Source organism: Mytilus californianus, unplaced genomic scaffold, assembly GCF_021869535.1.
Source record: "Mytilus californianus isolate M0D057914Y unplaced genomic scaffold, xbMytCali1.0.p SCAF_9, whole genome shotgun sequence".
Classification (NCBI taxonomy): domain Eukaryota; kingdom Metazoa; phylum Mollusca; class Bivalvia; order Mytilida; family Mytilidae; genus Mytilus; species Mytilus californianus.
Window position 1 is genome coordinate 95,804,685 of NW_026262745.1, and position 124,835 is coordinate 95,929,519.

General features: G+C 33.3%; 3 protein-coding genes across 3 annotated transcripts; 2 read left to right on the forward strand and 1 right to left on the reverse strand.

The window, feature by feature from the left end:
• Nucleotides 1-19,893: 19,893 nt before the first annotated feature.
• On the reverse strand, nt 19,894-33,135 carry LOC127714170 (pre-mRNA-splicing factor 38B-like). The gene is made up of 3 exons (XM_052220186.1): nt 33,039-33,135; nt 22,925-22,999; nt 19,894-21,048 (listed from the first exon to the last, which is right to left on the reverse strand). The coding sequence occupies exons 1-3, from the start codon at nt 33,068-33,070 to the stop codon at nt 20,184-20,186; spliced, it is 972 nt and encodes a 323-aa protein (XP_052076146.1). The 5' UTR covers nt 33,071-33,135; the 3' UTR covers nt 19,894-20,183.
• Nucleotides 33,136-33,150: 15 nt separating this feature from the next.
• On the forward strand, nt 33,151-90,042 carry LOC127714180 (kinase D-interacting substrate of 220 kDa-like). Its single transcript, XM_052220198.1, has 23 exons — nt 33,151-33,276; nt 42,044-42,219; nt 42,782-42,880; nt 43,826-43,924; nt 46,969-47,067; nt 47,568-47,666; nt 48,617-48,715; nt 49,244-49,342; nt 50,003-50,101; nt 51,674-51,772; nt 52,076-52,174; nt 53,857-53,955; nt 55,183-55,360; nt 56,528-56,689; nt 57,687-57,866; nt 66,247-66,406; nt 68,242-68,396; nt 70,427-71,172; nt 71,729-71,936; nt 72,542-72,704; nt 75,859-76,052; nt 80,040-80,383; nt 82,822-90,042. The coding sequence occupies exons 2-23, from the start codon at nt 42,058-42,060 to the stop codon at nt 84,103-84,105; spliced, it is 4,926 nt and encodes a 1,641-aa protein (XP_052076158.1). The 5' UTR covers nt 33,151-33,276; nt 42,044-42,057; the 3' UTR covers nt 84,106-90,042.
• A 13,886-nt stretch (nt 90,043-103,928) lies between these two features.
• Nucleotides 103,929-116,355, forward strand: LOC127714056 (cyclic nucleotide-gated channel cone photoreceptor subunit alpha-like). Its single transcript, XM_052220003.1, has 4 exons — nt 103,929-103,934; nt 112,281-112,402; nt 112,964-113,181; nt 114,535-116,355. Exons 1-4 carry the CDS (start codon nt 103,929-103,931, stop codon nt 116,046-116,048), a joined length of 1,860 nt encoding a protein of 619 aa, XP_052075963.1. The 3' UTR covers nt 116,049-116,355.
• The last annotated feature ends 8,480 nt before the right edge of the window (nt 116,356-124,835 follow it).

The following is a 124,835-nucleotide window of genomic DNA, read 5'->3' on the forward strand; positions in this document are numbered from 1 at the left end:
TCTATGATGAGTTTATTGAAGACCTTATATAACCTAATGATACCATTTTTTCAAAAGTCTAAATAGGCTGTGCGGCATATTTTCAACATTATATGCCTCGAATTTCTAAGAGTTTAAACTTATTCTAAACTTCTGTACTACCGCTCCCTTAACTTTGGGTCTTCCTCAGGATTTAATTTGATCGCTATCCATATGTCTTTATACTGGTAAAATTCCAAAGTTATGCCTCTATGAGATAAAACATAGAGATTATATCTGAGAACCAGTAGGTAAACTAAACAAAATATATATGAACATTATATATCTCCCTAAAAGAGGTGTGGTTTGTGAAACAGTTGTATTAACAAAGTTTAACCTATACTAACATTTATATTTAAATTTAAAAATCTTAAACATTTTTTCTCACAACACTACTAGCTTATCAGAATCATAGCCTAAAAGAAATCAATGCATGTTCTCTAACTTTTCTTTTACAATATATTTAATACCCCTATCCCTGTTTTCAATTTATTGTGAATTTGAAAACAAGAATTTGGTTATTTCCTGCGTACCCTGTGTACAAGTTTTCTGACATGAAATGCCTGGAACATATATGAAACTACTCTGATAACAAATTAAAAGCATTTAAGAATACTATAAATGTAAAGTTTAATAATCATTCTTAAATTCAAGATTATACAAAGTATCCAATTCTACCTCCAGTCCACAATTTCTTCCTTAAATGGTCAGTTTAGAAATATTTTCATCTAAGCATATGTCTAGATAATTTTGCTAATCTATCAACTAGAAGTGTTAAAACAATGCCAAATTTGCAAATATTGTGTATATAAAGTTACCAGTTTGATATATAAATGCATTAAAAGTTTTATTGAAATGACTGCTAAAATCCTTTTTTTTTTTGCTTAACTTCAATACAAGGCTATTGTTAAAGTTTTCTTTACAAGAGACCTTTTAGTAGTTGCAAACCGTTTGATGTAGTTTTCATTGGTATTCAACGCAAAATAATTATCTAAGATATCTTAACATTACTTTTTGTTCGGAGGTCTTTTAATGTCAATATTAAATTATCATTGAACTTTCACTATTTCAAAAAGCGTAACCTTTACATGTTAGATTATCTGTTTTATGAACCAGGGTAAGGGATTATTTAATGTTTTGGTAACTCTTTTGTCTCAAAATTTCTAAAAAGTTCTGTTGTTTCTGTGAAAATGGAATATTTAGTATGTATATTTTTAAGATAGAACAAACATAGCGAAATCCGAAGAAAATTCAAAACGGAAAATCCCTTATCAAATGGCAAAATTAAAAGCTCAAGCACATCTAACGAATGGATAACAACTGTCATATTCCTGACTTGGTACAGGCATTTTCTTATGTAGAAAGTGTGGGATTAAACCTGGTTTTATAGCAAGCTAAACCTCTCACTTGTATGACAGTCGTATAAAATTCCATTGTATTGACAACAATGTGTGAACAAAATAAACAGACATAATAGGTCAAAATGTCAAAGTTAGGGGTACAGCAGTCAACATTGTGTTATAGTCTTATTCACTTTAAAAACAAACAAGTATGCTAACAAAGAAAAACAAAAAGGCGTATTTACATTGTGTCATAGGTCAAATTTATTTGTTCAGTGTATGTTCAATGGTGTTAATATGTCCTTTGATTGAGTTAAGCTATTTCAGTTGATATTTTATAGTGTGTCTTTCTATGTTGTGATGTTACACTATTGTTTCAGAAAAAGGGGGAAGGTTTGGTACCATTAAAACGTTTAAACCCGCTGCATTTGTTTGCACCTGTCCTAAGTCAGGAATCTGATGTTCAGTAGTTGTCGTTTGTTGATGTGGTTCATAAGTGTTTCTCGTTTCTCGTTTTTTATATAGATTAGACCGTTGGTTTTCTCGTTTGAATGGTTTTACACTAGTAACTTTTTGGGGCCCTTTATAGCTTACTGTTCGGTGTGAGCCAAGGCTCCGTGTTGAAGACCGTACTGTGACCTATAATGGTTTACTTTTATAAATTTTTACTTGGATGGAGAGTTGTCTCATTGGCACTCATACCACATCTTCTTATATCTATATACACAAAGACAAGAATACAAATTCACACAATTACACAATGACGAGATGTATAAGTACCGAGCCACGTTGTTTATGTTCAGACTTGTGATATATGCACAGCATCCAGCCGCATTCCTCACTTTAGTAATTAGTGTCTACATTCGGAAAATATTGCCGATAAATGAATATAAAAATATTTTATTTCTAATTTTACATTTTCAAAATAACAATTAAAAAAAATGAGAACTTTTTCTATATTTTTTTTCAGTTTTAATTAGTTTGTACAATCCTTAGTTTTTTATCATTTTTCCGTTAATAATTTTGTAACCATGTTAAAGGATGGTTGATCCTAGCAAATAACCATTTGAATCAAGGATTCCTTATAATAATGTTATAGTTATCTCTACATTGGGTAAATGGGTGCAAAAATAACTTGTTGTCATAAATGACATAAGGAAATGTTCCCAAAGTCGTAGATAGATTCCTGTAAAAATGTCCTCGTTAATGACAAAGCAGGATGCGATTGTTCATTGAATTTGTACTTGCCTAGATCAAGCACGTCGTCTTTCTTATGTGCATAGCGCATTTTACTTTTATATATATATGCAAATCTGGTAGAGAATGATAATCTTATATCTAAAATCACATAAAGCTAAATGTATAGTGGGAGTAGATATTTCAATGCTTCATATGAAATATATCATTACCCACCATTGTTATAAAGATTGATACTAGATCCAATATCAATTTTAAAAAATTCCAATGCCTGCAATCCCAATATTGGCACAAATTATTGTGAAAACGAGAAAATTACACACATAACCCAGACAAAGATTGAGAGGACTAAGATTGTCGTCGTTGTTCTTTTCATTAGAAACATCCTTCATTGTACAACAACAGCAATATTGTTTTTCTTGTTGATTACTTTTATTTGCGCGAACCAAAGCAATAAAATATGAACATAAACTGTATAAAACAACAGATGACTGTGACACTAACGATAGCGATATTAGCGTTAGTAGATAACTATATAATCGATTTGTGTTGCCAAACATCAAAACTGCTCTCAACTGTGAAATGTTTGCCACCATAAGCGATACTTCTGCTATGCTTTGTATGAATTTTGTAATCTCTAAAAAACATTTGGAACTTTGGCACTGAAAATAAAGTTGTTTTGAATTATCAGCTGTTCAGTTTGTATTAAATTTAACAATATACTTTATATTAACCTGATTTGTTTTTAATGCAATTCCGGTAAGTTGAAATGCGATTTACATGATAGTTTAATGGTATACAAAAATGTTTAGATCAGCACTTCACGTGCTTCTGTTTGCGTTGTCTTTATTGTCTTGCAGTTTGTCACACTAACATATTCTTCTACAACACTTTCAATAGAAGACATACTTAGTAATCAAAGGCATGTTTTATGTTTTGTGGAAGAACCTCACTCTTCTTAATAGCATAATTTACGAATTGGCTCTTCTTTTCAAACAAGTATTCCTTATTCAAAATATAAGACAGTTAAAATAATTATTCCAAAAGTCCTTTTTTTTAACGATACAAATTATACTGATTCAATCAAAAATGAAACCGACATCATCAAGATGTTGGATAAATTTTATTGACAATATATGTGTTATATTTAATGGACGTGTTTATTAAACAGTGTGGTGTTATTCACCTTTCCGAATTGCTTTATTTTGAAATGTGCTCTATGTTGATAGTTGCGTTCATGCACTCTCCAACTGACAGTCTTGACACCTACCCCATTCCCCTGTTCATAAAGGATATCCTTTATGTTGTTGTTTTTTATATTGCTGTTTGTCTTTTCGTCATTTGTCGTGTTTCGACAAGGTATTACCAGTTTGTAATTTACTTATGAGTTTGAAAATCCCTTTAGTATCTATGGCTCCTGTCTTATACAAGAATATTGTTTCATATCTTAACTTACGTCTACAAATTGATAATGAGAGTCGTTTGAAAACCAAAGTCTACGACAAAGATATTAATAAAGTTTTCATATTGAGAACATTCTAATTCTATGTTAAAACATTCTAGCTGCATTGGAGCACATGTCTCCCTGTTTATACTATTTCCGATCATTTCCTATTACGATTACCTTGAAAAAAGGTCGCTCCTTTTAAAGATACAATAGAACAAAGGTTAACTTCAAATTGTAATGTCCATCAGTCATTTTGTAGAACAATGACTCAGATATCTTTAGATAAAATCCATCTGTGATATACATAGAACACCTAGCAATTGAAATAGTAGTGTAAAAACCGACTCTCCGTTTCTCGGGGGAACGTTTTTCCCATTTCCTTTCACTTACGAAAACGATCATTTCAAGACAGCATTAGTTTATCGATGTTCAAATTTCGTAAACCCTTTGAAAGGAGACAAATCATGGTAACAAACAAAAACTGAAGGAATTACACTCTGTCAGGTTGTCGTAAATTTACAAATCAGACGACTATACTTTGTATCTAATTGGTTATCAAAGGTACCAGGTTTATAATTTCATACACCAGACGCGCGTTTCTTCTACATAAGACTCACCTGTGACGCTCAGATCAAAATAATTAGAAAGCCAAAACAAGTACAAAGTTGAAGAGCATTGAGGACCCAAAATTCCAAAAAGTTGTGCTAAATAGGCGAAGGTAATCTATGCCTGGGATAAGAAAATCCTTAGTATTTCGAATAATTCATACTTTTGCAAACAGTAAATTTATAAAAAAAAAATGCCCATATAATTGATATTCATGTCAACACCGAAGTGCTGACTACTGGGCTGGTGATACCCTCGGGGACGAAACTTCCACCAGCAGTGGCATCGACCAAATGGTGTAAATAGTTATCAAAGGTATACCGCCAATACATATCGCTAATTAGTTCGGAAGCCGACACATCGTACCGGTTAATTAATTTTACACGGTGACCTTATAAAAGAAAGTTGAAATATACAAAAGGGATAGTCAAACTCATAATTCGCAAATACTCTTCACTCTGTTGCAGCAGGGTTTTTGTAAATACTAGTAGCACATCACTGTTAGCGAAGACGGTTAATTGTGAACATGATAAGACAAGAAAGACATATTTGACTTAAGGTTTAACGTTGTCTTCTCGTATTTGACTAAACTTTCTTTGTAATGCGGCGGTTTTCACATACAAACAGGTTATCTTAAGGTAATTTCTAGACTTGTCTTATTCAAGTTAAAAGCTTTAAAAAGACAATGGAAGATATCATAGGAACAATCAAAACTCTCCAGTCGAAGAAAAACCAACCAACCATGGTAAGAAAACGACAAATGACGAACAGACAAACAATGATAAATAAAACACTACATAGAAAACTAAAGCATGAACAAAACAAACCTTTACAAAACAAATGATCTAAGGAACTTCTAAATGACAGGTAGATCGCTCACAACATGTGACACCATCATGTTGTCACTACAAAGTCGGTGTTAAGTCATTTGGTGATGTCACCATCGCAGGAAAAAAGGACAAAACAATGTGTAAGACAACTGCAGTTCAAAGTAACACTTTATTAATGTCATGCGTCAGAGTCACTTTCACCCTCATATCTAAACAAATAAAATTCAGTTGTGTATATGTTGTGTACAAGTTATCATTTTGTATAAATTATAATTTGTACCCAAAAACAAATGCTCATATTATAATTTGTATTTCGACTTTATACAAATTGTATAAAACGTTTGAAAACAAATGTAGAATCCTTTTCAAAAACTGGATATCACATTCTAATTCTTACCGTTATTGCCCGTGAAGTAAACTAAGATCCATGGTAATTTATTGATATTTTGAATAAACTTACAAAACATATATTAATTTAACCCCGTTGTAAGATTTTTTAATATTGTTTTATCGCTATAAATTTATGAAAACGTGTGGTCCTTCATCCTGTTGATATTACATAATTTTATTTTGCAAGGCAACCAAATATGCTTTTAGAAGTCCGTTTAGAAAAAAGAAAAATTCACGAAAATACCGAATTCCGAGGATAATTCAAAACGTGAAAGTCCCTAATCAAATGGCAAAATCAAAAGCTCAAACACATCAAACGAATGGATATCAACTGTCATATTCCTGACTTGGTACAGGCAATTTTTATGTAGAAAATGGTGGATTAAATATGGTTTTATAGATAGCTAAACAACTCACTTGTATGACAGTTGCATAAAATTACATTATATTAACTATGATGTGTGAACAAAACAAACAGACATAATAGGTAAAAATGGCAAAATAGGGTACAACAGTCAACACTGTATTTTAATCTTAATCACTATAAAAACAAACAAATATAAAACATAGAAACACAAAAAGAGCATATAGACAGAGCACATTAGCAAAAATGAAAGACAAGAATACAAAAATTTACCATAACACAATAACACAATGACGGGATGTATAAGTACCGAGCCACGTCAAATGGATATCACCAAAAACACTAAACAGTAAAGGTAATAATCAAAAAGACAAATAAAAGAATACTATAACACGTTATTGAGATGATAAACAACGTCAGTACCCAGAATCTATACTTCAAGACCATCGTGTAAGTATTTGTAAAGTTGATACGGAATATTTACGAACAAGGTCTTGGTACCTTCTGATGAACTTTTTTAGAAAAAGGACGAGACGTTCTTTGACATACCACTGGTTCATCAACTTTCTGCTCAGACACTGGAGAAGTTTTACAAAGTCTGAGTAGCACTTGCAACCTCTTGAATACCGAATACTATGGGAAATGTATATCCCATATGTAGGTGTACGTCTTTACACTACATCTATTGGGTGTCTTATGATTGATATTGTGTTCTGGGAGAACATGGTATATTTATTATTTGTTATTTACTTTGAACTAGCGATCATTAAGTTAAACTGTGAACACTCCTAGATCAGCACTTTGTTTGTTTTTACTGTATGTTTGTTTTGTCCTTCGTGCCGAATTGTTTAGTGAAACTAACATCTGAATGTTAAAGTTCATTCTTATGTTATTCTGTTACACCACGGTCATTGTTTAGGGAGAAGGTGGACCGCTTACAAACATGTACCTTTTTTTTATGTTTTTTTTTTACCCATCAAATTATATCGGGGTCTTTCATAACCGTTAATTCGTTTTGTGTTTAAATCGTTATTGAAGGCCGTATGATGACCTATAATTACATGAATCCGCTTCGTTTGGACTATTTTACCTGAAATTGCATAGTTTAAATGGATTGATTCGATTTAATCAGGTAAAACATCGGCAAATTACTTTTGATTATGATTTACTTAACAGTTGTTCACATCCATGTCCTCCGACTTTGATGAATATTTCATGATTCGCCATCATACCATATTTCAGTGATTTATATAAATATGTTTCTGTATTTCTAGTACGTATACATTGTAATTGCCAAAAATTAATACAAGATCATATTAGTTGCAAAAATATACATGAAATCACTTACATTGGACTATTCGAAAATGGATTAAAAATATTGTGAACGGTTAGCATGGCAAACTTTCTTTCCCAATGCGTATCTGATATTGTTTATTCTAGAAACAAGTTTTGTGTGCATGATAATTATATCATCTGTATTTGTATGACGAGTATCATAAATTTGACGTCCATATCAAATGCTAGATATGAAAAGTAACATTAAATTATAACAAAATAAAAACATATGACTTGGGATAGAAAAATATACAATCATGTGATAGATTTAAATCCAGATCGACTAGGTATAAACGTAATGAACAATTTAGAAAATGATATGTCGATACCTGTTTTCGAAAACAATAGCAATAGCAGAAAGACAGTAACAATATTAATGACAAAAAATAAAACTATAATATAAGTATAATTATAATTACAATAATTAGCTTACATCTACTTGTGCCATTCCAATATTTCTTGTCAACGAGCTACATAAATAATTAAATACAAATGTTAAAATAATAACACGATATGGATATGAACAATAGATCTTTTGAAATCTATTTTAAAGGATTCATGTATTGTTATCTTAAATTTTGTGTTTAAATTTCCTGGAAGAGGACAATTGCATTTATTCTATCAATTTATCATATTGCAGTTTTAGAACGTTTGACCAGGTGCTTCCAAGTTTTTATTAAATGAGCATTAGAACATAACGGAAATTATAGGTTTCATGTTGTGATTTTAAATTTTGAATGAAACTTGTTATCACTTGTTTCGAGTGACACAAAAAGGATGAATATTGAATAATACAATTGAAAAGTATTTTTTGAAGGATGGTGGAAATCGAATGGATTTTTTTTTATTAATTAATAAACAATGCATGATCATTACCTTTCTTGGCTGCATCCTTTGTCAATAATTTCCCGTTGAAAAAAACTAGGGTCCCAGTCTCACTGGCAAAGTCGACTTTTCATGAATTTGGCTATTCTCCTTATGTCGTCTTTGATCAGTTAGCTCATAAATTCTCTACGTATTTATACATCCCCGTCTTTAAAATTTTGAGATTTGAGCCCTCCTGATTCGGATAAATCAAGATTGATTTGTTACAGAAAAAAGTAAAATAACAAAAATACCAAGGAAAATTCAAAACGGAAAGTCCCTTATCAAATGGAAAAATCTCAAACACATCAAACGAATGGAAAACAACTATCATATTCCTGACTCGTAGGAAATGGTGGAAAAAACCTGGTTTTATAGCTAGCTAAACCTCTCACATGTATGATACGATATTCCAGGGCTTGTATTTCCTATCATGATTTCTTTAATAGAGGGTTGTTGCTCACGAGGAAGCTATTAAACCAAGAGTTCCTTCGTAAATGTTATGAACGCCATCACGAGTTGGTTGACCGTTATCATTGTTATGGAATATCAGTTTCACAGATGATAGCGGATATGTTCCAAATGTCGTAACTACAATCCCGTCCCCTTTTCCCCGAATGTGACCTAACGAATTATACTTATTACCGGGTTTGTACTAACATGAGCAACTCGACAAGTGCAACATATGGAGCAGGATCTGCCTACTCTTCCAGATCACCCTCAGTTTTTGATGGAGTTTGTGTTTCTCAGTCTTTAGTTTTCTATGGTGTGTTTTGTGTATTATTGTTTGTCTGTTGAGTCCTTTTTTTTAGCCATGGCGTTGTCAGGTGTTTTTTTTTTTTTTCATTCTTTTGACTTATTAGTATGAATGTCCCTTCGGTATCTTTTGCCTCTCTTTTGTATGACAGTCGCATACAATTCCATTATATTGACAACAATGTTTAAACAAAACAAACAGACATAATAGGAAAAAAATGTCAAAAATAGGGGCACAGCAGTCAACATTGTGTTAAAATCTTAATCACTATAAAAACAAGTAAATATGTCAACAACGAAAAACAATATGTCATACAGACAAAGCACAAAAGCAAAACTGAAAGACAAGAATACAAAAAATGACCAGATTTCTTTAGATCGTATCATTATCATTTACTTTCAATTGCTTTCAATATTGTTTTATCGGTACAAACATTAAATTAATATCTTTAATATCTTTAAACAAGATAAAACATTACTTATCATTTTGTGTTGTATATACAGATAAAAATACACGAAACACTACTGGTCATTGATGCTAATATTTTGTCATTGCATGAAATCATAAGATCCGACAGGTTAAATTGTTTGACAGGTTCCAGATTTTAAAGATTTTTATTTTGTAGCGCCTGTAAACAGTCGGGGAAACCTTTCGAACCTGCCTGATTGCCTCCATTATACACGGAACCCAATCACCGAACGACAGTCTTCAAGCTTCGGCATAAGAAAAAAGTAAAATCACAAAAATACCGAAGTCCGAGAATCGGACTTTACAAAATGTAAACCTACTGAAGAGAAAATATTTCATATTTCTATATATTGAGTGATAGTTCATACAAACCACCAACAGAATTCGACACGAAAAGGTAAGTATCGAAACGTGGAAAAGGGGTGCACAAAATTAGCCGATATATAAATTCTAAATAATAATAATAACGGTGCAGCAAAATTAAACTATTGTTATTTGAGCACATGTGGATAAGAGCGAGAACACATCAAATAAGTGAAAATATGCTAAAATATCAAAACCAAATATCAAATAAACAGTTTTCCATTCCGTAGGGAAAAAATCGTCTGAGATTCGATTTGTCATTTCTGAATAAAAATTAATCGTGTCGATATTATTTCACACATTGCATCCTACGGTTTATCAATAGTATATTAGAAATAGATATTACCCATTTCAAATGAATATATTTTACATCGGGGTCATATAGCCTCTCGATCAATCCAAACTATCATTCGCGTTGTGTCCTGCTCCAGTTTTACTATAATGTGCAGTAATTTCCACTTCGTTTTAGCACACCTGGACCAAAAGGGCCAAGTGAGCTTTTCTCATTACTTAACTTTTACAAAAATCTTTTTGGCAAGGGGTAAAAAATGTTCATCGGGCCAAGATCTATCTGCCTTGAAATTTTCTGACGCATCAGACAACCCATTGTTGGGTTGCTGCCCCTAAATTGGTAAATATATGGAAATTTTGCAGTATTTGGTTATTATCTTGAATATTATAAAAGAGGGACGAAAGATACCAGAGGGACAGTCAAACTCATAGATCGAAAACAAACTGACAACGTCATGGCCAAAAATAAAAAGACAATCAGACATATAATAGTACAGATGACACAACATAGAAAACTAAAGACTAAGCAACACGAACCCCACCAAAAACTGGGGGTGATCTCAGGTGCTCCGGAAGGGTAAGCAGATCCTGCTCCACATGTGGCACCCGTCGAGTTGCTTATGTTATTACAAATCCGGTAAATAGTCTAATTCGGTAAGTCACATTCGTGAAAAGGGAAGGGTATTGTAGTTACGACATAAGGAACATATCCGATATCATCTGTGAAACGGTTATTCCATAACGGTCAACCAACTCGTGATGGCGTCCGTAAAATTTACGAAGGGATGACTTCAACTTCACCATGTGGAACTCTTGGTTTAATAGCTTCCTTGTGAGCAGCAATCCTCTATCAAGGAAATCATGATAGGAAACACAAGCCCGGGAATATCGTATCAATTGGGAGATATATACTCCGTATGCAGGCGCTGCTGGAATGTTGCTACATAGAAATGGAAAGTTCACAATTGGGAAGCTGAAATCATCTCTTTTGTCGTAAAGTTTTGTTTTCAACCGCCCCTCATTGTCAATTTCTAGATGTAAGTCAAGATATGAGGCAGACTTAACTGTATCTGTAGTATCCTTTATCTCTAGTTCGATGGGATAGATTCGTTCAACATAGTCACCAAATTTTGTATTATTTAGTGAGAGAACATCATCTATATAGCGGAACGTAGAGTTAAAGGATATTGCTAACTTCTTATCTCTCTTCCTAAGAAGCTCCTGTATGAAGTCAGCCTCATAATAATAAAGAAACAAGTCGGCAAGAAGAGGGGCACAATTGGTTCCCATTGGAATTCCGACAGTCTGTTGAAAAACACGTCCTCCAAACGTAACAAATATGTTGTCAATCAAGAAATCAAGCATCTTTTTAATGTCAGTTTCAGAGAATTTTTTGTTTGAATCAGAGTGATTCTTTACAAAGTAGGATTTATCCCTCCCCAAGACAAGATACTTGTATCTACGTTCGCCATTCTTTTTAATGAAACAAAGTAATACCAACTCTTTTAATTTGTCTTTTAGTTTGGAATGGGGAATACTTGTGTAAAGTGTAGAAAAGTCAAATGTTTTAATACTATTGCAAGATGAGAGAGTCTTAGATTGTATGTACTCTAAAAGATCTTTGGAATTTTTTAGTATCCACATCTGATTCACGCCACCTCTAGAATAGGCAGTTTCACAATAACTTTGGAGCCCGGCTTTGATTGCTGATAAAATAGATGTTAATAATTTAGAAAGAGGTTTCGTGGAGCACTTGGAAGACCCAGCAATATACCGTTGTTTGTAAGGACACTTATGTAGTTTAGGTATCCAATACAGTGATGGAAGATCCAGTTCTTCGTCTTTGGTTGAAATTCCAAAGGAACATAGAACAGACCTATGATTATCTAGGATTTCCTCTTTGGTAAGTGTCGTGAGGGTATATGTTGAGTTTCCAAGTGAATTGTCAATACCTAATTCATTTATCAAGCAGTTTATGTAATGATATTTACACACAAAAACGATGTTGTTTGGGGCTTTATCTGCGGGGACAACAACATATTTGTCATGGAGGTAGGACAAGTGTTTTGCAACATTTGGGTCTTTAAAAATTGATGTAGCGTGGGTATTGATATGCCCATTTAGTTTCTTAATTCGGATTTGTATCAACGACCTCACAGCCTTAATCCATTCGGAAAGAGTATCTACGTCTTCTTTCTCGCGTTTAGCCCATTGCCTGGCATAATCCTCGACTGAATCCATCAGTATTTTGAAGTTGTATTTCCAATTGATGGATTTAGGCTCACGATATTTCGGACCTTTGGATAACAAATTTCGCAGGGAAGTGCTATCGATATAATAGATAGAGATCAAATCAGTCAACATGACCAACATTGTCAATTGACCCCATAAGGAGTTGTTGCCCTTTAAAGTAAATTTTTCACAATTTTTCGTAAATTTTTGTAATCTTTTACAAAAATCTTCTCTGAAGCTACTGGGCCAAATTAAACCAAACATGACCTAAATCATTCTTAGTGTATCTAGTTTTAAAAATGTATCCGATGACCCCGTCCATCAACCAAAATGGCCGCAATGGCTTAAATAGAACATGGGAAAAAAGGCGGGATAAGTGCAGTTTGATCTTGATTGAACAATGTATCCGATGACCCTGTCATCCAACCAACATGGCCGACATGGCTTAAAATAGAACGTAGGGGTTAACTATAGAAGTCTATGGGAGAATTGTATAAAAACAATTTCAAATGGTCATAACTTGAAAACTTATTTAAATAATGATAAGGGATCTTCAGTAACTATTGTAAGACTACAATGGGATGACATGCTTTAAATTTAACTACTGGGCCGAATTAAATAAAATTGAGAATGGAAATGGGGAATATGTCAAAGAGACAACAACCCGACCAAACAGCTGATAACAGCCGAAGGCCACCAATAGGTCTTCAACGCAGCGAGAAAATCCCGCACCCGGAGGTGGGCCTTAGCTGGCCCCTAAATCAAATGTGTACCAGTTCAGTGAAAATGGACGTCATACTAAACTCCAAGACATATAAATGAACTAAAATTCAAAAATATACAAGACTAACAAAGGCCAGAGGCTCCTGACTTGGGACAGGCGCAAAAATGCGGCAGGGTTAAACATGTTTTGTGAGATCTCAACCCTCCCCCTATACCTCTAGCCAATGTAGAATAGAGAAACGCACAGCAATAACCAAACTTGGCCATAATCATTATTATGGTATCTAATACTATTTATTATGATGTTAACCTTATTTTACATAATTTCCAAAACCACAGTACATACAGGTGAGCGACACATGCAGGCTCTTGAGAGCCTCTAGGGTTTTTTTTTATTTATGGTATCCGGTTCATTATCTGCCGGTCTACGGGCGCCTCTTTTCCATCTGTATATATGATCCTCTGGTACAGCTTGTTATTTGAGTTTGAGGATAAGGAGCTATTTTCAGCAAACTAATGTTTTTTGTTTCTGGCAGCTTCTACTTTGAAATGCTTTCTACTTGCTATGTTAGATACTTCAGATGTATCAGAGGCTTTCTGACATTTTCTTTCTTTTGCATGTCTTACCTATGGTTGACTTGGGTTGTGTCAGGCTAAAGCAACAAACATGGACCATTTTCAAGACTAAGATGACTAGACTGACATTGGTTAGATGAACCTCTTTTTAATATTTGCAAGTATCCAGGTACTTCAGACTCTCCATTGTCTTTGTTATTATTTTCTGGATCTACATTCATCAGGAACGCTCAAACCTTAACATTTAAAAGCCAGTAAATAAACTGTAACGGTAGGCGATATAAGACCCCAAAACAATCTGAACAAAATAACCAAATTCCTCTATTGTCAACTTTACCCGAGGAATTTTGATTCTTAATTTCTTAATAATTTTGTACAAAATGAACGAGGAATTCTAAATACCAGTGCCCAGGCACTGACTTCTGATCTGATTATAGCCCAAGGGACTGAAGTCAATCAGCACTAGTGCTAGTAGCTGAAATAAACACTTAGATTACTTAAATTTAGGGCTTCCGAATGGTCGAATCAAAGTGACAGTACACTTTTGTCAACATTAAATGATGGCAAACAATCCTAACAAGTATCATTGCTTTCTGAAAACGGACCCAAGGAGTTGCGTTTATAGTGTATTTCCAGTCTCATTATTTATTATTGTGGTACAATAGTCGAAAAATAGTCAAAGTCCCATTTCTCCTATTAAATTTCGGAATCATAATGATGCTTAAATATGGTCAATTACACGTTCATCATCACTGTCGTTTCGTGTTTATCTTTCTGGTAAAGGGTATCGGAGTATGTGCGTTATAAGGTGTCATCGAAGTCAGAGAAGTTTTGTTCCAAAATTGTGCTATGGTGACAAAAAAAGTCCAAAAATCGTCAAAGTCCCATAACTCTAGACAAATGGTCAAATCAAATTGACAGTATAATATGGTTCACTACACGTGATGGAAGACACTCCTACAAAGTGTGAAAGCTTCCTATAAAACAGTCAGTTATCGCTGTGGTAGGATGGTTAAAAAAAAGTTAAAGTCTTATAACTCCTGTCAAACTGGTCAAATCAAAATATTAACGTCGAAAATGATCAATTACATATGGTGGAAACCAGCTGCAATCCTGTAATGTATGATAGCTTTTTGTCAAAAAATGTTTTGGTTCTTACACATCCTTGGCTTTCAAATATTCGGCCTTGAGCGTTCCTTGAGGTTAATCCAGAAAAGCCCTTTGGACCATCGAAATTTGAAAAGTGTTGTTTTCATTTTTTGGAGCAGCTTTTGTGAAAGGAGCACACACCTGCTTACGAAGTTCGTATAGTGTAAACATGCACAAGCGTAGCATATAAACTGAGACATGTAAATGCAAAACGATGGAGCAGAATATGTTACTGCCTGCTGAGAAAGGGGAACTTGACCATTTAGGTATTGGCTAGTTGAAATCATCTCACTTGTCAATGATTCGTGTTTTGCCAAATAAAGTAAGAAATTGAAGAGCATTGATGACCAAAAATTTCGACAAGTTTTGATAAATACAGCAACGGTCATCTCTTCCTGGGGTAGAAAAACTTTGTTTTTCGAAAAATTCAAAGTTTTTTTAAGCATGCAGGCAAGCTCAAGATATGAAGCAGACCTTCTACTATCGGCAGTATCCTTAATCACAAATTCACTGAAATGCATATGAGATGTATGCACTCATTTAAAAGTGGGTTATGGAGTGACAGAAGGCATCTTGATAAAAGATATGGGTTATCCAGATCTTCTTTAAAAAACTGATCATTTATACATGTTATACAAAAATCTAAAGCCAATATTGCTCGATTTATGACATCCCTACATCTTGAGTTTAGAGATATTCATGGCTGGCAAGACAAAAAAAAACATTTAACACTGTAATAATTAACATGATTTTTGGATATGATAACAATCATTCAAGAATCTTCTTTTGTTTTCTGTTTGTGTTTTTTGTGTTTATGTTTTGCTTTGTAACTTTTATTTTTCCTCTTCTTTTTCGGCTTTTTCTCAATTAAATAGTCTCCAAAAATATCAATAATTTTTTCGTGAGGATTATTCTCGTCATCGCTGTCTTCATGTTTTTTAATATCCTCCAGTAAGCTATCTTCTTCACTTTTACTTGAAATATTCCTTCTTCGATGACCTTGACCTCTGTCCCTGTGATAGGTCTTTTCTGAGATGAGATCACTATCAGAGTTGTTGCATGTTATTTTCACTTTTTCTTCATCTGAATGAGTATACTGTTCCTCTTCTTCCTTCTTTCTTTTGCTGTCTTTTTCTGACGATCTTTTTTATCATCTGTATATTTTTTATTCTTAAAATCTTTTTTGTGTTCTTTATGCAATTCTTTACAGTTTAATTTCTCATGTTCACTGCTTTTCTCTTCTATCAATTCTTCTTTCTCTCCATTCTTTAGTCTATCAGATATAGACATTGTTTCCTTTCCCTGAGAATCATCTTTGTTGCTTTTCATTTCATGTTTCTCTGAGGGTACTTTTTCTTCTTTTTTCCCATTTTCTGTATGAGAAAATCTTCTTTGATCGATGTAACGAAAATATCTACCATTTATTAACTTCGGTGGATGATGTCTTGGATGATAACAGTGACGGGAACGGTCATAACTGTCTCTTTTATCTTCATATTTTCTTCTGTGGGGTCTGTGATCATGGTCTCGTGAAGGCTTTTTGTTATTCGATCTGAGAGTACTGACTAAAACATTTCCTAGAAATTTCTTGTCAGTTGAAGCTCCTTGTCTCTTTACCCTATAAAGATTATTGTAAAAAGTAGATTATTGTAACCTGTACACACATGTAACAGTATGTTAAATGCTCAAAATTCATATTAATGGTTTATACAAATACTGTAAATTCAGAAATTATTGCGTGCATTTATTATTTCGATTTTGTCATTTTCGACTAAAATGCAATTTTAATTTTTGCGATATTGAGAAAAATCCTGTTTAACTCATATACAAAATTTCAAAATGCGAGTTTAAATTATTGCAATTATAACCTGTCACATTTTTCGCAATAATAAAAACATTGCAAAAATTTCTGAATTGACAGTAAACAGAGATGTCAGAGAAATTTCTGACATGTCTACACTATCGAATTTCCATACCGCATGACTCAAGCACATCCCTTATTACATAAAAATAAGGAAACATGGTCGGATTGCCAATGAGAAAATTATCTACCAAAGTTCAAATGAAGTTGATGTAAGCAATTGTATGCAACCGTACAGCCTTCATCAATGAGAAAATCCCATACCATATAGTCAGCTATAAAAAGGCTGCCAAACATCAGAGCCATTTTGGATTTGTCAAGACCAGGTCCATTCAGATCTTTGTATTGATTGCATTGTTGTTTCCTATTATTGAAGACCTAAGGTTAATGGTTAACAAATACCTTTTTTCTGATTAGCCTAGGGCGAGTTTTGTGCAGCCACAAACATGCTTAAACCTTCCAAATTCTTTTTGTGTCTGTCCCAAGTCAAGAACCTGTAATCAAGCGGTAGTCGTTGGTCGTTGTTGTAGAACTTGTCAGGTTGTTGGTTTTCTCTTTCTGTGTTATTTTCACATTATTTTAATACCCCGCCCCCCCCCCCCCAAAAAAAATAAAAACCTACGGTAATTAAATCTTTAAACTGTTTTTATTTAAATGGTGACCTAAGCAAAAATGTTTGATATTTCAGGTTTGAAAAGAAAAAATTATAATAATAAAAAAAAAACTTATCATCTTTAGCATGTTTAGCTTGAAAACAAACAAATATAATAACTTATCTCCCTTGATTTGGTAGTCAATAATAAGTCGTAGTCATGGTTTACAGTATTTTCCACAGGATACATATCTTTATTTCCAAACATGGGGATTCTGTGCATGATATCGAAACCTAATTTGCATGTTTCTTTCAATCATATCATAGTCTGCTGCCAACCATGTTACAAAGACAGACAAATTTGATCAAAGTTGGTTTATTTTTTGGTTTATTTTTATATTTTTTTTATCTCCTAGTCAAGAAATAGGTTGACGAGAAATTGTTGATGAACCGAAATTTTGCTGTGGTCCCAAACTATGTTCAATATAGATATATATGTATTTTGACTCTTCTTTTTTTTATCAAAGTTGTATGGATTGCAGTCTCATTGACATTACCCAACACTGCCACTGGAACTTTATTTCAAATTTTAATTACCATCCATATGCTCCTATCTCTCTTGCTCTCTCTGCTTGTTAATTCTTCCCTGGCTAATCTGTAATGGAAAAAGATTGAAACTTGTTTTTCTTTTTTTTTTCCGCATAACAATTTCAAGAAATATAAGAAAACACAGTATTTAAAGTCATATCAGCAATTAAAGTCACCTCAATCAAGTGAAAACCTGTTCTCTCATGTCATCCCCTTCTTGTACCACTGTAATATGTATGCATTTTAAACCTCATTTAAAGGTTAAGTTTTCTACAATCCATTTATCATGTTTATATACAGGTTTTATTGTACTTGTTTCAGCTTTTGGACATAATTGTCTAATGTTTATTACAGTTATTTCCCTTGCTTTTGTCCTGCTCATATGCAAATAGGTAGAAATGCATTTTTTGTAAATTAAAAATTAACGGATATCCACTAACTCAATGATTGAATATTTTAAGCAACCTCATAATTTGGAATAAAGTATTCAACAATAATCATTTTTTTTAATTCTGAAGTTGCAAATTGTGTTAAACAAGTCTCAGCTGATAAAACATGACCTGGTGCAATGCCAATATACAGGTATCGGCAGATTGTAGATCCATGAAAGTGCATATGTATATAACAATAATATTTAGTTTGCTTTTAATTTACTGATAAAAAATCAATATTAATACCAATAAAAACAATATTCAGAGATCTAATTACAGTGTTGAATTGGTAACCTTTTAGAATAAGTTTATTTAAAGGATTGATAAGTTTACCAGAATCGTTTCTAAATTTCCGGGCATGGAAAACAACATCTCCGTAAAAATGAGGATGTGCTATCCCTTTTGAAAATTCTACAGGTACAACCAAACTTCAAAACCAAATCTTTATATCTATGGAAGAATATAGTAAAGGTTTTAAGTAATTTGTGGTAACGAAATCCCTGACTTAATAATTTACCAGTAATACATAGATTATATTCATTAAAATATAAAACATCACAACAGACACAGGCATAGCGAACGAGTTGTGAAATATAAACACAACAAGATGGTGCCAAAGGAACATCACCATCCAAAAAAGGGAAATTAACAATAGGGAACGAAAAATTGTCCCTTTTGTCCTAAATTTTAAAATGTTAAAATCTTTTAAACAAAGGCTATCAATATTGCATAATCTATCCATGAAAATGATGTACAGGTAAGATAACCCTATTGTTCATGTTGTTGAAAATGATAAATTGTTGTTTGCTAAAATACCAGTGGCAAATATTACATGCATGCTCTGGACAAAGCATGACAATGAGGTGATATAAAAAAGAAGATGTGGTATGATTGCCAATGAGACAACTCTCCACAAGGATGACAAGAGACCAAAAGACAGAAATTAAACAACTATCGGTCACCGTACGGCCTTCAACAATGAACAAAGCCCATGCCGCATAATCAGCTTTAAAAGGCCACGAAATGATTTACAGATGAACCCTATTAGACACTCATGTATACCTTGTATAGATTTTATATACCAAATATGGTTGTCCTATTGCCTGATTACTCATGGGAACTGAAAAATCATGTGACAAATAAACTATATGTACATGTATTGTGCAGTCACTGAAGTATGCAAGTGAGGTTCAGGCTACATGTAGATTGAAATTTTAGACCATAATATGAATTATCCAGCTCTTATACCTTCTGAAATATAAAAATTAAACAATTATTTGCCACCCATGCTCCATGGCACCCTTCCTCTTGTTTCTTAGACAGTTAAATTGTTGCCATGAAGACAAAAAAATTGAACCATGAAATGAGGTCCAAGTCAGATGAAGCCTTTCTGATGAACAAAAAATATTTTGCAATGAATCTACATACCAAAATATTGTTGTCATGTTACTTATGACATCTGTAACTGAAAAGATCTCATGATGAAAAACTATACAATGTTATGAAGTGGTTATGAACCATGAAAATTATGTCAAGGACAATAGGCATTTGCTAGATTGGTACCAAATATGGGTTGTCCTCATCTTCTACCTTCTAAAATATAAAATCTTATGCTAAGGGATAAAGGCAACACTTCTTGAATCATAACATCCTTACATCTCCCGTTTTGTGATATTCATGGCATTCAAGACAAAAAACAAACACATTTAATGATTTAACAATGTAGTAATTAACATGAATTTTGGATATAAAAACAGTCAGTCAAGAATCTTCGTTTGCTTTATCATGTTTCTGTTTGTGTTTTTTGTGTTTATGTTTTGCTTTATGACTTTTATGTTTATTTTTCTTCTTTTTCTGCTTTTTCTCAATTAAATAGTCTCCAAAAATATCAATAATTTTTTCCTGAGGATTTTTGTCGTCATCACTGTCTTTATGTTTTTTAATATCCTCAAGTAAGCTCTCTTCTTCACTTATACTTGAAATATTCCTTCTTCGATGACCCTGACCTGTGTCCTTGTGATATGTCTTTTCTGAGATGAGATCACTATCAGATTTCTTGCCTGTTATTTTCACTTTTCCTTCATCTGAATGAATATACTGTTCCTCTTCCTTGCTTTTTTCTTTCTTCCTTCTTTCTTTTGCTGTCTTTTTCTGACGATCTTTTTTATCATCTCTACATTTTTTGTTCTTAAAATCTTTTTTGTGTTCTTTACATAATTCTTTTTGATATGATTTCTCATGTTCACTGCTTTTTTCTTCTTTCTCTTCATCTTTTAGTCTATCAGATACAGACATTGATTTTCTATTTCCCTGAGAATCATCTCTGTCAATGATCCTTGCATGTTTCTCTGAAAATTCTTTTTCTTCATTTTTCCCATTTTCCGAATGAGAATATCTTCTTTGATCGTTGTAACGAAAATATCCACCGTTTACCAACTTTGGTGGATGATGTCTTGGATGATAACTGTGACGGGAATGTTCATGACTGTCTCTTTTATCATCATATTTTCTTCTGTGGGGTCTGTGATCTTGGTCTCGTGAAGGCTTTCTCTTATTCGATCTGAGAGTACTGACTAAAACATTTCCCAGAAATTTCTTGTCAGTTGTAGCTCCTGGTCTCTTTACCCTATAAAGATTATTGTAAAAACTAGATTATTGCAACCTGTAGTGTAACAGTATGGTAAAGATTATTATTTAAGGATTATACAAATAAAAGGTAACGCCAGATCAATTTCAGAGTTGTCTAGTCTAATGACTTCTCATAGCACATCCATAATTGGGATATAAGAGCAATTTTGAACTTACATGTATCAAGACCAGATCCTTTTAGATCCTTGTATTTATTGCATAGTCATTAGTTGTTTCCTATTATTGAAGACTCAATGTTAACCTTCAAATATTGTTTTTTTGGATGTTGAGGTGCTGTTTTATTGATGTTTGTCCATCATTGACCTGATATTTTGCAACACTGATACTACTGACATCATGAAACATGCAATTTTGCTTTGTCACTTCATAGATATTTTCTTTTATTACCAAACATTATTTCTTTAGATGATTGAGACAGCACTGTTCAAATCAAGTAACATACTTTAATTTGAGAAAACATAGTTTATTCATAAGTTGAAATTGGGCTTTAAAGTAACTGACGCTAATCTTAGATGTACTTCATGTCTTTTGTTTTTCTTGTATAAAAATAAGGAGTTGTGGTGTCATTAAATATAAGTTCATTGATAATTTAAGTTCCAAGTAGAAGAAATATTCTGTAATATTATTTCCACTGGAACAAATATTACAATATTTGTTCCTTTACAGAATAAAGGGTTTATAATATTTGTTCCAACAAGAACAGATATTTTAGCATTGTTTATAACAAAGTTTCCAGTGGTATGATTTGCCAATGAGACAAATATCCATCAGAGTCCAAATGAGGACATTATGGGCAAGTAAGTAATGACAGTTCACAGTACGGTCTTCAACAATGAGCAAAATCCATACCATATGGTCCGCTATAAAAGAACCCAACATGCAAAACAATTTACTTTGTACCAATCTGATGAAATAAGCTCTTTCAAACTGACTTTTAGTTTATTCGTCTGTTATTTTGTTTATTCATTGTCTCAAGTGAGGGGGAGTTTTGAGCACTCACAAAAATGTTTAACCCTTCTAAATTCTTTATGTGCCTGTCATTAGTCAAGAACCTGTATTCAAGCAACTGTCATTGGTTACTGATTTCAATAATTGACTTACAATTTTTGTAGTATAAATTAGGTCTATTGGTTTTCTCCTTTCATATTGTTTCACATTATGTTCTGTCAGGCCTTTAATAGTATTATACAGTATTGGTTTTGCTCATGGTTGAAGTCTGTACAGTGACCAGTAGTTGTTACAATATTATCATTCAGTCTTTAATGGATAGTTGTCTCATTGGCAAATATTCCAAATCACCTTATTTTAATACTACCCCTGGTAATTAAATCTTCAAATTGTTATTTTTTAAATGGTGACCTCAGCATATAGTTTTATATTTCAGGTCTGAAAGAAGAAAAAAAAAATATTTTGAAGAAAAAAAAACTAATACCTTTAGCATGTTTAGCTTGAAAGCAAACCAATTTAATAAATTATCTCCCTTGATTTGGTAGTCATGGTTTACAATATTTTCCACATGATACATATCTTCAATTCAAAACATGGGGATTCTGTGCATGAGATCAGAAACTAATTAGCATGTTTCTTTCAATCATATCTTAGTCTGCCGCTAACCATGTTACAAAGACTGACAAATTTGATCAAAGTTGGTTTATTTTTTTATTTATTTTAATATTTTTTTTATCTCATGCTCTGGAAATAGGTTGACGAGATATTGTGGATGAGTTGAAATTTTCTGTGGTCCCAAACTGTGTTCAATATAGATATATGTATTTTGACTCCTCTTTTTTTTTATCAAAGTTATTGACATTGCCCAACACTGGGAAAGGAACTTCATTTCAAATTTTAATTACCATCCATATGCTCCTATTTCTCTTGCTCTCTCTGCTCCTCTTTTAGCCTCCTTTGTTAATTCTTCCCTGGCTAATCTGCAATGGAAAAAGATTTTGTGGTGCTAGATCGTCCTGTTTATAGGCATAGAGTTAGATACATGTATGCATTTTTGTAAACTAAAAATTAACGGATATCCACTAACTGAATGATTGTTTTAAGCAACCTCACTGCATAATTTGGAATAAAGTATTGAACAATAATCATTTTTTTTATTCTGAAGTTGCAAATTGTGTTAAACAAGTCTCAGCTGATACATGCTTTTTACCAGTAAACTGCCTGAAACTTATTTGAGTATCAGAAAAATTATCATTATGAAGTACATACATGTATAATCTTGTAGTTTAAATGTGATTTATTACTTTTTTATTCCCCTGTTTCTTTAGCAAAGTGACTGTACATTTAACAAGTTTGTAAGTAGAAGCAATAACTGTCCCCATCAGGAGCATTTCTGTTAATATAAATTTCCATCCTCTACAATTTCAATTCAATTCAAAGTACATGTATTTTATTGTTTTAACAACAAATTTTCATTGAAAAAAAAGGATTGGACATAAGGTAAAACATATCATGCATATGTAAATTCTTTTCCATACAAGATGAATAATCTAATACTTTTTTTACATTTCAGCATTCCATTTTTATAGTGATTCAGGGGAGGCAATCCTCCCTTCTTGAAACTTTTAGTTATAATTAATTATATGTACTTGTTATAAAAAATAAAGAGTTATTAGTGTGCCTTCCTCAGTTAACTTCTTGAAATGTATAATTGAATTCTAAAAGTGCATATCAGGTCAGGAATAATACATTAAGTTTACACCATGGTTATAGTTAAGTTACTCAAATTCACTCAATTTGTATATGGTTCAATTTAAGTTCCACCTTTTATCACAAGAAGTAAAAGAGAATCTTATCCAACTGAGTAACTGTGCAAGGTGTTAAATAAATGCTCCTTTGCGGCTTGTAAATAGGCTGTACAAAAAACAAACAAAAAATTGAGACTAATTGCCCCAAAAAATAGTCTATTCAAAGAGGAAAATGCCCTAAAAATTAATAGATACAGACATACCAGACATAAAGACACCCCCTCAATCAAGATCCTCATTTAGTAAGACAAATCTAAAGGAATAAGGGAGATAACTATACATCTAAAATTCGAGTTCATTTTGTTGAAAGTCAATATTAGTCAATCAAGTCCTGTTCTGTTACCACGTGAAAAGTCAACATGTGTGGGACATCAGGCAATTGGGGTTATGTATCATAGCTAGATGTTTAGCTAAGAAAATATTAATGGCTGAGGCCATATCAATATGATGTATCAAAATATGGATTGGGTGGTAAATATATACAACCCCTGGTATTTTTACCAGTGGTATTTACAGGTACTGGCCGCCATGCTGAAATTTTGACTTTATCTATTTTTTAATATGCAAACATTCTGAATACCTTTTTGGCATCACATCCCTGGACATGCTGGATGAATTGATTTATCAGCTAAGAAATTGTATAAATTAATCAATTATTGACAATAAGCTTCTCTCTTAGTTCTTTATCATATTTATATTTTACCTATAAAAATAAGCAGATATGGTATGATTGCCAATGAGACAACTCTCACCAGAGACCAAATGACACAGAAATTAACAACTATAGGTCACTGTACGGCCTTTGACAATGAGCAAAGCCCATAGTCCATACCGCAAAGTCAGCTATAAAAGGCCCCAAAATGACAAATGTAAAACAATTCAAACGAGAAAACTAACGGCCTAACTTATGAACAAAGTAATGAACGAAAAACAAATATGGTACACAGTAACAAACGACAACCACTGAATTATAAGCTCCTGACTTGGGACTGGCACATACAGAATGTGGCGGGGTTAAACTAGTTAGATGGCGCCAAACCCTTCCCCTAATCTGACTCAAAACTTTTCAAATTTTGCTTATTAGTAAGCACTGCTTTGGCATTTTAGATTTTATACTGGCTGTAATCCAGGTTTGCCCCTACTTTAAACAGTTCTTTTTTTTAATAAATGTCAGGAACAAACATGACATTAAAGGCAGATTTCAATAACATAAATTGTGTGTCATGCCCATTCCTTATGTCAGCTAAAATGTATTCTGCGTAATATCAATTTCAAAGTATTTGGTTTTAGACATGGTATATTGCGTCATTTTAATTGTGCATTTGTTGTGGAAAATATCTATGTCAGTACATTGAGCAAAGGGGTGAATACTTTAATTTGGATAATTTCCATATTGCAGCTTTATAGATAAATTATAAAATCAATATACATGTATTTCTATAAGTGTAGGGTTGAATCAGTGTTTTATGCCAAAAAATAACACTGGGGACCCTCTTCAACAGCCCCCATCTGAATCCACCACTGCATACAGTCTTCAACAATAGACATAGATACAATATATATCAAGCTTGAAACTAGAGGCAACAGTGGATAATGGATGGTCAAATCTCATAAGTTTATCCATTAAAAAATTTAACTGAGGGAATTTCATGAAAATCTGAAATTGAAATTTAGACCCATATCTCATAATGAGTGAAATGTTAAAATGACTTAATTTATTTTTAAAAGTCTATCCAATTTTTTGACTGACAGTCAAGGGTCTAACTTAAATAACTTATTAGAGAAAAATAACATACATTTGTTATTGAGGGCTAAAAAATCAAAAATCTGTGATAACATATGTATGTTACATGTTTCAAAGGGGCATTACGTATACATCCTTTATTTTGTTAAATTGTGTACTAGTTCTATTGATATTATAATTGTCTTTATGTATATTAAACTTTAGAAAGATATAACAGCTCATAGTTTGCCAATCATGCATAACACACCTAAGTTATTACAGGAAAAATATGCCTGTAATAACTAAAGGGTGTTATTACAGCTTCTCTACATCTCTTCAAAGCCTTTTCTCCTACATATATCACAATGTATTTTAATTTATTGTCATACATAATGATAAGAGCATGTAATGAGGTTCTTCGCAAGCTTCCTAGTCATTCCCAAGTGTCTCATGTAATAAGTTCAATGCCTGTAATAACTTTAAGCCTTGTTATTACAGCTAAGTTATCACTTAAAAGCCTTGTCTCATTGATTTACCATGGTTGATCAAAAATGTATTAATTGAATTGGAAAATTAGTTTTCAAGGTTATGTATTAAGTTACTGCGCAAGTTTCAAGAATTCCCAAGTGCCCACTGAAAATAAAAAATTTCATGGTACATTTAACTGACAACAAACATATGTTACTACAGATTAAGAGAAAGTATCCGTAATAACACATGTATGTTATTTTTCTCAAATAACTTATTCAACAATGTTCAAGTTACACCCTTGACTGACTGATGTGGTTTCATTATCGTTTATGTAATTTTGATATCAGGGCAAAATATTAGTACCACCCTTGCTAAATTATCAGTGGTGATAGAACTTTTTATTCCTCTTGCAGTGCCTGCCTCTTGTATTGATTGTTTACAGTTTCTTGTCCTGAATAGGCAGGAACAAGTGATGTTTGACATGCAACAATAAGTCACATACTTTATATGAAAAAGTCAGACACTGTTTTTGAAAGCATGGTACAATGAAGACCCCTTATCATTTTTTAAATTAGTTTTCAAGTTGTGACCATTTGAAATTGTTTTTTTACAATTTTCCCATAGACTTCTATAGTAAACCCCTATGTTCTATTTTTAGCCATGGTGGGCATGTTGGTTGAATGACAGGGTCATCGGATACATTTTTCAAACAAGATACCCTATTGAAAATTATGGCTTAGTTTAATTCTATTTGGCCCGGTAGATTAAGTGGAGAAGATTTTTGTAAAAGATTACAAAAATTTACTAATAAACTGCTTCGCTGAGCAAAGCTGGATACGCCCGCAGAGGTCCAACCCTGAACAGTTGGGGCAAAAATGGACACAATATTCAAGCTTGATACAGGTCTGAATTTGGATTGTATTAAATATTTGACATATTATAGGTTTCTGAATAAATGTGGTCAAAGAACTTGAAATTGTTTATATGAATTGAATTTATATTCAATTAAAGATTTCTTGCTGTTGTGCAATACACTGTGGTGTTGCGCAATACTTAGTAAATCTGTTGTCAGACTATAAACAATTAAAGTTCAATTAATTCTCAATGTCATATTAGAAATTCATGAAAATGTAATGAAAGCTTACATCAATAGATATAAACAATTCACCAAAGTTTCATGAGAATTGCTGACAGCATTTTTGAGTTATTGTCAGAAAACTGGAAAATCCCCCCTTTTTTAATGAATAAAACCCCATAACTCAGAAATGTTAAATGTAAAATTTATAAAATTCTAAACGGAGCTTACATCAATAGATATTAACAATTCACCAAAGTTTCATAAGAACTGCTGAAAGCATTTTTGATTTTTTGTCAGAAAAGTGGAAAATTCCCCTTTTTTTATGGATAAAACCCTGTAACTCGGAAACGTAAAATCTAAAATATATAAAAATCGAAAGGGAGCTCATGTCAATAGATATCAACAATTCACCAAAATTTCTTGCAAGTTGGTGAAAGCATTCTTGAGTTATTGTCCGAAAACTGGAAAATCCTCCTTTTTTTAATGAACAAAACCCCATAACTTGGAAACACAAAATCTAAAATTTATAAAAAACGTAAGGGAGCTCATGTCAATAGATATAAACAATTCACCAAAGTTTTATGCAAATTGGTTGAAGCGTTTTTGAGTTAATGTCCGACATGTTGACGACGGACGGACAGACGGGAGGACAGACGGACGGACAGACGGACAACAGTATACCATAATACGTCCCCTAAACGGACGTATAAAAATTGTGAAAATTTGACTTTAAAGGGCAAAAATGTTGGTCATCTTTGACTTATTTGTAGAGCTTACTTTGCTGAACAATTTTGCTGTTTACAGTTTATCTCTATCTATTATAATATTCAAGATAATAACCAATAAAATGCTTTGCTGAGCGCAGCTGGATACGACCGCAGAGTTCCAACCCTGAACAGTTGGGGCAAAAATAGACACAATATTCGCGTTCGATACCGGTCTGAATTTGGATTGTAATTAAATATTTGACACATAGTAGGTTTCTGACACCGAATAACTGTAGTCAAAGAACTTAGAATTGGTCATATGATTTGAATTTATATTCAATTTTTTGCTTTTGTGCAATACACTATGCTGTTGCGAAATTGTCCCCCCCCCCAAAAAAAAGGTACCCCCCTTTTTTTTTGCTTTTGTGAAATACACTATGCTGTTGCTTATTGACTCACACCCCCCCCCCCCCCTCCCTTTTTTGCAAAAAGAAATAATATTTGAAGAAATTTTCTTTTTATTTCTGAAATCTGAAATAAAAAAAAATTGCCCCTACAATTTCTTTTTTACCCCCCTCCCCCCTAAATTTTTCTTTCACCTCCCCCCTCCCCCCTTTTCCAAAAAAAAATTCTTTCCCTCAAGATATGGTCATAATCTCAATTCAAATTTCCAATGGAGTTTGCAAACATAATTACCAATTTAAATACATCATAAAAGTCTTAAAATAGAAAAAAAAATCCCCCCCCCACAAATTTTTTGAACCCCCTTATCATTCATCACCCCCAAAACTCAATCGCAGCCTTCCCTTTGTGGTATGGTACCTTGCAGTACAATTTCAGAGAGATCCATACACTTGAACACAAGTTATTGACTGGAAACTAGAAAAATGCTTGTTTTTTGGCCCCTTTTTGGCCCCAAATTCCTGAACGTTTAGGGCAGTTACCCCCTAACTCAAACCCAGCTTTCCCTTTGTGATATGGAACCTTGTAGTACAATTTCATAAAGATTCATACACTTACACACAAGTTTATTCAATATTGTCCTGAAACTAGAAAAATGCTTGTTTTTTGCCCCTTTTTGGTCCCTAATTCCTAAAATTTTGAGGCAATTACCCCCAAAATCCATCCCAGCCTTCCCTTTGTGGTATGGTACCTTGCAGCAGAATTTAAGAGAGATCCATACACTTGAACACAAGTTAGTATCTGGAAACTAGAAAAATGCTTATTTTTGGCCCCTTATTCCTAAACATTTTGGGCAATTACCCCCAAACTCAATACCAGCTTTCCCTTTGTGATATGGAACCTTGTAGTACAATTTTAGAAAGATTCATACACTTACACACAAGTTATTGTCATGAAACTAGAAAAATGATTGTTTTTTGCCCCTAATTTCTAAAAATTTTGAGGCAATTACGGTGAATTACCCCCAAAATCCATCCCAGCCTTCCCTTTGTGGTATGGTACCTTACAGTACAATTTCAGAGAGATCCATACACTTGAACACAAGTTATTGTCTGGAAACTAGAAAAATGCTTTTTGTTTGCCCCTTTTTGGCCCCTTATTCCCAATTACCCCCAAAATCAATCCCAGCATTCCCTTTGTGATATGGAACCTTGTGGTACAATGTCAGAGAGATCCATACACTAACACACAAGTTATTGTCTGGAAGTTACAAAAATGCTTATTTTTGGCCCCTAATTTCTTAACTGTTGGTACCATAACCCCCAAAATCAATCCCAACCTTCCTTTTGTGGTATTGAACCATATGGTAAAATTTCATAGAGATCCATTCACTTAAACTAAAGTTATTGTGCGAAAACCACTGTCAGTCAGGGGTACTACTTGTACAAGTTATTTTTATTTACTTGAAGAAGTAAATATTAATATACTTATATAAGTAAATTTGGAGGATACTTATACAAGTGTATTTTATTTACTTGTATAGGTAAAAAAAAATTGGGCTTAGACATTCAGATTTTTTTACTTATACAAGTAAAAAAGTCATCCTATCTTCTTTTCTTGAATTCTTAGGACTTCTTTGCTCTAATAGAATTTTTGATTGTCTGTCCTTTGCAGATGTCTTTACTAATCATTTAAGTGTAGTTTCATGGACAATGAAAATCTCATTTGTCTGTTATCTTCAGAACACTGCTCATTTACAAGCCCCCAAGGGGCAATTTTTGAAGGCCTTGCGCAAATACTTAAGATCTTTGCGCAATCAGTTTCTTTGTTGAATTAATGAGATGAAACATTGAACTCTAATAAAAAATTATGAGCTAACCTGAGAAAAATTGTTAAAGGCATGTTTTTACATCTCAAAACTTGAGAATTTTTGTGGGATTGTAAAAAAAATTTACTTATACAAGTAAATTTTGGAGAAAATTAAGGGGAGATTATTCAAACATTATAATTAACTTATATAAGTTTATATTATTTACTTCTTTAAGTAAATAAAGATAACTTGTACAAGTAGTACCCCTGACTGACTGTGTCTTCAGGCGACGACGATGCCAATGTCATACCAATATACGATAAAAACTGCAAAATTTCATTGAAACAAGCTTTCTGAGAGTATTGCATGGCAATACATAGTCCACTACCAGTTAAAAATTCATTGTACTGGAACTAAATGCTAACTTGATCTATAACTTGTGATGGTGTAAACTATATAACAAATATCAAGTCAATATCTTCAAGCATGACGAAAAAAAATGTGGAAAACTGATTATTTGAGTGAATTTTCATAGTCCAAGGACCATAACTCTGCACAAAATCATCAGACCGGAACAAAATTTGAACTTGATCTGTAACTTGTCATGATAAAACTATATACCAATTATCAAATCAATACCTTCAAGCATGACGAAAAAAAAGTGCACAAAAAACTGATTATTTGAGTGAATTTTCTAAGTCCAAGGACCATAACTCTGTACAAAATCATCAGATCGGAACAAAAATCGAAATTGATCTGTAAATTGTCATGATAAAACAATATACCAAATATCAATCAATATCTTCATCGGTAGGGGACTAATTACTAATTCAGGGGCAGCAACCCAACAAAGGGTTGTCTGATGCATCTGAAAATTTCAGGGTAGATAGATCTTGACCTTATAAACATTTTTGTTCTTTTGTCAGATTTGCTCTAAATGCTTTAGTTTCAGAGATATAAGCCAAAAACTGCATTTTACCCCCATGTTCTATTTTTAGCCATGGTGGCCATCTTGGTTGATGGGAGGGGTCATCGGATTCTTTTTTTAAACTAGATACCCTAAGGATGATTTAGGCCAAGTTTGGTTTTATTTGGCCCAGTAGTTTCAGAGGAGAAGATTTTTGTAAAAGTTAACGGACACCGGACGACAAGTGATGAGAAAAGATCACTTGGCCCTTTTGGGCCAGGTGAACTAAAAAGATAAGATAATGGTACTGGAGAGTTGGATATCTATTCTTCTCACAAAAGTATTTGTCAAATAGAAAAACATCTTGTTAAGTTTGGAATTACAGCATATCTTCATTTTTTTTCCTCGGGTTTGACAAAGATGGACGACTTCAAACTATTATCTAAGAATTCAAATGCCAACCAATTATGAGTGAAATTTTATTAGATACTGTTCAAAGGGAAATAATCCTTATAATATTAAATGATTGTCTCCCCTATTAACATTTTTACTCTCATGTGCATGCACTGGCTATTTATTGCAGGTGCAGTTTTGAAAAAATTGGGGGGGGGGGCCTAGTTAGCCAACGTTTGTACTGATGGTTGTAAAAACTATATGCATTTATCATATATGTAGCTCCATAAGGAGGGTCCAGGCTTCCTGTCCCCACCCCCTAAGTCCACCTCTGCAGTGTTCTGTGATGCTGTATGGTAATGTTGTATTGTCATTTATAAAAAAAAATCATTGTAAACATTGTAAAACCCACAATGGTCCGTAATTGTTGAGTAAAGAATTTCTATTTCTACATGCTAAAAGAAAAAAAACAATTAATTTGAATACTAATTTATGACTATCTCTACTTGGTAAAAGTATGTAAATAAGGAGATGTGGTATGATTGCCAATGAGATTATAAACTATCTATCACAGTTCAAATGAAGTGGATGTAAGCAATTACAGGCAACAATATGGCCTTTGTTCATTGTTGTTAATGAAAAAATCCTATACCGTATAGTCAGCTTTAAAAGGCCCGGACATGAAAACAATGAAAAAAATTCCATTGAGAAAAATAACAGCCTAATCTATAACAAAACAATTTCCGAAAAAAAATTGAGAGACATGAGGCCTTTGTTAGTCTTGTATGTTTTTTTTTTTATTTTAGTTCATTTATATGTTTTGGAGTTTAGTGTGACGTCCATTTTCACTGAACTAGTACACAATTTTATTTAGGGGCCTCTGAGGACCACCTCTGGGTGTGGGAATTTCTCGCTGCGTTGAAGACCCATTGGTGGCCTTCGGTTGTTGTCTGCTCTTTGGTCCGGTTGCTGTTTCTTTGACATATTCCCCATTTCCATTCTCAATTTTATGAACCAACGACAACCACTGAACTATATATAGGCTCCTGACTTGGGACAGACACATACAATGTAGCTGGGTTGAACATGTTTTGACAGCGCCAACCCATCCCATAACCTGGGACAGTGGTGAAACAGTACAACATAAGAACAAACTATAAAAATCAGTTGAAAAGGGCTAAACGCATCAGATTGATACAAAGGCCAAAGCAAATAAAACAACTAACAAAAACATTGACAGAATTTGGCATAAATACAGAGTTATCTCTCTTTATCCAACATGTTATGACTTTTACGCAAGTTTTATTGTTTTACCTTATTAACATAATCAGAGATAGTAGATGAGAAAGAGTAGTATCTATGAAAATGTGAGAGAATGTTTCAAAATTTGTAATGCCCAAAAGGGACCTGTGGCTGCAATTAGGAAAATAAGAATTTTAATTTTGAATTCTAATTTTGATGCAGTAGTCTCAGTTTTTGAAGTTGTCATTTCATTTTATGTAATGAGTTTGTCTGTTAATTTAACCAGGCAATACATAATTATTGTTTCTGAATAAATTGTTTAACATGTTTAAAAATGTTTTAACTCGGATTTGTTTCTCCAGCTTTGTGCCTATTTTTAATGTACTTTTTTTATTGTTTTCCTCTCCGTTTAACAAATGTCAGGTAAGACACTAGAGCATATAGCGGTTTAATAATTGCTGTTATGTAAACTGTCTACCTATCAAGTTCATCTTCTTTCGAATCTTCCATTTTCTGTAAATTTGTGAAAGTTAAGTTCAAAACGAAAGCACCTGCTTTTGTTGACGGAAGTGACGTTCGATACGGTTCAATGCGCAGCCGTCAAGTCACTTGATTCAGAAGCTTGATTCAGTCATGATAGTTGATGGGATGAACAATTCATTTAAAACAACTTGATTCAGTATCGAAGTTTATAAGTAAAGCAGCAGTATTAAAGGGTAAATCTAAACTCACATGTTCCACACTTTATTTCATGAAAATCATTGTCAGGGTCTAAAGTCAAAAGTGACTACTGTCCGTGTCATACACTGATACAGCTACAAATTATACAGTGGCAATGAGAAATTTATTTATTGTCTAGTGATCTTTCATGTTCCGTTTTGATATCAAATGAATTCAATTGTATGCATTCTATATTACATGTTTCATTCTATAGGATAGATTGTCAAGTTTGTGGGTCGTCATAAATCCTCTCTTTCTATTTTTAAATATTGTATACAGTCAGGGATATAACTCTATAGGGTTATTACAGAATAATAACATACATTTGTTATTGTGGACTAAAAAATCAAAGAACTGTGATAACATATGTATGTTACATGTTTCAAAGGGACAATATACATCATTAATCATTAGTTTAGTTAAAATGCATACAAGTTCTATTGATATTACTATTGCCTTTATGTATACTTAACTATAGAAAGATATAACAGTTCATAGTTTGCCAATTTTGCATAGTACACCTATATGTTATTACAGAAAAAATATGCCTGTAATAACTAAAGGATGTTATCACAGCTTCTCTAAATCACTCCAAAGCATTTTCTCAGACATACATCATGCTTAATTACAGTGTATTTTAATTTATTGTAAGAAATAAATTATAATGACCAGAGCATGTAATGAGGTTCTGCGCAAGCTTCCCAGTAATTCCCAAGTGTCTCATATAATAGGTTACTTTCCTTTAATAACTAAGCTATGTTATTACAGCTAATTTTATCCCTTAAAAGTCTCTTCCTATTTGATTTACCATGGTTAATCAAAAATGTATTAATTTAAATAAAAAATTAATTATCAAGGCTATGCATTTAGTTTCTGCGCAAAGTCTCAAGAGTTCCCTAGAGCCCATTATAAATTAAAATATCCTTGATTTATTTTACAAATAACTAACATATGTTATAATTGCAGATTTTGAAAATTTAAGGAATAAAGAGTAGACAACTCATGAAAGTATCTGTAATAACACACACAAGTTATTTTCTGTAATAACCCTATAGAGTTATATCTCTGACTGGTATATAACTAAGTTTGTCCCTTCGGCTTCGGTTTTCGCGGGGATCGTTTTTCTCGTGCTAGAGACTCAATGTCCAGACTTGGATATTTAAACCTCGTCTGGACAATATTTTTTTTAGATTGGGGAAAAATTTTGTACTGTTAACATGGTTACATTTAATTTGTAAGTTGTACTTATACATGTTATAATTTTATTTTAATCAGTTTGAATATTTGACTTAAATGTTTATTTCTTTACATTAGATTTATGTTTCTGTTTTAGAGTCAAACACTTCTAAATTCATAATTTATGTTTCTGTTCCCAAAAAATAGTAGGAATTGTACACTAGCTATATATTTTATGAATATCGTGTTTATAAAGAGATGTAGTTAGATATTGAAGAAAATGGTTTATCTGAGAGGGATATTTTAGAGTAACGGTCTTCAATCTTCGGAATTGTTCGAGCCTTAATACTCTGGAATTACATGAATTAACTTTTGTATTATGGCATGTTTATTACATAACGTATAAGGTCTTGAACTAATCAATGCTACTGGATAATGTGTTTCAGACATTTCTCTGGTTGGACCGAGAATTAAACGGGAATAGACTTAATGCAATGTTTATTTTACTAGACTGACTTTGGTCCCTGGTACATGGAATTACGAGGTTCATGTTCTAGTCTAATAAAGTCAGTGGGAACCAGTGGGTATATTTATTTTATCTCGGAATGTGTGACGTCATGAACTTGATTGATTGAATTTAGTTTTTGTTAACATGGTTAAGGACGACTTGTGTACAGTTCTTGATATTTTAAGTTATTGGTCACGTCTAAATTTATGGTGTGTGAATTTATTATTTTAATCATTTTAAAGCACAAAGGCCAAACACTTTTCAATTACTTGGTTAATTTGTTATGGGTATTTTTTCACTGTAAATGCATAGCCCCGTTTTATCCTATAAGGTGAGGTTTGAAAATGTATTGAACATTAAAGAATAAAAATTCATATGAAGATATGGTGATATTTGTGTATTATTGTCCTTGTCTATTAAATATGAAACTGTATCGATCTTGGTTATTTATTATACATGTTATATGAGCAAATTTATTGCTTGGCGCAATTGTCACCTCTTGCCATTTCTAGGTTTCTGACACCTGTCATTTGTTGTGTGTTGGTTCATTGGATTGTTGGTATGCTGTCCGAAGACCTGGAGCGAAAGCACAGGCCGAACCCTTTCTACCAGCAACGTAAACGGTTGAGCTATCTGGGTATAATTCCATGAGACAAAATATGAACGGAATATCCGATGACATTTATAAACCCGTTTACGTTGCAACATGTACACCCTGTCACAATAAAAAAAATAACCCAAATGTCGCCCAACGTCAATGAATGTCACCGATAAATAAAAAGTAAATAAATTTGATTATGACATTTTAGAATAACTAAGGTTGTCATGTATACAGGAGTTTAGAATTTCAGGAAACATGGTCAAACTTCATTTTGTGTTATAATTTTATATGTTTAAGCATTGATCATAGCTAGGATAATATTATGAAATATATATACTGACTTAATTTCTCGTCTATGGACATGATAGATCAGCTGTCCACTCAGAAACCCTTATCATGCTTATCAAGCTATTAAACTCTATTTTCGGGGATAATTAAATGTGATCACATTTCGAATTGGTGCATTTACATACATGTACTTATATTACGAAAAATGAAAATTATACCTTATCTTTAACAGTAGTAACTGTAATACATGCAGATTCAATTTGTAAATATAGAACATACTGTCACCTGACTGTTGCTTCATGTTCAAGATCTAGATCTGCCTTGCTATTTTTTTTCTCTGACCTGTGACATTTCTCTCATTTCCATACAAATACTAAATGAAGGATCGCAAATGAAAATGCTACTTTCTGGATAGTCTTATGTTTTCATTAGAGGGTTGAAGCATAGTAGGACCCCCATTCTTCAAAATTTGAAATTTGCAGCGCTATAACATGTACTCTATATAACTTTATAAGCCTTATCTTTCAAAATTAATGACCACTCAGAGTTCTCAAATTTATTTTTCCCTGGTGCATGTGGTCAGGTGGTGGTCCTTGAAAAAAAATTGGCTGGTCCTCATTACCATTTCTGTTGCAAGATACCAAAGTGTGTCGGTCCTTTGGATTGCCACTTTTCGAAAAAATCTGACCACTATCCTTTTAGTTCATCCCACATCCTTAAAAAAACTTAAAAGGAAAAACAAATTCTGTTGATAATGGTACCAGATAATCAGTTAGATGAAAAAGTGAAAACATTCTGTCTGTTATTGTCCGTGACTGTACTGATCATGTGATAAAATGTCTAAATGATAATTATGTTGTCATGATCAATTGTTGATATATATGAAGCAGAATTATTTCATCATGTTCATATAATAGACATGATATATCTATAAACATAATAAACACCATTCAAGGTAACATATTTTTATAATTTTAACTGATCAAACTATGTATACACATATAACATTGTAGTAATTAAACCATTTTTTTAGGCCACTGGCCTTCTTCAGTTTATTATCCTTCAATTATGATTGTGAAAGTGATGTTGATAAGACGGATGATATTTAGAAACTGAAGGAGGCCAGTGGCCGAAATGTCTTTTAAAAATGGTTTAATTACCATGATTACTGCATTAAAGAAACCATGATAAAATATTTCTTATCTTTTCAAAAAGTATACTGATTTGAGAGTTAATCATGTTAATATAGGAAATAAAGTAAATATATATCTCTTCAAAAAATATTTATCAAGATGTGACTTATGTAATTTATTACAACGTACATTGTACAAGGATCAAAAACTTCAAAAAGTTATTTAATTAAATCATACAAGTACATAGTTTTGTCATACTCATTTCAAAACATTGTCATGATCTTGATGATTGTGTTGTAATGTTTTAATGAGGAGGTGTGGAATTCCAAAACACAAATATTTTTTGTATTTTGGCCTAAATGTTTATAGAAGAATACAAGATGTCTCTGATCAATTTATCCAGATACACATTTTATTATCAGATTATCAATGGTTATTAGATACCATGGATACTTAAATGTCACTGTTGGTTAATCTAAGGTTACAAGTAAACACGAGATAACAGACATTTGCCTGCTGCAGATGCAGTGATAGCATCCAAGGATACATGTACATTGTACATCATGTATTGGCAGTTTGTCAAGTGGTAGCCCAGCCAATATTTTTGGTGGCCCAGTGTTATATTAATAATGAAGTAAAGATGTGGACGAAATTTAGTAGCCCAGCTCAGATTTTAGAGGCCATTCCTATGCTATTGTTTGTTTTTTGATTTTTTGAATTTTTTTTTGTCAGTTTTTTTTCGTCTAATGAGTTCCAATGTCCATTTGGTATCTTTCACCTCACTTTTAATATGTCAAAGTCATTTTTTAACAATAATGCTTTTATCACTTGAAATATGACAGAACTATTTGCCACTGGATAGTAAAGTAGAAAGTGCAATCAGTTAATGTATTTTGGATATTGTTCACATCTACCCCTTGTTTTACAGCACGTCCAATGAATGTGCATATGAATAAATGTTTGTAAATTTTACTTACAGTCATCATGGTCATGCCAGTGTGACTTATAGAAGTTTCAACAGTAAAGAGACCACAAGTGATACTTTGGATTCATTTATTTTCGTAGGTTCCAATTTTAGTAGATTGAGGAAAATTTGCGTGTTCGTGTGCATTTGATTTCATGCTCTTGTCAAAGTCTGCATTGAAGCCTATAGAAAATTAGTGATTCGTTGAAGTTTTAAATTTGCGGTTCACTTGTACCAAGGAAATCCACGAAAATTGGTAACCCACGAATAAAAATGAATCCACAGTACGTACATGTACAAGAAACTGTAGTGTAGTTATTGACACAATTGTGCAGTATTTTAGTTTCCCTGATTAAAATTTATTTGAACAGGTAACCTCAGGTTATCACTGTTAGTGACACTGAATTAAATACGGTCATAGGAATTGTGATGATTTTTTTATTAAGATAACATGGATAAGTTATTCTGGGACATATCTGAGGGCAGGTCAGTTGAATTTTGGAATTTTTCATATAACACTTAAAAATGGGTCATTTCAAAAATTTCAAACTTCTTTTACTTTCATTGTTCACAATTGTATGTATATATATGAGTGGTTTTTTTTCTTTTTGTCACAAACATGTTTAAATTGTATTTATGACAATAAAGATTTTTATTATCATGATTATCATGATTATTAATTATTTCAATTTAACTGGTTGGTCACATACCCAATTGGTAATACCAGTAATCTTTTTCATGTTTATAACAAAATTGAATTTATGTTTGTGACTTTTGATTGATATGTAAAATGGATTTTTTTTCTCACTGAAGGATAAATCAACTTGTTCAATTGACATACAAAAAAGTTACATCTCATCCATTGTCATCACAGACATGTAAATCAAGAATTTTCTAAACATTTTGACTTTCAGAATATCCCCAAAGATCTTCACTTCTTGAGTCTTGACAGAATTTGATATTTGACATGTTTGAACAAATGTCATGCAAAATTCTGTAAAATTTTCTTCTGGTCATTTAAAGTTGAGTACTCTGTGAACCAAATGACTATGCCCCGAAATTTTTTAACAGTCAGCATGGTCAGTGGATCTTTGAAATAACCAATGCAAGTGAAATCAAATATTAGTCCTCATCAGTAGACATGGTAGACTGTGACCCTGTAACCATGGTAACCGTGAAATCTAGTATAAGGGGTGAGGGAGATTTTTTAAAGCATGTCAGATCTTTGAAGTGCTCCTGCACTGATTCATGTATCCAGAAAATTGACATAATATATACGAAGAGTTAATTTATTTTTGTATAGAACACCTATGTACATAGTACAATAATCATGATAAGCTATTATATTTCAAATTCATGATTTATGTAGATGGTACATCTTTACCATGTTTACCAATTTGCATAAATTAATATTCATGATATACTAAAACTAATGAAGTACAAATGATATATTTAATAATATTTCAAAAAAAGTAATAAAATGACTTGTTCATTAGCCGAATCATGTTTTACATCAGAATAAACCAGGTAATTTACATTTTAATCTATAAATGTATAAATTTACTGTTCAGTACATCCGACATGCAATTTGAACTTTACATTTTAATGGTATTCCGTTTTTTGTGATCACTCGTCATGCTCATGCATATAAAACTTTAAACATGTTAAATAAAAGTTTTTAGGCTGAAAGAGGTTGAATTTCATACCAAATAGTGAGTACAGATTTAGATAGTGTAAAACATGTAGGAAAAAAACTTATTATTATTAATTGACAATTGTTTACCAGTTTCAGTGTTTAACTAACTTGCTACCTATAATCATGATAATAGTTTTTAAAAAACTAAAGGGCAAACGTGATTCTATTGTTCAACACACCTCTATTTAATAAATATATAATCACATAACTTTGCTGAAATTATGGAAATAGATCTTTTCTAGATGGAGAAATTTTTGAGTCCTTTTCTGTGTGTGAGAGGCTATAGTGATAAATTCCATATTTGCAATTATTTTATTATTTTATAAACAATTCAATTTTTATACGTATATTGGTATCACGTCGTCGTCCGAAGACACTTGGTTTCCAGACAATAACTTTAGTATTAGTAAATAGAAATCTATGAAATTTAAACACAAGGTTTATAACCACAAAAGGAAGGTTGGGATTGATTTTGGGGGTTATGGTCCTAACAGTTTAGGAATTAGGGGACAAAAAAGGGGCCCAAATAAGCATTTTTCTAGTTTTCAGACAATAACTTGTGGAATGGTTTATGGATCTTTCTGAAATTGTACAACAAGTTTCCATACCACAAAGGGATGGTTAGGATTGGCTTTGGGGGGTTATGGCTCAAACCGGGTAGGAATTAGGGGCTAAAAAGGGGGGAGAAAACAAGGGTTTCCTTGTTAATGGACAATCACTTTTAAGTACAATGTTAGATTTGGACTACCTCCCTTACACTGCTTTAAAATTATGTATAAAGAAATTTTGTATTGTCTTGAGGTGATTAGCTGTCAATTTATTTTTAGAAGTCACTAATAAAAATGCTGATTAAAGATATATTATTTTTAGACATGATTATAAATGTATGTCATTTTCTATTTTAAGACTTTTTTGATGTATTTAAATGGGTAATTTTTTGGGGGGTGGGTCAATTTGCAACAGCATAGTGTATTGCACAAAAGCAAAAAAAAAGGGGGGGGTGGGGTAATTTTTTTTTTTGGGGGGGGGGGGGGGGGCTATTCGCAACAGCATAGTGAATTGCACAAAAGCAAAAAATTGAATATAAATTCAAATCATATAACCAATTCTAAGTTCTTTGACTACAGTTATTCTGTGTCAGAAACCTATTATGTGTCAAACATTTAATTTCAATCCAAATTCAGACCTGTATTAAGCACGAATATTGTGTCCATTTTTGCCCCAACTGTTCAGGGTTGTACCTCTGTGGTCGTATCCAGCTGCGCTCGGCGAAGCAATTTATTTTATTATTATTTAATTTTTATTAAGATAAGAACTCACAAGAAAAGTTCATTCTGTGTACAAGATTTTATTCAGCATTTCGTGTGTGAGTGCTCCCTTAAATAATTCTCCAATGGATTTCTGGTTTGAGATTTTCAGATTTGGATAGCAGATAATTTCATAGTTTCAAGTCATTTTTTTTTACTATTAAACATGTTTAATAATCATGTCCATCAGTCAAGACAGTATTTTTAAGGGTCATGACTTTAAGGAAAATGTCTTTACATTATTGAAAGAGATAAACGGTAAAATATTCAAAATTTTGTTTGGAGATGGATTAAAGGGGATAATGATCCTATTGATACATGATGATGTAAACATATTATGATAATAGAAAAATGTTTAATGTTTACCATTACTGATACCTTAATACTTGGTCAAATATTGTCTTTAATGTTGTGGCTAGCAGGTCGTTTTTGTAAGACAAACGTGAATTTAAATTTGTAGTAATTTTCAACTTGTAATACAAGTAAAGCAGTCATTCTCAAGGTTGCTGGACATTGGGAAAAGGCCAGTAAAAATTAATTTGGTCCAGTTAAGTGATATGTTTTTCTGGACCAAATGACCAGTAAAATTTTTAATTTTTTTCCAAAACATGTATGTATAAATGTCCTATAAAAAAGAGTCTGGTCCAGTTAAGAAGAATGGTTTACTGGATCAAATTCTTATGTCCAGTTGATTTCTCAAAGCCCTTGGGAACCACTGGTAAACATGTAAAGAATGAAAGGTAGAGTTGTGGACGATTTTCAGTGGAAAGGTTAAGTTTTATACATATGCATGACAGGAAAAGTATCGGATTTCTACATTTTAATAATAATATGTAATTATTCAAAAACGTGTAAGAAATTTGAATTATTTCGTCTCAAATTTTAGTTTCAACTCACAATTTTAAGAAAACTAGATTTGTGAAGTTATGATGAATTTGATTTTTTAAAGACTTGTACAATGTTGTACAAGGTAATTGATGGGAAAACATGTTTTTTTTGCATTTTATGAAGTGCATTGATCTTTGTTGTTGTAAATGCACCTTTTTTCTGAAAAATTAATAAAACATATTTTGCTTTTTTTTCATTACAGAATGATGTAGACCTATGCCTGTACACATAGAACAGATATTTAACTTGAAGGATCGGCACATCACGATGGGAACGCTCAAAACACAGATGTTATGGGAGAGTATACGGAGAGGAGATCTGTCTGCCTCTGTTACACTCCTGGAAAATGGCAACATTAACTTGGAGGAGAGAGATGAGGTAAGAAATTGTTGTACTAGTACTTAACATAACATTTAAGGATCAAAATATTCTTGGACTTGGTCTCAATTCGGTGAAAATCTTTATTTATAACACTTCTTCTAACATGTCTAAAGCTGTGTGATAAAAGTATTTTCATTGACTTTTACAGGCAAAAGTAGAAGTCAAAACTGCTGAAATTTTAATGAATGTTGGCCTTTGGTCTAACTATGCTAAATCAAGACAAACCTTTCTTTAAATTACTAAGGGGTATTCCAGGCAAAACGTATGTGAGGGTTGGACACCGCATTATGTTTTTTATGTCCACTCCATATAGGCCAGGAGGGCATAAAGTGTTACCCTTGACTGTCCGTCCTTCTGTCTTTAGGTCTTTCCATCTTTGTCTGTCCCATTTTTGTTGCAAAGCTTGAGCAAGGGCATTCGTGTCCTCAGACACATTATTCTTTGATTTCTATGGGCTATAGAGGTGGAAGCTAATAAAGAAAAAACGAATAGGAAGACATGTTTTAATAGAATGATATGTCATGCATGTTGCATCTACACAATTATGTTTTACTTTCAGAATGGACAGACCTTTTTAATGTTAGCCTGTGAACTAGGGGAAATAAATATAGTCCGTGAGTTACTTGATGCTGATGTAGATCCAAATGCTGTAGACAGTGTAGGTATTTTTAAGATAAGCTCAATAATGAGCCAAATAGTGAGCTTTGAATCATTTTACTTCTGTTTTTTTTTTTTTTTTTGCTTTTAACATTTTTGAAAAACACAAAACTCTGAAATGACTTGACTTACAAATTGTATGGGGAACGAACTTCACCTGACTTTGATTTGGCACAATAAACCATCTGGAAGTTTTGTAATTTAGGAGAAAAGTGAACATTATTGGGTTATTTTATTGGGGGGGATTTAAAAATTGAAAGGCAAAAAAAAATTGCTAATAAACTAGATGTAAGGCCACCCTTAAAAAATTCTTTGTTTGATGTTGCCTACCAATGTCTTGTAGGGTTGGGTAGGTAGGTAGGGATTTTATTTTTTTTTGGCAACAACATAAGTCATGTAAGTTACATGTTTTAGACAAGAAAACGACAATAGAGCAGAAAAAAACTTTAGAAAAAATTGGAACCGATTTGTGTCAAAATATTTTTTGGGTAGGTAGGCAACATCAAACAATCTAAATTTTATTTTTGGCCTAAAAATGCAATTTTTTTTTGATGGGGGATTGGCATTTAGATCATTGTAGATGGTTAGATTGTTTAGAGAGAACATTCCTTGTAACTTAGATAGGGTGAAACTGGATACATATTATATTCTTGAGACAAAAATTGAGTTAAAGTAAAATATGGCTATATTTTCAAGATAAATATATGTTAATGATACTGTAAATTTAGAAATCAATATCATGAATATTATTATTGCGATTCCTTGCATTTGAGTACCGCAGAAAATGTGAAATCTAATGAATGTGATGGCAAAAATTTAAAAAAGGAAAATTACTACTGAAATTATAAATTATAAATGTGAGTATTATTATTTCAAACCTGATACTACAGCATTAATAAAAACATTGCAATAAGTTATTTTTATACAATTTTGTTTCAAATTTTAGGAGAAATGGTGTGCCCTCCTGTGTGCTGCCAAAGAAGGTCACCTAGAAGTAGTGATAGAATTACTAGAGAGGGGAGCGGACATTGAACATCGAGACATGGTATGAATCATTATAGAGGGTCTGGATGGGGTTAACATAAGTACCGATTATCAGGTTATCTGCATATTGATATTGTAAAATATCAACTGCAAGTCTCAATATAAAGCTTTTTGTTGAGTGAGCGCAGGGAATGATTTCAAAAAGGCTTCAAATTGTGTCAAGCAGCTGATGTTTTTCAATATGAATATGCTGAAAATCTGATAATCAATTTATTGAATTGTATTTGTGTATTTTGCTATGTTTTTTTGTTTCACCAGCAAACCAGAAGATGACCATGATGACTTGATAAGTTTGTATCAAACTTGTAAACATCGGTTTATTCATTATAGTCTTGGTGATATGTCTGTTAATTAAGTTATTTAGGCCAAGACCACAGAAAAATGGGCAGCTAAATTTGATAGGACTTTGTTATGGCTGTCCCAGAATTTATTGTATTAAAATGGGGGGAGGGGGTGGCAGAATTCACTTCTATTAAACTTTGATGAGTTGTGATTATTTTAGAAATTTCTGTCAGAGCAATTATTGGAAATAATTTTTTATGCCCCCGCCGTAGCGGAGGGGGCATTAAGTTTTACCCTTGTCCGTCTGTACGTACATACGTCCCAAAATTGGTTTCCGTTCTCTAACTTTAGTTTGCCTCAACCAAATGTTATGAAACTTATACACAATGCTTATTACCACAAAACACAGATCAAGTTTGAATTTTGGTGGCGTCACTTTTACCGTTCTAGAGTTATGCCCCTTTACAAATGGAAAAATTGCTGAATTTATCGTTTCTGTTCTCTAACTTTAGTTTGCCTCAACCAAATGTTATGAAACTTATACACAATGCCTATTACCACAAAACACAGATCAAGTTTGAATTTAGGTGGCGTCACTTTTACCGTTCTAGAGTTATGCCCCTTTACAAATGGAAAAATTGCTGAATTTTTCGTTTCTGTTCTCTAATTTTAGTTTGCCTCAACAAAATGTTATGAAACTTATACACAATGCTTATTACCACAAAACACAGATCAAGTTTGAATTTTGGTGGCGTCACTTTTACCCTTCTAGAGTTATGCCCCTTTACAAATGGAAAAATTGCTGAATTTTTCGTTTCTGTTCTCTAATTAGTCCCCTATCGACGAAGTCTAAGAGGACTTTAGGTTTGCACTCTGTCCGTCTGTCTGTCTGTCCGTCTGTCTGTCCATCTGTCAGTCTGGCAGATCAGTTTTCGACACTTTTTTTCTTCGTGCTTGAAAATATTGATTTGATATTTAGTGTATTGTTTAATCATGACTAGTTACAGATCAAGTTCGAATTTTGTACGAGTCTGACGAATTTGTGCAGAGTTATGGTCCTTGAACTTAGAAAATTCACTCTCAAATAATCAGTTTTCCGCACTTTTTTTTGTCATGCTTGAAGATATTGATTTCATGATTGGTATATAGTTTTAGCATGACAAGTTACAGATCAAGTTTGAATTTTGTTCCGGTCAAATGATTTTGTGCAGAGTTATGGTCCTTGGACTTTGAAAATTCACTCAAATAATCAGTTTTCCTCACTTTTTTTCGTCATGCTTGAAGATATTGATTTGATAATTGGTATAAAGTTTACACCATGACAAGTTATAGATCAAGTTAACATTTTGTTCCAGTACAATGAATTTTTAACCGGTAGGGGACTATGTATTGCCAGGCAATACTCACAGAATGCTTGTTTTAGTTTACCTTAACCAAATGTTATGAAACTTATACACAATGCTTATTACCACAAAACACAGATCAAGTTTGAATTTTGGTGGTGTCACTTTAACTGTTCTAGAGTTATGCCCCTTTATAAATGGAAAAATTGCAAAATTTTTATTTTCTTCTAAATATCAAGTTATTTTTAAAATTGGAGTTTTCTTCCTTTGTCCATGATTATAGTTGAATCAACTAAAATCAATGCTTTATACAATGCAATGTTTAGTTTTGACTTCCACTGATAAAACACAGATCAAGTTGAATTTGGGTAGTGTCACTTTAACCATTGAGTTATGCCCCTTTATAAATCGAAAGATTGCAAAATTTTTAGTTTCCATTCTGTAACTTAAGTTTGCCCCAATCAAACATTATGAAGCCTATACACAATGTTCATTACCATAAAACTAAGATCAAGTACAATTTTTTTGTTTCTGTTTTCTAACTTTAGTTTGCCTCAACCAAATATTATGAAACTTATACACAATGCTTATTACTACATAATACAGATTAAATATGAAATTTGGTGGAGACACTTTTACCATTCTTGAGTTATGTCCCTTTGTAAACATAAAAATTGCTGAATTTTTCGTTTCCGTTCTCTAACTTTAGTTTGTCTCACCAAATGTTAAAAAAACTTATACACAACTGTTCTAGAGTTATGCGTATTTACAAATAGAAAAGTTGCTGAATTTTTAGTTTCTGTTCTCTACTTAAGTTAGCCTCAACCAAATGTTATGAGACTTACACACAATGCTTATTACCACAAAACTCAGATCAAGTTCAAATTTGGGTAGGGTCACTTTTACCGTTCTTCAGTTATGTCCCTTTATTACTATACGATATGCAAGCGGGGGCATCATCTGTGTCCACATGTGGACACTATCCACATTTATTGAAATTTTGTGGATGACTGGGTAAAATAAAAAGTGCCTTCCCATCACTCCATACCTTTTTTTCTGGAATTTCCTTAATGTAGTGTCATGTTTTCAAAGCTAGTTTGAGTTTGTTGGAGAAAGCAAGAAAACAAAAACCAAAAGCCAGAGGTTGAAGGTACAACATTTTTTGTATGCCTTTCTTCAACAAATTTACTAACCTTGCTTAAATTAAGTTTGAAGTCTATATTTGTACACATTTACCTTCCAAATATCAATCATTTATTTTGTAATTCATAGATGCAATATTGCACAAAATGGTTATTTTAATTACTAAACATTTGGGATGATAAAAATAGATATAAACAGTTGTGTCATATTTATGATATTTATGCAGTTTTAAAATGTGAATATTATTTTTAATCTTTTTAACAACTATTTATTTCAGAGTGGCTGGACTCCACTGATGTGGGCCTGTTATAAGGGGAAGAACCTTGTTGTACAGGAACTTATTGAAAGGGGAGCTAACTTCAATGTAAAGGCAGAGGTAATCAGAAATCTGGATCATTCAGATGTTTAGAATTTATAAATGCAATTTTGTAACTGCATTATGATTTATGAAACGTGAATTTATCAGTTGTTTTTTTTTTTGTTTTTTAGTTGGAGTGAAGTCTTGATAGTGATTTATTCTAAAGTATTTCACCGTCAAAAATATATATTTATCCAGATTGTGTTAAACCAAAAATTCTGAATAATAAGAGATTTTATTAGCAATCAAACAACACATTAAAACCAGAAATTATATCTCGAATCAACAATCCTATCTAGAAAAGTTTTCAACAAAATTGATTAATTGATTAATGTTTGGTGTTTGATGCCAATTTTAACGCTATTGGCTATTTAGTGGCAGCCAGTTTTTATTGGTGTGGTAGTCTGAAGAACCATTGACCTTCTAATAAAAATTGACAAAAGACTACCAAACTTTTAAGTTGAAATTATTAGGTAGTCCATCCAATTTAGATAAAGAAATGTTTGTTTAATTTTCAGTTTGGTATGTCATGTTTAGCTTGGGCTGCTGGTAGAGGGCATAATGAAGTTGCCAAGTACCTGGTACAGAAAGGGGCAAAGGTCAATGCTGCTGATAAGGTGAGGAGTCAAGGTCAAATAAAAAAAATTCAGCTGTAGTTATCCATTCAGAAATTAGCAAAATGCTGAAAACAGGAAAATGGTCACTTATTTCAAGATCAAATTTACTTGAAGAAATCTTTCCTTCAAGTAAATTTGATCTTTATTGAAGATTAGAATAAGGGGCAATAAAAAGTTTGAAAAAATACCTGGTGAACAGGTTTGGTCCTAAAGTCATGAAAAAAATATGTTAACCATACTGTATATTAAGATAATGTATTTTACACACAAATATATGCCTTGATTTGATGATAGAAAAAGTATATGTGTGTGCAAAGTTTTGAATAGATTTAATAGAATACCAATGAACCTTAAAATTTCCTGTTTAAATGTTTTTTGAGATAAAAGCTAAATATAAAAAATTACAAGATACTATTGGAGCATATCTATATCAATTCTTGTTATTCCTTTTTTCGGGGAAGAAGACTTTCAAAACTTCTGAAATCCTATAATGCTGGCTGTTTCTAAAATCATTGAACCATTCCCAGGAGTGTTACTGTATCCCTTTTTGTGCTGTACAATTTTATAACCTCAATGGCCCAGCACAACACTGATTTGTACACATGATCATTTGCAAGTTTGTAAAATAGCGTCTGCATCATTTTATGAAACAAAGATCAAGAAACAAATGTACAATTAGTCTTAAAAAACAATCACTTACATTAGTTTTCTAGATTCTCATATTTAAATGTTTTAATTATTTATGAAAAAATGAAACAGTTGTTATTTGTTGTATATTTTTTTCTGTCAAAGTTGAATATTATAAAAAAAGATTATCATGGTCTTTTATTTCAATATCAGGTTGGTTTTATAGAGATTGGAGAACGTCTGGGACTAGGACCAATTTAGATGTTAATGTTATTTTAGTATGATTGTATTATTTTGTATTAAGTATGTTTGTGCTATTTCAGTATGGTACGACACCACTGATTTGGGCCTGTAGGAGAGGGAACCTAGAGATTGTAGGAAGTCTGTTAGCGTCCGGGGCCAGTGTTGATGTTGTCGGAATGGTTAGTTTATGCAATGTTCATGTTAATAAAAAAAAAATTTGATAGGATGATCATCATAGTGATGAAATCTCACAATTATTACATATGAAAATAAGAATAATGAAGGAGATTTGGTGTGATTAGCATTGAGACAACTATCCACCAAAATTCAGATGATGTTGATGTTAGAAACTACTGTAAATTAAGAAATTATTGCATGCTTTTATCATTGCGATTTTTGAAGAATGGACAAAAATGTGAAGATAATTATTGCGATTGCAGAAAAATGTGCATACAGATATCCGTATTGGATATCAGAATGCAAGTTCTTATTATTGTGATAATCACCAAGTCGCATTAGTAAAAACCTCACAATAATTTCTGACGGTACGGTCTTCAACAATGAACAAAACAAACTTTTCTTTTTAAAAAAATTATTCGATGAGAAGGTATATCATTGAATTTAAGTTAATTTCGCTCTAGTTTTATATGCTATACTCTTAATTTTTAATATTATTTATGTATATGTTTATATAAATATTGTTGTAGAACTCTTGGACAGCGTTACTTGTAGCTACGAAAGGTGGATTTACAGAAATAGTGCAAAGTCTGTTAGAACATGATCCTAATGTTAATGCTCTCGACAAGGTATGATAAAACTTCTGTAAATACACTGCTCTCGACAAGGCACGATAAAACTTCTGTAAATACACTGCCCTCGACAAGGTACGATAAAACCAAACTGCTCAACCACAAGATAAAAACAAGAACAAAGATTTATTCTTGAACAGTCCCAACATGCAACCATGCCGATTAATCACAAAATTCAGAACACAAACATAAAAAAAATCAAACCATTTTTTTTATTTTTGGATCAGTTATTCTTTTTATTACATTGACAACGGCTTTTTAATGGAAATATGAAAAATACAAGGAACTATATCTTTTTTTCACACATTCTCAACTTGTTTTCATGCATTGTCATAGGCAATGTCTTGACAATACATGTGAATTTATCTTTTTAATTTTACTAGAAAATTACAGTATTTCATTGCAACCAATGTAAAAAAAATATCATTAGAGACACAAGGCTTAAAATTTGGTACGCCAGATGCATGTTTTTTCTACAAAGGTACAGCTAAGGTTGTCTATTCCTGAGGTAGAAAATCAAATGTCTATTAATTATAATTTGAAAATTAAGCTAGAAATAGGAACCATATTAGCGCCTAATCGAATATACTCCTTTGTAGACTCCTTCAATTTCTTCGACTTGACCTTTATGCTAAGTTGCACCTTTTTATATTTCAGGATGGTTTCACTCCCCTATGTATTGCTGCCAAAGAAGGTTTTGCTGACATAGCCCATGAATTGTTGTCTAAAGGAGCATATGTTAACATAGCTGATAAGGTATATATTTAAAGATGCTGCTCATTTAAGCTATGGTCAATACTGTAAATTTGGAAATTATTGCGATGTTCTTATTATTGCGAAAAATGCGACAGGGTTATAATCGCAAAAATTAAAACTCGCATTTTGAAATTTTTTATATGAATTAAACAGGAAATTTCTCAATATCGCAAAAATTTAAATCACATTTTAGTCTAAAATGACAAAGTCGCAATAATAAATGCACGCAAAAATTTCTGAATTTACAGTAATCAGTCTTATTAGCAGATGGGACTTTTGAAAGGAGGAGATGCTGTGCAGGAAAGAAATACATATGGATGAAAGAAGTGTTTACGTCAAAGGACACAAATAACCTCAAGAGGGCAATGTATAATTATAGATTATCATTGGTTATCTCAACAAGATTGATTTTCTCGCTTGAGCCCGTACTGCGAAAGTGAGAAAAGCAATCGAGTTGAGATGACCAATGATAATCTGTTTATCGCTATTTTACCTATGAAGACGTTGTTAATTTCCTGGACAACGGCACGTGTTCCCTTATAGTTTCTAGCGATAATTTTCATATCACTGGACTCAGTTTTCATATCACTCGACTCCGCTGAAAACGGAAATTATCAGTCAGCAAGATCAAAGGAAAAATTCGTAAAATAGCGATAATTATAGATTCTTGGTGGTTTTTCAAACGAGAGGATATTTCTCTGCTACAATCTCATCGAAGGACGAGAAACATTGTCGAGTTTGAAAGACCATTGATAATCTATTTATCGCTATTTTGCCTATGACGTTTTTGATGTTTACATTACTTTTCTATATCAAGCGAGTACTGTGATATGAAAAATTATCACAAAAAAAGATCAAAGGAAAAATATGCAAAATAGAGATAATCTTCAGTAATGGACAAATCTCTTTTAATCATATTTAAAGCTCTAAATTATTCTGAGACTCAAAAAAAAAAGTTGTGAATAAATTAAACAAAAAATATCAAACATATGCCTTGGACACCAAATTACTTAAATAAAAAGAAAGATAGGACAGACAACCACTTCAAGTTTTGTACAACAGGGAAATAAAACGCATGTAAATTGAGGTGATTGTTTTTCTAATTACTTTGGTGGCATGGAATATAAACCAGTTGGTGGCATGGAATATAAACCAGTTTATTTGAAAGACACAAAAATAGATAAGAAATACACCAAGAAGATCCAACAACAACCAATATTTCAAATGTTTTCCCATTTAGACATATTTTTTGCTAAAAAAAACTTGATTTAAAATTTTGAGCTTATAATGTAAGATTAAGTCCATGTCAGTCGATAGATTGATTTCATTTGGAGATGATTCATACAACATGTTGAACTTTAAACATCATAAGACTTTTTAAAAACATTTGTAAGCAAATTTATACAGACCGTAACAATATACAGGTAAATAAAACATTGCATTCAAAACTTTCCTTACCTCTTGCTGATATCTTGTGCTGGTCAATATATTTTGAACTGATGCTTCCATTCTGATTTGTACTTTCTTAAAAGCCTGAATTATAAATAATTAAATTTGAATTATATCACACAGGCTTCAGATACTATACTGATCCATGCAGTGAAAGGTGGACATCTAGAACTGGTCAGAGCTCTGATTAATAAATATGCTGATGTTGATGTAGAGGGCGCTGTAAGTTTATATTTGATAATCAGACAGTAGTTATTTTCTTTTAATTTCAACAATTTTAACTGTCTATATCTGTCAGTGATGAAAGTAGCAGATCAGTATTTTTTTGTTTATAAGAAATTCCTGAAAATTACAAGTAAAAGGAGATTTTGTACAACATTAAACATTGACTGTCTATTCTTTTAGTTTGAAATCTGTGGTGTTCAATTTGCATGTATTTATTTACTCTCTTGGTTTGGTATTCATGGCTTTTGCTTTGTTTGTATCAGATTTTTACAAGATTCACATGAAAGTTTTTACTTACAGGATGGTAAAACAGCATTATACTGGGCAGTAGAGAAAGGACATACAGCTATTGTGTATTTACTGTTGGATTGTGATCCTGATCTAGAAATTTGTACAAAGGTAAGAATAGCTGGTAATTATAAAAATATCAATCAGATCATGATCAGCTGTTTGACGATACAAATACAGACTTCAGACATATTTTCTTTAGCAGAAGGTGAGAGGACTCTGAATATCCATAATCATTGATATACAAGTTAAAATTAATATGAAATAAAGCAAATTTATGGTAAATGTCAATAAGACAATAACCCAAGGACGTTTTTAATTAATACTCATTATTGAGTATTTTTAAGTAGAAAACCAGCTTTATTGAATGCCTATTATTTTAAGAAGCATGTTGGCATTTTAGAGAGCATCTGGTAATACTGACCACTAATTACTCTAAATTCAGAAATTATTGCGTGCATTTATTATTGCGATTTTGTCATTTGAGACTAAAATGTGATTTTAATTTTTGCGATATTGAGAAAAATCCTGTTTAATTCATATAAAAAATTTCAAAATGCGAGTTTAAATTATTGTAATTATAACCCTGTCGCATTTTTCACAATAATAAAAACATCGCAATAATTTCTGAATTTACAGTATGTTGTTTATAGAGCAGAAAAAACTCCTAATGTCTATCATATTACATTTTGTAAAAAGACATCAGCTTATTAATGAATTTGCAAAACCTGTATTGAAATCAAAAACATAAGGTCACATAAGTTGTCTCCCTTTGACCATTTGAAATTTTACAGACATCAATAATAGATATGGATTTTTTCTTGAGAAAACAGAAATTTTTAGACAGTTTTTTACACATCAATATTTGATAATTGCAAGAGGAATGATTTGATACTCATGTTTTCAATGTTGCAGATTATATAGATAAATAGATTTATGTAATTTCCCCCTTAAAAAAATCAATCAATTATTTTCAAAATAACTAATAACATATTTCAAGCTCTAAATCTAGGAAAGTTGTCAAAAAATTCAACTGACAACCAAAAAATCTCCCACCAACATTAAAGTCCTAAAAAGAAAACAGAAATAAGCAATGGCAACTACTAAACAGTAGCTCTTTTCGGAAAAATTAAACGATTAAAATTGGGCTTAATCTAGACAGAAATGAACAATGATTCAAAGGATGTTTGCTACTCTGTTTCAAAATAACAAGCTTTTTAAAAGACTTTTATAAGTTGATAGTATATAAGTAAAGAAACTAAAAAAGCAGAAAAAGATGAAGGCTCAATGTGCTTGTTTTCGAGATGTAAGCCATTGAAAATTTGGCGGGAAATAATTCTCTCTAGATTTTTCGTACATTTAACATTAGAACCTGTTTTCTTTCAAAAACAATGAAAAAATAACAAGGATTTTACAAGATTTTCAAAGATGACATTTCAAACTATATGTAATCATATTATGGAGAGTAAAGTAGGGGTTTGTGGGCAAAACATTTTTAATGACATTACATGGATAAAACTAGAGGATTCCGAATATCTGGCAAAAATTCAAAAACAAGAGGAGCAAACATCCTTAAATGGGCAACATAGTACAAATTTCTTAAAGGGTTGTATGCAAACCTAGATAAAACCACGAAATCAAGGATCAGCATAAAAATAATTTTTCTTCAATCCAAAAAATTTAACCAACTAAAATAAATGAGTCGACAGTCTAAAAACATTTATTTCTATTCAAAATGATATAATAATGTTGAATAGAGAAAAGGAGACAATATGAATTGATTTATGTTGTAGGATGGTGATACAGCGTTATTGAGAGCTGTTAGGTCTAGGAATGAAGACGTACTCAGAATGTTACTCGATAAAAAGGCCAAAATTTCTGTTGTTGACAAAGTGAGTAGTTATTTTTGGTAAATATTTTTGGGATCTCTATGTCATTGCCTGTCTTGTGTAACTTCATCTATTTGAAGGCATCCAGAAGTATTTGATCAAGAATTGAATTTTAATCTATATTATAAAGTCTACTTACTTAACTTTATATGATTTGTGTTCTAGTATAGATTTATTCTTAAAATGTGGTTACATAGTAGTTGACACCCCAAATACAAACTTTAGTTGTAAGGGTTGTAAGTTACCAGTGAACAAGTTTTTAGGACTATATTTCAAAACAATGATATAAGAAGAGTACTTTCCTTTCTTTGCTCCATTTAAATTGAATTGTCATATTATTGTTTATACAATAATTGATGTGACCTTATCATTTCAAAAAATGAGAAAATACCAATGAAAATCCAGGAATTTTAAAAACTCTTTAATAATTTTATTTTTTCAAACAATTTTCTACACACTCTTATTATACCCCCGCTTTAAAAAAGTCAGGGTATACTGTTTTACCTCTGTCTGTCCGTCTGTCGATCCGTCCGTCCCATGAATATTTTTCGTCGCATCTTTCTCAGGAACTACACTACAAGGATTTCTGAAATTTGGTTTCAGGGTTTATATAAGTCAGCTATACCGTGTGATGCATTTTCAGATTCATCACTCAACAATTTCCTGTTCACCATCAAGTATTTGGGCGGGGGTATCATCAGTGAGCAGTAGCTCACAGTTTCACTTGTTGCATTAGATATTATCAAATTGTTAATGATCGAAGATTTGCATTAATAAGGGCAGACATCTCATTCAGAATTTATAGTGTGAAGGAAGATCAACAGATAGTTTTATTGAACAGCGGTATACTACTGTTGCCTTTATTTAAAAGTGTGAATTAGGGTTATTTCATAAAAAATATACATGGGACCCAAAGAAGGCTCTTTCAAATCTCAACTTTTGGTGGGTGTTAATTACAGTGAAAATGTAGGTTAAATTCTAGGTTTGCCTCTAAAGGTGGTTACCTCATCTCAAAAGTGCCTTCCATGGGTTTCATGTATGTTTAAACTGAACAGCCCTGAAAGTTTCATATATAGGGGAGATGTAATTAACTGCCATTGGTCTGTATAAAGGTGTAAAATATTTGAATAAAAAAACACCAAAGTATAAAATCAAATTATAAAGTTATTAACTTACTAACAACACTGTTTGAATATTACAGCTTTGAAAAATTGCAAAACTATTTTGTAGAAAGGAGATACTGCATTACATATAGCTATCAGAGGGAGGAGTAAAAAGATCACAGAACTACTACTTAGAAATCCTAGGAATAGTCGACTGTTATACAGACCTAATAAAGCGGGAGAGACGCCATATCAAATAGATGCTTACCATCAAAAGGGAATTCTGTCACAAATCTATGGACATCGTAAGTACAAATGTAACAATAGGGTATGTACCTAGTAAGGCAGGTGACACGCTGTATCAAATAGAGGCTTACCATCAAAAGGGAATTCTGTCACAAATCTATGGACTTCGTAAGTACAAATGTAACAATAGGGTATGTACTTAAAAAGGCTGGAGAGACACCATAACAAATAGATGCTTACCATCAAAAGGGAATTCTGTCACAAATCTATGGACATCGTAAGTACAAATGTGACAATAGGGTATGTACATGTACCTAATAAGGTGGGAGACACGCCATATCAAATAGATGCTTACCATCAAAAGGGAATTCTGTCACAAATCTATGATCATCGTAAGTACAAATATAACAATAGGGTTTGTACCTAATGAAGCTGGAGAGACGCCATATCAAATAGATGCTTACCATCAAAAGGGAATTCTGTCACAAATCTATGGACATCGTAAGTACAAATGTAACAATAGGGTATGTACCTAATAAGGCGGGAGAGACGCCATATCAAATAGATGCTTACCATCAAAAGGGAATTCTGTCACAAATCTATGGACATCGTAAGTACAAATATAACAATAGGGTTTGTACCTAATGAAGCTGGAGAGGAGCCATATCAAATAGAGGCTTACCATCAAAAGGGAATTCTGTCACAAATCTATTGACATCGTAAGTACAATTGTGACAATAGGGTATGTACCTAATGAAGCTGGAGACACGCCATATCAAATAGAGGCTTATTATTGCATGGGGATTTAGTCACAATGTTTGGGTATTGTAAGTTGATGGAATTACTGTTAAACAAACAGGGAATGTCAAATGCTCTCTGTTTATCCAAATCTGACATTGCAACAAATTAATCATTTGTAAAGTAAATATTCAAGATATTTATATTTTTTTTTGTGCACATTCTGACAAAAAGAGTTTCTTGAAAGTTTATGTGAAAGAAACATGTATTATACATTTATAATAGGCTTTCAAGAAAATGTTTTGCATAAATCATGCATGATTGGGATAAAGCAATCTCAGATTTGTCAAGAAAATATGTACTCAAACAGGCAGGCAGTTAATATTTTTTCAATAAAAATTCATATAAGAAAAAATAGAATTAAACAACACAATTGAGATGCTATAAATTATAATTTCTCTTTATTTATTTATTTGTATGTTTTATAGGAAATTTGAATGCAGCTGATGGGGAAAATCTCCTTGGTTACGATATATACAGCAGTGCATTGGCTGATATTCTCAGTGACCCCTCCCTCAACACGCCAATCACAGTAGGATTATATGCCAAATGGGGGAGTGGCAAATCTTTTCTGTTAGGAAAACTTCAGAGTGAGTATATACAAGACCACCCTTAAAAAATTCTTTGTTTGATGTTGCCGACCTACGACTTGTGGGGTTGGGTAGGTAGGTAGGTAGGAAGGGTTTTTTTTTGGCCAACAAAATAAGTTACATGTTTTAGACAAGAAAACAATTTAAGTGCAGGAAAAAATCTTTGAAAAAAAAATTGAAACGATTTGTGTCATTAAAATTTTTCAGGTTGGCTGCTTTTTCATGTTTTTAGGTGGGTAGGTTGGCAACATCAAACAATTTAAATTTTATTTTTGGCCTAACGCAAAAAGAAACATATAAAGCTTGCTGTATGGTTGTGAATGGTTAACATTAGGTCTTATCCTTAGAATAGCTTTGTAGGGCTAAATAAAATCAAGTACAAAAGGAAAGATGTGAAAAGGACTGAAATTCTAACCAAAATATGTGAGCAGAGAAGAGAAGATTTAGGAACAAAACAAATTACTCAAAGACAAACATGTTTAGTGTAGGCATTTTTCAACATGTATGAGGTCAAAAAGTTTGCTGGACTTTATAGTTTTATTGTTGATTTTGAAAACAATTCTATCAGGAAATTGAAAAAAATAATTATTTTGATGTTGGAAAAGAAAATAATAAAAAAAAAGTATGTAGTAAGTGTTAAAAAAAGTACTTGCTTTACACCCGATAGAGTTAATAAACTTGACCTGAAAAGATGCAGTATTGTATTTGAATAGAAAAAGATCTTCTAAAAGATGAAAAATCTTTAAATTTAAAAAAAAATAAATTATATAGTACACAGCATAACAATAAATAACATAAAAAATGAATTTACAATTTGACTATCCTGAAAAAGGCATATTTTAGTCTATTTAAGTCAGAAAACACTAGAAGTAAAGATTTAGGTTAAAAGGATATTTCCAGTTTGATTTGATTTTAAACAAAATTCAAATATCCAGGAGTTATCTCCCATATGACATAAAAATTAACAAACAAAACAAAATGTTTTTCTTTTTTTCAGAGGAGATGAAATCTTTTACTAGAGCCAGTGAAGATGAACATTTTACATTTTGCTGGCCTTTATTCTTTTTCTTGTTACTGATTAACAATGTTATAGGTCTGACTTTAGCGTTAGCTGTTCAATGGCAGATTGGTCTGGGAGTAGGTCTTGGCCTGTTTGCTCTGGAATATGGATTTTTAGGTAGGTAAAATTCTATGATATTTGGTAACAAAAAAGATTAAATAGAAAAGGTTGTATGTACATTAATGAGACACAAAAACAATGAAATACAAAATCAACGTGTATTATACTTTCATATGAACTCATTTTATTTGATTTTTGCTTCGGCCATGTCTGTTGTTTTGTTTTTTGTTTTTGTTTTTTTATACGACCGCAAAAAAATTTTGTGGTCGTATATTGGTATGACGTTGGCGTCGTCGTCGTCGTCGTCGTCGTCGTCCGGCGTCGTCGTCCGGCGTCGTCGTCCGAATACATATTGGTTTTCGCACTCTAACTTTAGTTTAAGTGAATGGATCTTTTTGAAATTTGACCATAAGGTTAAATACCACAAAAGGAAGGTTGGGATTGATTTTGGGGGTTATGGTACCAACAGTTAAGGAATTAGGGGCCAAAAAGGGGCCAAAAATGAGCATTTTCTAGTTTCCAGACAATAACTGTGGAACGGTGTATGGATCTCTCTGAAATTATACTACAAGTTTCCATACCACAAAGGGATGGTTAGGATTTGCTTTGGGGGGTTATGGCTAAAACCGTTTAGGAATTAGGGGCAAAAAAGGGGGAAAAACAAGGTTGTCCTGGTTAATGGACAAATACTTTAGTACAAAACATAATTTAAAGCAGTGTAAGGGAGATAAATCAAATACATCATTGAAATTATCTCCCTTACACTGCTTTTAAATTATGTATAAAGTAATGGTTAATGAACAATAAAGATAATCTAAAACAGTGTAAGGGAGGTAATCCAAATACAACGTTTTAGTTACTTCCCTTACTCTGCTTTTAAATTATGTTTAAAGAAATGCATATTTATAAAGGAAGACCAGTAAAAATATCTGCAAATTTTTTCATCTTTTTTTTTTACAAAAAAATCCATATGAAAGATTTGACACTATATTTTTTTATTAATTCTATTATAAAATAGATTAAGTTAGCACTATGGTAAATTTAAATGGGTAATTATGGTTGCCAACTCCATTGGAAATTTGAATTGAGATTATGACCATATCTTGAGGGAAAGAATTTTTTTGGGGGAAAAAGGGGGGGGGATAAAAAGAAATTGTGGGGGGCCAATTTTTTCTCATTTCAGATTTCAGAAATTAAAAAGAATTATTCTTCAAATATTATTTTTTTTTCAAATTTCAAATATTGAAAAATTTCAAGAAGTAATCTTTAATTGCACAGTATGGCGCATTAGATTTGTAAAATCTTTGATCACATTTATTTATTTGTTATGCCGAATCTAACAGTGTATTTAGATTTTTAATTTTGGGTCCAGTTTTCAAATTGGTCTACATTAATGTCCAAAGGGTCCAAAATTAAACTTTGTTTGATTTTAGCAAAAATTGAATATATGAGGTTCTTTGATATGCTGAATCTAAACATGTATTTAGATTTTTGATTTTTGGCCCAGTTTTCAAGTTGGTCCAAATTGGGGTCCAAAATTAAACTTTGTTTGATTTCAACAAAAATTGAATATATGGGGTTCTTTGATATGCTGAATCTAACCATGTATTTAGATTTTTTATTTGTGGACCCCGTTATCTAATTGGTTCATATTGAGGTCAAAAGGGTCCAAAATTAAACTTTGTTTGATTTCATCTAAAATTGAATTATTGGGGTTCTTTGATATTCCAAATCTAACCGTGTATTTAGGTTCTTAATTTTGGGTCCTGTTTTTTAAATTGGTCTACATTGAGGTCCAAAGGGTCCAAAATTAAACTTAGTTTGATTTTAACAAAAATTGAATTCTTGGGGTTCTTTGATTTGCTGAATCTAAACATGTGTTTAGATTTTTGATTATGGGCCCAGTTTTCAAGTTGGTCCAAGATAGGGTCCAGTATTTAAACTTTGTTTGATTTCAACAAAAATTGAATATATGGGGTTCTTTGATATGCTGAATCTAAACATGTATTTAGATTTTTGATTATGGGCCCAGTTTTCAAGTTGGTCCAAATTGGGGTCCAAAATTAAACTTTGTATGATTTCAACAAAAATTGAATATATGATGTTCTTTGATATGCTGAATCTAACCATGTATTTAGATTTTTTATTTGTAGGCCCCGCTATCAAATTGGTTCATATTGAGGTCAAAAGGGTCCAAAATTAAACTTTGTTTGATTTCATCGAAAATTGAATTATTGGGGTTCTTTGATATGCCAAATCTAACCGTGTTTTAGATTTTTAATTTGGGTCCCGTTTTTTAAATTGGTCTTCATTGAGGTCCAAAGGGTCCAAAATTAAACTTAGTTTGATTTTAATAAAAATTGAATTCTTGGGGTTCTTTGATATGCTGAATCTAAACATGTATTTAGATTTTTGATTATGGGCCCAGTTTTCAAGTTGGTCCAAGTTGGGGTCCAAAATTAAACTTTTTTTGATTTCAACAAAAATTGAATATATGGGGTTCTTTGATATGCTGAATCTAACCATGAATTTAGAGTTTTTATTTGTGGGCCCCGCTATCAAATTGGTTCATATTGAGGTCAAAAGGGTCCAAAATTAAACTTTGTTTGATTTCATCAAAAATTGAATTATTGGGGTTCTTTGATATTCCAAATCTAACCGTGTATTTAGATTTTTAATTTTAAGTCCCGTTTTTTAAATTGGTCTACATTAAGGTCCAAAGGGTCCAAAATTAAACTTAGTTTGATTTTAGCAAAAATTGAATTCTTGGGGTTCTTTGATATGCTGAATCTAAACATGTGTTTAGATTTTTGATTATGGGCCCAGTTTTCAAGTTTGTCCAAGTTGGGGTCCAAAATTAAACTTTGTTTGATTTTAACAAAAATTGAATATATGGTGTTCTTTGATATGCTGAATTCAAGTTCTTAGACCACATTCTTTCTGTGTCAGAAACCTATGCTGTGTCAAATATTTAATAACAATCCAAATTCAGAGCTGTATCAAGCTTGAATGTTGTGTCCATACTTGCCCCAACTGTTCAGGGTTCGACCTCTGCGGTCGTATCAAGCTGCGCCCCAGCGAAGCATTTTATTTGGTTTTATCTGAATCAATTCAAATATTCAAAACCTACCAACCAGTAATTAAGAAGAAAAAAACACAACTAAAAACACACCCATAAGAAAGTAGGCATGCCATATAGTTTGACATCTAAACTATTCTTGTTTAAAATGAGCTACGTCGGATAGAAATAGACCTTATGCAAATGAATATTATCACATCTGTAAAGCTATTTTCGGTTCAAAAAAATCTCTGTGCAGAGTCTGTAAATGTCTGAAAATTGAGTTGATATAAAAATCCTACAAAACAGACCCAAATTCATCTTTTATTTCGTATTTGAATGTAGCAAAATCAATCAAAGTCTAATATACTAGTATATGTATACGTGTACTTGCATAAGGTTGATTTATATCCAACGCAGCTCAAATATTTATCTAGCAAACTAATTATATATAAGTATAGAATGTTCAAATAATTGTTAAAAATAAATATAATTAAACTTCAAACATCCTCTTAAACATTTTTATACGACCGCAAAAATTAAAAATTTTTTGGTCGTATATTGGTATGACGTTGGCGTCGTCGTCGTCCGGCGTCGTCGTCGTCGTTGTCGTCGTCTTGCGTCGTCCGGCGTCGTCCGAAGACACATTGGTTTTCGCACTCTAACTTTAGTTTAAGAGAATGGATCTCCATGAAATTTTACCATAAGGTTCAATACCACGAAAGGAAGGTTGGGATTGATTTTGGGGGTTATGGTACCAACAGTTAAGGAATTAGGGGCCAAAAAGGGGCCAAAAATAAGCATTTTTGTAACTTCCAGACAATAACTTGTGTGTAAGTGTATGGATCTCTCTGACATTGTACCACAAGGTTCCATATCACAAAGGAAAGGCTGTAATTGATTTTGGGGGTAATTGCCTCAAAATTTTAGGAATTAGGGGCCGAAAAAGGGGCAAAAAACAAGCATTTTTCTAGTTTCATGACAATAACTTGTGTGTAAGTGTTTGGATATTTCTGAAATTGTACTACAAGGTTCCATATCACAAAGGGAAAGCTGGAATTGAGTTTGGGGGTAATTGCCCGAAACGTTTAGGAATTGGGGGCCAAAAAGGGGCCAAAAATAAGCATTTTTCTAGTTTCCAGACAATAACTTGTGTTCAAGTGTATGGATCTCTCTGAAATTGTACTGCAAGGTACCATACCACAAAGGGAAGGCTAGGATTGAGTTTGGGGGTGATGAATCATAAGGGGGTTCAAAAAATTTGGGGGGGGATTTTTTTTTTTTCTTTTTTTCCTTTTTTTTAGCTCACCTGGCCCGAAGGGCCAAGTGAGCTTTTCTCATCACTTGGCGTCCGGCGTCGTCCGTCGTCGGCGTTAACTTTTTACATTTTGAACTTCTTCTAGAGAACCACTGAATGGAATGAAACCAAACATGGCATGAATGTTCCTTATGAGGTGCTGACCAAGTGTTGTTACTTTGTAGCCGATCCATCATCCAAGATGGCCGCCAGCGGGGGACTAAGTTTAACATAGGACCCTATGGGAAATGCATACAAATGACTTCTTTTAGAGAACCACTGAATGGAATAAAACCAAACATGGCATGAATGTTCCTTATGAGGTGCTCACCAAGTGTTGTTACTTTTTAGCCGATCCATCATCCAAGATGGCCGCCAGCGGGGGACTTAGTTTAACATAGGACCCTATGGGAAATGCATACAAATGACTTCTTTTAGAGAACCACTGAATGGAATAAAACCAAACATGGCATGAATGTTCCTTATGAGGTGTTGACCATGTGTTGTTACTTTGTAGCCGATCCATCATCCAAGATGGCCCCCAGCGGGGTACTTAGTTTAACATAGGACCCTATAGGAAATACATACAAATGTCTTCTTTTAGAGAACCACTGAATGGAATTGAACCAAACATGGCATGAATGTTCCTTATGAGGTGCTGACCAAGTGTTGTTACTTTGTAGCCGATCCATCATCCAAGATGGCCGCCAGTGGGGGACTTAGTTTAACATAGGACCCTATGGGAAATACATAAAAATGTCTTCTTTTAGAGAACCACTGAATGGAATGGAACCAAATATGGCATGAATGTTCCGTATGAGATGCTGACCAAGTGTTGTTACTTTGCAGTCAGTCCATCATCCAAGATGGCCGCCAGCGGGGGACTTAGTTTAACATAGGACCCTATGGGAAATACATACAAATGTCTTCTTTTAGAGAACCACTGAATGGAATGAAACCAAACATGGCATGAATGTTCCTTATGAGGTTCTGACCAAGTGTTGTTACTTTGTAGCCGATCCATCATCCAAGATGGCCGCCAGCGGGGGACTTAGTTGAACATAGGACCCTATGGGAAATACATACAAATGTCTTCTTTTAGTGAACCACTGAATGGAATGAAACCAAACATGGCATGAATCTTCCTTATGAGATGCTGACCAAGTGTTGTTACTTTGTAGCCGATCCATCATCCAAGATGGCCCCCAGCGGGGGACTAAGTTTTACATAGGACCCTTTGGGAAATACATAAAAATGTCTTCTTTTAGAGAACCAATAAATGGAATGGAACCAAACATGGCATGAATGTTCCTTATGAGATGTTGACCAAGTGTTGTTACTTTGCAGCCGATCCATCATCCAAGATGGCCGACAGCGGGGGACTTAGTTTAACATAGGACCCTATGGGAAATACATACAATTGTCTTCTTTTAGAGAACCACTGAATGGAATTGAACCAAACATGGCATGAATGTTCCTTATGAGTTGCTGACCAAGTGTTGTTACTTTGCAGTCGATCCATCATCCAAGATGGCCGCCAGCGGGGGACTTAGTTGAACATAGGACCCTATGGGAAATACATACAAATGTCTTCTTTTAGTGAACCACTGAATGGAATGAAACCAAACATGGCATGAATCTTCCTTATGAGATGCTGACCAAGTGTTGTTACTTTGTAGCCGATCCATCATCCAAGATGGCCCCCAGCGGGGGACTTAGTTTTACATAGGACCCTTTGGGAAATACATAAAAATGTCTTCTTTTAGAGAACCAATAAATGGAATGGAACCAAACATGGCATGAATGTTCCTTATGAGATGTTGACCAAGTGTTGTTACTTTGCAGCCGATCCATCATCCAAGATGGCCGACAGCGGGGGACTTAGTTTAACATAGGACCCTATGGGAAATACATACAATTGTCTTCTTTTAGAGAACCACTGAATGGAATTGAACCAAACATGGCATGAATGTTCCTTATGAGTTGCTGACCAAGTGTTGTTACTTTGCAGTCGATCCATCATCCAAGATGGCCGCTAGGGGGGGGGGGGCTTAGTTTAACATAGGACCCTATGGGAAATACATACAAATGTCTTCTTTTAGAGTACCACTGAATGGAATGAAACCAAACATGGCATGAATGTTCCTTATGAAGTGCTGACCAAGTGTTGCTACTTTGTTGCCGATTTACTGTTCAAGATGGCCACCAGGATATTTTATTAAATAACGGGACCAATATTAATCAAAATTTGGCCTCAATCATTATTTGGGTATCTGTTATGATTTTTATCTATCTTTACATGATTTCTAAAACCAAAGTAGAGTCAGGTGAGCGACACAGGCTCTTGAGAGCCTCTAGTTTTCTTTTAAAATTTTCCATTTTAAGTTGGTTATTTCTGATTAATATTTAAAAGCAAATAATAATGATATGGTAGGAGATACACACCAAACAGGATGTGTAAATTATTATCTAATAAGTATTGTGCAATAGCAAGAAATTTTCAATTGCACAGTATTGCACAATAGCAAGAAATCTTCAATTGCACAGTATTGCGCAATAGCAAGAAATCTTCAATTGCACAGTATTGCGCAATAGCAAGAAATATCCAATAGCACAATATTGCGCAACAGCAAGAAATTGTCAATTGTACAGTATTGCGCAATAGCAAGAAATATTCAATTGCACAGTATTGTGCAAAAGAAGATACTTCGTATAAATTGCTTATTTCTTGATCAATTTCAATGGGGTTTTATTCTTGAATTCTTGGGGTTCTTTAATATGCTGAATCTAACCGTGTATTAAGTTTTTGGATTTTGGGCCCCGTTTTTAAATTGGTCCACATTGAGGTCCAAAGGGTCCAAAATTTAACTTTGTTTGATTTCATCAAAAATTGAATTATTGGGGTTCTTTGATATGCTGAATCTAACCGTGTATTTAGATTCTTAATTTTTGGTTCCGTTTTCAAATTGGTCTACGTTAAGGTCCAAAGGGTCCAAAATTAAACTTAGTTTGATTTTAACAAAAATTGAATTTTTAGGGTTCTTTGATATGCTGAATCTAAACATGTATTTAGATTTTTTATTATGGGCCCAGTTTTCAAGTTGGTCCAAATCGGGGTCCAAAATTAAACTTTGTTTGATTTCAACAAAAATTGAATATATGGGGTTCTTTGATATGCTGAATCTAACCATGTATTTAGATTTTTGATTTTTGGGCCCCGTTATCAACTTTGTCCACATTGAGGTCAAAAGGGTCCAAAATTGAACTTTGTTTGATTTCATCAAAAATTGAATTATTGGGGTTCTTTGATATGCCGAATCTAACCGTGTATTTAGATTCTTAATTTTTGGTTCCGTTTTCAAATTGGTCTACATTAAGGTCCAAAGGGTCCAAAATTAAACTTAGTTTGATTTTAACAAAAATTGAATTTTTAGGGTTCTTTGATATGCTGAATCTAAACATGTATTTAGATTTTTGATTATGGGCCCAGTTTTCAAGTTGGTCCAAATCGGGGTCCAAAATTAAACTTTGTTTGATTTCATCAAAAATTGAATTCTTGGGGTTCTTTGATATGCTGAATCTAACCATGTATTTAGATTTTGGATATTGGACCATAATAGGTGAATGTCCAATTTAAAATTTTTAAGTTCTTAGACCACATTCATTCTGTGTCAGAAACCTATGCTGTGTCAAATATTTAATCACAATCCAAATTCAGAGCTGTATCAAGCTTGAATGTTGTGTCCATACTTGCCCCAACTGTTCAGGGTTCGACCTCTGTGGTCGTATCAAGCTGCGCCCTGCGGAGCATTTTATTTTTCTTTATTTTAAAAAAAATACTGAAATATGATTGCATTTTTTCACAGCAAAACATTGACTTTGCCTCAACTTTATAAAGGGGGGAGTTGGGGTAATGGAGGTCACTGGTTTATTTTTTGTGTGTTTTTTTATAGTTTATAAAGTAATAGGCTACCAAGACTTGAAAAGGTCAGTCTGATTGAACTTTCAGCACTGTTAAATGTACTAAAATAGATTTTTTTCTTTTTTGTCTAAAAATGTATACACTGTAATCTCTTTAACAGCTGCCATCTTTGTACTGGTGCGGAAAAACAACTTTAGAATATTAAACAATATCAGCCTAGTGCTGGGAAAAGAATTGAGATCATTGACATTACTCATCAAGGTGTTGTTCTGTAATCCAAAGCCATCCTCTGCCAAGAAAGTAGATGTACCAACTGTTAAGTAAGTAAAATATGGTGAAACCTGTCTACACTTACCTAATATTAATGTATTTTCTGGTACATAACCTCTACAGTTTAAACAGGGATTCAGTTAAGCATTGTTTGTTTTAAGCACATTTGTCTGGGTTTTTTTTATCTCAGGGTCAAAGACCAAAAAATACTGTGTTTTATTTATGCACATAAAAAAATAACAAACAGGGATTCAGTTTATGCAGTGTTCGCTTAAGGCACATTCTTCTGTAAATTGTAATGTATTTTCTGGTACATGACCTCAGTTTAAACAGGGATTCAGTATGTGCAGAGTGTGGTTAAGACACATGTCTTTATATACATACATTCTGTATCGATCAAAAAGAAAAATGCTGTGTACTGTTTATGCACTCACAAAAAATAAAATAAACACATGAATGAACTTTTTCATTAGAACTCTTGAGTGGCTGATTAAAATGAGAAAGATGTAAGAAAAATTTTTGTTAAAATTTGATGATTGATAAGATAGCAAGCCAGCAGTACAAATATGTATTGATTCAGTGCTTATAAACAAGAGTTTTTCTGATACCTATGTGGACATTGAGCTAACTACGTGTATCAAGATTAAAATGCAAGATATTATTTTTGTGACACCTATCCTGTCACAATTTTCGCAATAGTTTCTGAATTTACAGACTGTGTTTAATAAGAATGGAATTAGATGTTGGGCGAAAGTCCGTGAGAAAGCAACACACCGAAAAAAAGACCTCTAGAGGGCACTATACAGTCTTCAACAATAGATATACAAAAGCTCTAAATTGTCCTTAGATATGCATTCATGTGTGATTATAATAGAAAAACAAAGGATATGGGGTATCCATCCATGACACAAAATCAGTACATGCACAGCAAAAAAAACAGGCAAAGAGCAAAGGAACAGCTCTTCATCTCAAAGTCACAGTGAGGCCTTCAACACGGAGCAAAAAACTGTAATATATTTGATTGATTGATCAATAGTACGTTTTTGACTCAACAGTTGCTGTCTAGAAATTCATTGTATTTTATTGAATCAACTTTGAAATTTGTTGAGTACATATTTATAGCTATTATTTTGTCAGCAATATCAGAACAATTTATGAAAAAATACTGTATTCATTTGTGTATTTATATTTGTTGGTACCAATTTTTGTAGATAGAGGAAAAAATGTATTTTCTTGGTATTTGTATACAAGCATATTGAAAATTTAAACTAGTTGAACATTTAAGTTCATGGTTTCCGTATACACAGTGTCCTCCCCACAAATGTCATATAGCATCATAGTAAACAGGGAATTATGAAATACCACATCCAAAACACAATCTGTAATAAAATATTCTAATGCAACATTGTTTATAACAATCATTTTGATTAGATAACGTCACCAATTTTCATGGCATCAATTCACAATTGATGCTATGAAAACATACGCGCAAGCGCAGACGACAAATGACAGATTTTAAATGTATGATTTGACATTGTTTTCTGTCAGTTTCATTAGAATGGTGATAACAATATTGTATTTTCAGCTCCGACAGCATCAATTGGTGATTTGATGGTCTCAAATACCTGTTTACTGGCTCCGCTAACACATCGCCAGTAAACTTGATTTGCGACCATCAAATCACCAATTGATACCGTCGGAGCTAAATTTCAGATAGCATCGCATTCAAACAATAAAGCATCACATTAGCATGATGCTAAGGAGCCTTAGGGACAACACTGATGCCCATGAAGTTAATGAAAATTGGTACACCACGAATAATAACGAATCTATAGTAATAGTATTTAGTATTATAATCTGAATTTTTTTTATTTGTGTGTTTCAGGTTTTTATTTAGCGAGAGTACAAGATTAACAAGTGTTGGTGGTGAAAAAGCCTTGGCATCAATGATTGGGACACTCGGGGATAGTTTAGAACAGGAATATGGTACCCTCGTAGCACGTCTGTTCAGGGTGTTTAAAAAGGAAGCAGACACTACAAGTTAGTATAGGACTGTTCCTTTTAAATTATATATATATGACGGTCTGGATGGGGATCCTTCAATTCTGTATGCTTTGATTTTTTAAGCCATTTTTCTCTATTCATTATTATACCCCATGCAACGAGTTGCGGAGGGTATAATGTTTTTGACCCGTCCGTCCGTCCGTCCGTCTGTCCGTCCGTCAGTCCGTCAGTCCTGTTTCTTGTCATTGCAACTCCTCTCAAACCACACAACAGAATTTCACGAAACCTTTTTAGATAATAAGGACATACTATGTAGTTGTGCATATCGACAGGAAATTGCGATTCAATTTTTTTTCTAGGAGTTACGCCCCTTTGAACTTATTTACTTTAATGTACTACTGCAACAGTTTGTCATCGCAACTCCTCTGATACCACACAACAGAATTTCATGAAACCTTTTTAGATAATAAGGACATACTATGTAGATGTGCATATCGACAGGAAATTACGGTTCAATTTTTTTTCTAGGAGTTACGCCCCTTTGAACTTATTTGCTTCAATGTACTATGCAACAGTTTGTCATCGCAACTCCTCTGATACCACACAACAGAATTTCATGAAACCTTTTTAGATAATAAGGACAAACTATGTAGATGTGCATATTGACAGGAAATTACGGTTCAATTTTTTTTCTAGGAGTTACGCCCCTTTGAACTTATTTACTTTAATGTACTACTGCAACAGTTTGTCATCGCAACTCCTCTGATACCACACAACAGAATTTCATGAAACCTTTTTAGATAATAAGGACATACTATGTAGATGTGCATATCGACAGGAAATTACGGTTCAATTTTTTTTCTAGGAGTTACACCCCTTTGAACTTATTTGCTTCAATGTACTACTGCAACAGGTTGTCATCACAACTCCTCTGAAACCACACAACAGAATTCCATGAAACTTTGTAGATAATAAGGTCATACTATGTAGATGTGCATATCGACAGGAAATTATGATTCAATATTTTTTCTAGGAGTTACGCCCCTTTGAACTTATTTGCTTCAATGTCTTCTGCAACAGTTTTTCATCGCAACTCCTCTGAAACCACACAACATAATTTCATGAAACTTTGTAGATAATAAGGACATACTATGTAGGTCTGCATATTGACAGGAAATTATGATTCAATTTTTTTTTCTTACACATATTTTATTTCTCCAATGACAATGTGAGGACGTGGGGTATGTGAGCGCGCTCACTAAGGTTCTTTAATTACTTTTGCCCATTATTCTCTATTCTTTATAATTTAGCACCCCATTATTCTGTATTCTTTAATTATTTTTTGACTAGTTTTCTCAATTCGTCAAATTTTTTGTCATTATTCTGCACTTTTTGCCCATTATTCTTTTTTCTGTAAACCCCATCAAGACCCTCTCACATGTGTCATTCCTATTTAAATGTGGTAACAACATACAGTAGCTACTTTAATGTTACTGCTGTAATTTTTCACAACAATCATTTTTTGGGAATAAAGATTGCATGCATGCATTTATCAATTTTCCAGCCTTTAGCACTACTTTTAAGTATAAGAAAAACTATAATGCATTGAGTGAAACATTCCATACATCCTATCCATGAACTTTTCAAGAAATTTATCAATGAAATATATCCTTCAAGTAACAAAATGATGTGTATTATCATACTTGTCAAGAAAACTACGTAAATTGTGCATGGTGCCAATGTTGTCATTGTTAAAGTAACATTTAAGATTAGAGTTATCTTCCTTTGTCCACAATTGTAGTTGAACCAACTTCAATATTTGACTCCCAATTTATAGTATTGCCTTCCCATGCTAATTATATTGCAAATAATGTTTATTTTTTAGTTCCCACTGCATAATGAATGCAATCTTTACCCTTCAGTGCTAACAATCACTTTGATATTTTTGTGTTGAGTTTCCGTCAAATGTCATATACCCCACTTCTCCTTATACATGTATTTATATTTTAAAAAGTCTATTGTGTAACTGGACGACAATTTACTCATCTTGTTTTGTTATATTTCAGATACCTATACTGGAAGATTCAAGACGTTTTGCTGTGTACCATATTTTGTTTATTTGTATATAGTTCTGATATGTTTAGAAGTGGGCGTGGCCATGTTAGTTACTTTTGCCAAAGACGATGATGTGTATTTTGATCCAATTAAAAATGTGACAACCACAGACTTCGGAGTAAAAATCAGTAGTAATATACCAGTGTTTGTGACGTTGATTGTATTTTCTGTGATAATAGGTGGTGCTTTCTTCCTCAATATATTTACGTGGGGGCAGGCATTCATAGCGGTCGTTTGGTCACAGAAGAGACGTGTGATGAATGCCGGGTCACAACTAGACAAGATCAAGTTAGATGGATTGATGCACAAATTGAAACTTGAAGTTGACATCATGGCTAAAATGGTGACAAGCATGGATGGATTTACCGAAAATCAGACCAGACTGGTAGTTGTTGTCGATGGTTTAGATAGCTGTGAACAAGATAAAGTGTTACAAGTTTTAGATACGATTAAAACTTTATTTTCTGACGAAGACTCTCCATTTATCACAATTTTAGCCGTAGATCCTCAAATAATTATAAAAGGAATTGAGAGCAATATAAAGACGTCATTTGTAGATACGAATGTAAATGGGTTTGATTATTTACGGAATGTTGTACATCTTCCATTCTACTTACAAAGCCAGGGAATGGCTATACCTAAACAGACCATGACGAAAGGCTTCTCACAGTATGATGTTTCAGAAACCAGGCCAAAGGTTGGTATTGCCATATTGATGAACAGTTGAATTAACCATGTATAAAATCTTGTCACATCTGATGTTGATTACTTTTGCTTTTGTTTTTTGTGTCATTGGGTTGCTGCCTCATTGAAAATATAACTGAACTCTAAGTTTGCCTCTATAGGTGGTAACCCCATTTTGAAAGTGCCATCCCTTGGTACCATATAAAAATAAGAAGAATTGTGGTATGATTGCCAATTAGACAACCCTCTAACAGAGACCAAATGACATCATGGACATAGAAGTTAACGACTATAGGTCACCTTACACCTTCAACAATGAGCAATAAAATTGAGAATGGAAATGGGGAATGTGTCAAAGAGACAACAACCTGACTGGTTCTGCATAGTAAGTTATAAAAGGCCCTAAAATGACAACTGTAAAACAATTCAAACAAGAAAACTTGAATGAAACTGCCCTTATACTTAAATTTATTTACATGATTTACAACCCCGTGCCTTTTCAATTCATCTATTCATGGGAACAAAATTGCATGTTGAAGAAGAAATTGATTTTCGTTTTAAAATTTCAGTCAGTCCAGCATCAGGAGTCGACTGTTTCTACAACTGTGTATGAGATGAGAAAGAAGAGCCGGAGGAAGCAAGGTCGGTCTGACAGTCTGTCAATAGCAGGAACATCAAACTTTGATATCACAGGAAATCTCTTCAGCAAGAATGACTACTTTAGTGATGTTAACCCACGTAGTATGAGGAGACTGCTAAATATCGTTGCAGTTACAGGCAAGTAAATTTTGTTTTATTTTTTTTCTAATTTGATGAATCAATATTTAATAAGTTTTTATAACAAAATTGACTGCAGCATGAATTATAAAGCCAGAATTCTGCATTTAGTTTACTATTTTTCACGATTTTTACTTGTAAAGATGGGAACTTCAAATATTTGTGTGGCCTACTATGCCTACTATAACAAAAAGTAAAATAACAAAAATACCAAACTCAAAGGGAAATTCAAAACAGAAAGTCCTTTATGAAATGGCAAAATTAAAAGCTCTAACACATCAAATGAATGGGAAACAACTGTCATATTCCTGACTTGGTACAGACATTTCCTTATGTAGAAAATGGTGGATTATTTTTAAAACCTGGTGTTATAGCTAGCTAAACCTCTCACTTGTATGACAGTTGCATAGAATTACATGTTATGGGATTAACCTCAGGACTTCCATATTAGGCCTCAAAGCATTATCCTTCCTAGAGTAGAAAACAAATGACTTTCCTGCTTACGTATGGGATTAACATTAGACTTCCATATTAGGCCTTACAGCATTAGCCTTTCAAAAGTAGAACACATTTTTTTTTTGTTTATATATATATTTTTTTTTCAGGTCGTTTGTTGAGAGCATACAACATAGATTTTAGTTGGTACCGTCTGGCATCATGGATCAACATAATAGAACAATGGCCGTACAGGACATCATGGATTATATTGTATTATGAAGAGAAAGAGATGATGGACAACAATTGTACATTGTTTTCTATTTATCAAAAGTAAGTTTGTTGTTAGACAGGGAGGCTGCAGGGGTTGGACCCAAAACCCTTGTACTTTGTCCTAATCCTAAAGCAATTATTGAATATTAACAGTCAAGCCATACATAAAAGAATGTATCTGACTGTAACTGGAAACACATCATATAATTTTATTCTATGCTTTAGCACCTGTCCTAAGTCAGGAATCGGATGTTCAGTAGTTGTTGTTTGTTGATGTGGTTCATAAGTGTTTCTCATTTCTCGTTTTTTATATAGATTAGACCGTTGGTTTTCCCGTTTGAATGGTTTTACACTAATTTTTGGGGCCCTTTATAGCTTACTGTTTGGTGTGAGCCAAGGCTCCGTGTTGAAGACAGTACTGTGACCTATAATGGTTTACTTTTATAAATTTTGACTTGGATGGAGAGTTGTCTCATTGGCACTCATACCACATCTTCTTATATCTATTCAGAGAAATATTGTGAATTCATTTTTATTCAGGGTGTACCAACAGTCATGGATTGTGTGGCTAATGTTCTACAAAATACAAATTTCTTAGTATATGCTTACATGTAGACATTGTCGGAACCCACAAAGTTAGTAGAGATGAAAATACTTCTTTTGCTCAACCCAAAAACAATTGGTTTTTAGAAGAAAATAAATGAATCCACAGAATGTCGAAATCACCATTACACTTTACTGACTGAATTGACATGTAGTAACAATGTTTAAATGATGGCTTACTTGCAAGAGCAAAACAAAATCAAGAAAAACGAAAACGAAAACAAACAGAAAGGGAAAACATTGAAAGAAACAAAAGAAAAAACTAGAGGAAAAAAATTTTATGACTAATAAATTTTATTGTGTTATTTTATATTTAAGTCTCCCAAACGAAGTTTGGGAAGACTTATTGTTTTTGCTCAGTTCTTATTATTATTATTATTCTTCTTCTTCTTCTTCTTCTTCTTCTTCTTCTTCTTCTTCTTCCGCCGCTTTTAAATTTGAACTTGTCCGCACCCGTTCTCCAAAACCGCTTGTCGGATTAACTTAGGGTTTCACAATATGTTAGACTAACATGTCTAGTGGTGCAATCAGGGTTTTGTTTTTGCAATGGGGTTTATAAAGGGGTACTTTGAGGGGCAAAAAGAAAAGAGGGTTTTACTATAGAACCCTATGGGATTTTATTTTTTAAAATTTTCAAATGATTATAAATTGAAAACCGTTCGTGATAGACACAAACTTTTTAATTGAAAATGTTCTAAATGATAAAGCCCATTAAATGAAATACAGGGTTAGTCCCCAGGGGTCACCCCCACCCCCTGCCATTTGAGAAAGTTCTAATACCTTGTAAGTGGTCAAGATCCCCACCCCTAAACCATATATATTCTGGTTTGTCATGCTAAGATGGTTTGAATGATATACAGGGTTAGTCCCCAGGGGTCATCCCCACCCCCTGTCATTTGAGAAAGTTCTAATATCTTGTAAATGGTCGAGATCCCCACCCCTAAACCATATATATTCTGGTTTGTCATGATAAAGCACATCAAATGTAATACAGGGTTAGTCCCCAGGGGTCACCCCCACCCCCTGCCATTTAAGAAAGTTCTAATATCTTCTAAGTTGTCAAGATCCCCACCCCTAAACCATATATATTCTGGTTTGTCATGCTATGATGGTTTGAATGATATACAGGGTTAGTCCCCAGGAGTCATCCCGACCCCCTGCCATTTTAGAAAGTTCTAATATCTTGTAAATGGTCGAGATCCCCACCCCTAAACCATATATATTCTGGTTTGTCATGATAAAGCACATCAAATGTTATACAGGGTAAGTCCCCAGCGGTCACCCCCACCCCTTGCCATTTGAGAAAGTTCTAATATCTTGTAAATGGTCGAGATCCCCACCCCTAAACCATATATATTCTGGTTTGTCATGATAAAGCACATCAAATGAAATACAGGGGTAGTCTCCAGGGGTCACCCCCACCCCTTGCCATTTAAGAAAGTTCTAATATCTTGTAAATGGTCGAGATCCCCACCCCTAAACCATATATATTCTGGTTTGTCATGATAAAGCACATCAAATGTTATACAGGGTAAGTCCCCAGGGGTCACCCCCACCCTCTGCCATTTAAGAAAGTTCTAATATCTTCTAAGTGGTCAAGATCCCCACCCCTAAACCATATATATTCTGGTTTGTCATGCTGAGATGGTTTGAATGATATACAGGGTAAGTCCCCAGGGGTCATCCCGACCCCCTGCCATTTGAGAAAGTTCTAATATCTTGTAAATGGTCGAGATCCCCACCCCTAAACCATATATATTCTGGTTTGTCATGATAAAGCACATCAAATGAAATACAGGGTTAGTCCCCAGCGGTCACCCCCACCCCTTGCCATTTAAGAAAGTTCTAATATCTTCTAAGTTGTCAAGATCCCCACCCCTAAACCATATATATTCTGGTTTGTCATGATAAAGCACATCAAATGAAATACAGGGTTAGTCTCCAGGGGTCACCCCCACCCCCTGCCATTTAAGAAAGTTCTAATATCTTCTAAGTGGTCAAGATCCCCACCCCTAAACCATATATATTCTGGTTTGTCATGCGAAGATGGTTTGAATGATAGACAGGGTTAGTCCCCAGGGGTCATCCCGACCCCCTGTCATTTGAGAAAGTTCTAATATCTTGTAAATGGTCGAGATCCCCACCCCTAAACCATATATATTCCTATTTGTCATGTCTCGAACATTTGAATGACGTATACGGTCAGTCCCCAGGGGTTCCCCCCACCCCCAATGTTCTAATATCTTGTAAATGGTTGAGATGGCCACCCCTAAACCATATATATTCCTGTTCGTCATGTAATGAACATTTGAATGACGTATAGGGCCAGTCCCCAGGGGTTCCTCCCCACCCCCAATATTCTAGTATCTTGTAAATGGTTGAGATCCCCACCCCTAAACCATATATATTCTTGTTTGTCATGCCGAGATGATTTGAATGATATACAAGGTTAGTCCCCAGGCATCACTAATGCATATAACTTTACTGGACCAAACCAATTTTCAATGGATGTTGCCCAATGTCAGGCGACCCTGGGAATTACGAATTATGGGAGCTTCGTTTGGGAGACTTCGTAACAGCATCCTGTTACATTCATTTCTTGTTTTACCAGAATCGCAGATAAATTACCAATTTCAAAAGAAGTAGAGCCTCTGCTTGAGATAGATAGAAATCCAAGAAAATTAGAAGCTTTCTTATCCAGTAAATCGTCTTCATCCAAAAGTCACATGTTGACAATTGCTGATCTAAAGAAATTCTTGCCATGTACGATCAACCTGGATCCATACCTTAGGAAACTTATTAGAGGTAATTATCATTGTGGTACACTACAGTTATAGTGGATTATCGTGGGTTCAAACTTGCTTTATAGAATGAAATGTCAGGACAGTTTAAATTTTCAACTGAAAGTCCCTCCTTAAGAAATATGTGGGTCCTGTAAAATATCAATTTAAAGAATTTAAAGAGATGCTGGCATTTTTTTATTTAGAAATTAAAGTTTCCTTCGCATAGAAAAAAAGGCCTTCTTTTCTTTTTTCATAAAATTTGATCATAAAATGCATGGGAAAATTCAATTAAGTGGTTTTAATTCTTTACAAAATTTGAATTGAATTTGAATTGGCTGTGCATGTTGACTACAGAAATGACCAAATCCACCTGTGCTGTTGTTTATCATATGAGCTGCAACAGATACATGTAGAAATCGACCTGATGCAAATGAATATCAAATACATCTGTTAATCTATTTCAGCTTGAAAAAAATCTCTATGCAAAAGCTGTAACTGTTTGCAAATTGAGTTTATATATGGACCTTACCAAACCGACCAAAACTAATCTTTTATTTTGTATTTGAATGTTCCAAAATCAATCAAAGTCTTGTACATATACATGTATACGTGCACCTACAATAAGGTTGATTTCTATCCGATGCAGCTCACATTATAGATATTAGACAATTCTACCACTGCTTCAAGTGTGATACTTTATTTCTCCCTCTCAAGACAGTTTAATTTATCAAATTTCAAACTCTGAGGCTTTTTAACTATAAAAGATATCACTGTAGGAAAAATATGGTATCACACAAGATCCAGTGGTATAATTTCTTTTAACTAATGATTTTTAGGAGATATGTAGACAAATTTTATCGTTCTTTTTTAATGATATACAAAAAGATTGTGTCCTTATATGTGAAGTCATCTGGTATGGTCCCCTTTTTATATGTCACAATACTAAGAGAAATAAGAGGAATTGAAAATTTGAATTTAACATCATCATTGAATTTTGACCAAAGAATGATTGAGATTAAGTTTTCCACAGATTGCTTATGAAAAAAATAACCAACCATTTGGGGTGGGGGTGTTTAAATTGGCTTAGAAATATAGAAATGTTATTCTGGAATTCTGGAATGTATAGTATATTCCAATAAGGATAACATACTGTAAATTCAGTAATTTTTGTGAAAAATGCAAACCTGTAAAAGAATAAAAAGTAAAATCACAAAAATACTGAATTCCGAGGAAAATTCAAAAAGGAAAGTCCCTAATCAAATGGCAAAATCAAAAGCTCAAACACCATGAACACATCAAATGAATTGATAACAACTGTCATATTCCTGACTTGGTACAGGCATTTTCTTATGTAGAAAATGGTGGATTGAACCTCGTTTTATAGCTAGCTAAACCTCTCACTTGTATGACAGTCGCATCAAATTCCATACAAACAAAAGCATACAACCAAAGACAGTAATACATGTAATAACTGATATGAAAATTATCAGTCAGGGGACTTATTGAAATAAGTGATTTTTAAATCACTTATTTAAGTAGCAAATTCGAAGTTTTGTCACAAATTGTGATTTTGTAGTTTTACCAAAATTTTAAACGCATAGGTTTAGATAATATCTTTTCATTAGTAAAATTGAAAAAAAATGAACTTTTTGCTTCTTTTAAGCAGCAAGGTTTATGCCTTTGATGCAATCATTTACCTGCAAATTCTATTTTAGTTGAAAAAATGCTATAAAAGTGGCTTTACATAATGAACTGATACTTTCTTAACAGATTTTTCCCAGCAGTGGGAGTATTTTTCCTGTAAAATTCAAGGTTTCATCTTATAGATTATGTAATAAAATTCTACTGTTCGCGATCAAAATTTCACTGTTCGGGGGTGTTGAAATTAGTGGGGGTTATTAAAATAATGATACTTAAAGAAGTGATTTTTTGGAAGGAAATTGAGGTATGATACTTAAACAAGTGATTTTTATGTCATTATCCTAGATTTAGTACAAGGTCATCACCTGACATGACCCGGTCATCGTATCAACACAGATGTTGGTTCTGATAATTTTAGCAACATAATTAGTCCCTGGATCATTAGTATTCTATATTTAAAGCTACAATAAAATTAAATCACTTAGTCTAGTGATTAATTTGAACTTCTTAGATAGGTGATTATTAAAGAAAGACAACTCTTATTTCCAACCTTTATGGACATAATGTTACTTGTATCAGTGATTTAGAAAATCACTCATTTAAGTAAGTCCCCTGACTGATTATTACATGTTTTTTTTAAATCTGAAAATTTTTAGCTTTTTATTCGATCCATTTATGAAATAATACAATGTACTTGTTTCTGTCTTTACATTAACCAACTACAGACAACTTACCAGGTAAAAAGTGTTGTGATATCAAATTTAATGTTTATTGTCTATTTTACATGGTTAATTCATGTTTGTTTAATATCCACTAGTTGTGAAATTATCTTTATTTGCTGTTTTTCACATAAGATTAATACCTGTGTTTAATAAACTTTTTCTAACTGATCGCCTAAAATAATAACATTGCCATTTTGTATATTTTATTCTTAGTAACAAGCTTCATTGTTCACTATTATATTTGTTTTAAAAAAGAACAAAAACTTGAAATTTGTATCCTGCAATGTAGCAGCCCTGAGGGGTTAAAAGAAATGCAGTTTAAACACACAAAATTCATACCTGCCAACTTTTCCAAATCTACATGGGGGATTTTAAGTGCAAAAGGACCTAATGCTCCTCTTATATTGTCATAAGTGTTTATAATCTACTACTTTTGTGCTTAAAATCCCCCATGTAGATTTGGAAAAGTTGGCAGGTATGAATTTTGTGGGTAAAAGTTAAATCTAATTTAAGTGTTCAAAAAAAGTACAAGTTTTCTATTGTCTTTTTTAAACAATTTGTTAAAACCATGAAATTAATTGTCCACAAAAATACAATTTTTCCTCATCATAGTATTTACCTATTTACCTTATGTTGTTATTAAAGTTTCAGTTTGTTAGCATAAAATCAAGGGTTATTGTGCAGTGATTTGAAATTATTATTTTACCAGTGTTTAGTAGCTCTTTGTTGTTAAAACTTGAATAATGCTTAGCATAAATGGTCTAAATAAAATATGTTGTTCATTTTGATTAATCACAAGTAAAATATTTAACTTTAGACAATTTTTTTACCAGGATGCACAAAGTGTTGTGATGACATTGTTAAAATTGTGAATTTTGAAGCATTGACAAAAATGCAAGATTAATTATTGCAATTTCAAAAAAATATATAAATCAGATATCAGTGAGTTCTCATAATTGCGATACTCATCCAGTCGCATTATTCGCAATAATTTCTGAATTTACAGTATTCAATAGGAAGGCAGATCCTGCAAAGTAGGTTGAATGGGATAAAGCATGTGAATTTCAACTGCCATTGAAAAATGGGGAAATTTGGAAAGTAGCAGACATTTACCACTGCAACAGCTAGGCCACCTCATACCCCTCAAAGAGTTGTTACAATGATTCTTTAAATGTAATGAGTGTTTTCTCTACAGCAGGCATTGGATTTAATGTTCCCATTCCAAGTGGACGTGACTTACTATAAATACATTCTGCACAACCAGATGAATGCCCCCTTTAGTACGAGATTTTAAGTATGAAAAGTGATAGATCTTGCTCAAAATGTTTATTTCCTTCCTTCATTCATGAGCAAGATATATAGATCTACAATCCATATACTGTAAGCCAACTTATTTTCTAAGCAAAGTATTTTGAGACTTTCCCTAATCGAAAAATACCAGGAATATGTAAAATTAAGATCTTCTCTCTGACATGAATACTGTACATCAACACACACACAAAAAAGGGGTCAAGTGAGTTTGCAAGGGTCAAATGTCAAAAACAGTATCTAGGAAAACAAGTTGGTTTACATTAACAGATTTCAACCCATTATCTTTTAAGCTGTCAAAGAAAAGTAGTTATTTATAAAATTTATTCTATTTATAGAATTACAGAAGAGCACTGATATCTTCAGATCAGAGTTCCCCATGTTTCCTCCTACGCCTGGCATGTCTACATCAGTTCTAGGAGTGCCACCATCCATCGCTACAGGAATGATTCAAGATCAGTATGCTACACCCAGACGTTTGAGTTCTATCAGAAATCAAAGTGCCTCAAATCTGTTGCAGACAGATCGGCAGATGCCACCTGCGATGCCACAGTATGGAAATATGCCATATTACCCACCACATTTTTATGGCATGCCACCCTATATGCCACAGTTATCATCTAATGCAAAACTGATACCAGAATCAACAGCAAAGCAAGCCACTCCTGATACTTTTATAAAGGTAATAGATACTCACAGTAGGCAATGAATTTTTTTTAAGGCCTCAGTGGCCAAGTGCCAGGTCTACTATTTATTCATTTTTTCATGTTTACCAATTTTCATGGATGGATTGAAAATTGCATTTTATTATTATACCCCTGCTTTAAAAAAGTGGGGGTATACTGTTTTACCTCTGTCTGTCCGGTCCATCCATCCGTCAGTCCGTCCATCCGTCCCATGAATATTTTTCATCGCATCTTTCTCAGGAACTACATCATAAGGATTTCTGAAATTTGGTTTCAGGGTTTATATAAGTCAGCTATACCGTGTGATGCGTTTTCAGATTCATCACTCAGCAACTTCCTGTTTACAGAACACTTACATATTTTTACACTATTAAAATTATCCATATTTGGGCGGGGGTATCATCAATGAGCAGTAGCTCGCAGTTTCACTTGTTAGATATTCGATTTTGAGGTTTTGTCAAAGACAGCATACAAGCTTATAGAAAATTTGTACTTCGTTGAACATTTAAATGTGAGGTTCCTCCATATCCTCAAAATTCAGGAAACTTTTTCTCTAAAACTAATAAACAGAATGACTTCATATGATATTTGGTCTGAACATCAGCTTGACAGTATGTTAAAGGCCACACAGAAAGAATGAATTGTTTTGATTTTTTAGATGAAAATAGATGGGCTAATGTTTTTTTGTTTGTTTAATGAACATTATGGAGCTAATTTTTAGCTCACCTGACCTGAAAGGTCAAGTGAGCTTTTCTCATCACTTTGCGTCCGTCGTCCGTCGTCCGTAAACTTTTACAAAAATCTTCTCCTCTGAAACTACTGGGCCAAATTTGACCAAACTTGGCCACAATCATCATTGGGGTATCTAGTTTAAAAAATGTGTCCGGTGACCCGGCCAACCAACCAAGATGGCCACCATGGCTAAAAATAGAACATAGGGGTAAAATGTAGATTTTGGCATATATCTCTGAAACCAAAGCATTTAGAGCAAATCTGACATGGGGGTAAAATTGTTCATTAGGTCAAGATCTATCTGCCCTGAAATTTTCAGATGAATCGGACAACCCGTTGTTGGGTTGCTGCCCCTGAATTGGTAATTTTAAGGAAATTTTGCCGTTTTTGGTTATTATCTTGAATATTATTATAGATAGAGATAAACTGTAAACAGCAATAATGTTCAGCAAAGTAAGATCTACAAATAAGTCAACATGACCAAAATGGTCAGTTGACCCCTTAAGGAGTTATTGCCCTTTATAGTCAATTTTTAACCATTTTTCGTAAATTTTTGTAATCTTTTACAAAAATCTTCTCCTCTGAAACTACTAAGACAAATTTAACCAAACTTGTCCACAATCATCATTAGGGTATCTAGTTTAAAAAATGTGTCCGATGACCCCGCCTGCGAACCAAGATGGCCGACATGGCTAAAAAATAGTACATAGGGTAAAATGCAGTTTTTGGCTCATATCTCTGAAACCAAAGCATTTAGAGCAAATCTAATGGGATAAAATTGTTCATTAGGTCAAGATCTATCTGCCCTGAAATTTTCAGACCAATCAGGCAACACGTTGTTGGGTTGCTGCCCCTCAATTGGTAATTTTAAGAAAATTTTGCAGCTTTTGGTTACTGTAAATTCAGAAATTATTGCATGCATTTATTATTGCGATTTTGTCGTTTTAAACTAAAATGCGATTTAAATTTTTGCGATATTCAGAAAAATCCTGTCTAATTTATATAAAAAATTTCCAAATGCGAGTTTAAATCATTGCGATTATAACCCTGTCGCATTTTTCGCAATAATAAAAACATCGTAATAATTTCTGAATTTACAGTATTATCTTGAATATTATTATAGATAGAGATAAATTGTAAACAGCAATAATGTACAGCAAAGTTAGATCTACAAATAAGTCTACATGACCAAAATTGTCAATTGACCCCTTAAGGAGTTATTGCCCTTTATAGTCAATTTTTTACAATTTTCATAAATTTTGTAAATTTTTGTAAATTTTTACAAAGTATTTTCCACTGTAATTACCGGGCCAAGTTCATTATAGATAGAGATAGTAGTAAGGAGCAAGAATGTTCAGTAACGTAAGATCTACAAACACATCATCATCACCAAAACACAATTTTGTCATGAATCCATCTGTGTCCTTTGTTTAATATGCACATAGACCAAGGTGAGCGACACAGGCTCTTTAGAGCCTCTAGTTTTTTTATGTTTCTGATATTGAAAGTTACAATAAAAGTAGCATAACTTTGATTCAAAGCTATCCTTGTTTGTCAATGCCAGCAAAATTTAAAAAAAAAAAAGAAGACAAAATTGGAATATTCAGAGCGGCAATTTTGACGAACAAGACATTAATTTGGTGTGACCTTAGTAAAATGTTAAAGATGAGGAAATACAATTAGATTTTTTTTTATTTTTCAGGGTTACAACAATGAAAGATTGAGTTTGATGTCTGTACAAGATGTTTGTAGTCTGTTATCCAAACTTGATGGTATCAACAAAACATTCCTACTGAAATATCAGGACTGTGTGATGGAAAACAACATCAATGGGCGTGTCCTTGTCAACTGTGACCTTAGTGAACTTGGACAAGTCTTAGATATGAAGTTTGGTGATTGGCAGTTATTTAAAGCAGCAGTTAAATCACTTATTGAAAGAGAGAATAATCTCACTGCTAGAAAAATGGATCCTGTGAGAGAAGACTTGGGTATGAATATGAATTCACAGAATAGTTTTGGATCTGGTTCAACCGTTGGTTCGAGTGTTTCTAACGGAACAATTAACAAATCAGAAAAGTCACAAAAAGTGTTCAGGTCATCTAATGCTGAAGGTTCAGGATCTGTGAAATATAAGCTCCCAAAAAATGACAATGCAGATGACTTTGAGACCATTACGGAACATGAAGAGCTTGTTGCCCTTAATAGGAGGAGTAAAATGCCTCGTAACGATAGCGTTATACAGCAGATGAGTTACGAGTCCAGTCTCCTTCACGATGCCATTCACAGCTTCTCTCAAATGGACGAAGAAGACGAGGAAGAGTCAGACAGTGATTTAGATGAAATTGATGCGGACGCAACTCCATCGGGAAGTCTTTCAAGCGTTTTAGAAAGTGGATCTGAAGTAAAGAAGAAGAAAACACTTCCCGTTCAGTTCTCTTTGTCATCAGAACACAACAGGGACGTTTCACTTGATTCGGCAAGAATTTCTATAACAGGAAGAGACACTGAACCGTTGCTAGGGGCAACGGCCTATCCTCAGGTCGAATCGGACAGCAATTTATACAGAGAAAGTCATCATGAAAGTTTAGATGAAATTAGACAGATGCTATCTCAGGATTTAGGAAGGCAGAGCTCACCAAATTTATCAAGAGCTAAATTAAAGTCTGCGCTGACTGTAGTCAGGAATGAAGACGTGTCAAAGTCGACAGATTCTGGCGGTTTCACTCCTGGTCTTGGTTCAGGAAATCTTTCCCCTCAATTTTCAGTAGGATCTGGGTTAAACAACGATGAAGTTGAACTTGTCAATGAAGTAGGCCATCATCACAAGTTGACAAAGGAAAGATCTATTGAAGATAGTATACATGACTTCGTCATAGATTCAGCACAGAATAGGTTAGGTCAGAGGTCATCTCCTGGAAGTGTGGATGATATACAAATGATTATGTTAGACAATAGTAAAGACAAGGGACCAGAAGCTTTTGTATAATACACGGAATCAGCCTGCCAAAATTTGATAGTACAAATGAAAATGTTTAAATTCTTCAAACATGTCATCAACATTACTGTGGATTCATTTATTTTCTTCCAATTTTTGTGGATTGAGAAAAAATTGTATGTTCGTGGATATTGCCAAACTTGCATATAAGTCTGTAGAAGATTTGTAATTTGTTGAATGTTTAAATTTGTGGTTTACCTAAACCCACGAAATTCATGAAAATTGGATGTAAGTTATCGTCAATTCAGCCTCACATGAAATTTGTATCTAGCCTGTGTGAAGAACATTAGAATGTCATGAATACAGATGCTGTAGTCAGTTATGTTCGAGATAATCATGATTATGATTAAATTGATTGTTATTATTTATTCCAGAATTTTTTTGTGTAAATGTTGTGAAGACTTTCCTTTTTTTTTTTTTTTTTTAAAGATAAGTTTTGATATGACGTTATTTCAGGTTGAGTTATTTCCCTTGGCTATCATTTTGAAGGGGTAAATGATTGAGTTTCTTATTTGACAAAGGTCTAGCGGTCAGTATAACAAGTTGAATTTGGCTGATTTATGGAAGGACTTTGTGCACTTACATACCTGCCAACTTTTCAAAATTTCAGTAGAGGATTTAGAGCACAAGAGGACCTTAGGCCCCTCTAATATTGTTTGAATGAGTACATATGTGCTTAAATACCCTTATAATTCATTTGAATACCTGTTTTGAGGTGTTCTGTTTATATAATAAAGGATTTCAGAATTCAGGTAAACACCTCTCATTGGGGATATATCCCAATAAATCTGTATAGTTGGCAGGTCTGCACTTAGACAGGTCTCCAATGATAACAAAAGGGAAGTAACTCAAAACCTAAATCTATAAAGAACATTCCCTCTATAAAGTTTGTTTTTGCCAAATGATATTTCTAAAGTATGTCATAAGAAATCATATGTTTGTAAAATTTACCCTACATTTATTTCTTTGATTTAGAGTGTCTCTGGTTTAGGGCAGCATTCTAGTGTAAGAGACTTAAAGACTAAATCATTATTACAATGATAAAAACCTCGTTCAAAATACTAAACTACCAATACTGGTAATTTGTTTTCATAAAATAGCACCAGCAATTCATAATAGTTTTTGTTATATTTGAATTCTATTGAATATACTGTGGATTCATTATTATTCGTGGGATACCAATTTTCGTGGGTTTTATGGGTACAGTTAAATCATGAATTTAAATGTTCAACGATTTACAAATTTTCTATTGGTTTGCATGCAGACTAAGGCAAAACCACGAAATTCAATATCCATGAAAATGCAAGATTTCCTCAATCCACGAAAATTGATACCCACGAAAATAAACGAATCCACAGTATACTATTTCTATTATTAGTGAACATATTTTGTTGTTTTTTTTTCGTAGAAACCTCAGGATTTCATCATTAATTTTGTTGATACGTACAACATTTGTATCTGTAACATTACTCGGCTGCATTCACTTGGTAATTTAAACAGCTGTAACATAATTTGTAACATAATTTATAAATGTGCCATTCTATTTATAGTTATCCCTGAATTTAGTACCTAAAGGCTTCAATTTCACACAAGAGACTTGTTACATGTGTGACAAAGGAATTAATATTTATACTAACATGACTATACATGTGGGGTAGATTGTGACAAAGGAATTAATATTTATACTAAACAGCTGGGGTAGATTGTGACATTTTCATCGTCCATGGTGGAAGGTGACGACAAGGTGAACAAATCTTTAATGTGGTAATTATGCCACCTTTTGGAGTAGGCATGCTATTTCATTTCCTTATATGTCCCGCACTCTAACTTAAGTTTTACTCATCCAAATTTTCTGAAACTCATACACAATGCTAAGAACAGTTTGAATTTGGGTAGTGAGTCACTTAGAATTGGTTCTAGAATTATACCCCTTTATAACTTGGAAAATTGCAATTTTTTTGTTTATGCACTCTAACTTACCAGTAAGTTTGTCTCGTTCAAGTTTTATGAAACTCATACACAATGCTAAGAACTACAACACGCAGACAAAGTTTGAATTTGGGTTGTGATTCATTTTCAATTTAGAGTTATGCCCCTTTTTATCTCGGAAAATTGCAAAGCTTGAACGGGGGCATTCGTGTTCTCAGACACATTCTGCTTTTATAGTGAAAGCACACATTCATTATGATGAAAGAATGAAAACGTTAACCTATTGTTTTCAATCTTAATTTTAAATCTAAACTTTATTTAAAGTGGCTCTCCATTGTTGGACGGTAGAAATGACACATTCACCTTTGTTGTAGTGTAATATAAAATAGATCAATGTAAAGTCAATCATGAAAAATGAAATACTTAAAATACCAGTTTTAGAACTGTAGAATAATAATAAACCATGAGTATGCAATATTTACTTGTGGAATGTTTTTCATTCAAAATGAATTGCATAATACATTTTAATATCTTTTTAATTAAGTCTTAACTGATTTTTTTATGTGTATAATATTGTTTTGTATGTTTTCGTATATGAATATTTGTTGTTGTTGATCTTTTTTGAGTTTTTTTTAATATTTTTTTTGTGGGAAAAAAATGAAATATTCAGACTTTTTTTTTTAAAGTTCATTCTATTTGATATTCTTTAAATTAGGGAATTAACCGAACAAACTGAACAAACTGGTTTACTATTGATGCAGTACTGATTGAGAGAACAGGTTCTTATATATTACAGATTTTTAAAATCACTTACAAATGTTTAGGAAAGTGTTAGCCCTGATAGCATGAATAAGCTATAATTAGAATCACTAAACCCAGACCTTGTTAATAATGATATTTTGTTAATAATTATATTTTTGCTTAATAATAATACTGTTAATTCAGAAATTATTGGGTGCATTTATTATTGCAATTTATGAAGAATGGACAAGAATGGGAAATTGATTATTTTTGCGATTTCAGGAAAACCTGCATGCAGATATATGTATCAGATATCAGAATGCAAATTCTTATTATTGAAAATTTACAAAGTCTTATTATTCGCATTAGTAAAAACCTGGCAATAATTTCTGAATCTACAGGACACAAAAAGGACAACTTGAATTACCGAAATAGGGTCAACAAAACAGATCACACCAACACCCAACTCAGGATAAAAAGATTGGATGTAACACGTCTTCTGATTGGCTGAAATTTTTTTTTGTCAAGCAGCTCATAGACTGAATTTGTCATGTGACTGTGTCATCATCAACGTTTTTTTCATGATTTACTCCTTAAAAATGGAATTTAGAATTAAATTATAAGGAATTACTGTAATATTTTGAACTCCAACGTTAACTCTAATTGCCTGTCAAATTTTTTTTTTTTGGCCTAACAGGATTAATACCACCATTGATTTTCCCCTAATAGTCTTTATTGAATTGCCATTTTTCAAAAAATTGTACAGAATTTATCTTTATTTCAAATAAAAAAATAGTTGAGTAAAACTAAAGTTTTATCCATTCCAATACTACAGTAAAACATTTCATTGCATATAAGAAAATAACCATCACCTGAAGTAAACTGATCAACTTTTCATCACTGTTTTTCCTGTTTACAAGCTTTGATAACCATGTCACCTCTAGTTTCCAAATTATTTTTTTTAACATTAAAAGAATAGTGCTTTGACACACCCAAGATACAAGTTTATGACTCAGAAAAAAAATTTTGCAATGAAATGCAAGGTTAATTTCCTACAACTGTCAATGTTAAAAGGATTTTTTTTTTCGACCCTTTTTCGTATAAAACTGGATGTGACGTCATGATTTGTTGGTATAACTCCTAACACATATATTTTTCATTATGATTGCAGTAACAAAAAACCAGTTTGTTCAAACATTTGAGTTACCTCCACTGTAAAGAAATGTAATTATAGAAAACAATGTATTTTGAATGAGACAGACCCCCAACTATAATGTATTTGAATTTGTGTGTAGATATTGTTACTTGTGATATTGATTGCCATGCCAAAAGAAGTAATATGAGTGCTATTTGAAATTTTCCCTTCTTTGTGATTAAGTTTTGAAATCCAAGCTACCTTTAAGAAATTTTAAGCATAATATAATTTGAATGAATTTCAAATATTTATGATTTATAAAAGAAAATATCGTAACTAATTTTATCATTTTGTTTTCCTATGTATATAGTTTAATACACAGAGTATTCTGTAAATTTGTCTAAAAATTTTTCTTGGGGAGGGGGAGGGGGACGAGTGGTATAATCCTGGTACCTTTGATAACTAAGTAGTCAAACTACTATATCACTAGCCTGTCAACACTGAGGTTGTGAGTTTGAATCCCGCATGTGGTAGGTGCACTCAAATCTTAATTGACTAGGATTGTCAGTTTTCCTACCAAAGGTCGGTGTTTCTCTTAGGGCTTCCTCTACCAATCAAAACTGACTGCCATTAAAAAGCACAATAGTGCTGAAAGTGGTGTTAAACATCAATCAGTCAATCAATCAATCAATCTTAGTTTTTTTCTACAGATACATAAAACTGTGTCTTGATATGATGAAAATGTGTATTAGGGACAAAATTGAGAATGAGTGTTTACTCAGAAATCTCCATCTATTTAACCTTGATGTGATGAATATTTTGTGATGTTTTGCAACAATATCAGCAATTCTTATTTAAAGCAGTTTCTTCTTTTTTTATGTTTTTTCTTTTAACTCTGTTGTGCGAAACTTTTGGATGAAGTTCTGGATTTAGTTAGTCCTTGTAAAGTTGTGAATAAATCAGATTGCCTTGGTCATAGACACACCTTATAGCTATTGTTAACTTTGACATGTATGCAATGTTTTTATTAATCCGAAAATTAGGATGAGATAGGTGTTGCATTGATAAAAACTTGCATTTTAATTATGATAACATGATTTTTATACGCCCGTTTACACGATGTATTATGGTATACTGTTGTCCGTCCGTCCATCATCAATATGTCGGACCATAACTCAAAAACGCTTAAGAAGTTAACCAATTTTCATGAAACTTTAGTGAATTGATTATATGTATTTAGGTAAGCTCCCTTTCGATTTTTATAATTTTAGATTTTATGTTTCCGAGTTATGGTATTTTATTCCTAAAAAAGGGGGAATTTTCTAGTTTTGGGACAATAACTCAACAATGATTTGAGCAGTTTTCATGAAACTTTGGTGAATGGTTTATATTTATTAAGATAAGCTCCTTTTAGTTTTTTTTATAAATTTCTGATAAGACATTTAGGAGTTATTGAACTTTATTCGTTGAAAAAGCGACGGGTGTATCATGCGCTCATGGCGCAGCTCTTTATCATGCAGCATGGCCTGAAATCGTGATAATTAAACTCTTATTTGTGTAGATTGTTCAACATTTGCAATGATAAATGCACCCAATAATTTCTGAATTTACAGTATACAAAGCAGCAATTTTAAGCAAAAAATAAGATGCATGAGGGTCTGGATGGGGTTTGCATAATTGAGAATAATTGGCAAAGAATAAATTTAAGAATAGAGAAAAATGGGCAAAAATATAGAGACAGTGGTTTAAAAAAAGTTACAAAAATGCCTAAAATGTTCAGAATAAAGAAATGAAAACCTATCATCCAGACCCTCTTATATTGGTCAAACTGAATATAATTATGAAATGGTAGACAGCTGCAGTACAGAGAAAACAGTTTATGTGAGTGCTTTGACCATTTTAATTTGTTTAAGCACAAATAATTTGTTGTTTTGTTTGTTTATTTGTGTATTTGTAAAGTAATGTTATGATTATAAATATCTCGTGTATTACATGTACCAAATAATGTTAATATTCAAAAGAATTTTATTTTCTGTGAAAATTATATTTGTTTTATATGAGTATTCCCATTATGAATTTAAAATTGTTTTATTTATAATCTTGAATAAACAGAATCACTTCCACTTTTAAACTTATCATTTTGCATGCAACCCTTACAAGGTGTAGAATACAGTTGAACCTAATAAGCCAAAGGGACTTAACATCACTTTTTGAGTCATTCATTTTGAGAGTTGTGTCTTTCTCTTTATATTGTAACTTGTACTTTTAAATCGTGTCACATTTGGAGCAGGATCTGCTAACCCTTCTGAAACACCTGAGATCACCCCTGATTTTTGGTTTTGCTGAGTCTTAATTTTCTTTGTTGTATTTTGTAGACTGTCTTAAAAAAGTAGGGGTATACTGTTTTACTTCTGTCTGTCCATTCGTCAGTCCATCTGTCCGTCAGTCCTTCCATCTGTCCATGAATATTTTTCGTCACATTTTTCTCAGGAACTACAATACAAGGATTTCTGAAATTTGTTTTCAGGGTTTATATAAGTCCGCTATACTGTGTGATGCGTTTTCAGATTCATCACTCAACAGCTTCCTGTTTACCTTATACTTTTAGCAGGCGGGGGTATCATTAGTGAGCAGTAGCTCACAGAGTCACTTGTTATACGACTGCAAAGGTTCGTATATTGGTATGATGTTGGCGTCGTCGGCGTTGTTGTCATCGTCTGAAGACGCATTGGTTTTCGCACAATAACTTTAGTTTAAGTGAATGGATCTCTATGAAATTTTACCATAAGGTTCAATACCACAAAAGGAAGGTTGGGATTGATTTTGGGGGTTATGTTACCAACAGTTAAGGAATTAGGGGCCAAAAATAAGCATTTTTCTAGTTTCCAGACAATAACTTGTGGAAAGGTGTATGGATCTCTCTAAAATTATACCACAAGTTTCCATACCACAAAGGGATGGTTAGGATTTGCTTTGGGGGGGTTATGGCTCAAATTAGGGTAAAAAAAGGGGGAAAAACAAGGGTGTCCTGGTTAATGGACAAATACTTTAGAACAAAACATAATTTAAAGCAGTGTAAGGGAGGTACTTCAAATACATCATTTGAATTACCTCCCTTACACTGCTTTTAAATTATGTATAAAGTAATGTTTAATGAACAATTAAGACAATTTAAAAGCAGTGTAAGGGAGGTAATCCAAGGGGGGTGTTAATACGTAACAGCATAGTGTATTGCACAAATGCACAAAAGCAACAAAAAAAAGTTATTTATTTATTTTTTTTTGTGGTTGGAGGGGGGATCAATTTGCAACAGCAAAGTGTATTGCACAAAAGCAAATAATTGAATATGAATTCAAATCATATAACCAATTCTAAGTTCTTTGACTACAGTTATTCTGTGTCAGAAACCTTTTATGTGTCAAATATTTAATTATAATCCAAATTCAGACCTGTATCAAGCGTGAATATTGCGTCCATTTTTGCCCCAACTGTTCAGGGTTGGACCTCAGCAGTCGTATCCAGCTGCGCTCGGCGAAGCAATTTTTTTTTTGCAATGGCATTGTCAGTTTGTTTTTAAACCATTTGAAAAATTTAAAATCATTTAAATAATAAAAAAGAAACAAAGTTTAAGTACATATCTACTATTTACAAAGATAAATTAATGTAAATACAGAAAAAGATCAATTTTTGTTATTATAAGAATAAGGAGTTGTGGTATGATTGTCAATGAGACAACACTCCACCAGAGTTCAAATGTGTAAGCAAATTACAGGTCAATGTACAGACTTGAACAATGAAAAAAAAACATAATGTGGTGTGTTTGTTGATGTCTGGAATCCTGCTGAAGGAACAATGAATATTTGCCAAAATGAAGTACTAATATAATGTTGGGCTGAATTCAAGACAAAAACTGTGTCTGGACCTGCATCATACTGTGCTGCTTTGAAAAAACAACATTCATTTAAAAATTCTCAGGTGTAAGAAATTAGTGTACAGGTTTTTTTCATGAAAAGAAATACATTTAGGTTATATGCAATACACAGATGTATACCTTTCAGAAACCAGTGTGTATACACAGATGTATACCTTTCAGAAACCAGTGTGTCAATGGAGTTACACATGACACAAATAATGGAAATATACATGAAACAGACAATGGAGAAACACATGACACAAACAATGGAATTACACAAATGATAAAAACAATGGAGTTACACATGGCACAAACTAAGAATCTTCAGTAACAAAGTGGATAAGTTCCACACATGGGAAAGCTGAAAGAAAAAATAATTCAAATCTGTCTAAAGTTCTGAAAATTTTGAAGTAAAACCATTGGAGTTGTGCATGACACAAAATGGTATATTATGGCAATAATGGACAAATTTTACTTAAGTTCCAAGCCACAGAAACCAAGGACAAAAATAATCAAAATATCATTATATATTCAAAATTGGATGGATCATATTTGCAAACACTAGAATATTTTGGAATTCTGTTACAAATATACATACCAGATTATTTGGATCTAGATGGGGGTCATTCATTTCTGTATTCCTTTTTTTGTGTTTTAGGTATTTTTTGTGTTTTCTTATAATTTTTGCCCATTGTTCTCTATTCTGTAAACTCCATCCAGGCCCTCAATTATGAATATTTCTCCATCGATTTTGGAAAACACTTTCTCTAATTCTTCGTCAATTTATCCCTTTCTGCACCCATTGTATAAAAAAATTTAATCAACGTGTGGTTTGTTTGATCTCAGTTCTTCATTGGTTAAAATCCGAATATGACGTCGAATTTTTTTGCTTTCCTCTGAATTTCCTATTGTGACGGCATGAAAAAAGGCGACCATGCCTGATGACGTCACATAGAAAGAACACATCTTTTTGCATATCATTCGAAAAGAAGGAATAAATTTGCCTGGAGTGCGTATTGTTTGAAAATCATTAGAGAAACAGATTCCACCACCAAATCTCGTGTAATACGATATTTATCCACTCTCGACAGTTAAATTTTAAATATTTAAAACGCTCGGCGAGCCTCGCGTTTTAAATTTGAAAATTTAACTGTCTCGAGTGGATAAATATCGTATCACACTCGATGCAGTGGTAGAATCTATATTTATCTGTTAACATGGAGTATGTTATAAGAGGTTCATACAAAAGTTAAACAGAAACAACTCCCAACAGGTGCGGATCCAGGATTTTTGAAAGGTGTTCCAGAAATCTGTATATTTACAAAATGTTTTGGACGATTTGTTCTTTAACATGATATATTTTCCAATAAATGGGGGGGGGCATACGCACTATACGCCCCCCTGAATCTGCCACCGTCTAACAGGTTTTACGCATGGTAGAGTCTCATAACATTCAGTTGAAATTGGCAGTATTTTGCGCGAGGCTAGGTTTTAAGAGACTCAGACCAATATTGTCGTAAAAGTCAAACTTAATAATAACAAAAATCAGTACAGTCATGTACTTATCATGCCAATTTGGATAAAAAGGAGATGAGGAGTCACGGAAATGACAGCAAACTATCAATTGGGTACAGATGCGCAAAAGCCAATTCATTTCAGGTTGGCGGTAAAGCCATTCCCTCAATTCCTCTGCCCATATCGTAAACTTGGAAATGTATGATGACTCGTGTTGAAGCGGAGACATTTTCTAATATGAGGTTAAATTTTCGGGGTACGAAGTGAATTCTTTTTTCCGTAATTTAGCGCACCCCGAAAAGCCTTTTGTGATGCGGCTTTCCGAGGTTCCCTTTTTTCACACAATAAGTTGTTTGAAAATTTAGTTCTTTGCATACATTTAATAACTACATAGTTTTTTACACCTTTATTCTATGGTCCTCGATCTGCTCTTCAAATCAGTTAATGGTTACGCTCAGTCACTTGTTACAAAATTGAAACATGATGATGGAAGTTTTTAACGATCTTGACTGGCTTTACAGCCCTCGTGTCCAATATCACTGCATGCACAGAGATTTTTCTTAACGCACTACTCCTTTGAGAAGCATTAGGGATATTGACCCAATTAAGATAAAAGACGCATTAGGAATTCATAAACTGAGGAGAAAAAACATTGTAAGTTCACTAAACTTTCGTTAAGGTGACTTTTTTTATATGTGCTGTGATAAACAAAAAATGTGAATGACATTTAAATTATTTATTCAGCAATCTTTTGTGCGAAAAAGATAGATTAAACAAAATATGTTAGCGTCATTATGGCATTCATTTTCAGGTCATGTACGTGTTAGTGAACATTTCACACATTTTATTAATATATAAACATAGGGTTATGTCCTACGCAACTATAAGCTACAGAGGGAATGCTGTTTTGATCTGTTCGTCCGTCCGTCCGTCATGACTTTGTTGTCCGTCCGTCCGTAATTACTTTGTTGTCTTCTTGCTAGCGCATTGGTTTTTTATCAGGTCCTCTTCAAATATTAGTGATGGTTACCAAGCATGAAAACCATGGTTTAAGGTAGATTCATTGTATACCGCCATCTTGAATTGTACAATAGCAGTACACAATCGGTCTAGTTTTGCAAATAATGTGTAAGAATGTTAATTTTTATAAAGAAAAATAAATGATTTATTGCATAATCCAAAATTTTTAAACAAAATCCAAATATTTGTGTTCTTAGAATCAATTTTTCAACTATGCCATTTAAGGGAAGATAACTCTGAAAGTAAATATTTTATACTGGAATGATAGTGAAATTTTCATATTTTATTTCTAGCAAGAAAACAAGTTCGGCGACACCGTTTTTTCTATTTATTTTCTTAAGGCATATAATAAAACCTATCTTCTCATATTTTATTTCAAAATTCTATCTCATAGATTTCTTTTTATACACAAAAATGTGGTTTTTCATGAACAATCTATGCAAATTTAGGCAATTTTGCACGACTTGTAGCTTGTAGCACGGTGACCCACATTTTTTATTATAATTTAAAAAAAAGCATTTTAAGTGCTTCATTTTGTCAAAGTATAAGAAAATTCTATCTGAGGAAATATATACCTATGATCCACCTTAAACCAACATTAAATTTAATGTGGGACCATGTTTTTTCGGGACGAGGGCTTGCCAATATATCATACTGAATTATATGGGGACACGGGGTATGTTAGCTTGCAGAAATAAAGATTGTTGGACACATGCACGTAATTTGGTCTCTGATGGTATTTATCTCATTGCATGGCAATCATGACATTACTGTTTATATTTGTCGCTGGACATTTACGAATCAATCACATTTATTAATAGAAAATCAAAGGATATGTCATTGAGCTATCCATCCATGACACAACATAAGTACATGCACAGCAAAAAACACAAAAAAAAGCAAAGGAACATTAACATTTTATAATCCTAAAAAACGTACTCATTTGTACAGATTTGTAATCATTAACATGTACTCATTTGTAATCATTAACAATATACTCATTTGTAATCATTAACATGTACTCATTTGTAATCATTAACAATGTACTCATTTGCAAACATAACCATCTGCATATTTTTATGATGATCTGATTAATTGATCGATCATAAAAAAATATCATACACGTGCAGAATAAAAGGCAAAAAATATAGAATAGAGAAAAGTAGGGAAAAAATAAAGAGTGGAGAATAAAGGGGTGTTAAAATATAAGGAATAGACAAAAATAGGCAAAATAGAGAAAAAAGTTCTAAAACATTATAGAACAAAAAATGGCTGAGGACCCCGTCCAGACCCTCATATCTGTGCACGGTATTTGTATAGATATATACGATGTTAAGGGAGCTTCTATGTAACGTGAAAAAAGATGGAAGGAAGTGTTTTAGGTCATGCAGTATTCGACAATGTTGTACACGGTCAGTAATGATGACTTGACGGTCATAATTATATAACCAAACTAAGAAAGACTCGTCTGTATAATTTCTGCTAGAAGAAAATTAATCATATTCTGAAGTAAATATGAGTAAAGAAGACGATTGTATGTCAAAGAGACAGCAATCCAACAAGTAAAAAAGAGTAATATGTATAACCCATTGCGAATGTTTGTCTTGAAATGTTTTGTCTAGAAGTAATAGAAATATGTATAACCCATTGCGATTGTTTGTCTTGAAATGTTTTGTCTAGAAGTAATAGAAATATGTATAACCCATTGCGATTGTTTGTCTTGAAATGTTTTGTCTAGAAGTAATAGAAATATGTATAACCCATTGCGATTGTTTGTCTTGAAATGTTTTGTCTAGAAGTAATAGAAATATGTATAACCCATTGCGATTGTTTGTCTTGAAATGTTTTGTCTAGAAGTAGTAGAAATATGTATAACCCATTGCGATTGTTTGTCTTGAAATGTTTTGTCTAGAAGTAATAGAAATATGTATTACCCATTGCGTTTGTTTGTCCTGAAATGTTTTGTCTAGAAGTAATAGAAATATGTATAACCCATTGCGATTGTTTGTCCTGAAATGTTTTGTCTAGAAGTAATAGAAATATGTATAACCCATTGCGATTGTTTGTCCTGAAATGTTTTGTCTAGAAGTAATAGAAATATATATAACCCATTGCGATTGTTTGTCTTGAAATGTTTTGTCTAGAAATAATAGAAATATGTACAACCCATTGCGATTGTTTGTCTTGAAATGTTTTGTCTAGAAGTAATAGAAATATGTATAACCCATTGCGATTGTTTGTCTTGAAATGTTTTGTCTAGAAGTAGTAGAAATATGTATAACCCATTGCGATTGTTTGTCTTGAAATGTTTTGTCTAGAAGTAATAGAAATATGTATAACCCATTGCGATTGTTTGTCTTGAAATGTTTTGTCTAGAAGTAATAGAAATATGTATAACCCATTGCGATTGTTTGTCTTGAAATGTTTTGTCTAGAAGTAATAGAAATATGTATAACCCATTGCGATTGTTTGTCTTGAAATGTTTTGTCTAGAAGTAATAGAAATATGTATAACCCATTGCGATTCTTTGTCTTGAAATGTTTTGTCTAGAAGTAATAGAAATATGTGTAACCCATTGCGATTGTTTGTCTTGAAATGTTTTGTCTAGAAGTAGTAGAAATATGTATAACCCATTGCGATTGTTTGTCTTGAAATGTTTTGTCTAGAAGTAATAGAAATATGTATAACCCATTGCGATTGTTTGTCTTGAAATGTTTTGTCTAGAAGTAATAGAAATATGTCTAAACCATTGCGTTTGTTTGACCTGATATGTCTTGTCAAGAACTAATAAAGATATGTATAAAAAAGTAAAATAATAAAATAACCCCTTGGGATTGTTTATCTGGTAGTGTTTTTTTCTAATAGAAATATGTGTAACCCTTTGCAATTGTTTGTCTTGAAATGTTTTGTCTAGAATTAATAGAAATATGTCTAAACCATTGCGATTGTTTGTCCTGAAATGTTTTGTCTAGAAGTAATAAAAATATGTATAACCCATTGCGTTTGTTTGTCCTGAAATGTTTTGTCTAGAAGTAATAGAAATATGTATAACCCATTGCGATTGTTTAATCTGAAATTTTTTGTCTAGAAGTAATAGAAATATGTATAACCCATTGCGATTGTTTGTCTTGAAATGTTTTGTCTAGAAGTAATAGAAATATGTATTACCCATTGCGAATGTTTGTCCTGAAATGTTTTGTCTAGAAGTAATAGAAATATGAATAACCCACTGCGATTGATTGTCCTGAAATGTTTTGTCTAGAAGTAATAGAAATATGTATAACCCTATTGCGATTGTTTGTCCTGAAATGTTTTGTCTTTAAGTAATAGAAATATGTATAACCCATTGCGATTGTTTGTCCTGTAATGTTTTGTCTAGAAGTAATAGAAATATGTATAACCCATTGCGATTGTTTGTCCTGAAACGTTTTGTCTAGAAGTAATAGAAATATGCATAACCCATTGCGATTGTTTGTCCTGAAACGTTTTGTCTAGAAGTAATAGAAATATGTATAACCCATTGCGATTGTTTGTCTTGAAATGTTTTGTCTAGAAGTAATAGAAATATGTATAACCCATTGCAATTGTTTGTCCTGAAATGTTTTGTCTAGAAGTAATAGAAATATGTATAACCCATTGCGTTTGTTTGTCCTGAAATGTTTTCTCTAGAAGTAATAGAAATATGTATAACCCATTGCGTTTGTTTGTCCTGAAATGTTTTGTCTAGAAGTAATAGAAATATGTATAACCCATTGCGATTGTTTGTCCTGAAATGTTTTGTCTAGAAGTAATAGAAATATGTATAACCCATTGCGAATGTTTGTCCTGAAATGTTTTGTCTAGAAGTAATAGAAATATGTATAACCCATTGCGATTGTTTGTCCTGAAATGTTTTGTCTAGAAGTAATAGAAATATGTATAACCCATTGCGATTGTTTGTCCTGAAATGTTTTGTCTAGAAGTAATAGAAATATATATAACCCATTGCGATTGTTTGTCTTGAAATGTTTTGTCTAGAAATAATAGAAATATGTATAACCCATTGCGATTGTTTGTCCTGAAATGTTTTGTCTAGAAGTAATAGAAATATGTATAACCCATTGCGATTGTTTGTCTTGAAATGTTTTGTCTAGAAGTAGTAGAAATATGTATAACCCATTGCGATTGTTTGTCTTGAAATGTTTTGTCTAGAAGTAATAGAAATATGTATTACCCATTGCGTTTGTTTGTCCTGAAATGTTTTGTCTAGAAGTAATAGAAATATGTATAACCCATTGCGATTGTTTGTCCTGAAATGTTTTGTCTAGAAGTAATAGAAATATGTATAACCCATTGCGATTGTTTGTCCTGAAATGTTTTGTCTAGAAGTAATAGAAATATATATAACCCATTGCGATTGTTTGTCTTGAAATGTTTTGTCTAGAAATAATAGAAATATGTACAACCCATTGCGATTGTTTGTCTTGAAATGTTTTGTCTAGAAGTAATAGAAATATGTATAACCCATTGCGATTGTTTGCCTTGAAATGTTTTGTCTAGAAGTAGTAGAAATATGTATAACCCATTGCGATTGTTTGTCTTGAAATGTTTTGTCTAGAAGTAATAGAAATATGTATAACCCATTGCGATTGTTTGTCTTGAAATGTTTTGTCTAGAAGTAATAGAAATATGTATAACCCATTGCGATTGTTTGTCTTGAAATGTTTTGTCTAGAAGTAATAGAAATATGTATAACCCATTGCGATTGTTTGTCTTGAAATGTTTTGTCTAGAAGTAATAGAAATATGTATAACCCATTGCGATTCTTTGTCTTGAAATGTTTTGTCTAGAAGTAATAGAAATATGTGTAACCCATTGCGATTGTTTGTCTTGAAATGTTTTGTCTAGAAGTAGTAGAAATATGTATAACCCATTGCGATTGTTTGTCTTGAAATGTTTTGTCTAGAAGTAATAGAAATATGTATAACCCATTGCGATTGTTTGTCTTGAAATGTTTTGTCTAGAAGTAATAGAAATATGTCTAAACCATTGCGTTTGTTTGACCTGATATGTCTTGTCAAGAACTAATAAAGATATGTATAAAAAAGTAAAATAATAAAATAACCCCTTGGAATTGTTTATCTGGTAGTGTTTTTTTCTAATAGAAATATGTGTAACCCTTTGCAATTGTTTGTCTTGAAATGTTTTGTCTAGAATTAATAGAAATATGTCTAAACCATTGCGATTGTTTGTCCTGAAATGTTTTGTCTAGAAGTAATAAAAATATGTATAACCCATTGCGTTTGTTTGTCCTGAAATGTTTTGTCTAGAAGTAATAGAAATATGTATAACCCATTGCGATTGTTTAATCTGAAATTTTTTGTCTAGAAGTAATAGAAATATGTATAACCCATTGCGATTGTTTGTCTTGAAATGTTTTGTCTAGAAGTAATAGAAATATGTATTACCCATTGCGAATGTTTGTCCTGAAATGTTTTGTCTAGAAGTAATAGAAATATGAATAACCCACTGCGATTGATTGTCCTGAAATGTTTTGTCTAGAAGTAATAGAAATATGTATAACCCTATTGCGATTGTTTGTCCTGAAATGTTTTGTCTTTAAGTAATAGAAATATGTATAACCCATTGCGATTGTTTGTCCTGTAATGTTTTGTCTAGAAGTAATAGAAATATGTATAACCCATTGCGATTGTTTGTCCTGAAACGTTTTGTCTAGAAGTAATAGAAATATGCATAACCCATTGCGATTGTTTGTCCTGAAACGTTTTGTCTAGAAGTAATAGAAATATGTATAACCCATTGCGATTGTTTGTCTTGAAATGTTTTGTCTAGAAGTAATAGAAATATGTATAACCCATTGCAATTGTTTGTCCTGAAATGTTTTGTCTAGAAGTAATAGAAATATGTATAACCCATTGCGTTTGTTTGTCCTGAAATGTTTTCTCTAGAAGTAATAGAAATATGTATAACCCATTGCGTTTGTTTGTCCTGAAATGTTTTGTCTAGAAGTAATAGAAATATGTATAACCCATTGCGATTGTTTGTCCTGAAATGTTTTGTCTAGAAGTAATAGAAATATGTATAACCCATTGCGAATGTTTGTCCTGAAATGTTTTGTCTAGAAGTAATAGAAATATGTATAACCCATTGCGATTGTTTGTCCTGAAATGTTTTGTCTAGAAGTAATAGAAATATGTATAACCCATTGCGATTGTTTGTCCTGAAATGTTTTGTCTAGAAGTAATAGAAATATATATAACCCATTGCGATTGTTTGTCTTGAAATGTTTTGTCTAGAAATAATAGAAATATGTATAACCCATTGCGATTGTTTGTCCTGAAATGTTTTGTCTAGAAGTAATAGAAATATGTATAACCCATTGCGATTGTTTGTTCTGAAATGTTTTGTCTAGAAGTAATAGAAATATGTATAACCCATTGCGATTGTTTGTCTTGAAATGTTTTGTCTAGAAGTAATAGAAATATGTATAACCCATTGCGATTGTTTGTCTTGAAATGTTTTGTCTAGAAGTAGTAGAAATATGTATAACCCATTGCGATTGTTTGTCTTGAAATGTTTTGTCTAGAAGTAATAGAAATATGTATAACCCATTGCGATTGTTTGTCCTGAAATGTTTTGTCTAGAAGTAATAGAAATATATATAACCCATTGCGATTGTTTGTCTTGAAAAGTTTTGTCTAGAAGTAATAGAAATATGTGTAACCCATTGCGATTGTTTGTCTTGAAATGTTTTGTCTAGAAGTAGTAGAAATATGTATAACCCATTGCGATTGTTTGTCTTGAAATGTTTTGTCTAGAAGTAATAGAAATATGTATAACCCATTGCGATTGTTTGTCTTGAAATGTTTTGTCTAGAAGTAATAGAAATATGTATAACCCATTGCGATTGTTTGTCTTGAAATGTTTTGTCTAGAAGTAATAGAAATATGTCTAAACCATTGCGATTGTTTGTCCTGAAATGTTTTTTGTCTAGAAGTAATAGAAATATGTATAACCCATTGCGTTTGTTTGTCTTGAAATGTTTTTATCTAGAAGTAATAGAAATATGTATAACCCATTGCGATTGTTTGTCTTGAAATGTTTTGTCTAGAAGTAATAGAAATATGTATAACCCATTGCGATTGTTTGTCTTGAAATGTTTTGTCTAGAAGTAGTAGAAATATGTATAACCCATTGCGATTGTTTGTCTTGAAATGTTTTGTCTAGAAGTAATAGAAATATGTATAACCCATTGCGATTGTTTGTCTTGAAATGTTTTGTCTAGAAGTAATAGAAATATGTATAACCCATTGCGATTGTTTGTCCTGAAATGTTTTGTCTAGAAGTAATAGAAATATGTATAACCCATTGCGATTGTTTGTCTTGAAATGTTTTGTGTAGAAGTAATAGAAATATGTATAACCCATTGCGATTGTTTGTCTTGAAATGTTTTGTCTAGAAGTAGTAGAAATATGTATAACCCATTGCGATTGTTTGTCTTGAAATGTTTTGTCTAGAAGTAATAGAAATATGTATAACCCATTGCGATTGTTTGTCTTGAAATGTTTTGTCTAGAAGTAATAGAAATATGTATAACCCATTGCGTTTGTTTGTCTTGAAATGTTTTTATCTAGAAGTAATAGAAATATGTATAACCCATTGCGATTGTTTGTCTTGAAATGTTTTGTCTAGACTTGAAGTAATAGAAATATGTCTAAACCATTGCGATTGTTTGTCCTGAAATGTTTTGTCTAGAAGTAATAGAAATATGTATAACCCATTGCGTTTGTTTGTCTTGAAATGTTTTTATCTAGAAGTAATAGAAATATGTATAACCCATTGCGATTGTTTGTCTTGAAATGTTTTGTCTAGAAGTAATAGAAATATGTATAACCCATTGCGATTGTTTGTCTTGAAATGTTTTGTCTAGAATTAATAGAAATATGTCTAAACCATTGCGTTTGTTTGACCTGATATGTCTTGTCAAGAACTAATGAAGATATGTATAAAAAAGTAAAATAATAAAAGAACCCCTTGGGATTGTTTATCTGGTAGTGTTTTTTTCTAATAGAAATATGTGTAACCCTTTGCAATTGTTTGTCTTGAAATGTTTTGTCTAGAATTAATAGAAATATGTCTAAACCATTGCGATTGTTTGACCTGATATGTCTTGTCAAGAACTAATAAACATATGTATAAAAATGTAAAATAATAAAATAACCCATTGCGATTGTTTGTCCTGAAATGTTTTATCTAGATCTAATAAACATATATACATAACCAATAGCGATTGTTTGTCCTGAAATGTTTTGTCTAGAACTAATAAACATATGTTTAACCAGTGGCGGATCCAGAACTTTTCATAAGGGGGGCCGTTGACTGACCTAAAGGGGGGGGGGGGGGGGGGGGGGGGGGCGCTCCAGTCATGCTTCAGTGATTCCCGATATAATCAACCAAATTTTTCCCACGAAAGGGGGGGCCCGGGTCCCCCCAGCCCCCCTCCTGGATCCGCCTATGTTAACCCAGTGAGATTGTAGTCATGAAATGTTTTATCTAGAAGTAATAAACATATGTTTAACCCAATGAGATTGTAGTCCTGAAATGTTTTATCTAGAACTAATAATCATATGTTTAACCCAGTGCGATTGTTTGTCCTAAAATGTTTTGCATATTTTGTTTGAATGTCACACTTTGCGTAAAGGTTAGCAACAAATGAAAGTTATTTTTAGGTAAAGTGCTAATATCTCAATGTGTTTATCATTTATAAAATGTCATTCTTTATTATCAAACGCACGGCTCGTGGTATATATTTTAATTATTTACAAACTCAAAAACTCCCAAACACACACACAAAAATACCCTTCGAGACAAAGGCAGAGAGAAAATGGCTCGTATTAACTCGGTCTGTTCTCTGTGTCAGCCATGTGACAGTCGTTGTACGAGATCTAGATTAGATAACCTTTTCAAGGTAGGAGAGAATTAAAATATATATCTGATAATTGTTCGAATCTGTAATTGTACATATGATGATACTTCTAATGAAAATGTATATTTAAGGAATGACTGTAATATTTTTTCTGTCTATGAAGAAATAACATTAAAAATGTGGTGCACACTGAATAACCCGCGTAGCGGGTTATTTTAAAGTGTGCACCACATTTTTTATGTTATTTCGAATAGACAGAAAAAATATAACAGTCATTTCTTATAATTTAATTCTAAATTCCATTTTAAACCTGAGTAAACCATGAAAAAACGTTGATGACGTCACGGTCACATGACAAAATTATGTCTATGAGCTGATAAACAAAACAACGTCAGCCAATCAGAAGACGCGTTACATCCAAAATTAAATTATTGAAAGATGGGTAGTTCTTTTTTTAAACAACTTTTATATTGTTTTTTTGTCTCGCCTTGACGGTATGCTGTTACCGGCGTCGGCGGCGGCATCAACAAGTTTGTTAAACTTTGTGGTTAGGTCAGCTTAATTAGGGGAACCACTTATGATAAGTCAATGATATTTTGTATGCACTTATATAAGCGTTGGCACATCTTATTACCATGGAGGTAATTTGTCCCCACCGTTTCAGTCATGATGCGTAGATAAGCCGTGGAACTGTACCATCATGACTTATTTAGTAAGCTTGTTTAAATTTTTAAAGACCGAAATTCGAACTTTTTTTAAACCACCTGCTCTTCATGTTGTCTTTTGGAAAGAGTCATGATTGTTATAAGGAATTTACTTCCATTCGCCCTCTTTTAATGTTGCTCGTTTTTGTGTCAAAATCCTGGATCCGCATCTGTTTAGGGTTAATTTTTGACAATAACTTAACTTTGCATAAGCATATTCAAAATGTAAAAACTAATTTCATGAAGTTATGAATTATATGAAATTACTTACAGGAGCAAGATGGAGCGCAACCAGCCATACATTTAGAAAAAAACTATTTATCTTTGATTGGATGGAAAATTAATTGTGGTTGAAAATAATATAGTTCAGCTTCTTTTACAACTAAAGAATGTTATTCAGGCATTACGTAAATGTACCGACTCAATAAGATCTGATTCTTTGAAATCTTTACCAAGCTGAAAGAGGTGATCCACCTAATAAAATAAGTAGACAAAGTCCGACTAAAGATCGATATGGAACGATACTACACGTTATTTCATATTGTAACTTTAAAATTATCAAGGTGGTACCAAACACCTTGATTAAAATTAATTTTGCTCGTTTAATTTTCATAAAATTTTGACAAAATATTTACCTTGACCCTTTGACAAAAATAAAAATTTCAAACAACTTGAACTACACACTTTATCGGAAAAAATTCATTGGATATATAGCAGTTTGACAAACACTAATATTGATCATCGAAAAGCTTAATATTTCCTTAACAATAAACGTGATTAAAACGTTCAGCTGATTTTTACAGAGCTATCTCCCTGTAGTGTTAAGTACCACCTTAAACAAAAACCTTTTTCAGGCCACCGTTAAAGTTTTAAAAGATCATTTAATTTCAAAAACACAATACATTTTTTTCTTATAAAGATATAGGAGACTTCATTTTTCGCAATCATGCTTGTATGATACTATTAGAGCAATAGGCTAACTATATTTTGGTGTATGCAGAGGCAGATTTATGTGGAATGTCTGTCTTGAAGAGAGGCGAAGGATACCAGCGGGACATTCAAATTCATATTTCGAAAATAAACTGACAACTCCATGACTAAAAACAAGACAAACAGACAACAGCAGTAAACAAAACACAACGTAGAAAACCAAAGACTGAGCAACACAAACCCCACCAAAAGCTGGGGGTGATCTCAGGTGCTCTGGAAGGGTAAGCAGATCCTGCTCCACATGTGGCACCCATCGAGTTGCTCATGTTAGTACAAACCCGGAGATAAGTCAAAATCGGTAGGTCACATTTGGGGAAAAGGGGAAGGGATTGTAGTTACGACAATTGGAACATATAGCTGTTGTCATCTGTGAAACGGATATTCAACCATGCAACTCGTGATGGCGGCCGTAAAATTTACGAAGGGACGATTTCAAATGACCTTTACCTCATTTACATTTTTCTTTCTGAGCTTAATTTAAAGATTTTATAATTTTTGTATAATACTATTAAATTAATGTGTTAGCAATTTAAAGCATTTCCTGTGCATGATTTCAAGATTGTGTAGTGTATTTGATCATCAGTGCTAATATTGTTGCTAATTTTATACCATTGAACACTTGTTTCGTTGTTAATCACTGTTTTGTATATTAGTGCTCTCACTTGGTGAAATATTGGTTTTACCAATTTTGACTTTTTTTAACTATAAATCCTTCAGATAACTCAAAAAGTTTATTAGAGCTGGATTCACTGTAACTCCATTGACATGTAAATTTCATTAATCCCTATTGCCAAAAAATCACGTTTCTCCAACAAAATTATTTACCTGTGTACAAAAATATCAAATGTTGGAGAAACGTGAACACACCGAAGGGATACCGGTATTGGAGGTTCTGATTAGTCAACATTTGCATATCAAGTGACCGGTGCTTTGCTTTTGTGTCAATTATTTGCGCAAAAAAATATTTCATTTGTGCCACAAACCATATTTCATTTGCGCCAAAATGAAGCATTTAATGTGCGCCAATATTAATACAGGTAAATAGTATATTCAAAAGAGACTTTTTATGTTAACCTTAATGAACAGTTTGTGTTTGCATAGATTTGTTTGTCCTGAAAGAAAAAGAGAAATCTTTGTTCAAAATATCTATCAATAGATTTCAATAGAGATAAAAGGAAGACAATTGAAGAATTTTACGTGTTTGCACCAAAAAAAAAACGCTTCTAAATATGCTAAAATGTATTTGCACATTTGCAGATAGATGATATAAGTATTATTCCATGTTTGATTTGGAAAATAAATTTTTACTCGTATTTTGTACAAGCAATATTGTATCGTATTTGGCAACAAAAAGAGAATTTACCTTGTAGTTCTGTGGGTATATTTGATGATCTTTCAGTAATGTCGACATCAGATGCATTTCGAAATCTGATTCTTAGTTTGCTGAAATTCTACATTCTGCTGGTTTACACCATGGTTGTATTCGTTCAAAGATTTTATAGTTATTTTATTGTCAATATCTGTTGTGATTTTGGCTTTGCAAGTGTTTTTTGTAGTTCTTAATGACCTGTCTGCATTTTTCAGAACATTATACAAACTATATGTGAGGTCATAACAAATTACAAACTTATTTCTTATTCACGATATAGCAATGAATATTTAAACTTTTCCTTGATATATATATATGGTACCCTTAAAATGGCGCAAATGTAGTTTTTATTTTTTGACGCAAATGTAGTTTTTATTTTTTGACGCAAATGAAATATAAGCTTGTGGCGCAAATGAAAGAATGAATTTTGTTAAAATTGGCGCAAATGCAATGCGCCCCAAGAGACCTAGCTGACTAGAATAAGAAAACTAGGTATAAATTGTTTTGTTGTTGGTGTTTTTTTCATTTTGTTGTTGTTGTTGTTGGTATAAGACTATTTATGGTCTTCATTTTATTTACGATTGACTTTTCTCTTGGCGTACTTGAAGGTTTTCTAAGAATTTAAATAGTAATTCAAAGTTTGAATATATGAAATTAAAATGTTGATAGTCACGCAAGTTCAACATATTGACGACGACACGAATTATTCATTGAATACCAGTCCTACTTGTATGCTATATAAATGACAACGCCTATGCTAATGTAGGTCTATATGATTAGTAGTTTCTGTTCAGTTCTTTCACAAAATTATTTTGCAGAATATAATCCTTCATTTTACTTTACAAAAATAACAAAACTATGATATCAAACCTGGTTTTGTAAATTATCAAGCACTTTTCAACCTAAAACAACTTTTAAATCTAAACTGTATAATGCGGTCTAAGTCCATCAAAAGTTACATTATCATAACTATGTTTTTGTTTACAAAAATTAGGAGATGTGATATGATTGCCAATGAGACGACTAACAGAGTTCCGAATGAAATGGGTGTAATGTTTATCCTTTTAATTCTTGACTTGTGTTAATGCTGTATTAAATTTTGTGGTTTGCTTGACCAAAATGGGTACAATTTGCAAAATAAAAGTATTATTTGATACAATTTTGAGTTTAGATTTGGTTTAGGGCATATATATATATGATATGCCGAGAACGGATAAATTACTGGAAAATAGCTGAATCAAATAATATAATATTTGCAAATACATTGAGAGATAAATCATTTTTATGTTTATTAAGAAATATAAAAATAAGAAGATGTGGTATAATTGCTAGTGAGACCAAATGACATATAGAAGCTAACAGCTATAGGTCACCGTACGGTCTTCCACAGTGAGCAAAACCCATACCGCATAATCAGCTATTAAAGGCCCCGAAATGACAAATATGAAACAATTCAAACGAGAAAACTAAAGGCCTGATTTATGTACAAAATAATGAACGAAAAACAATAATGATTTACAGCAACAAACAACAACCACTGAATTACATGCTCCTGACTTGGAACAGGTACATACAGAATGTGGCGGGGTTAAACTAGTTTGAAGGCACCAACCCTCTCCATAACCTCGGACAGTGGTGTAACAGTACATCATAAGAACAAACTATAAACATCACTGAGTTGAAAAGGGCTTAGTAACTCATCAGATCGATACAAAGCAAGAATATATCTAACAAAAACACAAGCCAGACGTGGCAGGGCACTTATACATCCCCGCATCATAAAAGACAGATTTGAGCGTACTTGTAGCACGGGGATGGGGGTAACTTCGATATTTTTTTTGGTAGGGGTGTGCCTTTTTTGCCTCAAAAAAACGTACCCAATTAAATATAGCATTCACTGAAATTTAGTACCTATAGTTATATATAAGGTCATATAAATGATTAAGAAAGAATGACCTATACTTATATACCGTAGATAAAATGACATTAATTTATTTTCCGAGAGGTTGTATACAATGCAGGGTCAATGTTATAATATTATAATAATATTCCTATGTTTGAACCGAAGCGATTCCGTATTATATTCATTTCCACTCCATCTTTGATTTAGCGTTCGGTTGTGTGACGTCATAACGCCTTAACAACAAAATGGCTACCTTTGCAAATATTTAGTGTGATTTAGGCAAATATGATTATTAAACACGATCTAGGAAAATGATTAGGGCATTTAGAAGATTTACCATTGCACGAAAAATCTGGGCAAAAGATGACGCTTCTGAGTCCGAGGAAAAAGATGATAAAGAGGCTGGCGCCCCTAAAACTCGCGCTAAATGGGGAACAGCTGTCAAAAATGTGGTAAGCTGGATATATGATTGTGAATTCCAATATTGACGACAATTTAATTATTTAAGATAAGAGCGTAAATTACATCAGCTGGAGTAAATGCAAAGTATATTGAAAAGTCCATAAATAAATTAACATCACAAATGATGAGCTATATATATTTATCAATTATGCCTTTATGGACTTTTCACCGAGGAAGAAGTCTGAGCCTGAGGCTGAGGGTCAATATAATCCCCATTTAGCGCGTTACAAATTGATAGGACGTGCCGCTGGATCAGGCACAGGCACTAGAAGTTCTATCAATAGTAATAAAATATGGGCAATGGGAAGAAACTAGTGTCAATGTAGTGATGTATATAAAAATGGCTACTATTGACGCTATTTTCTTCCCATTGCCCATATTTTATTACAATTGATAGAACGTCTAGTGCCTGTGGAACAGGTTACATTTTCCAGCTTGAAAATATGTGAATAGGTTGGGAAAACTGTCAGAAATATAAAATAAGATCCATACAGTTCCGTCTGTCATCTTTCTTGGTGTTCCCAGCTGTGTTTTTATCTACAATTTCTCCCTCTTTTGACTGTCCCTCTGGTATCTTTTGTCCCTCTTTTTTGACGCTTTGGTATTCCACTTTTCCAACGCACCACACGAAAACCAACCATCTGTTTTGTTCGTTCATTCAACTTTATGGCATCAAAAGGAGCGATCTTATTGGACAAAAGAAATTACAGGACCGGAGACAGAGTGATTTGAGGGTCTGGATGGGGTTTACAGAATAAAAAATAATGGGTAAAAAGTGCAGAATAAATTGCAAACTAATAAAGGAAAGACAAAACTATGCAAAAATGATAAAGGTGAGGGAATAATGGGGTGCTAAATTATAAAGACTAGAGAATAATAGGCAAAAAACCAAAAAATAGAGAAAAACTGTCTAAACAAATTTAAGAATAAATTAAGGTCCCACATCTGATATTGTATTCTAAATCGAGGATGCTAAAGCGTTATTTTCGTGCAATATGTTTGCGTTTTTTACTTTCACGTATTTTCGTGCTTAAACATGGTGGAAAAGCAACGTACAAGCAATATTTTCCCTCTTTGTTTATCGTCAAATAGCCCTTCATTTTAATTTCCCGTTGGTCGTCCGTGCACAAAATAGCAACGTCTTACACACCCGTGACAAAAGGCTACCGTACAATCCTTTACCGCAAACAACAAATATTTTATAAAAAAATAACTGCTATTAGATTTAAATTTAGATTTAGGCTGTACAGATGTGTTAAGAGCTGATCAATTGGGCTAGTTCCTTCTGGAATTGTCTTGCCACCATTTAAATTTACTAGCTCTTTAAATAAATAACTGAGATATAATAGCTGGCCTAGTAAGCAATTTGGACTTGGGTATATTGAATATAAAATGAGGAGAGGTTAATATGATTGCAAATGAAACAACTATCCGTTTGAGTCCAAATGACGTAGATGTTGCAATTTATTCTGCACTTTTGCCTATTATTCGCTATTCTGTAAATCCCATCCAGACCCTCATAATAGCCCTTGACACGACAAAATGGGAAACAATAACCTAAAAAATAAAAAAAATAAAAACCCAAAGGCAGTCATTCCCAAGGTCGCCGGACATTGGGTAAAATCCAGTAAAAATTGGCCGTCTTGACCTTGTTGTGGGGTATGAATGATTCGTTCATTGTTGAAGACCCTACATCAACTGTCAAGATGAAGAACAGGAATAAAAGCCCTGTTCATTGATAATTTTCTATGTTTTCTATGTGTAGTGTGCGATTTTGTCCCATGTACATTTACTCCATATCCTTTCATTTTCTATTGGTCCAGTTAAGTGATGTGCATTACTGAATCAAATAACCAATACAATTTTGATTTCGTCCAAATCATATGTGTAAATGTACTGTAAAAAAGAGTCTGGTCCAGTTAAGAAGAATGGTTTACTGGACCAAATGTCCAGTTGATTTCTCAAAGCCTTAGGAACCACTGCAAAGGCCTGATTTATGGTAAAAAAAATAAACGAAAAACAAATATGACGACCGCAACCAACGTCAACCACTCAGGCACTGAATTACGGTCTCCTGACTTAGTGCACCGGGGCAGGCACATCTGCTTGCTGCGGGCAGGCGAGAGATTTTTATTCACACACAGGATACAGAATGGGGGAAAAAACGATGACAACGATATAAATCGTGTGTTAACGCCTTGAATCGTGCGTTAACACCTTGGAGTCTTTTTAGTTTTGATGGGGCTGGGTCGCTGTCTCATCGGCGTGGAGTCCCGTCTTCTACTTGTATTAAACACTTTTTATTATTTTTGATAATAATTTGAATAAAAAAATGAAAAGGGAAAGTTTTTAATATCTTGTTAACGCGTCTTTGAGTGAGAGCAATCCCATTTTTTATCATGTGAGATATAACAGCTGTATTACTAGTATTATGTGATGGAACATTTTACTTTTACACAGGTATTCATTGAAATATTGAGTAATGATTGAATAGTTTAATAAATATCTATTTCGTTTATATTATTGTTTAAGTTCTTCTTTCCTTTCTCTTTTTCAGAATCAGAGACGATCGGTAAGTAAGAACTTTTTTTATTTTTATAAATTCTTTTGTTTGAAATTCCAATCTGATAAAAATTCAGATCCTTTGTCCGATCTTTGCCTAGTAAGCTGTATTTTAATCAGATTATTTGAAATTCGAGCAAATGCTCATTTTTTTAGTTTGGACGTCTTAGAAAGTGACGCAAAATTATTTTATGCAAATGAACCTAAATCAAAAGGATATTTTTCATGTGAATGACTGCCAGAGAGACAACTATCAACCATAGTTCGTTTAACGTGGATTTAAGCAACCTTATGATACTGTACGGCCTTCAACAATGAGCAAAATTCATACAATATAGCCAGCTATTAAAAGTCCGAGATTTCTCCGATGTGCAAGACCCTCATTGATAGTCAAGGTCGTTAAAAACTCCCCTCGTCTTCGATGATTGAGGGCCCTATCAAGTATTAAAAAGGCCACCAGACGTCAGTGCAATCAAGGACTAGTAATGAAAGGCTCCAAAATAAAAAAAAATGATAAAAAAAATTCAAACGAGAAAACCAACGGTCTGAATCTTGACAAAATAAGAAACGAAGAACAAATATGACTGACATCAAACAATTACAATCACTGAATTTCAGGTTTTTTACTTCGGACAGGCAAACGTGATTGCGAGCTCTCAGCCTTCTTACCTCTGACACTGGTGTAACAGAACAACATAAGAACAAAATGTAAAATTCAGTTGTAAAGGGATTGACTCATCAGATTGGTACGAATGACAAAAGACAAATTAACTATAAAAAAAAGACAAAAACCTTATAGTTATATTTCTGAATAATTTACCAGTTATACAAACATTTATTACACTGTTACACAATATATGTAAGATCTTTTAAAAACCTCCTTAAAGACGTCCTACCTTGTGAATAAATCCTAAAAATAGACCAACCGCAGAGTGCAATGTCCATTATTCTATATTTATTTGAGGAAAGTATATAACATTCCTTTTATTTTTTGCAGATCAGAAGGAAGAGTGAGGTTGTAGAGAAAGACCCGTTTCTAGATAAATTTACAGTAACCGGAAGAGCATTTGAAAAAGACGAAGATGATCATTTTGAATGTTCTAAATTATTTACGAAAAAGTAATCACCTAATTTTTAATGAGTTTTCATGACACTACCAATGTATGGTGGCGCTGTTTGCAATATGTAGCTGTTTTTTTTTTAAATTAGATTGAAATTAATTTATAGATCTATATGATGGTGACTGTTATTCTATATGAATTCTCCTTTCCGTTTGATGTTGTTGATTTCTAAAAGAAATTCTTTTGTATTTTCTTGTTATTTTAATTTCTGCCTTTTTTATATGACTTATTAACTGATTTATACAAGACATGAGCCACATGACGGGTGCCATTAGCAGAGCAGGACTTCAAAAAGAGTACTCCACTAGATGAATAGTGTAACTTATCGAGGGCGGCTACTTTTTTATGGTCAAAGAAAGCACCGCTACAGTAACTTGCATGTGCCGTGATTGAATCGGATCAAACTAAGGTTAGCTGCATGTCTAACCTCTACTACGTCATCAAGCGATGACCTTGATTGGCTTGAAATCTTTTATAGAGTTGACATGAATGATTATGCCGTAGACGTAGATAAATACTAGAATTTTGATATTGTAACTTTAAAAATTTCTATTTTTAGATTTTGGAAGGAGCTGGTTTTTGACCCTGCTGATTTCCCATATTACTATTGGTCCATGTTGGCTGCATCGATTATCATGTACAACATCGTCTTCATCATCCTGAGAATAACATTTCATGATCAAGTAGAGTCTCCACACACTATACCCATCTGGTTTGCCTTCGATTATATCTCCGACTTCTTCTATCTATGTGATATGTTTGTCAAAAGCAGAATCGGTTAGTACTCACTACAGTGGTAGCCAGTGTAATGGTATTGATCATTAGTCCTGGATTGCTCTGACGTCTGACAGCCTTTTTAAGGGCTTTTCGGGACCCAAAACTAGTCCTTAAAAAAGGCGCAAACTTAAATTTTTTTGCAAAATTATTTTTGAGGTAAAATTATCGAAATATTCTTTATTAAGCTAAGGACAACCCATGCTTTGCAAATTTTAGGGGGGCGCACGCCCGCCATGCCCCCGCCTGAATCCGCCCCTGTGAAATATTCCAATAATTCAACCTTTCAGCAATGGAATCTAATGATATCGTTATCTGTAGTCTATCAGAAAACTACCCATATACAAATGGCAGAAAGGTGAGAAATAACAGGTCACCGTATGGCTTTCAGCAAGCAAAATTCATACCGTTTGTTGGCGTTTATTAAGTTATAACATGTCCCGGTATGACAAAACGTGAAAAAAATTCAAAAGAGAAATGCAACGACTTAATCCATACTACAACAATGAACGAAAAAGATATATGGCATCTACAGTAACCAACGACAACTACTGTATGACAGGTTTCTGGCATTGGATAGGCACATAATGAATGTGGTGGAGTTTGATATGTTTGTGAGCGCTTAACACTCCCCTCACCTTATACAAAGGTGTAACAACATATTATAATTAGTTGGGAATGGCTTGATTCATCAGATCCTCGTCCGCCGTTTATTCCTGTCTTCTGGGATCAAACAGTTGTCCAGGCTTTTTCTCGTTATGACTGCGGATTTAGACCAGGTATTTCGGGTTTGCGTAAGATCCAGTTAATCGACTTTACGTGATAAGGTTGTAGGCGGAGGCTTTCGTGTCATACCGACAAATCTTGTTGTCTTTAGAATTTGGTATTATTAATGACAGAAATATATTGCCTTTGCCAAGACTCAAAATTTGTCTTTGTAGAAAATAAGGAGATATGGTTGGATTGTTTATAAGACAGCCATGTAATCGAGTCTTAATAATTTGGATTTCAGCAATCCTAGGTCATTGTACGGCCCTCAACGATGAGCAAAACTTATACCGTATAGTTAGCTAATAGCCTATAAAAGGCCCCGACATGACAAAATGTAATACAATTCAAATGGAAAAAAAAACACTATGGCCTGATATAACAGTCAGCAACCAACGACATAAATGACCCCAAAAATACAAATACAGAATTAAAGACACCCAGCAGTATATATATATATACGTAATAGGGTGTATTTCGTATGTACAGTATTTTCATGTTTTGCCCATTACCTATATGGGTGTAATTGTAAATAGACAAATGAATATTAATCCTAATTCAAGTTATATCTACGTTTACTTTTTTCAGGGTTTCTTGAGAGTGGTCTCTTGGTGAAAGATGTAGGTCGCCTGACCAACGTATACTTGAAGTCTTGGATGTTCAAGGCCGACATATTATCCGTCTTACCAACGGACTTTTTTTATTTCCTACAACGAAATACAGCCTTTCGTTTAAACAGAATTATTAAAATTTGGAGAATGATGGAATTTTTTCGCTTGGCTCAGACTCATACAAACTTTCCCAATCTTTTTGGTGTTGCTCGTTTGATTTTATACATTATCATCATTATACACTGGAACGCCTGTTTTTACTTCTCAATAAGCCGTTATCTTGGGTTCGGAAGTGATGGTTGGGTTTACCCCGATCCAACCACCGAAGATTACGGAAATTTCTTTAAGCAGTATGTAACTAGTTTTTATTGGTCTTGCTTGACGTTGACTACAATCGGAGACACGGCGTATCCGGAAACAGTCATGTCTTATTGTTTCTGCATAGTCGATTCACTGGTTGGTGTGTTGATTTTTGCTACTATTTTTGGAAACGTTGGTGCGTTAATTAACGGAATGGATGCCGCAAGAACGGAATATCAGGCAAAGGTCGATTCAGTTAAGAGATACATGGAACTAAGAGGTGTTTTCGGAGAACTCCAAGTACGTGTCATCAAATGGTTCGATTACACATGGAATAATAAGCAATCGTTTGATGACAAAGAAGTACTATTTTACCTTCCCGAAAAACTACGCGCCGAAATTTCGGTTCACGTTCATTTAGGGACATTAAGACGAGTTGCGATTTTCCAGGACAGTGAGCCAGGATTGCTTGTCGAACTTGTGTTGAAACTTCGTTTACAGGTCTTTAGCCCTGGTGATTATATATGTCGTAAAGGAGACATCGGGAAAGACATGTACATTGTAAAACGCGGGAAATTACAGGTTGTGTCAGACGATGGAAAAGTAATTTTTGTTACGCTTAGCGATGGCTCCGTCTTTGGCGAAATCAGCGTTCTTAATATCTCGGGAAACAAGACCGGTAATCGTCGAACTGCAAGCGTGCGCAGTGTTGGTTATTCAGATTTGTTTTGTTTGTCGAAAAGGGATCTATGGGATGCTTTAGAAGAATACCCAGAAGCCAAGAAGAATCTGATGCACAAGGGTCAACAACTTCTTCGTAAAGACAACCTTCTGGATGAGGATGCCGCAAGAAAAGAGGAAAGACGTCTACAAAATCTCGACAAGAGGATTGAACTGATACATGACGCAGTTGATGATCTGCAATGTAATGTCAAAAGACTTGCTAAACAAATACAAAATCAGCAGAACCCAGGTCTTCTACAAGCGAAATCTAAGTCACGTGTGATGCTTAAGCCACAAGATCAACCAAAAGAAGAATCTAAAGACCCTCCAAAGGCTGCTTCACCAAAAGAGGATTCTAAGGACCCTCCAAAGGCTGCTTCACCAAAAGAAGAATCTAAAGACCCTCCAAAAGCTCCTGCTCCGAAGGAGGAAAGCAAAAAAGAACCAGAAGAAAAACCAGAAACCTAAATCGGAAGAAGCGAAAAAAGAAGACAACGGAGAGTAGAACATTTCAAAAAGAGTTTCGTAAAATCATTGCAAATCATAATTTTCTAGGACTGTCATTTTCTGTGTTTCAAATATACTTGAATTTAGTATGCCTGTAAAAATGGGGGGTTTACACTGTGTTAAGCGAAGTTGATATATGATTGTTTTGAATTTAAATTCATTAATCATAAATTCGTTATCATGAAATAATGGCTGTTTTGTTTAAAACGTATATTTATTGAAATATCATAGGAGACTGTCATACTGATTAATATAAAACCAGTGTAGATGTGTGAAATGAAATATGTATGTATATTCAAATGTTTTAAAAGAAATAGTATAATATGTATTAATGCTTTTAAGCATATTTTGTTATTATGCGAATTGTTTGTAAGAAATAAAAAAAAAAAGGACAAAAACTACCATACCAAGTTTAATTTCAAAACTACGATTGGTTTGTTACGTGTATTATAAAGAATTGAAACTGTTGTGATGATTTGGAAAAAAACTGATACATTGTGAGAATTGACCCTATTATTTATCGTATTTTATTAATTTAGTTTTTTTAGGTTTTGATTTTCGTCATGTCGTAATTGAGATTGATAAGGATGGTCGCTTCTTTTGTTTTTGAATTATTGCCAGATATTCGGAATCCTCTGTTATTATCCATGTAGTGATATTAAAAAAATTTGCCCACTAACACCTACTTTTCTTTCCATAATTTGATTACATATAGTTTAAAATGTCATCTTTGAAAATCTTATAAAATCCTTGTTATTTTTTCATCGTTTTTGAAAGAAAAGATTCTTTATTCATATACTATCAATTTATAACAGTCTTTTAAAAAGCTTGTTATTTTAAAACAGAGTAGCGAACATCCTTGTGTTGCTCAGACTTTAGTTTTCTATGCTGTGTTGTGTGTACCGTTGTTAGTCTTTTGGAAGTTTTTTGTTTTTTGCCATGACATAGTCAGTTGGTTTTGGACTTATGAGTTTGAATGTCCCGTTGGTATTTTTCACCTCTCTTTAACACACAAGAGGACCAAAGACAATAGTAATGCGTGACAATATACATACATTCAAAGAAACCAGCATCGTCAACATATTTGTTTTTAGATAACACACAACAAATGTTATAATGTGACTTGTTCTTTCAAGTTTTGAAGTAATTTTAAGTATACACAAAGGAGCCATAAATATTTCACATTATAGGTTAGTGTTTGTACTAAGAATATATTTCTGCCCTTATTGGTCGGGTTGTTGTCTCCTTGACTCATTCCCCGTTTGCATTCTCAAATTTTTGTTATGTTATTTTATGAGAATAATGTATACTGAAGTTATTATTCATTAATTCTACAGAACAAAAAGCAGTAAAATCATTATCCCGAATTTTACACATATTGCATCTTTAATTACAGTCTAAACGTCCAGCGGCAAATATGTAACTCAAAATGTATTTGGTTGTACAACTTAATGCTATATGCCTGGTTTAGAAGCAAATACATGTACCAGTGTTATTTGAAAACAGGTTTAAGGTGTAGGATACGTATGCTTCATCTAAAATAAAAAGTATAAACTTAACATATGCAGATATTAGTGAAGTGACAATACCTCTGCAATGCATGACGGAAACCCCGAGTGCCCGGAGATAACCATCGACCTTCGGTAGGAAAACTGACAATCCTAGTCAATTAAGATTGGAGTCGAATGACCTGCCCCGTGCGGGATTCGAACTTACAACCTCAGTGTTGACTGGCTAGTGATACAGTAGTTCGACTACTTAGACCACTCGGCCACCGAGGCCCCCTTGACGTCATACAACAATCGCTTTCCCTTTTTGACGTCTGACATTTTCTATTTTACGGGAACCTTTTTGATGTCCAGTAATGGCGGACAAATTGCAACAATGAGTATGAGCAAAACCAATACCGTATAGTCGGTTATAAAATGGCCCGACATGACAAAATGTGAAACATTTCAAACAAAAAATCCAAAGGCCAGATTTATGACCAAAAAAAACCCACCAAATAACCGAAAAACAAATATGACAACCAAAAACCACTGCATTACAAGCTCCTGACTTGGGACAGGTATATAGAATTTGGCGGGGTTAAAAACGTTTGCGCGCTCAAATCCTCTCCCTAACCTAGGTCATTGGTTTAACAGCACTTCATAAAAACAAGCTCTAAATATCAGTTGGAAATGACTTGATTCACCCGATCGGCGCAAAGCACAAAAAAAAGCTAACATGAAGACAAAAGACACAAAGTGTTGGATCTAAGAGTACTCGTAGTTACGGAAAGCTGGTTCGATGCCAATAAGAACTAATAAATAGTTCACGTTCTCAGTCACCGTACGGCCTTCAAGAATGAGTAAAACATATATCGGCCCGTATTGTACATTCAAAATAGGAAACCATCAAAGGTAATTATAGCAGGCATCAACAGACGACAACCACCTAAGCTACAGACGACAAACCCCTAAGCTACAGACGACAATCCCCTAAGCTACAGACGATAATCCCCTAAGCTACAGACAACCCCCTAAGCTACAGACGACAACCCCTAAGCTACAGACGACAATCCCCTAAGCTACAGACGACAACCCCCTAAGCTACAGACGACAACCCCCTAAGCTACAGACGACAACCCCCTAAGCTACAGACGATAATCCCCTAAGCTACAGACGACAACCCTCTAAGCTACAGACGACAATCCCCTAAACTACAGACGACAATCCCCTAAGCTACAGACGACAACCCCCTAAGCTGCAGACGACAACCCCATAAGCTACAGACGACAACCCCCTAAGCTACAGACGACAACCCCCTAAGCTACAGACGACAATCCCCTAAGCTACAGACGACAACCCCCTAAGCTACAGACGACAATCCCCTAAACTACAGACGACAATCCCCAATGCCACAGACGACAACCCCCTCAGCTACAGACGACAACCCCCTAAGCTACAGACGACAACCCTCTAAGCTACAGACGACAATCCCCTAAGCTACAGACGACAACCCCCTAAGCTACAGACGACAACCCCTTAATCTACAGACGACAACCCCCTAAGCTACAGACGACAACCCCCTAAGCTACAACCGACTATCCCCTAAGCTACAGACGACAATCCCCTAAGCTACAGACGACAACCCCCTAAGCTACAGACGACAATCCCCTAAGCTACAGACGACAACCCCCTAAGCTACAGACGACAACCCCCTAAGCTACAGACGACTATCCCCTAAGCTACAGACGCAGCAAAGAAATGACACTATCATGCACAAATCATCTTCTGCCAAACGATAAAAAGACCGGAACACTAGCTGTAGTTGTCAAGGATTTAGCGTAATTCATTTACTATGTAACTAACGTCACTAACGTTACCTATTGTTTACGTTACTTATTGTTTACGTTACCTATTGTTTACGTTACTTATTGTTTACGTAATAAAAAGTACAAACTTAACATATGCAGATATTAGTGAAGTGACAATACCTCTGCAATGCATGACGGAAGCCCCGAGTGCCCGGAGATAACCATCGACCTTCGGTAGGAAAACTGACAATCCTAGTCAATTAAGATTGGAGTCGAATGACCTGCCCCGTGCGGGATTCGAACTTACAACCTCAGTGTTGACTGGCTAGTGATACAGTAGTTCGACTACTTAGACCACTCGGCCACCGAGGCCCCCTTGACGTCATACAACAATCGCTTTCCCTTTTTGACGTCTGACATTTTCTATTTTACGGGAACCTTTTTGATGTCCAGTAATGGCGGACAAATTGCAACAATGAGTATGAGCAAAACCAATACCGTATAGTCGGTTATAAAATGGCCCGACATGACAAAATGTGAAACATTTCAAACAAAAAATCCAAAGGCCAGATTTATGACCAAAAAAAACCCACCAAATAACCGAAAAACAAATATGACAACCAAAAACCACTGCATTTCAAGCTCCTGACTTGGGACAGGTATATAGAATTTGGCGGGGTTAAAAACGTTTGCGCGCTCAAATCCTCTTCCTAACCTAGGTCATTGGTTTAACAGCACTTCATAAAAACAAGCTCTAAATATCAGTTGGAAATGACTTGATTCACCCGATCGGCGCAAAGCACAAAAAAAGCTAACATGAAGACAAAAGACACAAAGTGTTGGATCTAAGAGTACTCGTATTTACGGAAAGCTGGTTCGATGCCAATATGAACGTGCAACGTCTCGTTACATGAATACAATTTGTATGAACACAAGCCTTATTAATTCAAAGCGAAGTACTAACCACAAGATTCACATTATTGGTGCCGTGACCAATGGAGAAGTTAAAAGCAATTCGTGGTGGTCACCGAAGCGCAGTAACAAGACTAATAAATAGAACCAAGGAGAGAATTTCGGAAAATGACATTGAAAATCAAGAGCTTTCGGCCGCCGCAGATACCCTGATCAAGAAGAGGATACTGCTTGAATCTCTAGACTCACAGATCTTAGATGGAACCGAACTAGAAGACATGGAACAAGAAATTCTTGACGCGGACGAGTATACAATGAATATGGAAGTCGCCATTCGCCGATTCAAGCACATAGTTTCTGGAAACAAAACAACCCCATTTCAGCAAACGGTAAGTGAAACAACTTATGTTCCAATAGCAAATACACTTGCAAATCACAACTCAAACCATTCTGAAAATGTATTTTCAGTGGATAATAATTCCGTTTATTCGAACGCAAACCCAACAACAACAACAAATTTCTATCACAAACTACCTAAGCTTGATCTACCGAACTTTACGGGAGACATATTAACATGGCAGACATTCTGGGAATCGTTTGAGACAACCATTCATCACAATCCCTCTTTGACAAATGTACAAAAGTTCAGCTATCTCAAATCTCAGATACACAGTGAAGCCGCACAATGCATATCCGGTTTATCTCTATCAAACGCCAACTATGACCACGCAATTATATTGCTAAAGGAGCGGTATGGACAGACACAAACAATAATAAACGCGTACATGCAGAATTTACTTGAACTTACGCACCCGTCACTTACACCGCACAGCATAAGAGGATTTTACGATAAAATGGAATCGTGCATAAGGGGATTAGAGTCGCTCGGACAATCGCAAGACACATTCGGATCACTTTTAGTACCAATTATATTTGGAAAATTGCCCGACGAAATGAAAAAGCTGATGACCAGAGAACACGGAAAACGGAATTGGTATATTAGGTCCCTAAGAGAAGCAATCGGTAAAGAAATGTACGTTCAGGAAACTGGTAATTCAGATAAATTAGACAGTTTCACTCCCACAGCGTCTTTTCACACAGCAGTTGAACCCAAAATCACTGCAAGACCTCAATCAGTAACAAATCAGTTTAAACCCAAAACCTGTATTTACTGCAAACAATCGCATTCGTCCCTAGAATGTACCAATGTTGTGGACAGAGAGAGCCGCTTAGCTATTATAAAACAGAATAAGGTAAGCTACAATTGCCTTGGCAATCACAAAGTTTCGGAATGCCGCTCACGATTTAGATGTAGGAATTGTAATAGCAAACATCACACTAGCGTTTGTGATAGAAATGAGAATCAAGAAAGAGAAAATGTAAGTACAATGAAACCCTTACCGCAAAATACAAGTGTAAATACAGTAGAGAGCAACAATGATACAGTAACATTCTACACGTCAACATCGAGCGTTAAAGACCAAACAGCCTATTGTTGATGCGCATCAACTAACGCAATTTGTTAGTGACATAAAAGCTCTATGACGTTGTTTCTAGCCATGAAAAAACGTCAAATTATAAAGTTCTATTTCGCGTTTTTTTCACGGATTCCAACATGATGTACGCTTAAAACTACGTCTTCCAAGAAAAGTGGAATTAAGCGTCGCGCTAATACCTAGTGGAAATTAAACACAAATGGACACAAAAGATACTACACTATCTGTAACCTCCGTTCTAATAAAAATAATAATAAACATATAAATTTTGAACTCGGCTTTTTGCATTTGTCATTTCATCTTTTCTATACTTGTTGTACTTGCCAACAACGAAGTCCATCTTTTCTTTCTCGTGTCAAAACGAAGTTCTAGAACAATATGACCAAAATTATCTTAAACATAAGGGAACACTGTTTATATCCATATATTACCATGCAATATTCTAGGTTTACTACATGTACATGTATTTACTCGTAAAGCAAATATAGTATCGGGCTAGTGATAAAAAAAAAAAGGCGCTAATGAAAGAATCAAATCGGAGCAAATTAAAGATCGATTTTTTTTTAAATCGGCGCAAATCTCGTACACCCGTGTAACTTTACACTGGTAAATTTATATGACTTACGCTTAAAATTTTAACTTAATATGTGATTTTCAAAATTGAGTTTTCAGAAGGTTGGGCCGATAAACAATACTTTCTAGAAGTTTCGATATACTGGCAACGTATGCATGTTGAGATTAACTTATTTCTTTAAGATTCTCGTAAACTAATGGTGATCTTGCAATGAAGTTAAATTTTATCTATACTGCTTAATTGACAAAATATTAATTTATGGTTTTTAAAACTAAACTTGTTGTAAATTTAACTTATGACAAAAATAATTGCTTCAAGAATAAGATCCAACATAACATTTCTCACTTTCAAAAAGCTGCAATGACCGGAAAGATTGAAAACAAATTTCGATTTTCAATGCCGGCAATCTGTACATACCTCGTCTTTGTTTTAATTTCCAAAATGAGCTATTTAGATTCATAATATTTCATCCAGTTTTGAGAAATATTTTATAGTTTTCAACGGAAAATTATTTCTTAGATTCTAAATCAATTTTTGAATTAAAAACTTATTTGTATTTTATATTTACTGTCTCGTTTATTCAAAACACGTGAGGTAATAATAACGGGGATCGTATTTTATGATAAATGGATGTATAACGTTTTAGAATCAGAAGTTTAAAACTTTAATTCATATATTATACCTATAATTCTAATTTTCTTATATTTTAAATATTCAGAAATAATGAATCCACAAACTAGATTGAATAATTTATATACGCTCGTCTTAGTCGGGACACATAATGGTATGAAGAAGTCCGTCCGTGCTAATGTCTGTCCGTCTGTCAACAGTAGCGAAAGAGTACGCTAGGGCGAAGTTCTGAAATTGACGCGACAAAAAAACATACACATCTAGTCTAATATAGTCAAATAGTCTGTAAGTTAGCCAGTGTCATCTTTCATTTCTCTTTTTATTTTCAATGATTTTGCTAATGAGAGGGAGAGGACAAAAACAGACTTTCCTTTCTAAAGCGTCGTAAAATGGCTAGTTCGAACAATTTTTCATTCCGACGGATGGTGTTTCTGAAGGTTAATTTTGTGCGGCAACAACATCATGAGATCTGATACTGATACATACATGTGATCTCTTGTATTACCGGATAATAAAGTAGGTGAATATAGTTGTTATTCTTGATTTTTGAAAATTTAAATGTGGGTTTCAAACGTCCAATTTGCAATTTTTTTCAAACAGTACGCCAGCAAGGAAAACTTGTACTATGACGTCAGATTCAATGTTCTGAAGAAAGACAACTCTTTTCTTCAAAACGAACGAGAAAAAAACATGAAAATTAATCATAACTTTTTTGAAAGGTCGATGACATATACATTTTTTTGCTTTATTTTGAAGAGTACACATGTCACTTTCCTTCTTGAAATTTTTATGAAAAAATCACTGGTAGATATTTTTTAATACTTGAAACGTTTTTCATTCTTGCGTTTTATTTTTAGCAGGAATGAAATAAATCATATTTTTTTAGATCAAAACAATAAGAGTCTTAAACTCTTGAACCTGTAATTGATAGACACAAATCTACAGTTTAATATGAAACAAGAATTATGCTTGTAGGTTTGATATAATGGGATTTTTTGAGAGTTTACATAACAAGCAAATATCATGTTAATATTCGGGAGAACACGAAACTGAGGTTGCTATAGTGACAAAACTAAGTCGGTGACCCCCAATTTTTTTTATCATATTTTGTTCCTCAAATGATGAAATACCTTCACACAAAATTTTAAGGAAAAATCACTGGTAGAACTGAATAGGCTGTTTGGTCTTTAAAACAAGTATAGACGTATTGTTAAAAACAGCCATCTCACCAGTTTGTGTAGATGACAGGTCAGCTACTGCCAATATTCTTTTAGATGAAGGATCTCAGAAATCGTTTATAAGCAAAGAATTAGCAACAGAATTACAATTAAAACCAAATGGAACTTCGACAATTAGCGTAGCAGCATTTGGAGATGCACACAGAAATGTACGCAATTTAGACACTGCCATAATAGATTTACAGACTCAGAACGGAAGGAAAATACCGATGGATGTATTAATTGTTCCCACTATCGCAGCACCGTTACATAATCGCATGACCTACAATGCTGCTAAACTGCCATACCTCAGTGGACTTAGATTTGCGCACCCTGTAAGCGACATGGATAAATTCAAGATTTCACTTTTAATAGGTTCTGATTACTACTAAGACAAAATTATCCGTGGACCAGGCCCGACCGCAGTAGAATCAAAACTCGGATACCTACTTTCTGGACCAATGAAAGACTCAGCTGGACCCACATCCTCAGCTTTCATGATACAACACAAAACGGAAGAAGTCGATTTGGAACGTTTTAATAAAATCAAATCATTCGGAGAAGCTTCTGGCGAAATCAGTGAACTCTAGCAAAAATAGCTGTTTAGAGACATATGAATCG

Coding starts and splice junctions, on each gene's coding strand:
- LOC127714170 (XM_052220186.1), bottom strand. CDS start 33,070: ATGGAAGATTCGAAAGAAGATGAACTTGATAG. Junction 23,000..33,038: donor AAAGAAGATGAACTTGATAG/GTAGACAGTTTA, acceptor TTTCCATTGCAG/ATTAGCCAGGGAAGAATTAA. Junction 21,049..22,924: donor GAAATAGGAGCATATGGATG/GTAATTAAAATT, acceptor TAATCTTTATAG/GGTAAAGAGACCAGGAGCTA.
- LOC127714180 (XM_052220198.1), top strand. CDS start 42,058: ATGCCTGTACACATAGAACAGATATTTAACTTGAAGGATCGGCACATC. Junction 55,361..56,527: donor GTCACAAATCTATGGACATC/GTAAGTACAAAT, acceptor TATGTTTTATAG/GAAATTTGAATGCAGCTGAT. Junction 80,384..82,821: donor CTCCTGATACTTTTATAAAG/GTAATAGATACT, acceptor TTTATTTTTCAG/GGTTACAACAATGAAAGATT.
- LOC127714056 (XM_052220003.1), top strand. Junction 112,403..112,963: donor TCTAAATTATTTACGAAAAA/GTAATCACCTAA, acceptor TTCTATTTTTAG/ATTTTGGAAGGAGCTGGTTT. Junction 113,182..114,534: donor GTTTGTCAAAAGCAGAATCG/GTTAGTACTCAC, acceptor TACTTTTTTCAG/GGTTTCTTGAGAGTGGTCTC.